The sequence below is a fragment of the Delphinapterus leucas genome, chromosome X (genome assembly GCF_059928025.1).
Source record: "Delphinapterus leucas isolate spDelLeu-1000000601 "Yukka" chromosome X, BTC_Dleu_Yukka2, whole genome shotgun sequence".
Classification (NCBI taxonomy): domain Eukaryota; kingdom Metazoa; phylum Chordata; class Mammalia; order Artiodactyla; family Monodontidae; genus Delphinapterus; species Delphinapterus leucas.
The window spans coordinates 117,308,819-117,431,323 of NC_143150.1; the positions used below are offsets into that span (position 1 = coordinate 117,308,819).

The 122,505-nt window shown below is 39.5% G+C and overlaps 1 protein-coding gene across 2 annotated transcripts; it reads right to left on the reverse strand.

Annotated features, from left to right (window-relative positions):
* Positions 1-23,170: 23,170 nt before the first annotated feature.
* On the reverse strand, positions 23,171-103,536 carry PPEF1 (protein phosphatase with EF-hand domain 1). 2 transcript variants are annotated; one of them, XM_089904739.1, is made up of 14 exons: positions 103,482-103,536; positions 93,452-93,612; positions 84,594-84,708; positions 80,302-80,348; positions 67,566-67,732; positions 64,975-65,011; positions 63,852-64,001; positions 59,337-59,402; positions 51,289-51,474; positions 49,786-49,928; positions 36,874-36,980; positions 29,407-29,570; positions 27,665-27,749; positions 23,171-26,764 (listed from the first exon to the last, which is right to left on the reverse strand). In XM_089904739.1, exons 1-14 carry the CDS (start codon positions 103,519-103,521, stop codon positions 26,556-26,558), a joined length of 1,677 nt encoding a protein of 558 aa, XP_089760865.1. In that variant the 5' UTR covers positions 103,522-103,536; the 3' UTR covers positions 23,171-26,555. The 2 variants fall into 2 exon arrangements, with proteins under 2 accessions (XP_089760865.1, XP_089760866.1); XM_089904740.1 differs by lacking the exon at positions 51,289-51,474 and having other exon boundaries at positions 59,256-59,402.
* Between the last annotated feature and the right edge of the window lie 18,969 nt (positions 103,537-122,505).

Here is a 122,505-nt window from a genome sequence, read left to right on the forward strand (position 1 = left end):
CTTGATGGTCATTGGCCATTCCCAGCCTTTTCAGGGGTGTTTGCCTTTCATAAGTCATGTTTTAGCCTCAGTGAAAGCAATAACTTGTGGAATCTCAGCCTCTGAGCTAGACAGTATGATGGGGAGCTAAAGGGGAAAGGAGATGGGACAGTAAAAGGCCCTCAACCCCCTCCCGTCATGTTTTTTGCTTAAGTATGGGCTGGCACTGCCCGAACCCGTGGCGGAGGGGAGGGTGGGGCGGGGGGGGCACACGTGCTCTGAAGACCTGTCTCTTCCCAGAACTCTAAAAGGCGGGATGATACTAGTGGATAGATTCTTCAGTAATCTCTCAGGATACTTTCAGCTGTACATCATAGGCTACCCAGCTATCAGTGGCTTAAACAATAAAGATAATCATCATCTCATTTAACAAGGAGTCTGGAGCCAGGAGGTTGCAGGGTTGGTTCAGTGGCTCAGTAATGTCATGAATGATCCATGCCCTTCCCATCTTCCTTCTCTATCATCCTTAGAATGTGTTGTTTCCTTCTCTCATGGTTGCAAGACAGCTGCCACAGCACCAAGCATCACACACTTAAAAGAAAACCAGAAAGGGAGGGGCAGGGCTTTCTTCTTGAGTCTCTCTCTCTCCCTCTTTCTCCCTCAATCCATTCCAGGCAGGGAAATCTTCCACAGAAACACTCTAATAGACTTTCCCATAATTCTGATTGGCCAGAACTGAGTCACATGCCTGTTTTAGACTAATCATTGGCAAAGACAATAAGGATTAACAGGAGAGCTTTAGAGCTACCATAGTTTTGAATATACAACTATTTGTGGCCCTGGGGGAAGGAGCCACCCTCTGAGACATCACCTGTCAAATACCTGACACAAAGTTGGGGTCCTATTAAGGAAGGGGAGGGATGGCTGCTGGATGGGCAACCTGGAGCTTATCCTGAACACTTAACCCCCTGGGTCATTGTCTTGGCCTCTTTCATGTTTCTTGAAATTTCCTGTGCCTTGTCCAGGGCCCTTTGCAGCTGTAGGAAAGGTGTTGCTCACTAAATACTTCGGGCGCTTCTACTTGTTGCCATAACTGTAACCACCTCCCCCTGCCTTCCGACCTTCCTACATGGTGGATTAAAGCAGAGAAACATAGACGAGACAAGCCACAATGTAGGTGAAGGTGTTAGAAAAAAGCTACAAGAGAATCATGATTAAATGTTCCAGACTCACCAGTTAAAAGACAAATGTCAGCAAATTAGGTTAATATGGAGAGATATGTACTGTTTATAAGCATACAGACATGAAAGGTTGAAAGGAAAAGGATGAAAGAGGACATGTCAGGCAAATGTTAACCAAAAGAGAGCTGGTATCACTGTGTTCATATCAGGTAAAATAGACTTCAGGACAAAAAGCAGTATTAAGGATGAAAAAGGTGACTATGTGATGATAAAAAAGCAAATTCACCAAGAAGAGATTTCCATTTTAAACATATATGTACCCAACAAAATAACTCCAAAATATATGAAGGAACCATTGATAGAACTACAAGAAGAAACCAATGAATCCATCTTCCTAGTAAGAGATTTCAACATATATCTTGACTACTAACAAGTTAGGCAGAACAAAATATCATCAAGGACATAGAAGACCTGAATGACACAATTAACCTTGATCGAATGGACAGATAGACAAGTCAACGCAACATTTTGAGAATACACTCTGGGTTCTCCATGCACACGTGTAACAGTAAAATTTTGATTATATACTAAGCCATAAAGAAAAAATTTTTTTTAAAAAAGAGCAAAGCTGGAGGAATCACACTCCCTGACTTAAGACTATACTCAAAACTACAGTCATCAAAACAGTATGATACTGTCACAAAAACGGACACATAGGTCAATGGAACAGAATAGAAAGCCCAGAAATAAACCTACACACCTATAGTCAATTAATCTCGGACAAAGGAGGCAAGAATATACAGTGCAGAAAAGACAGTCTCTTCAAAAAGTGGTGTTGGGAAAACTGGACAGCATCACGTAAAAGAATGAAATTAGAACATTTTCTCACACCATGTACAAAAATGCACTCAAAGTGTATTGAAGACCTAAATGTAAGACCAGAAACCATAAAACTCCTAGAAGAAAACAGAGAACACTCTGACATAAATTGTTTCAGTATCTTTTTGGATCTGTCTCCTAAGGCAAAAGAAACAAAAGCAAAAACAAATAAATGGGACCTAATTAAACTTAAAAGCTTTTGCACAGCAAGTGAAACCATCAACAAAATAAGACAACCTACTGAATGAGAGAAAACATTTGCAAATGATATGACCAGTAAGAGGTTAATATCCAAAATATATAAACAGCTCATACAACTGAATATCAGAAAAACAACCCAATCAAAAAATGGGCAGAAGGTCTGAATAGACATTTTTCCAAGGAAGACATACAGATGGCCAAAAGGCACATGAAAAGACGCTCAGCATCACTAATCATCAGAGAAATAGAAATCAAGACCACAATGAGATATCACTTCACACCTGTGAGAATGGCTATCATCAAAAAGACCACAAATACAGGGAACTCTGCTCAATACTCTGTAATAACCTATATGGGAAAAGAATCTGAAAAACAATAGATATATGTATATGTATAACTGAATCACTTTGCCATATACCTGAAACTAACACAACATTGTAAATCAACTATACTCCAATATAAAATTAAAAATTAAAAAAAACCACACAAATAACAAATGTTGGGGAGGATATGGAGAAAAGGGACCCCTGGTACACTGTTGATGGGCAGGTTAAGTTGGTGCAGCCACTGTGGAAAACAGTATGGATGTTCCTCAAAATAACTAAAAATAGAACCACCCTACGATCCTGGTCATGTGGTCCCCACCCCATCCCATGCCCCATCCCACTCCTGGGTATATATCCAAAGAAAATGAAACATTAATTCAAAAAGATACATGTACCCCAATGTTCACAGAAGCATTATTTACAATTGCCAAGATATGGAAGCAACCTAAGTGTCCGTCAACAGATGAATGGATAAGAAGGTGTGGTATATATATACACAATGGAATACTTCTCAGCCATAAAAAGAATGAAATTCTGCCGTTTGCAACAACATGGATGGACATAGAGAGCATTACGCTCAGTGAAATAAGTCAGACAGAGACAAATACTCTGTTATCACTTATATATGGAATCTAAAAAATAAAATGTATATTAAAAAAAAAACCAAACAGACTCACAACTATAGAGAAGAAATTAGTGGTTACTAGTAGGGAGAGGGAAGGGGGAGGGACAGATGGGGTAAGGAATTAAGAGGCACCAACTACTACATATAAAAATAAATAAGCTACAGGGATATATTGTACAGCACAGGAAATATAGCCAATATTTTATAATAACTATAAATGGACTATATTCTATAAAAGTATTGAATCACTATGTTGCACACCTGAAACTAATATAATATTGTAAATCAAGTATACTTCAATAAAGAAAGAAATATGCAGACCACAATCCTTGACCTTTAAAAATGTAAATAACCCCGAGACATTTACAAATGTTTTAAAAATTGCTAAGTAACTCACAGGCTAAAGAGGAATTCACATGAAACTTTTTAAAATCTCCAGAGGTGAATGAAAATGAAACTGGTGCATATCAAATCTTGTGACATACAGAAAAAACAATGCTTTGAGCGAAATTTATAACCTTAAATACTTGTATTAGAAAAGTTGACAACCTCAAGATTGATGAGCTAAGTTTCCACTTTAAGAAATTAGAGAAAGAACAACAAAGATAATAAAATAAGCACAGATCATTGAAATAGAAAACAAAGATACAAAAGAGATCAACAAAGCCTAAGGTGACCTTTTTAGGAAAAGTAACAAAATAGGTAAACCTTCATCAAGTTTGCTGAAGAAAACAGAAGAAACAAAAAGTATTATGAATGAAAAGGGGGACATGACTACAGAAGAACTAGATGTTAATAAAAAGATAATAAAAGAATACTAGCAAATTCAACAATATGGCAGCAGTTTTCAAAGTGAGACAAGAAGTGTCGGTGATGCTTGTGGCACACTATTCACGACAGCAAATGCCTGCAAGGGCTTCACCTGTCTGCGGGCGGGAATATCTTCACCTGGCCAGATTTTCTGAGGGATTCAGAAAGAATGAAGCACTGTGAGATGCAACAACATGGATGAATCTTAGCAATATAGCAGGATGATCAAAAAGATTACAAACAGCACGACACCCTTCTTATAAAATTAAACACACACACACACATTTTAGGAACATACACAGATGCATATGAAACCACAGAAAAGCAAGGGAGAGAAGAACAAGGCACACAGCCTTCTTTAACAAGATTCTGTTGGCTGGTGAGACAGGCATGAGATGGGGTAAGGACCATGTGACCAGGCTGAAGTTAGTGTCAGGGTTCTGACTTTTGTTTGGGGTAGTGGGTTTGCATGTGCTTATTGTTAAAAGTAGCAAGCTAGGGATTTCCCTGGTGGCGCAGTGGTTAAGAATGCGCCTGCCAATGCAGGGGACACAGGTTCGAGCCCTCGTCCGGGAAGATCCCACATGCCGTGGAGCACTAAACCCGTGCGCCAGAACTACTGAGCCTGCGTGCCACAACTACTGAATCCTGCGTGCCTAGAGCCCGTGCTCCACAACAAGAGAAGCCACCACAATGAGAGGCCCGCACACTGCAACGAAGAGTAGCCCCCGCTCGCCGCAACTAGAGAAAGCCTGTGCACAGCAACGAAGACCCAAGGCAGCCAAAAATAAATGAATTTATTTAAAAAATTAAAATAGCGAGCTAAATAACTAAATAAATAGGAGCAGGCCATGCTGGACCAGTGATGCAGAGTAGGTTGAGTGGAGAAGAGAAAGAGGCAGAAAAGCTATTCAGTTGGCAATCATCATCATTATTCTTCCCCACAGTCTAGGGGACAGACAGAGCTAACACAGCTGAGCGGGGGTCTTTGCCTGGGCCACTGCTGTGGGTCTGCTTCTTAGCTTCCCCCAGCTCAGCCCCGGCAGCTGACACCTCTCGTGCCATGTGGAGGAGACAGGGAGACAGGGAAAGTGAGCCGCTGTAGGGTGGAACTTAGAACAGCTGAGGTCAGCTCTTCATTCTGACAGGAACCAGCAACCGTTGAGGGTTATGTCTTGACCCTCCCTAATACAAAACTAACCAAAGAGGAGAGGATTGCTGAGATGGCACGGTTAGCCTGAAGGCAAAAGGACCAGGTGACAGGCCACAGAGAACTTGGAAACGTCATTCAGGTGTCTCTCAAACTCAAGGGCCACTGGCTGCTGCAGGTGCCTGAGGGTGGGGGGTTATGACCTCCTAGAGAGGGTCTCCATCAACCTAGGGCAATTCAGGGGAAAGTAGTGCAGCTGTGAGTACTTAGTGATGGAGAGGGGGCGGGCTGCACCGCTGAGCGGGATGTGGGCGGCCACTGCAGCTTGCCTCTGCCTCGTGTGCCAGGCGCTCGGCTGCATTCTCTTTCACCTGTGCCATCGTGGCCGCACTTACTCTCATTCTGCAGGAGAAACAGAAGCTCCAAATACTCAAGTCATTTTCCCCCCAGCATTTCAGAGCCTCTTCTGCTCCTGGCAGAAGGACAGACGGGCAGAAGTTGTGTGACTTCAAAGGCCAGGTAGGGTTGCTAAAGTCAGCAAATAAAAGCACAGAATGGCCAGTTAAATTTGAACTCCATGTAAACAGAGTCAATTTTTAGTTCATGCATGTCCCGGCTAATATCTGGGACATGCTTATACTAAAAAACTGTTTGTCATCTGGAATTCACATTTAACTGGGTGCCCTGTATTTTGTCTGGCAACCCTGAAGCCCGCAGTATCAGGCCGCCCTCTGCCACCATTGGTGACTCAAGAAACAGAGGCCAGGTGCTGTGAATTACGCAGAATGCCAGGCAGTGGAGGCAAATGCACCATGGGCAGCTGAAATGCACACTAATGCTTTCCCGCTTTGCAGGGGAGGGGAGTTACTGGTTTTGTCTGCGATCAAGGATGTAACTGTGGGCTCATCCCCACATGTGTGAAGCGATCCCCTTCCAACGCAGAAGCTCCGGCACCCGCACGAGCCAGCCGGGAGGCAGCCTCGGTTTCCCTCCACCTCGGCGCGAGGGAGCCCTGACTAAATGCTGTTTCTCCCCCTCCATCCATCACTCCAGACACTCCCGCTCCGATGCTCGTGCATCTCAACTCCAGCCTCTGCACAAAGGGGAAGCCCGAGACGCAGACACCGCACAAAGCTTTGCGGGCTTGGTGGAGGAGGCGCCCTCCTTGCCCACGTCCCCTAGAGAGCCGCCCGCCGCGCCTGATGTAACCAATGGCACCCGCGGCAAACCATTTCCAGTGCCCTCTGCCACTCCCCCCCAGAGGCATTTCAGCTTGTGGAGCACCACGGTAGGGAAGGATGGGGTGTGCTCCGGAGGCTCACCGAGGCAGCCGCGAAGCGAGGCTAAAATTAAATCAGACTGAACATATTGTTCGCGGAAACCTTAGCAGAGCATGAGTCATGGTGGTGAAGTGCATCACACAGCCTCAGAATTCCCATTTATATTAGGTTTATTTGGGGTCTTTATGCTTTGGCTCAGGATCCCTTGCTCCTCTCCCCTCCCCCGCCCCGCACTGATTCTCCCTCTTTGGGGGAAAGCCTCAAGCCTATGGTGGCTAAGGGTCCAGCTGGGCAGCCAGGAAGCAGAGCAGGGTGGGCGCCTGGCGGGTACCAAGGGAATCAGCTCACCAGTGCCAGTGGTGGATGCCCCGGGGCCCCCAGGAAAGAAAAGGTGGGGAAATCTGGCCATTTCGACGAATGCTAGCATCTCAATTTTTTTTTTTTTTTAAGTGAAATTCGGTGAGAGGCAAGAGGTTGAAACTCCAGGTTAAAATGAACTTGCCAGGTTCTTGTGCAGTTTTTGGTTAACTCAGCCTCCAGACAGCGCAGCCCAGTGAGCACACACACGCTCACTGCCTCACAGCCGTCTCCACAGACCACTTACCAGCTGCATGACCCGGGGCAACTGGCTTCATCTCTCTGTGTCCATGAAATAGGAGTGATGATAATAATATTTACCTCTAGGGTGGCTGCGACGATTACTGAGTTAATATGCGTGAAGTACTTAGCACTTGGCTCAGAGGAAATGCTAACGTGTGAGCTTTCATCACCATCACCGCCACCATGCCCCCCAGCAGCGGACCCTTGGTGGCACTGCCGGGCACTGGGGGAGCAGGGCCACACGTGCTTTACAGACAGCCACAGGCCAGAGACCTGGCAGAGGCAGGATTCACAGGCTATGGGAGCCACAGGGCCTTCCCCTGCAACCTGTCCGGTCAAGTTGGTTGCGGGTGGGGAAATGCATGTCACGCACGTTAGCAAGCCAGTGCGGCAGAGCCATCTTCTGACTCCCCATCCAGTGCTCTTCCATGTGTTCCCTGAGGGGCCCTGCTGCACTGACACAACTGGAGAGGGAAGCAGGTTTCGCACCTTGGGAGACTTGCAGTGCAGGCAGGTGAAGAGGGACCACCTGCCACTTTGAGCCACACCAGGCTGTGTAGGCAGAGTCCCCACAACCACGAGGCAACCACCCTCATCACTCAGCACACGTTCAGGCTACAGCAAGTTCCAACACTGTCACCTCATTTGGACCCTCACACCAAACGCAGGGGGCTAGTGGCGGGGGGAGGGGGTGCCCCGCTCTGACTGTGGATTCCCTGGGAGCTTTTGAATGAAGAGCTATTTCATCTACTCAGACCCAACATGTAAGTGGCCTCAGGGATCCCCAACTTTTTCCAATGGGGGTCTTTTTACTATCACCCCATGTTCCCTATGCTTTGAAAGATTTTATCTACCATGCTGCAAGTAATAAGTTAATTTTTTCTTCTGTAATTTATTAATTGGAGACCAACACAATGGCCAAATGAAGTTTCTGTGCAAGGGATAAATGCTGTGCCCAAGATGAGGAGCTGGGATTCCTGCCAAAAGCAAAGAAACGTGACATTTTAATTGGCCCAAGATGACTTATCAGAGCTCCATGAACAGTCTCTGGAAGGCTTTATAAAATGACAACATCTCATGGACTCCTGTTAAGATGACTGCCCTCCCAAGAGGTCCAGAGACCCCAGGAGGAGAGCCATGTGCTCTGATCCCAGCATGGTAGTCTAAGCCCCCCAGGATAATGGCTGGGCAACAACCCAAGGAGGCAGCAGTGTGGAAGAGGAAGGGACCTAATTGCTGATGCTGGGAACAGGGCCTCGAGCCTATGCCCAAGGCAGAGACTACCCACTCTGATAACTTGGGGCCCTCTTCCCTTGGTGACAGCCCCAAAAGCCATAGGGGCCCCCAGAATGGCACCTTTCTAGACCTCTAGACACAGAGCCCAAAGCTCTGCCCCTGTCCTAAGATGCTCAGAGTCTAAGGGAGTGCCTCTCTAGTGGTAAAGACTCATTCTAGAAGGGCAGGAAATCCAGGGCCTTCCTAAGGGTCCTCCTGGAGTACACAGCCAACAGGCCTGCAGTTCTAGCCATACCAAGCCTGTGGAGCCACCCTTCCCACCTGACATGCTCAGTTCTCGCTCATTAGACATGAACATACCTCACAGATGTACCCCAAGAGAGAGGGACAGACCCTGACCCTAAGCTGACTTGAGCATGAGCCATGTTTATTTAGTTACAAATTCTTGGCTTTGTTCTAAATCTCTGGTATTGTGGAAAGACCACTTGGATTAGAGTCAAAGGGACATCATTTTGATTTTCAATTCCATGCATTTATCTCTGCTACTTTGTCACTTCAAACTCTGTGAAAGGCTTAAAAATAAAACAAAACCTATACAACTTTAGGTTCCATTAGAAGTCGATTTACTCATAGTAGGTATCAATAAGAAGGAAAATGTTTGTTTTTGCGGTACGCGGGCCTCTCACTGTTGTGGCCTCTCCCGTTGCGGAGCCTCCGGATGCGCAGGCTCAGCGGCCGTGGCTCAGGGGCCCAGCCGCTCTGTGGCACGTGGGATCTTCCCGGACCGGGGCACGAACCCGTGTCCCCTGCATCGGCAGGCGGACTCTCAACCACTGCGCCACCAGGGAAGCCCAATAAGGGGGAAAATGTAATGAATGGCAACTTAAACTAGAAAAAATGAATAAAACAACAATTTAATAAATAAACACAGAGCAAGATGAGTAAAGTTAAATTGAGTCTATCGGTCAATTCAGCAAAGTTGATTAAACTGAATTCACCCAATAAAATACAAAGACTGTCAAAGTTAAAAATAAAAATCCAGGTGTATGCTGCTCAGAGGAAAAACATAAACTGACAAAGATCGAAAATAAGATGCCAAAAAGATATCAGAAAAAATGCCAACAAGAAGAAAGCAGGCTTTCCACCGTCCTTTTACCTCCCTGCTCGCCAGCCCCATGCACTTAAAAAGAAGGTCATTGGAGCATACAGTGGAAAAGTGCCTATATACAACCCAAGGACCCGAGGCTGCACCGTGCACTTGAGGGATCTCAGTTCCCCAACCAAGGACTCAATCTGGGTCACAGGACTGAAAGCCTGGAATCCTAACCACTAGGCCACCAGGGAACTCCCACTTAATTTCTTGTCTTGAAAGCTCTTAAATTTTAGTAACAATTTCCATGAGTAAGAGAACAATAAATCACGAGATTGGTTCAAGATGGCAGAGTAGACGGACGTGCTCTCACTCCCTCTTGAGAGAACACCAGAATCACAACTAACTGCTGAACAATCATCGACAGGAAGACACTGGAACTCACCAAAAAAGATACCCCACATCCAAAGACAAAGGAGAAGCCACAATGAGACGGTAGGAGGGACAAAATCACAATAAAATCAAATCCCATAACTGCTGGGTGGGTGACTCACAAACTGGAGAACATTTATACCACAGAAGTCCACCCACTGGAGTCAAGGTTCTGAGCCCCACGTCAGACTTCACAATCAGCAGGTCTGGCAACGGGAGGAGGAATTCCTAGAGAATCAGACTTTCAAGCCTAGTGGGAATTTATTGCAGGACTTCGACAGGACTGGGAGAAACAGAGACCCCATTCTTGGAAGGCACACACAAAGTAGTGTGCGCATCGGGACCCAAGGGAAGGAGCAGTGACCCCATAGGAGACTGAACCAGACCTACCTGCTAGTGTTGGAGGGTCTCCTGCAGAGGCGGGGGGTGGCTGTGTCTCACCCTGAGAACAAGGACACTGGCAGCAGGAGTTCTGGGAAGTACTCCTTGGCGTGAGCCCTCCATGAGTCCACCATTAGCCCCACCAAAGAGCCGAGGTAGGCTCCAGTGTTGGGTCACCTCAGGCCAAACAACCAACAGGGAGGGAAACCAGCCCCACCCATCAGCAGACAGGCGGATTAAAGTTTTACTGAGCTCTACCCACCAAAGCAACAGCCAGCTCTACCCACCACCAGTCCCTCCCACCAGGAAACCTGCACAAGCCTCTTAGATAGCCTCACCCACCAGAGGGCAGACAGCAGAAGCAAGGAGAACTACAATTCTGCAGCCTGTGGAACAAAAACCACGTTCACAGAAAGATAGACAAGATGAAAAGGCAGAGGGCTATGTACCAGATGAAGGAACAAGACAAACCCCCAGAAAAACAACTAAATGAAGTGGCGATAGGCAACCTTCCAGAAAAAGAATTCAGAATAATGATAGTGAAGATGATCCAGGACCTCAGAAAAAGAATGGAGGCAAAGAGTGAGAAGATGCAAGAAATGTTTAACAAAGACCTAGAAGTATTACAGAACAAACAAACAGAGATGAACGATACAATAACTGAAATGAAAACTACACTAGAAGGAATCAATAGCAGAATAACTGAGGCAGAAGAACGGATAAGTGACCTGGAAGACAGAATGGTGGAGTTCACTGCTGCAGAACAGACTAAAGAAAAAAGAACGAAAAGAAATGAAGACAGCCTAAGAGACCTCTGGGACAACAGTAAAGGCAACAACATTCGCATTATAGGGGTCTCAGAAGGCGAAGAGAGAGAGAAAGGACCACAGAGAATTGTTGAAGAGATTATAGTCGAAAACTTCCCTAACATGGGAAAGAAAATAGCCACCCAAGTCCAGGAAGCACAGCAAGTCCCATACAGGATAAACTCAAGGAGAAACACACCGAGACACAGAGTAATAAAATTGGCAAAAATTAAAGACAAAGAAAAATGATTGAAAGCAGCAAGGGAAAAACAACAAATAACATACAAGGGAACTCCCATAAGGTTAACAGCTGATTTCTCAGCAGAAACTCTACAAGCCAGAAGGGAGTGGCATGATATACTTAACGTGATGAAAGGGAAGAACCTACAACCAAGATTACTCTACCCAGCAAGGATCTCATTCAGATTTGATGGAGAAATCAGAAGCTTTACAGACAAGCGAAAGCGAAGAGAATTCAGCACCACCAAACCAGCTCTACAACAAATGCTAAAGGAACTTCTCTAAGTGGGAAACACAAGAGAAGAAACGGACCTACAAAAACAAACCTAAAACAATTAAGAAAATCGTCATAGGAACATACATATCCATAATTACCTTAAATGTGAATGGATTAAATGCTCCAACCAAAGCACACAGGCTTGCTGAATGGATACAAAAACAAGACCCATATATATGCTGTCTACAAGAGACCCACTTCAGACCTAGGGACACATTCAGACTGAAAGTGAGGGGATGGAAAAAGATATTCCATGCAAATGGAAATCAAAAGAAAGCTGGAGTAGCAATACTCATATCAGATAAAATAGACTTTAAAATAAAGAATGTTACAAGAGACAAGGAAGGACACTACATCATGATCAAGGGATCAATCCAAGAAGAAGATATAACAATTATAAATATATATGCACCCAACATAGGAGCACCTCAATACATAAGGCAAATGCTAACAGCTGTAAAAGAGGAAATCGACAGTAACACAATAATAGTGGGGGACTTTAACACCTCACTTACACCAATGGACAGATCAACCAAACAGAAAATTAATAAGGAAACACAAGCTCTAAATGACACCGTAGGCCAGATAGATTTAACTGATATTTATTTATAGGACATTCCATCCAAAAACAGCAGATAACACTTTCTTCTCAAGTGCGCATGGAACATTCTCCAGGATAGATCACATCTTGAGTCACAAATCAAGCCTCAATAAATTTAAGAAAACTGACATCATATCAAGCATTTTTTCTGACCACAACGTTATGAGATTAGAAATGAATTACCAGGAAAAAACCGTAAGAAACACAAACACATGGAGGCTAAAAACAATACATTACTAAATAATCAAGAGATCACTGAAGAAATCAAAGAGGAAATCAAAAAATACCTAGAGACAAATGACAATGAAAACACGACAATCCAAAACCTATGGGATGTAGCAAGAGCAGTGCTAAGAGGGAAGTTTATAGCTATACAAGCCTACCTCAAGAAACAAGAAAAATCTCAAATAAACAATCTAACCTTACACCTAAAGGAACTAGAGAAAGAAGAACAAACAAAACACAAACTTAGCAGAAGGAAAGAAATCACAAAGATCAGAGCAGAAATAAATGAAATAGAAACAAAGAAAACAGAAGCAAAGATCAGTAAAACTAAAAGCTGGTTCTTTGAGAAGATAAGCAAAATTGATAAACCATTAGCCAGACTCATCAAGAATAAGAGGGAGAGGACTCAAATCAATAAAATTACAAATGAAAAAGGAGAAGTTACAACAGACACCACAGAAATACAAAGCACCCTAAGAGACTACTACAAGCAACTCTATGCCAATAAAATGGACAACCTGGAAGAAATGGACAAATTCTTAGAAAGGTATAACCTTCCAAGACTGAACCAGGAAGAAATACAAAATATGAACAGACCAATCACAAGTAGTGAAATTGAAACTGTGATTAAAGATCTTCCAAAAAACAAAAGTCCAGGCCCAGAGGGCTTCACATGTGAATCCTATCAAACATTTAGAGAAGAGCTAACACCCATCCTTCTCAAACTCATCCAAAACTGCAGAGGAAGGAACACTCCCCAACTCATTCTATGAGGCCACCATCATCCTGATACCAAAACCAGACAAAGATACTACAAAAAAGGAAAATTACAGACCAATATCACTGATAAATATAGATGCAAAAATCCTCAACAAAATACTAGCAAACAGAATCCAACAACAGATTAAAATGATCAAGTGGGATTTATCCCAGGGATGCAAGGATTCTTCAATATACGCAAATCAATCAAAGTGATATACCATATTAACAAACTGAAGAATAAAAACCATATGATCATCTCCAGAGACGCAGAAAAAGCTTCTGACAAAATTCAACACCCATTTATGATAAAAACTCTCCAGAAAGTGGGCATAGAGGAAACCTGCCTCAACATAATAGAGGCCATATACTACAAACCCACAGCAAACATCATTCTCAATGGTGAAAAACAGAGCATTTCCTCTAAGATCAGGAACAAGACAAGGATGTCCACTCTCACCACTATTATTCAACGTAGTTTGGGAAGTCCTAGCTACGGCAATCAGAGAAGAAAAAGAAATAAAAGGAATACAAATTGGAAAAGAAGAAGTAAAAATGTCACTGTCTGCAGATGACAAGATACTATACATAGAGAATCCTAAAAATGCCACCAGAAAACTACTAGAGCTAACCAATGAATTTGGTAAAGTTGCAGGATACAAAATTAATGCACAGAAATCTCTTACATTCCTATACCCTAATGATGAAAAATCTGAAAGAGAAATTAAGGAAACACTCCCATTTACCATTGCAACAAAAAGAATAAAATACCGAGGAATAAACCTTCCTAGGGAGACAAAAGACCTACATGCAGAAAACTATAAGACACTGATGAAAGAAATTAAAGATGGTACCAACAGATGGAGAGATATACCATGTTCTTATATTGGAAGAATCAATATTGTGAAAATGACTACACTACCCAAAGCAATCTACAGATTGAATGCAATCCCTATCAAATTACCAATGGCATTTTCTCCAGAAGTAGAACAAAAAATCTTAAAATTTGTATGGAGACACAAAAGACCCCGAGTAGCCAAAGCAGTCTTGAGGGAAAAAAAACGGAGCTGGAGGAATCAGACTCCCTGACTTCAGACTATACTACAAAGCTACAGTAATCAAGACAATATGGTACCGGCACAAAATCAGAAATATAGATCACTGGAACAGGATAAAAAGCTCAGAGATACATACATGCCCATACATCTATGGTCAACTAATCTATGACGAAGGAGGCAAGGATATACAATGGAGAAAAGTCTCTTCAATAAGTGGTGCTGGGAAAACTGGACAGTTATATGTAAAAGGATGAAATTAGAACACTCCCTAACACTATACACAAAAATAAACTCAAAATGGATTTGAGACCTAAACGTAAGACCAGACACTATAAAACTCTTAGAGGAAAACAAAGCAAGAACACTCTTTGACATAAATCACAGCAAGATCTTTTTTGATCCACCTCCTAGAGTAATGGAAATAAAAACAAAAATAAACAAATGTGACCTAATGAAACTTAAAAGCTTTTGCAAAGCAAACTAGAAACAAGACGAAAAGACAACCCTCAGAATGGGAGAAAATACTTGCAAACAAATAAATGGACAAAGGATTAATCTCCAAAATATATAAACAGCTCATGCAGCTCAAAATTAAAGCAACAAACAACGCAATCCGAAAATGGGCAGAAGACCTAAACAGACATTTCTCCAAAGAGGATGGCCAAAAAGCACATGAAAAGCTGCTCACCATCACTAGTTATTAGAGAAATGCAAATCAAAACTACAATGAGGTATCACCTCACACCAGTTAGAATGGGCATCATCAGAAAATCTACAAATGCTGGAGAGGGTGAGGAGAAAAGGGAACCCTCTTGCAGTGTTGGTGGGAATGTAAATTGATACAGCCACTATGGAGAACACTATGGTGGTTCCTTAAAAACTAAAAATAGAATTACCATATGATCCAGCAATCTCACTACTGGGCATATACCCAGAGAAAACCGTAATTCAAAAAGACACATGCACCCCAATGTTCATTGTGGCACTATTTACAATAGCCAAGACATGGAAGAAACCTTAATGCCCATTGACAGATGAATGGATAAAGAAGATGTGGTACATATATACAGTGGAATATTACTCAGCCATAAAAAGGAACGAAACTGGGTCATTTGTAGAGGCGTGGGTGAATCCAGAGACTGTCATACAGAGTGAAGTAAGTCAGAAAGAGAAAAACAAATATTGCGTATTAACACATATACGCGGAACCTAGAAAAATGGTACAGATGAACTGGTTTGCAGGGCAGAAATAGAGACAGAGATGTAGAGAACAAACGTGTGGACACCAAGAGGGGAAAGTGGCGGGGTGGTGGTAGTGGTGGGATGAATTGGGAGAATGGGATTGACATGGATACACTGATGTGTATAAAATGGATGACTAATAAGAACCTGCTGTATAAAAAAATAAATAAAATAAAATTCAAGAAAAAAGAAGAAAGGAGGATGAGAATGCCCCCATGCAGCAACGAAGACCCAACACAGCCAAAAAAGAAAAAAAAAAAAAGGAGAAGAAAACAGGAATACCAGAGGTAAGGAGAAAATTAAGGCTCAAACACTAAGCACGATCAAAAAGGAACACTGTGTATGATAAAAATACACAATTAACAACGTATCATCTTTAGGGCTTCCCTGGTCGCACAGTGGTTAAGAATCGACCTGCCAATGCAGGGGACATGGGTGCGAGCCCTGGTCCGGGAAAATCCCACATGCTGCGGAGCAACTAAGCCCATGCACCACACCTACTGAGCCTGTGCTCTACAGCCCGTGAGCCACAACTACTGAGCCTGCGTGCCACTGAAGCCCATGCGCCTAGAGCCAGTGCTCCGCAACAAGAGAAGCCACTGCAACGAGAAGCCCACGCACTGCAACGTAAAGTAGCCCCTGCTCACCACAACTAGAGAAAGCCCACGTGCAGCAACAAACACCCAACGCAGCCAAAAATAAAAAAAATTTTTTAAAAGAACATATCGTCTTTCTAAGCTTATGTGCATTAAATAACATAGATGCTAAAATCACAAGGCAAAGAAATCAAACTACATAAATGCAAATAGAATAAAAATGCAGTGTTAGTGGGATGCTTCAATTCACCTCTCTCAGAACTATATACATCTAATAAGGAAAAAGTTAGTAGAAGCATAGATGAAATGATTGATGCAACTACTAAACTGGGGTAACAAATACATAGAGAGCCTGACATTCTTCAAATGGAAAAATACATTTTGTTTGTATGTACATGAAACATTTACAGAAATAGGTCAGGGACATGGCGATGAAGAAAATCTTACTAAATCTGTAAGAAATAATGAAAGAGTGACATTTAAAACTATGAACTATTTTAAATGTGGAAAGAAACATTCCACTAGAAACCCCTTAAAGAGGAAATTAAAAGGGGAATTACTGCCTAGAAACTAATGAAAAAGGGAACATTTCATACTGAAACTTACAGGACACAGTGAAAGCAGGGCTTAGAGGAAAATTTGCCTTAAATATCTTCATTGTTTTATTTAAAATTATTTATTTATTTATTTTTCGCTGCATTAGCTCTTCCTTGTGGTGTGCGGGCTTCTCACTGCAGTGGCTTCTCTTGTTGTGGAGCACGGGCTCTAGGCACGTGGGCTTCAGTAGCTGCAGCACGCAGGCTCAGTAGTTGTGGCACATGGGCTTAGTTGCTCTGCAGCATGTGGGATCTTCCTGGACCAAGGCTCGAATCCCTGTCCCCTGCATTGGCAGGTGGATTCTTAACCACTGCACTACCAGGGAAGCCCCTTCATTATTTTTTAAAATGTCTAGAAATGAACGACCTATACGAATCTTAAAACATTAGAAAAAGAACAGCAAAATAATGAACAGAAATTAGAAGAGAATATTAGTACAAGTAAAAGCTCTAACAGTGAACAAATACCCCTCCCCCAAAATAGTTCAAAGGAAAAATAAATGCAAAAGCTGGAACTTATAAAAGACAAGCAATAGTGTCTTGCAAGCCCCCTTGCAAGGCAGATCAAGGGAAAAAGAAAGCAGCAGAAGTTTACAAGAGGAGGAATAAGAAAGATAACAAAAACACCCATTTAGTAGAAATTAAAAGAACTATAAGAAACAGCATCTTTCTTTCTATTTTATTAATTTTTAATAAATATTTTTTATTTTAATAACTTTATTTTTTCTTTCTTTCTCCCTTTTATTCTGAGCCGTGTGGATGACAGGCTCTTGGTGCTCCAGCCGGGCGTCAGGCCTGTGCCTCTGAGGTGGTAGAGCTGAGTTCAGGACACCGGTCCACCAGAGACTTCCCAGCTGCACGCAATATCAAACAGCGAAAATCTCCCAGAGGTCTCCATCTCAGTGCCAAGACCCAGCTCCACTAAACGACCAGCAAGCTACAGTGCTGGACACCGTATGCCAAACAACTAGCAAGACGGGAACACAACCCCACCCATTAGCAGAGAGGCTGCCTAAAATCATAAGGTCAGAGACACCCCAAAACACACCACCGGACATGGTCCCGCCCACCAAAAACACAAGATCCAGCCTCACCCCCCAGAACACAGGCACTAGTCCCCTCCACCAGGAAGCCTACACAACCCACTGAACCAACCTTAGCCACTGGGGACAGTCACCAAAGACAACGGGAACTATGAGAGTGGTAGTGTGGACATATGTACACTACCAAATGTAAAGCAGACAGCTAGTGGGAAGCAGCCGCATAGCACAGGGAGATCAGCTCTGTGCTTTTTGACCACCTAGAGGGGTGGGATAAGGAGGGTGGGAGGGAGACGCAAGAGGGAAGAGACATGGAGATACATGTATATGTATAGCTGATTCACTTTGTTATATTTATAAAGCAGAAACTAACAACAACAAAAACAACAACAAAAAGATGGCCAGCCATGGAACACAAGTGTCTAGGGGTCCAGACTTCAGAATATGAAAAACCATGTTATGTCTTGCCCGTAGCATATTATAACAAAATGGGACCTAGTGGTTTTTTAACTTATCAGCTTCTTTATTTATAAGCTGGGGATAATAAAAATGCCCATGTTATGACATTAGAAACCTTACGAGTCATTGACATAAAAAATACAGTAAGTCATAAAAAAAAAAAAACAGCAACAAGTAAATGTGAACAATATACAGGAAATGGATGATTCCTTCGCAAAACTGAAGCCACCAAAATAGACCAACCTATCAAGATCATTTGCCATGGACGAGATTGAAAAGGAGAGTAGCTGTCCACCATGAAAAAGGCACCAAGACCGCCTAAGCGCACAGCTGAATTTTATCTAACCTTTTGTGGACTAATGAGTCTGATGCTCTTTGCACCTGCTTCTCTCAAACTGAATGTGTACACAAGTGATGTGGGGCTCTTGTCAAAATGCCGATTTGGATCCATCAGTTCTGAGATGGGCCCAAGACTCTGCATTTCTAACCAGTTCCCAGGGGAGGCGGATGCTGTTGGTTCATGGACCCCACTTTGAGTAGCAAGGATTTAACTATTTCAGGCAGTAGGAAGAAAGATATAAGGTTCTCCAGTTCCCCACAAGGCCAGCATAACTTATATACCAAAACCAGACAAAGCTAATTTCAACAATAACAAATTCTCAAGCTCAATTTCATTTATAAATATAGATGCAAAGTCTAAAAAAATAGTAGCAAATAGACTCAGATATGAAATTAAAAATTAGAAAGTGCTTCAATATGAAGAAACCTAGCAATATGAGTCTTTTTTTTTAATTAAACTTTTTATTTATTTATTTTTGGCTGCATTGGGTCTTCGTTGCTGCTCGCGGGCTTTCTCTAGTTGCCGCAAGTGGGAGCTACTCTTTGTTGCGGGGCCCAGGCTTCTCTTGTCGCAGAGCACGAGCTTTAGGAGCACGGGCTTCAGTAGTTATGGCTTGCGGGCTCTAGAGTGCAGGCTCAGTAGTTCTGGCGCACGGGCTTAGTTGCTCCGTGGCATGTGGGATCTTCCCGGACCAGGGCTTGAACCCGTGTCCCCTGCATTGGCAGGCAGACTCCTAACCACTGCGCCACCAGGGAAGCCCACAATATGAGTCTTTATATCAAAAAACTAAGAGAAAATATAAGCATATTAATAGATGCTAAAAGCAGCCATTTCTAATTAAAACTTTAAGGAAAATAGGAATAGATGGAAACTAAGGATATTCATCAAAAACCAACAAAAATTATTTTAAATGTCAAAACACTAAAAATATTTAATTAAAATCATGGAGGAGACAGGGATGCACACTAACACCATTATTATTTAACTCTGCTTTAAGGCCGTAGTAGTTCTCAACCCCGGATGCCTATAAGAATCATCTGGAAAGCTTTCCAAAATATATACCAATTCAATCTCTGACCGTAGGGGCCTGGCACTAGAAATTTTTTTAAAAGCTTTCTGGCTGATGTTAATGCAACCTGGGGTAAGAACCACTGCCTTAGAGATGTCATCAAATGCAACATGTAAAGAAAATAAGACAGGTATAATTCTTTGGGAAAGAAGTGTAGGGTTGCCAGACAAAATACAGAACACCCAGTTAAATTTGAATTTCAAATGAACAATGAATACATTTTTAGGATAAGTATGTCCCATGCAATATATATTTCCAGACAGTCTTATTCTAAAAATTTATTGTTTATCTGAAATTCATATCTAACTGGGCATTCTGTATTTTTGTTTCCTATCTCTGGTAGCCTTGAAAGAACATATATAAATTAGATCTGTCTGCTCATACTATAACTGCCTACACTGAAAACCCAAGAAACACTATTAAAAAACTTTTAAAATTAATAACAATATTTGGTAAGAAGGCTGGATATCAGATATATTACAATAGAATTTTTTACTCTAACAATAACTACCTAGAAATGCAAATGGGGATAAGTTTTTCATTTATAATAGTGGCCAAAAATGATAAAATATTTAGGAATAAATTTAATATGAGAAACATAGACCCATAAAAGGAAACTTAAAATTTTCTATTAAAAGACAGAAAACAGGGACTTCCCCAGTGGTCCAGTGGTTAAGACTCTGCCTTCCACTGCAGGGGGCACAGGTTCGATCCCTGGTCAGGGATGCCTCATGGTGTGGCCGGGAAAAAAAAAAAAAATTGTATTAAAAAAAAAAAGCAGGATGGCTGAATAAAGGGCGATCCTTCATAGCACTAAATTATAATAGCCATTAAAAAGAATAAATTAATGGACAAAAACATTCCTGGCAGCACTGTCCATAATAACCCCAAAGCCTATCAGTAGAATGGATAAATTCTGGTATATTCACACAATAGGATATTATACAGTAACCAGAATGAACAAACTATAACTACATACATTACGAATGTCACAAATATATCATTAAAAAGGAGTATGGGGCTTCCCTGGTGGCGCAGCGGTTGAGAGTCTGCCTGCCAATGCAGGGGACACAGGTTCGTGTCCCGGTCCGGGAAGATCCCACGTGCCGCGGAGCGGCTGGGCCCGTGAGCCATGGCCGCTGAGCCTGCGCGTCCGGAGCCTGTGCTCCGCAACGGGAGAGGCCACAACAGTGAGAAGCCCACGTACCGCAAAAAAAAAAAAAAAAAAAAAAAGGAGTAAGTACTGAATGGTTCCATTTGTATAAAGCATAAAACAGGCTTAAAAGAAAATCTATGCTGTTACAAGTCAGGATGATGGTTACCGCCAGGTTGGGGTAGAGGGGGGTATATGGAAGGAGGCATGAGGGGGATGCTGGGACACTGGTAATGTTGTTTCTTGATCTGGGTGCTGGTTACATAGGTGTATTCATTGTGGAAATTCACCAAGCAGTACACTCATGATTTGTACATTAAAAAAAAGAAAAAGAATTACAGTTTACAGGGATCTCAACTAGGTATTGCTGGTTGAGAAAAGCAGAATGCAGAAAATTATGTATACTAAAATACCATTTTTATAGAGCATATAACAATAAACCACCTTGATTATGTAGTACTGTATATGTAAATATATATGAGGACATATTTAGCTCTATATAGGTCTATATGGGACAGATAAACATATGGAAGAGGCCATATAGGAAGTTAACATGACTTCCCTAGGTGAGGGCCATGCTTATGTTGGGGGAGGAAAGGTAGAAGGAAAAAAAAGTGTGCACCTGTCTTTTAAAGATTGTATAATATGATCCCATTTATGTTAAAAAAAAACAGTAAAGAAGAAAATTATTTAGAAATAAGTTCTAACAAAGTTTAAAAATTGAGACCCAGTAAATGACACATGCTGCATAATTAAAGCCCCATGTCATATTATGAACACTGTCCAGGTAAAAATATGAAGTCTCAAGATTATTAACAAATAGCAGTGGATACAAAAAGTCTATTTCTCAGCTTTTAGCAATGTGGTGGACTCAGACAACCTGAACATTCTTTTACTATAATCACCTATAAGTACTGAGTAAAATGTAACATAATTACATGTAAATGTACACCTAAGGTCACGAAAAATAAAAGCAAATCCCCAGGTGCCAAAAACAAAGAGGGAAGTGAAAAAGCACAGGGGTAAGTGCTTGAGCTACTAGCGGGTATTTGTCTCTAGAACCTATAGGGATTTGGTGTTAATTCCCACACAGGGGTAGCAAATGAAGCTTCGGGCTTTGGGAGGTAGGGAATTGGAACTGAGAACTTTATATAAAGCCAAGACCCTCAAAAGACTATTCTGTTTATGAAAGGATTTAAAAACAAGAGAGACCACAGGACACAGGGCTTTGGGTGGGAGAAAAAAAAGAAAAGCTCTCCGAGAATTCAAAACCACAGGACCTCAATTCACATCACTTTTACTCTACCCACATAGTGCAGAAACTGCAGACGAAAAAGTAATGGAAGATTTATTCCTCAAGCAGTGATACTCCTGACACACAAAGCAGAAGCAAACAAAAAACTTCTCTGAAGAGATGCTCCCACAACCCAAATACCACGGGATTTTCACAGAAAAAAATATAAGCCCTGCTAATAATGAGTTCACAATAAAAAAATGTCAAAGCCCCTGAGTGAACAATCCAACCTGTTCAAGTCTGCACATACAAGAAACATCCATTTCTACCCCCAGGAGCTCCAAATACATAGAGAGAAACAGAAAGAGATTATAAAAGAAATACACATAAAATGACTGAAGACTAGAAAGGAAGCAATCAGATCTTTAGAGCTAAACCCCATGAAATTACGAACTTTTAGGGAATATATGGAACTTCTAGAGAGTATAATTGATTCTCATTATTTGCAGTAGTTATGTTCTATATAATCGCTATATAATGAATTAGTGAATACTGAAGCATCGCTCCTTTGCGAAATACAGGGTTTGGTCCTTGCGAGCCTATGGTCACAACATTTCCGTCGGCTGATCAATAACATAACCTTGTTTTATGTGTGCTTCTGTTTAAAGACAACTCATTTAATATATATTGTTGATTCATTAACACTGAACTCACAGCAGCACTGTAACTCAGGCCTGAGTGAACCTTACCTAATACACGTATTTTCTTCTTAAGGCACCTCACAGCCTTCTTGCATTTAGGAACACTAGATAGTACTTCAGCACTACACATGGGGCTATTTTAGACACCGAGATCGCCAACAAAAAAGCATAAAAATGCAAAAAATAAGGCACTAAATACACCTCAAAAAGGTCACTTGTTTACAGTATGAGAGCAGACACAAGAAGGCAGAACGTCGCCTTGTCCCACCACAGCTGGGAATGTGTACAACTCAAAATAAACTCACTCCTTTGCACATGACCACCGTAAATATTCATTTTGGGTTACACATAAATTTTAGAGAGTAGGTGAATTTGCAAATACAAAATCCACAAATAAGGATCCACTGTATCTTTACGGCATTTCCAGAGTTGGAAAGGATATTTTTGTTTTTAGACAAGATACAAAAAGCACAAATTATAAAGGAAAAGACTGATAAATTGAAATAAAATAAATTGAAATTTAAAACTTAGTTGAAAACATATGTCAGAAAGGAAGTGAAAAATCAAGTCACAGACTGGGATAAGATATCTGCTTCCCGGGAGATCAGCTCGGTGCTTTGTGACCGCCTGGAGGGGTGGGATAGGGAGGGTGGGAGGGAGGGAGACGCAAGAGGGAAGAGATATGGGAACATATGTGTATGTATAACTGATTCACTTTGTTATAAAGCAGAAACTAACACACCATTGTAAAGCAATTATACCCCAATAAATATGTTAAAAAAAAAAAAAGATATCTGCTTCCCAAATCAAGAACAGAGAATTCGTACCAAGAAGCGTTTTAAAGTTCCTAGACATCAGTAAGAAAAAGACAAATAGCTATTAGAAAAATGAGCAAAGGATAAGAATAAGCATTTTCTTAGAAAACAGACTGACCAACAAACTAATGAAAAGATGCTCAATCTCATTTGCAATGAAGAAATATAAATTAAAAATATTTCACAACTCTATACATATAAATTTTAAAAATATATACATATACGTATATATACATACTTTGTAAAACTGAAGTGTGGTTAAGCACAACTCATGTCAGGCATAAGTTTACAACATTAAATGATAATCTTTAGTAAAATCAAAGGACGTTTTTAGGTAAAATTTCCAACAAAGGCATATAATTAATTCCAGGGATTAGAAACCCAAGGGAGAAAATGAGAGTTGCAGGAGGAAGCCCGAGAATAAATAACCAAATGACATTCAGGAAGCAACAACAAAAGACTCATCTGGTTCTGCCAGAGATTGGACGTTTCTTAAAACAACTATTCCGGGATGAGCAGTGTATTTTCACGTGAGATAATGCAGCAGCAGCTCTGCACACGTCAGCTTATACACATTCAGAGCACACGTTTTTTTAAGATTCTGTTTTTCCAGAACCACTCTCAGTACCAAATTCTGTATCAATCAGGGTTCAACCAGAGGCCAAGCCAGTAGGAGATATATATACGTGTGCGTGTGTGTGTGTATAAACAGTTGAAGTGGCTTGTGCAAATGTGGGAGCTGGCTAAGCAGGCTCCGTAAGGCTGTTGACACCATACCTGATTCCGGAGCTCGAAGTCCACAGGGCAGGCAGTCAGGGAAGATCCAGAGCAGGCTCAAACCCACAGGCACAAGCTGGCACCCCACAAGAACGGACTAAAGCCTGAGGCCTTGGCGACCTGAAGAAGCCAGGGCCCTTCATCATGGCGGTAAACACGCACACTGGGCCCGAGGAACCTCATCATGGCGCTAAACACACACACCTGGCCCGAGAATCGCATCATGGCGCTAAACACACACACCTGGCCCGAGAATCGCATCATGGCGCTAAACACACACACCTGGCCCGGGCGGCCATCACGGAGCTAAACACACACAGTGGTCCCGGGAATCGGAGCAGCTAACAGGGGAGCCAGGGGACTGTAGAGCAATTGCAGGCCTAGCTGCTGCTTCACACCCACAAGGTGAATCGGCAGCTCAGCAAGAGCGTGTGGGAGCTACACAATGGTTGCCGCTTCTCTTTGCCTTCCAACTCTCTCAGGAATCTCCACTGTGGCCCACCTTAACCAGAAACATACAAGAAGGGGAATTCTGAGAAATGTAGTTCAGCCTAGCCAAACCGACACATTCTTTAATGGTTATGTGTCTCTTTAGCCCCTCCTATTGTTCTTGAGTTAGCATTAGTAAATTATATTTTTCCCCAGGAAAATTATGCACAATGACCAGAAAATGTAGTATCTTTGTTAACTGATTGCTTAGTATTTGAGACATGTTTTGTGGTCTAATACATGATCAGTTTTTATAAATGTTCCATAAGTGCTTGGAAATAATGTGTATTCTCTAAAACTGATTGCAGAGTATACATATACATACATGATCAGGTGGATTAACTGGGTTGTCCAATTTTCTATACACAAGTTTTTTATTTACGTGCTCAATTACTGACAGAGGTATATTAAAAATCTCCCTCTATCAATTTCTCCTATTAGTTATATCAATTTTTGCATTATCAATTTTAAAGCTCTAATTTTTTAGATGCATATCAGTTTATAAAGTATTACATCTTCCTGGTGAATCATTCCTTTTAGCATTCAGTAATGACCTTTTTATACCTAATAATATTATTCTTTGCCTTAAAGTCTATCCTGTCCAAAGTTAATATTGCTATGATTTTAATTATGCTCTCTTTTTTCCTAACCTTGGGGTTTCTTTTTTAATTTTATTTATTTTTGGCTGTGTTGGGTCTTCATTGCTGCAGACAGGCTTTCTCTAGTTGTGGTGAGCAGGGGCTACTCTCTGTTGCAGTGCACGGGCTTCTCATTGTGGTGGCTTCTCTTGTGGAGCATGGGCTGTAGGCGCGCAGGCTTCAGTTGTTGCAGCACACAGGCTTCAGTAGTTGTGGCGCACAGGCTCAGTAGTTGTGGCTAGCGGGCTCTAGAGCACAGGCTCAGTAGTTGTGGCACACGGGCTTATGTGCTCCGTGGCACGTGGGATCTTCTTGGACCAGGGATCGAACCTGTGTCCCCTGCACTGGCAGGTGGATTCTTATCCACTGAGCCACCAGGGAAGTCCCCCCTGCCCCTGGGGTTTCTTTTACTTACTTGCCAGCTCAGCTACGCATTTTTAAAAGATATCTGTTATATGTGATCCATTATGTCTGGTGTGTGTAGCAGGATATCTAACTTGGCATATTCATAGATCTTGAAGTTCTCAAACTTCAAGAGGAAAATGAAACATATACTCACCTTCAAACAGAAATCTCTTATTATGTTTGATAGGCCATCAGAATGGCAGAATAAATTGCACAACGTATGCATCACCAAGGCCCCATCTTACCAGTGAAGGTGTCAAACCATATTAATTATAGGGCTCAGTCTGAATGTACTCACTTTCTATCTCCAACAGACAAGAAAAAAATATGCTTTTTCAAACAATACACTCCCACAGCTTCCCCCGAAGATTCTGATATGGCCCCCATCCCTGAAGGTGGTTCCCTCACAGCTGAAAATCACTGGTTTATGATATCTCCAAAGAAGATTACAGTTTAAAGATGGAAATATTTTTAATAGTTTGGTATTCCTCCTCCCATCCCTCAACCACTCACAGATGTTGTACTTTCCTCTGGTATTCTATGGGTTCTTTTCAATATGTTTACAAACTGCTCAGGTCTCCTGGTTAGGTGGCATCCAAGAGACCAACACTAGGCTCAAATCCAGTTACTACCTGGCAGTGTGTCAGTCCCGCCACTGGAGCCAAATCCTATCAGCTGACATTTAACCTAGTCTTCCCAATAGCAGTTTACTAGGGGCTTCCAATACCCACATTATACATCTGTTCATGGTGTGAATTGGGGTCTACTTTTCTCTACTACTCACTATGAATTTCAAGGGTCGTGGCAAAGATTGTGTCAGTGATTTGGGCCGACTGTTTACAAGGAGAGAAAGCCCTAATTCTTGTTAAGCAACCTTGGTGTCTGATTTACTCAACTTGTCAAATTTATGCACTACATAGAAAGCCTTTAAAAACTCATTAAAATCAATGCTTCCATCTTTGTTTAAGTCCATCCTTTCGGCGAGCTCATCTAACTGGGAATCATCAACACAGACACGGTAGTGACTTTTGAAAAGTTTCCATATGCTACGAAATTCTTCCATGGAGATCAGGCCTAAAAGAATATAGGAGAAGGTCATGAGTGTTCATTTTAAGACCCACCTTAGAGAGGGGTGGGGAAAGCCATACTGACTGAATAGTCCCAATTAGCAGCTCACTAACATGCCTGACCATCGAGACACTGAAGGAAATGGAAAAGTAAGATTGTAAATATAAGAAACAATATGTCACTTTCAACTACCAAGTGATCCTGAGATTATTCTAAAGCTGGAATGAGTGAACAGTGAAGGAATGGGGCGGGGGAGATTGTAGATGTGGTACTATATGTAGCATGGAAATTACAAGATCTAAAACCTAAGGGAGAGGGACATGGAAGGAGGGCAGAGAGGAGAGCTACATCAAAGCAGAGGGAGAATTAACACTGGGACTCAAAAAGAGGATTGCAAACAGTGGCTCTGCCATTTTCTATAGGCAGTAATTTACTTTTGTGTTTTGATTATTGATTTTTTGGTATTCAATGGTCTCTGCAGTTGGGGATTATCTGATGATTTTTTTTTAAGTTTGAAAATAAATAATTGCGCATCAAAGCTAAGCAGAAAATGAGTTCTTAGTCCCCAAAACAGAATCAGAACTCTAGGAATTATTTTTATTGCCAGGAATAAGTACAATTTTTAAATGGACAGTGAATTATCTTTTCATCTGTGCTGGTGATTTACAAAAGGAGCTATTCTTGTCTGAATGGATATATAAGCCTATACTATATGGACTCGAATAGAGAGTCTGTGGCCAAACTAAAAAACACAATAATATTAAACATGAGTTTATCCCTATCCCCCACCCCTGAGTTAAATCAAGTTTGGATGAAGAATGCAATAGATGAAAACAGAATTCTGGTTTAAAAAAACAGACTAGCCTTTGCTTTCTATTGCTACTGAACCAATCAAAGTGAACCTACCTGAGTGATTAGAGTCAATGACATTAAAGATGATTTGCAGGTCAGATCGGTATCTGTACACTGTTTCAATCAGAGTAGACTGAACCTAAAATAAAGACTGTCTAAGTGTTAAGACATATAGAATTTATAACAGGTCAATTTTAGTAAAAGTAACAAACACACGACATGGTCACCAATTCGAAGTATGTGATTTAGATAGAAATTTGAGAAGGCAGGCCTTCCTTGGAGGCCCAACCCTCTTAAATCAGATAAAAGACCATGCTCTTGCGTTCTGTAGCGCCTGCAGTCTCTGTTCCTTAGGGGACGGGCCAAAGCGAATCTGTGTGCCAGGCTCTGCACTGACAGCTTCTATGGATTATTTAATTCAGTCCTCAATGTAGTGGAATAACTGAGGACATGGAAAGGAGACGTGACCCATGAGCCCCCCCCCAGCAAACCGGGGGCATGCGAATAAGCCAGAACTGCAAACAGTCCTGGATGCTTTGAGCCCCCCGCCCCCTGGCAAACCGGGGGCCTGCGAAGAAGCACTGAGTGCTTTGGGCACTGATCCATGAGATGTCCTCAGTATAATCAGAATGGTGGGAACGCAAGGAAATGTCCTTGTGCTACTTCAGTATAATCAGAATGGTGGGAACGCAAGGAAATGTCCTTGTGCTGCTTTTGCGCTCAAGGACGAAGCACGGCATGTCTTCAAGAAAGCCCATTGTTGCTTGTATAATCAATAAAAGCATATGTTTCTGCTTTGGCATTTCTGGAATGTTAAGAAAACAAGTCTTAAAATGAAAACACAGATAATGCTTAAATAAAAGCTACCACAGCAGGACAGACGGCGCTGTATTGCCTGAGCAAGCGGCAGCCCTCTACTGCTGTGCCTCGGCATAATTCATCTCGTGTGATGAGCTTGCTTTCGGCCCTGTCATAAGAAAACTGCAACACCTCAACAATAGCCCCAAGGAACAGAACTATTATTATGCCCATTTTACAGGCTGGAAGACAGAGAGGTAAAGTAAGTTTCCCAAGGTTCACATAGCTGGTAAGTGGGATTTGAATCTTGGCCTGAAGCCAAGGCCTGGGAGCTTAGCCACCATGGTAAAATGTCTCTCAAGTGAAGCCAAAAGCCTCCTTTCTGTGGATATTTTAGTTTCCCACGTGCAGTTTTACTTCCCTTTTCCTGCTCAACTTCTCAACTCTCCTGCAAACAATCACCCCAGTTCTAGTTCCCATCAACTCACTTTCAGCCCAATATTATAACTAATTGCTGATGAGTTGTTAACTAATAAGCACTGGGGGTCTGACAACTCTCCCTGGGGTATTCCCATTTTAATAAGAAATTCTAAATTTTAAAATTCTTTAAGGTATAAGATGTCATATCAGTAAGTCTATACTTACTGACAGTTAATAGGAGTATGTTGAGTATTTTAAAGAGTATTATATGAAAGAATAGATGTCATATATGCCCTTCTGGTGGACAGCACTTAAGAGAAGAATCACATATGTGACACAGATTTGCTTACAGAAGCCTTTTCTTCTTTTTTCTTTTTGCCTATCCTTAGAACACACAAACTTCCTGAACAGATCACAATGTATCTGGAAGATCCCCCTTAGGTCTTTCCTAAGAGTGCCATGCCCACCCATTAGACGATTCCACTCCCAACTTTTCAAAGAACTAAGGAACTCTTAAAAGTCGTCCAAAGGCTGTTTGACGCCAGCCAGGTTTTAGCCGGGGGCTGTGTTTCACTTACCTCTTTCACAGGTTTCTGAATGTGGATATCCTGGAAGCTGGACATGTAGTCAATATTTCCATCTTTGTCTGTGGTTACCAGATGTGAACTCAGGGATCTCCATGGCAAGTTCAGCCCCAAAATGTTCTCCATGGAAAAAGCCCACTGGCCCACAGAAAGTTTTCCTAACGACAACAGCAACAAAGCCCATATAATTGGTTGATAATTTGATAAAAAAATGCAACCTCATCAATGGAGCAAGCAGACAGCCTTGGTTTTGAGGCCTGGGTGCCTCTGCTCCCCTTTATGATCTGTCCTACCAGACCCCCCGACTCTGAGGGAGGAATAACCTTTGGGGTTCTGCAAGTCTTTCCTTTACTGTTATGGGTAAGCAATCAGAATTTGGGTATGCTATATTTTTTCCCTTTTTTTTTTTTTTGTGGTACATGGGCCTCTCACTGTTGTGGCCTCTCCCATTGCGGAGCACAGGCTCCGGACGCGCAGGCTCAGCGGCCACGGCTCATGGGCCCAGCCGCTCCGCGGCATGTGGGATCTTCCCGGACCGGGGCACGAACCCATGTCCCCTGCATCGGCAGGCAGACCCTCAACCACTGCACCACCAGGGAAGCCCCGCTTTTCTTATTAACAAAGTAAGGTATGTTTATAATAGAAGATTTGAAAACACAAAAGGATATAAAGGATAAAAGATTACTTTTATTTTTAACATTTGGGCATATTGTTCATGTCTCATTTTCCCAGGTAATATCCTTTCATCCCCTAAAATTATATGTAGTTTTTTGAAATATAAGTACCTTTATTTTTTCTGATTATTAAAGATATGTTCTTCCATGTATATAAACATGTATATATAAATGTATATATATTTTATCTTTCTTAAAGCCAAATATACGTTATACCATATGTTTTACATACGTGTATTACATATGGCAACACACACACATAACAAACATATATATTCTAGCCTGAATTTTTACTTACAATAAATCATGGACATGCATCTATGTTAATAAACATAGATCTACATCATTCTTTTCACGGCTGTGAAACTATTCCATTATTTTCTTAGGATCATTCCTAGAAGTGGAATTGCTGGATCAAAGGGTATGTACATTTTTAAGCCTTTTGATATATATCGCCAAACTGCTCTCAAGAAAGAGTAGCCAGGGGGCTTCCCTGGTGGGGCAGTGGTTAAGAATCCGCCTGCCGATGCAGGGGACACGGGTTCGAGCCCTGGTCCGGGAAGATCCCACATGCGGTGGAGCAACTAAGCCCGTGCGCCACAACTACTGAGCCTGCACTCGAGTCTGCGTGCCACAACTACTGAGCCCGCGTGCCACTACTGAAGCCCGCACACCTAGACCCCGTGCTCCGCAACAAGAGAAGCCACCGCAATGAGAAGCCCATGCACCACAATGAAGAGTAGCCCCCGCTTGAGGCAACTAAAGAAAGCCCACGTGCAGCAACGAAGACCTAATGCAGCCATAAATAAACAAACAAACAAATAAATAAATTTATTAAAAAGCAAAAAAGAGAAAGAAAGAGTAGCCAGGGACTTCCCTGGTGGCGCAGTGATTAAGAATCCGCCTGCCAATGCAGGGGACATGGGTTCGATCCCTAGTCCAGGAGGATCCCACATACTGCAGAGCAACTAAGCCCATGCGCCACAACTACTGAGCCTGCGCTCCAGAGCCCACGAGCCACAACTACTGAAGCCCGTGTACCTAGTCCGCACGCTCCACAACAAGAGAAGCCACCACAATGGGAAGCCCACGCACTGCAAGGAAGAGTAGTCCCTGCTTGCCACAACTAGAGAAAGTCCGCATGCAGCAACGAAGACCCAACACAGCCAAAAATAAATTAGTTTAAAAAAAAAAGAGTAGCCATTTTACATCCCCACCAAGACGATTCCCCAAACACTTACCTGCTAAGGACATAATTCTTTTTTTTTTTTAATTGAAGTTTAACGCATACAGAAAAGTTCACAAAACAAATACAGAACTCAGTGAATTATCACAAAGGAGTTTCTTATGCAACCACCACCAAGGACAAGAAATACAACATTGCCAATATCCAAAAGCCCCCTCTGTGGACCCTCATAATTACTATCACCTCCCACTTTCCCAAGGAGAGTCACTATATTGATTTCTAACACTATAATTTACTTTTTGCCTTTTTTGATCTATATATAAACAGAATCATAAAGTAAATATTTTGGGAGGAATCTTACTTCCTTTGCTCAACACTAAGTTCATGAGATTCAGCCATGTTGTTTTGTGATATTGGAGCTGAACCCTGCAAATATTTCTCCTTTGACACCTGGCATAATGCTAGGCTTTGTCAGCAGAGGGTGCAGGAAGAATGCTCTAAGACATAGCAGAAGAAACGGCTCTGGTGTACTTTGCTTCTTGCTTCTACAGCATAGCATGGCTGCTAGGTGTGTGGGAAATGCAGTGGCACCCACTCTCTAGTGAATTTCATGGACACCACAGTGGGTGGTTCCCTTGCCAGCAGTGTGTGGGAGACACAGTGGTGCATAGCCCAAAGAGAGTTTTGATGGCACCACAGTGGGTGGCTCCATTCTCTTCCTAGCCCACTAGCTACAGACCAACTCTGACCTGAGACACCTCAGTGAACTTTCACCCCATCCAGCGGGCCAGAGTGACACCCTCTCCAAGGAGGTCTGAATCTTAGCCTTGGTTGGAAGTAGGGGACTCTTCCAAGTTTGTTCCTTCCTTGGATACTCTCTCTCAGCCTTAGAGACAGTAGTTGTTCCCTACACTTTCTGTTCTTGTTTTCTTTAGAGTTCTCTTTTATTCCTACTAGTAATTAATCACCTTTTACTAGTTTATAATTCTTTATATTTTTTCCTTGTTCAAATTACTGATGTGGTTTTCTTTCTCCTGAATAGATTCTGACTGATACACTAGTATATGGAAGTGCAATCAATTTCTGTTTATTGACCTTGAGGTTCTACAACTTGCTAAATTCACTTATTAATTCTAACAGTTTTTCTGTGGATTTATTTGGCATGTTGTCTATGCACAGTGACATTTTATTTCTTCTTTCTAAGCCTTATCATTTTATTTAACTTACCTTATTGTACTGGCTAGCATCCCTAGTACAAAGTTGAACAGAGTCTTGACAGGGGGCCTCTTATTAGTTTCCTATTGCTGCTCTAACAAATTACCATAGAGTTAGTGGCTTAAAATAACACATATTTATTCTCTTACAGTTCTGGAGGTTAGAAGTACAAAATCAGTTTCACTGGGCCAAAGTCAAGTGTCAGCAGGGCTGGTTCCTTCTGGAGGCTCTGAAGGGAGAATCTCTTTCCTTGCCTTTTTCAGCTTCTAATGGCTGCCTATATTCCTTGGCTTGGGGCACCTTCCTCCATTTTCAAAGGGCATTATTTCAATATCTGCTTCCATCATCACATCACATTCTCCTCTGATTCTGACTCTTCCTATGTCCCTCTTATAAAGACCATTGTGATTACGCCAGACCCACCTAGATAATGCAGGATAATCTGCTCAGGTCAAGATCTTTAACTTAATCACATCTGCAAAGTCCCTTTTGCCAAATAAGGTAACAGTCACAGATTCTGGGGATTAGAATGTGGATATATTATGGGAAGGGGCATTATTCAGCCTGCTACAGCATCCTTTCCTCATTCCCAAACTTAGAAGGAAAGGTTTCAACATGTCTCCATTAAGTATGCTATTTTCTATAGGCTTTGGTAGATATCCTTGATGAGATTAAGGAAGTTTACTTCCATTTTTAGTTTTCTAAATGTTTTTTAAACCCATGAAACCAGGGCGAAATACATGAAACAATTTTTTTCTTGAGAGAATTATATTACCTCTTTAAGTTTTGTTAAGTGGTGAATTACACTGATTGATTTTCAAATGCTAAAACAACCTAGAATTCCTAGTGTTCCTAGAATAAACTAAACTCTGTTCTGATACACTAACCTTTTGCTATTATTTCATTATTTCTTCCAGGATTTTTTTCATCTAAATGTATGAGTGATATTAGCTTTTAATTTTCCTTTTCCATAATGTTCTTCTTAGGTTTTGGTATCAAGGTTATGCTGACCTCCTAAAATCATCTTGAAAGTGTTCCCTTGAGAATTCCCTGGTGGTCCAGTGGTCAGGACTCCGTGCTTTCACTGCCAAGGGCACGGGTTTGATCCCTGGTCTGGGAACCCTCAAGCCATGTGGCACAGCCAAAAAAAAAAAAGAAAGTGTTCCCTCTATTTCTATTCTCTGGAAGAGTTTCTGTAACACTGGTTTCATTTCTTTCTTAAAATATTAAATATGCATACTGTAATGGCTAATGAAGCTATATGAACTCAGAGCTTTCTATGTGGAAAGTTTCAAAATTTCAGATCCAATTTCTTTAATAGTTATAGGATTGTTCAGATTTTCTATTTCTTTTTGTGTCAGTTTTTATAAGTGTATGTGTACATATATATTTTAAGAATGTGTCCATTTAATCTAAAGTTTCCATTTATTAGCATAAGAATTTCCATAATATATCTTATGATCCTTTTAATATCTGTAAAGTCTGTAGTAATGTCCCCCCTTTCAATCCTGGCATCAGTTATTTGGTCTCGCTTTCTTTCTCTCCTTATGAGGGTTATATCAACATTTTCTTCAAAGAACCACTTTTTTGTTACTTTGTTAATCACAGTTTCATCTTTTAAAATATATACATTGAAGGATATCAATGCCTCTCTAATTTGCATCCCATAAGTTCTGATATGTTGTATTTTCATTACTCAATTTCAGCATTCTAACTTCCACTGTGATTTCTTCTTTGATCCAAGGGTTATTTAGAAGTGTATTTCTCATTTCCAAGCCCAAGGGGATTTTCTAGCTACCTTATGTAATTGAGTTGTAGCTCAATTCACTATGTCAGAGAATTTATTCTATATGTTTCCAATACAAAATTTGTTGAGATTTACTTTATGTTCCATTTAATGGTCAATTTTTGTAAATGTTCCATTTGTGCTTGACAGCAATGTATATTCTGCAATGTTGGATGCACAGTTCTATATAATAAATATGTCTTTTAGGGAACATTAGCTAATCTTTTTGTCTGTTTATACTTTCGGTTCCTGTGAGAGAGGAGTGTTAAAATCTCCCACTATGATGGTAGGTTTTTCTACTTCTACTTGTTCAGTGCATTTTTGTTTTACATATTTTTGAAGGAGGCTATATTAATAGGTGCATACACATTTAGAATGGATTTAGTTGGAAAACTGAATATTTTATCATAAAGTGTTCCTTTATTTTTCTAGTAATGTATATCTCCTTGAAGTCTACTTTGTCTGATATTAATACAGCTGTTCCTACTTTGTTTTTGTTAGTGTTTTCATGTTGTATCTTTTCGTAAATTTTATTTTCAATGTTTTGTACAGATTTCCCCTGACGTAAAATGCAGTTACATCCCAATAAACCTATCATAAGTTTAAGATATTGTGAGTAAAAAATGCATTTAATATTTACATCTAACCTACTGAACAGCATAGCTTAGCCTAGCCTACCTTAAATGTGCTCAGAACACTTACATTAGCCTATAGTTGGGCAAAATCATCTAACACAAAACGTATTTTATAGTAAAGTGTCGAATATCTCATGTAATTTATTGAATACTGTACTGAAAGTGAAAAACAGAATGGCTGTATGGGTATGGAATGGTTGTAAGTGTATTGGTTGTTTACCCTTGTGATCTGTGGCTGACTGGGAGCTGTGGCTCAATGCTACTTCCCAGCATCATGAGAGAGCATTCTACCGCATATTGCTAGCCTGGGAAAAGATCAAAATTCAAAATTCGAAGTATGGTTTCTACTCAATGCATATGGCTTTCACACCATTTTAAAGTTGAAAAATTGTAAGTTGAACCACCATAAATTGCGGACCACCTGTATATATGACTCTACTGTCTACTGGCTTCTGTTGCAACTGCTGAGAAGTCTGACGTCACTCTAATTGTTGTCTCTGTAGCACCGTGTGTTTCCTCTGCTTGCTTTTAAGATTTTCTCTTCACTGTTGGTGCTCTGCAGTTTCACCACAAGTGTGTGTAGGTGTGAATTTAATTTTATTTACCCTATTTGAGAATCACTGTTCCTCTTTACCTGTGAATTTGAGTCTTTCAACAGTATTGGAAAAGTCTCAGCCATCATCATGTCAAATATATTCTCTCTTACATTCTCTCCTCCTGGGACCCTGATTAGATGTATGTTACACATTTGATTCTTAATCTTTCTAATTCTTTTTTTTTTTTTTTTTTTTGCGGTACGCGGGCCTCTCACTGCTGTGGCCCCTCCCGCTGTGGAGCACAGGCTCCGGACGCGCAGGCCCAGTGGCCATGGCCCACGGGCCCAGCCACTCCGCGGCACGTGGGATCCTCGCGGACCGGGGCACAAACCCGTGTCCCCTGCATTGGCGGGCAGACTCTCAACCACTGTGCCACCAGGGAAGCCCTCTAATTCTTTTTTAAGCAATGTCTAATCTTCTGTTAAACCCACTCACTATGTTTTCTTAATGAGTTTTTATATCTATATAAAATAAAAATGGTTCTTCTTTAAATCATTTTCAAATGCGTATTTGTGATTCCATCTTTCATTTCTTTAAACATTTTCTTTGTCAGTAATTTTTTATTTTGTATTTGATAATTCCAATATATGATGTCCTTGGGAAACTAATCTGTTGCTTATTGTTTCTGCTGACTCTCCCTTGTGGTAGCTTGTCCCCTTGTTTGTTTGGTGATCTTCAGTTGTGACCTCACATTAGTTGATCTTAATCTCTGGATATACTAGCGGCCCAAATTAGGGACACTTCCCATGAAGACGGATTTGCATTTGCTTGCCAGGAGTTGGGGGCACTACAGACGTAGGACTATTTTAGTCACTTTGAGGATCTAGGCTTAATGTTGTCGGTCTCAAATTCAGCTTATCCATCTTTCTACTATCCTATGGTTTAGTCTCAGGATTGACTGCTACACCAATATTAGTATTTGCCCCCAGGACAATCTAGCCTTTTGTGCTTGCTTGCTGCTCCATGTTCCAACATGTGGTTTTAAAAATCCTTTAATGGGGAGAGGAAATGCAGCCTAGAGATTTATCTTAATTACTGTGAGGCTGGTAAATGCATTAAACTAATGTATCCTCTAGAATCTAGCTGTTTCTAAACAGGAGGACCTTCCAGAGTGTCTAGTCAAACATACTACCAGAAGAGGAGTCTAATTCTGGGTTGCTGTTGTTTTTTTAAGTTGAAAGAAGCTTACTGAAAAGGAGGAATATGCTTTTGTCCAAGCATATAATGGATTATATTTCATTTTTATCGCTATCATTCCTTGCTGGTAAAAGTAGAAAACTGAAATCTTAAGGAAACAAAGAAAATGAAAACTAATTTCTATGTAACCTGGTATGTTAAGAAATGGTAAGCATTACATAATTTTTTTTACCTGATTTACTGCTGTCTTGAAGTTGGAAAACACGAATGAGGTCAGTTTTTTGTGAAATCATTCTCTCTTTTAACATCCTGATGGCTCTACTTTCAACAGCATTCATCCTATGTTAAGAAAATAATTATTGGGTGAAAGTTACATAAGTCATCCTGTTCTGTTTCATTTTAATATGATTTGTTGCCACTCACCAGTTTCTACATTAAATGAACTGTCTAACTTAACAAATAGCATATTACTAGGTGGTGAATGTGTTTATATGTATGTGTGTGTGAAATTTTAAAAGGATTATCACCGATATTTTCTTTTTGATTTCAAAGATTCACATGAGGGCTTCCCTGGTGGCGCAGTGGTTGAGAGTCCGCCTGCCGATGCAGGGGACACGGGTTCGTGCCCCGGTCCGGGAAGATCCCACATGCCGCGGAGTGGCTGTGCCCGTGAGCCATGGCCGCTGAGCCTGCGTGTCCGGAGCCTGTGCTCCGCAATGGGAGAGGCCACAACAGTGAGAGGCCCGCGTACCGCAAAAAAAAAACAAAAAACCAAAAATAAAACAAAGATTCACATGAACAATTAGTGTACGAGAATATCCAAGACAAGAAGGAAAACAAAGAGGGACTTGCTATAGCAGATGTTGAAATTTACCTTAAAGTTACTTAAACAAAACAGCAGGTATTGACACAAGAGAAGACAGATACATACATGAATAGAATAGAATTTTCATAAATATAGTGAACTATAATATATATGGGAACAATATATATGACAAAGGAGGTATTAAAATTCAGTAGAAAAGGACGATTTTTAAAAATAGTGCTAGCACAATTAATGCCTGGATGTTAAACTTCTACCTCAGACCATTTACAAAAATAAATTCAAAATAAAGGAGGAACAAAGTAGTCATGAGTCACCCCCAAAAAGCAAAATGGCAGATGTAAATCCAACCATATCAATAATAACATCGTATTTGAATGGATTAAATAAATAAAAAAGCAGAGATTGTGAGACTGAATTAAAAAAATAAGATCCAACTATATGTTGTCTACAGGAGACACACTTTAGTTTCAAAGATACAAAGAGTTTGAAAGGAAAAAGTATACCATGCAAACAGCAATCAGAAGAGAGTTAGAGTGGCCATACTAATAGGAGACAAAATAGACTTTAAGACAAAAGCTATTACTAGAGAAAAAGAGGGATATTTTATAATGATAAAAGAACCAATCAGTCAAGAAGATGAAATAATTATAAAACATATATGAAACTAACAACAGAGCCCAAAGCTACATGAAACAAAAACTGACAGAATTGAGGGGGCAAATAGACAATTCAACAATAACAGTTGGGGACTTCAGTACTCTACTTTCAATAACAGATAGAACAACTGGGCAGAAAATCAAAAAGGATATAAAAGACTTGAACAGCACTATAAACCAATTGGATCTAACAGATTTGTATAAAACATTTCACCCAACATCAGCAGAATATATATTCTTCTAAAGCATATATGGAATATTCTCCACAATAAGACCCCATGTTAGGCCATAACGTAAGTCTCAATAGATTTAAAATGATTAAAACCATACAAAGTATCTTTCCTGACTACAAATAAATAAATAAATTAGAGATTAATAACAAAGAAATTGGGAAGATCACCATGTAAGGAAATTAAGCAATACAATCCTAAATAACCAATGGGTCAAAGAAGAAATCACAAAAGAAATAGAAAACGCTTTAAGATGAATGAAACTGTAAATACAACATGCCAAAACATATGAGATGCAATTAAAGCACTGCTTAGAGGAAAATATATATCCATAAATACCTATATTAAAAAAGAAAGATATCAAATCAATAGCATAATGTCTATCTTCAAAAGCTAGAAAAAAAAAGATTAAACTAAAATCCAAAGCAAATACATGGATGGAAATAATAAAGAACAGATGAGAAATACATGAAATAGAGAAATAAAAAAACAATAGAGAAAATCAACAAAACCAAAAATTGGTTCCTCGAAAAGATCAATAAAATTGACAAACTTTTAGCTAGACTGGCTAAGGAAAAAAAAAAGACCCAAATTTCTAAAATCAAATGATTTTAGAAAGAGGGGTCATCACATCTGATCTTATAGAAATAAAAAGTATAAGGGAATACTATGAACAATTGTACACCAACAAATTAGATAACGGACAAATTCCTATAAAGATACAAATTACCAAAATTGGCTAGGAAGAAATAGAAAACTGAACATACCTGGAACAAGGAACAAGACTGAATAAGTAATCAAACAACTTCTCACAAAAAAAAGCTCAGGGCCAGATGGCTTCACTGGTGAATTCTACCAAACATTTAAAGAAGAATTAATACCAATCATTCACAAACTCTTCCAAAAAATAGAAAAGGTGGGAATACCACCCATCTTATTATATAAAGCCAGTATTACCATGATACCAAAACCAAAGATCACAAGAAAACTACAGACCAATAACTCTTATGAATATAGATGGAAAATCCCCAACAAAATACTAGCAAACTGCATCTAGCAATATATAAAAAGGATCATATACCATTAACAAGTGGGATGTATCCCAAGAATGCAACGTTTGTTTAACATCTCAAATTAATCAATGTAACACATCATATTAATAGAATAAAGAACAAAATCCACATGATCATCTCAATACATTCAGAAAAAGTATTTGACAAAATCCAACACTCTTCATGATAAAAACAGTCAACAAACTAGGCATGGAAGGGAACACCCTCAACCTGATACGGGGTGTCTACAAAAAACACATAGCTAATATACATAATGCTGAAAGAGTGAATATGTCCCTCTTAAGATCAGGAAGAAGACAAGGGTACCTGCTCTCACCACTTCTATTCAATATTGGTTTGGAGGTTCTAGCCAGGCAGTTAAGCAAGAAAAGAAAGTAAAAGGCATCCAGATTGGAAAGGAAGAAGTAAAACTATCCGCATTCACAGATATGATCTTGTATATAGAAAATCCCATAGATTCCACTAAAATCTATTAGAACTTTGTACAGCAACTATACTTCAATAAAAAAGATAAATTTAAAAAACTATTAGAACTAATAAAGAAGTTCATTAAGATTGCACAACATACAAAAATCAACTGTATTTCTATACATTATAAACGAATAATCCAAAAATGTAATTAAGAAAACAATCCCAGCTCTCACTCCCTCTTGAGAGAACACCAGAATCACAACTAACTGCTGAACAATCATCGACAGGAAGACACTGGAACTCACCAAAAAAGATACCCCACATCCAAAGACAAAGGAGAAGCCACAGTGAGACAGTAGGAGGGGTGCTATCACAATAAAATCAAATCCCATAACAGCTGGGTGGGTGATTCACAGACTGGAGAACACTTATACCACAGAAGTCCACCCACTGGAGTGAAGGTTCTGAGACCCACGTCAGGCTTCCCAACCTGAGGGCCAGGCAACGGAAGGAAGAATGCCTAGAGAACCAGACTTTGAGGCTTAGTGGGATGTGACTGCAGGACTTTGACAGGACTGGGGGAAACAGAGACCCCATTCTTGGAGGGCACATACTAAATAGTGTGTGCATCGGGACCCAGGGGAAGGAGCAGTGACCCCAGGGGAGACTGAACCAGACCTACCTGCTAGTGTTGGAGGCTCTCCTGCAAAGGCGGGGGTGTGGCTGTGGCTCACCGTGGGGACAAGGACACTGGCAGCAGAAGTTCTGGGAGGGACTCCTTGGCGTGAGCCCTCCCAGAGTCTGTCATTAGCCCCACCAAACAGCCCAGGTAGGCTCCAGTGTTGGGTCGCCTCAGGCCAAACAACCAACAGGGAGGGAACCCAGCCCCACCCATCAGCAGTCAAGAGGATTAAAGTTTTTCTGAGCTCTGCCCACCAGAGCAACAGTCAGCTCTACCCACCACCAGTCCCTCCCATCAGGAAGCTTGCACAAGCCTCTTAGATAGCCTCATCCACCAGAGGGCAGAGAGCAGAAGCAAGAAGAACTACAGTCCTGCAGCCTGTGAAACAAAAACCACATTCACAGAAAGATAGACAAGATGAAAAGGCAGAGGGCTATGTACCAGATGAAGGAACAAGATAAAACCCCAGAAAAACAACTAAATGAAGTGGAGATAGGCAACCTTCCAGAAAAAGAATTCAGAATAATGATAGGGAAGATGATCCAGGACCTCGGAAAAAGAATGGAGGCAAAGAGTGAGAAGATGCAAGAAATGTTTAACAAAGACCTAGAAGAATTCAAGAACAAAAAAACAGAGATGAACAATACAATAACTGAAATGAAAACTACACTTGAAGGAATCAATAGCAGAATAACTGAGGCAGAAGAACGGATAAGTGACCTGGAAGACAGAATGGTGGAGTTCACTGCTGCAGAACAGACTAAAGAAAAAAGAACGAAAAGAAATGAAGACAGCCTAAGAGACCTCTGGGACAACAGTAAAGGCAACAACATTCGCATTATAGGGGTCTCAGAAGGCGAAGAGAGAGAGAAAGGACCACAGAGAATTGTTGAAGAGATTATAGTCGAAAACTTCCCTAACATGGGAAAGAAAATAGCCACCCAAGTCCAGGAAGCACAGCAAGTACCATACAGGATAAACTCAAGGAGAAACACACTGAGACACAGAGTAATAAAATTGGCAAAAATTAAAGACAAAGAAAAATGATTGAAAGCAGCAAGGGAAAAACAACAAATAACATACAAGGGAACTCCCATAAGGTTAACAGCTGATCTCTCAGCAGAAACTCTACAAGCCAGAAGGGAGTGGCATGATATACTTAACGTGATGAAAGGGAAGAACCTACAACCAAGATTACTCTACCGGGCAAGGATCTCATTCAGATTTGATGGAGAAATCAAAAGCTTTACAGACAAGCGAAAGCGAACAGAATTCAGCACCACCAAACCAGCTCTACAACAAATGCTAAAGGAACTTCTCTAAGTGGGAAACACAAGAGAAGAAAAGGATCTACAAAAACAAACCCATAACAATTAAGAAAATGGTCACAGGAACATACATATCCATAACTACCTTAAACGAGAGTGGATTAAATGCTCCAACCAAAAGACACAGGCTTGCTGAATGGATACAAAAACAAGACCCATATATATGCTGTCTACAAAAGACCCACCTCAGACCTAGGGACACATACAGACTGAAAGTGAGGGGATGGAAAAAGATATTCCATGCAAATGGAAATCAAAAGAAAGCTGGAGTAGCAATACTCATATCAGATAAAATAGACTTTAACATAAAGAATGTTACAAGAGACAAGGAAGGACACTACATCATGATAAAGGGATCAATCCAAGAAGAAGATATAACAATTATAAATATATATGCACCCAACACAGCAGCACCTCAATACATAAGGCAAATGCTAACAGCTGTAAAAGAGGAAATCGACAGTAACACAATAATAGTGGGGGACTTTAACACCTCACTTACACCAATGGACAGATCATCCAAACAGAAAATAAATAAGGAAACACAAGCTCTAAATGACACCGTAGGCCAGATAGATTTAACTGATATTTATTTATAGGACATTCCATCCAAAAACAGCAGATAACACTTTCTTCTCCAGTGCACACGGAACATTCCCCAGGATAGATCACACCTCGGGTCACCAATCAAGCCTCAGTAAACTTAAGAAAATTGAAATCATATCAAGCATCTTTTCTGACCACAATGCTATGAGATTAGAAATCAATTACAGGGAAAAAAAGTAAAAAACACAAACACATGGAGGCTAAAAAATACGTTACTAAATAACCAAGAGATCACTGAAGAAATCAAACAGGAAGTCAAAAAATACCTAGAGACAAATGACAATGAAAACATGACAATGCAAAACCTATGGGATGCAGCAAAAGCAGTGCTAAGAGGGAAGTTTATAGATATACAAGCCTACCTCAGAAACAAGAAAAACCTCAAATAAACAATCTAACCTTACACCTAAAGGAACTAGAGAAAGAAGAACAAACAAAACACAAAGTTAGCAGAAGGAAAGAAATCATAAAGATCAGAGAAGAAATAAACTAAATAGAAACAAAGAAAACAATAGCAAAGATCATTAAAACTAAAAGCTGGTTCTTTGAGAAGATACACAAAATAGATAAACCATTAGCCAGACTCATCAAGAAAAAGAGGGAGAAAACTCAAATCAATAAAATTACAAATGAAAAAGGAGAAGTTACAACAGATACCACAGAAATACAAAGCACCCTAAGAGACTACTACGAGCAACTCTATGCCAATAAAATGGACAACCTGGAAGAAATGGACAAATTCTTAGAAAGGTATAACCTTCCAAGACTGAACCAGGAAGATATACAAAATATGAACAGACCAATCACAAGTAACGAAACTGAAACTGTGATTAAAGATCTTCTAAAAAACAAAAGTCCAGGCCCAGATGGCTGCACAGGTGAATCCTATCAAACATTTAGAGAAGCGCTAACACCCATCCTTCTCAAACTCATCCAAAACTGCAGAGGAAGGAACACTCCCCAACTCATTCTATGAGGCCACCATCACCCTGATACCAAAACCAGATAAAGATACTACAAAAAAAGAAAATTACAGACCAATATCACTGATGAATATAGATGCAAAAATCCTCAACAAAATACTAGCAAACAGAATCCAACAACACATTAAAAGGATCATACACCATGATCAAGTGGGATTTATCCCAGGGATGCAAGGATTCTTCAATATACGCAAATCAATCAAAGTGATATACCATATTAACAAACTGAAAAATAAAAACCATATGATCATCTCATTAGACGCAGAAAAAGCTATTGACAAAATTCAACACCCATTTATGATAAAAACTCTCCAGAAAGTGGGCATAGAGGGAAGCTGCCTCAACATAACAGAGGCCATGTATGACAAACCCACAGCAAACATCATTCTCAATGGTGAAAAACTGAAAGCATTTCCTCTAAGATCAGGAACAAGACAAGGATGTCCACTCTCACCACTATTATTCAACGTCGTTTTGGAAGTCCTAGCTATGGCAATCAGAGAAGAAAAAGAAATAAAAGGAATACAAATTGGAAAAGAAGAAGTAAAACTGTCACTGTCTGCAGATGACATGATACTATACATAGAGAATCCTAAAGATGCCACCAGAAAACTACTAGAGCTAATCAATGCATTTGGTAAAGTTGCAGGATACAAAATTAATGCACAGAAATCTCTGGCATTCCTATACACTAATGATGAAAAATCTGAAAGAGAAATTCAGGAAACACTCTCATTTACCATTGCAACAAAAAGAATAAAATACCGAGGAATAAACCTACCTAGGGAGACAAAGACCTATATGCAGAAAACTATAAGACACTGATGAAAGAAATTAAAGATGGTACCAACAGATGGAGAGATATACCATGTTCTTATATTGGAAGAATCAACATTGTGAAAATGACTATAATACCCAAAGCAATCTACAGATTCAATGCAATCCCTATCAAATTACCAATGGCAGTTTTTACAGAACTAGCACAAAAAATCTTAAAATTTGTACAGAGACACAAAAGACCCCAAAAAGCCAAAGCAGTCTTGAGGGAAAAAAACGGAGCTGGAGGAATCAGACTCCCTGACTTCAGACTATACTACAAAGCTACAGTAATCAAGACAATACTGTACTGGCACAAAAACAGAAACATAAGTTAATGGAGCAAGATAGAAAGCCCGGAGATAAACCCACGCACCTATAGTCAACTAATCTATGACAAAGGAGGCAAGGATATACAATCGAGAAAAGACAGCCTCTTCAATAAGTGGTGCTGGGAAAACTGGACAGCTACATGTAAAAGAATGAAATTAGAACAATGGCTAACACCAAACACAAAAATAAACTCAAAATGAATTCAAGACCTAAATGTAAGACTGGACACTATAAAACTCTTAGAGGAAAACATAGGAAGAACACTCTTTGACATAAATCACAGCAAGATGTTTTTTGATCCACCTCCTAGTGTAATGGAAATAAAAACAAAAATAAACAAATGGGACCTAATGAAACTTAAAAGCTTTTGCACAGCAAAGGAAACCATAAACAAGACGAAAAGACAACCCTCAGGCTGAGAGAAAATATTTGCAAACAAATCAACGGACAAAGGATTAATCTCCAAAATATATAAACAGCTCATGCAGCTCAAAATTAAAGAAACAAACAACCCAATCCAAAAATGGGCAGAAGACCTAAATAGCCATTTCTCCAAAGAAGACATACAGATGGCCAAGAAGCACATGAAAAGCTGCTCAACATCACTAATTATTAGAGAAATGCAAATTGAAACTAAAATGAGGTATCACCTCACACCAGTGAGAATGGGCATCATCAGAAAATCTACAAACAACAAATGCTGGAGAGGGTGTGGAAAAAAGGGAACCCTCTTGCACTGTTCGTGGGAATGTAAACTGATACAGCCACTATGGAGAACAGTATGGAGGTTCTTTAAAAAACTAAAAATAGAATTACCATATGATCCAGCAATCCCACTACTGGGCATATACCCAGAGAAAACCATAATTCAAAAAGAGACATGCGGGCTTCCCTGGTGGCACAGGGGTGGCGCAGGAATCCACCTGCCAATGCAGGGGACATGGGTTCGAGCCCTGGTCCGGGAAGGTCCCACATGCCGCGGAGCAACTAAGCCCGTGCGCCACAACTGCTGAGCCTGTGCTCTAGAGCCTGTGAGCCACAACTACTGAGCCCATGTGCTACAACTACTGAAGCCTGTGTGCCTGGAACCCATGCCCCACAGCAAGAGAAGCCACTGCAGTGAGAAGCCTGCGCAGCACAGTGAAGAGTAGCCCCCGCTCGCCTCAACTAGAGAAAGCCCGCACGCAGCAATGAAGACCCAACACAGCCAAAAAAAAGAATAAATAAAATAAATTAAAAAAATAAAAAAGACACATGCACCCCAATGTCCATTGCAGCACTATTTACAATAGCCAGGTCATGGAAGCAACCTAAATGCCCATCGACAGACAAATGGATAAAGAAGATGTGGTACATATATACAATGGAATATTACTCAGTCATAAAAAGGAATGAAATTGAGTCATTTGTTGAGACATGGATGGATGTAGAGACTGTCATACAGAGTGAAGTAAGTCAGAAAGAGAAAAACAAATATCGTATATTAATGCATGTACGTGGAACCTACAAAAATGGTACAGATGAACTGGTTTGCAGGGCAGAAGTTGAGACACAGATGTAGAGAACAAACGTATGGACACCAAGGGCAGAAAGCCGCTGGCGGGTGGGGATGGTGGTGTGATGAACTGGGCGATTGGGAGTGACATGTATACACTGATGTGTATAAAATTGATGACTAACAAGAACCTGCTGTATAAAAATATAAATTAAATTAAATTTAAAAATTAAAAAAAAAACAATCCCACTTACTACAGCACCAAAAAGAATAAAACACTTAGAAATGAATTTAACAAAGGAAGTCCAAGACTTGCACACTGAAAAGCACAAAATATTTTTCAAGGAAATTAAAGAAGATCAAAATAAATAGAACAATATGGACTGGAATATTTAATATTGTTAAAATGGCAATAGCCCGAAATTGATATTACATATTCAAAATAATCCCTATCAAAATCCCAGTGGGCATTTTTGCATAAGTTGACAAGCTGATTCTAAAATCACATGGAAAACAATCTTAAAAAAGAAGACTCAAATTCAACTCACCTTTCCCAATTTCAAAGTTACCAAAAAGCTACAGTAATCAAGACAGGGTGTTACTCACATTACGATAGTCATATAGGTCAATGGAGTACAACTTAAAGTTCAGAAATAAACCCATACCTTTATGGTCAATTGATTTTTGACAACTGTGCCAAGACAGTCAAATAGAGGAAGGATAGTCTTTCCCACTGATGTTGCTGGGAAAATTGAATATCCACATTTTAAAGAATAAGGTTGGACCCTTACCTCACACTATACACAAAAATTAACTCAAAATGGATCAGATATCCAAATATAAGAACTTAATCTATAAAAATAACCTATAAAATTCTCAGAAGAAAACATAGGAATAAAGCCTCATGACTTTGACTTAGGCACTTGGTTCTTAGATACCTCATCACAAGCAGAAAAGAGAAAACAGATATATTGGATTTCATCAAAATTAAAAACTTTTGTGCTGCAAATAATAACATCAAGAAAGTGAAAAGACATCCCATAGAATGGAAGAGACTATTTGCAAATCATATATCTAATAAGTGACATGAATATAGGATATATGAATAACTCTTACAATGCAATAATAAAAAGAGTAGTAACTCAATTAAAAATGGAAAAAGGATCTGAAAGAGACATTTCACTAAAGAAGATATACAAATGCCCAAAAAGAACATGAAAAGATCCTCAAAGTCATTGGTCATGAGGGAAATGTAAATCAAAACCAAGATTTCTTACCTCACATCCACTAAGATGGCTATAATCAAAAAGACAGATCATAACAAGGGTTGTCAAGGATGTGGAGAAATTGGAATCTTCATACATTGCTGGTGGGAATGTAAAATTGTGCATCCCCTTGGGAAAAAAGCTTGCAAGTTCCTCAAAATGTTAAACATAACCATTACTATATAAGCCAGCAATTCCACTTTCATGTATATACCCAAGAGAAATGAAAACAAATGTATACACAAAACCCTGTCCACCAACGTTCAAAACAACATTATTCATAGTAGCCAAAAAGTGGAAACAACCCACATTTCTATTAGCTGATAAATGGACAAAGAAAATGAGGTCTATTGATACAATGGAATGTTATTCAGCCATTAAAAGGACCGAAGTACCGATACATGTTACAACATGAATGAACCTCAAAAGCACTGTGCTAAGAAAAAGAAGCTAGTCACAAAAGACCACATATTGTGTAATCCTATTTACATGACATTTCCAGAATAGGCAAATCTATAGGGACAGAAAGTAGATTAGTGGTTAACTAGAGTTGTGATGGGGGGGAGGTGGCCAGGGATGAGGAGGCGATAATGAGTGACTACTAATGGATACAAGTTTTCTTTTTAGGATTGAACAAATGTTCAAAAATTAGTTTATGGTGATGTTACACAACTCTGTAAATATACCAAATATCATTGAATTGTATACTTTAATTTGGTAAACTTTCAACAAAGCTGTTAAAATAAATTACAAATATATATGTAATATATATATATGTGTGTGTGTGTGTGTGTGTGTGTGTGTGTGTGTATAAAATTTATGTGGAGACATTTTTCTACTGAAGGGGAAAATCCAAAAGTTATAATGAAATTATAAAATGTGATTTCATAGAATAAAGCAAAATCAAGACACCAACAAAATATATGCAACATGCCCATAAAAATCCTCCATCCCTCCTATGCAAACAATTCCTAAAAATTTATCAGAAAATGACAAACAGCCCAATATAAAATAGGGGAATACTATAAACAGGAAATTCAAAGAAAAGAAAATGCAATGTTCAAAAATATAAGATGGGTAAACTCAGCTGTCTAAAATATGCTAATTAAAACAATGAGATTTATCATTTTTATCCATCAGCTTGGCAAAAATTAAGAAGAGTAATAACTTATGAGACTAATGAGGATGTGGAGAAATTAATATGTTGTTTTCCAGATTGTTAATTGTTACAACTCTTTTGGAGTATCTAGCAAAATTTTAAACATTATAAATCGTATATTTTGAAATCTTATGTAAAAAAAAAAGCACTAAAAACTTATGGATATGTGTATACATATATGTACACACAGACAGACAGACAGACAGACACACACACACACACACACACAGAGAATGTTTGTTATAGTATTGCTTTTAAGTACAAAACCCTAGAACCAATCTGGATGGCCATCAGTTGAATACGATTTAGCTATCCATAATTGTTATGGTATACATATACTACAGAATATTATGCATCTATCAAAAAGAATGAGTTAGGTCTATATGTATGAACTTGGAGTAATGTTCACGATATAATCTTTAGGGAAAGAGTCAGTTGCAGAATAGACCGTGCAGTGTGATTCTTTGTTTAAAAAAAAAAAGTATGTATGTTGTTTACTGCCTTTCTCCTCCCACAGGGATATGCTTTGATGAGGGAAAAGACTTTTGCCTATTTTGTTTATTTCAATATCATCTGTGCCTAGAACAGTGTCTGACACATAGTAGGTGCTCAACATTTTTTTAATTCAATGAATGAGTAATTGCTTGTCTGTTTTTGTAGGAGCAAGAAGAGGGTGGAAGGATCCTCTCTAGGCTATTAATTTCAGTTGCCTCTGGGGAAAAGAATTACTGAGAAGTAGTGGGAGGGAAGATCATTAACATTTTCTTTATATATCTTTGTTTTGTCTCACTTGTTAACAATAAACATATTCATTCTATAATATAAAAAATATTAAAAAGATAATGTCAAAGGGAGGAATGGGAGATAAGCTATGAATGCCATCACACAGAGACACATACTCAACTCAGTCATATACACTTCTGGGTAGAGAAGAGACAAAGAGGCAAGAGCAGACTGGGCTGTCTGGGGGCAGAGAAGGCTGGAGGTTACAGGAGTGGGTGGGTGCAGAGACTTTCTTTTCCTTATGTTCAATTAGGGACTGTTTGTGGATGCTGATGGCTTTATCCATCTAAAGAGATGTATACATTGAAAATTGCTGCTCTTGGTTTCAAATATGAGCGCATTCACCACTCGGCTTCTGGAATTACTTCCATTTTGTTTATACCAATGAGTAATGAGTAAGTCATTTTCTTCACTCCCATGGCTGCTCTTAGTCACTCTGGACTGGTTCTACTTGGTCACTAGTACCAGAGCTCAAAAATCTCCTCAGAGTATACATACCTTTGGTAAAGAGGCCTCAAGCATGTTGCCCTAGTTACTTGGTACTGGAAAAATCGGGGGGGCGAACCAGAACTCACTCTGATGTAAGCTCCTCGATTGCTACCTTCTTCATAATAATTAGATGCAGAAAATACAGTAATAACCTGGTTAAAGAGAGTGTGAGGTTCACATAGAGTTAGTTCTCAAAAGGTCCTTCAATAAAGTCAGAAACAGCTCAATTCTTAAAAAGCAAAAATCAAAGTTCAAAATCCATATAAATCATCCAAGTCTGATGGGATTTCCTGTGATTCCATTGAAGAGAAACAAGGCTTTGAAATCACTGTCTCCAGGAGTACTAACTTCTAGCCACTCATCCCCACAGTGCATGGCCTTGCAATCTTGTGTACAATTTCAGTTCCGTATCTTAAAATCCTCCTTAATGCTCAGTTCTGTAAATTCTAATTTTCCAAGGGGGTAAAGCCTTTATTTTCTTTCCTTGTGCTATTTGAGCATTCAAAATAAAACTTGTCTAGTATCACAGTCCTTTTCTTTTGTCTGTAGCTGACTGATTTAGAGGGTTCAGGGCCCCCCACAAAACCAGTGCTTTAAGGTCAGAGAAATAGTGGCTAGATAAGGGATCATGGCCACTCTGTTGGGAAGGAACCAGCCTTGGGGGCGTGGGGGAGGATGGGGAGCCTTGGGAGGGTAATACTTGTCAGTGACAGGAAAGCTGGTTTAGGCCCAGTCCTGCCCTAATGGGCAGGTCACTTCAGACAAGCCACTGCTACTTTCTCCCCGTTTTCTTATTACAAAGAAACCCTAAATAATACTTGCCTTACCATCTCGCAATGTCAGTATGAGCCTCCAATGAACTAAAAGAGTTTGGAAAAGTAAAAGTGTTGAAATAGAAGGAAAGGCCATGCAATTTGGTATTCCTTTTTAATTATTGCTGTTCACTATGAGAAAAGGGGGCATCCCAGGACAACCTGGGACCAGAAACCAGCTTCTCAGGCCTCGCCTCTCTAGGCTATCAGACACCACTGAAGAAGCACAACGCATTCCATTTTAGTGGCTGCAGCGAAACTGCCCACAGAGAGGGACTTGCTAGAGCTCACCTACTCAGTGAATAGAAGAGAAGTATGTTTTGTGGTTCTGCTCTGCACAGGGAAAGTGCAAAAGGTGAAAGAGAGCAAACTGGATTCACTGCTGCCTTTCTGTGCTCAGTGAGGATAAGTACCTTCTTAACCTCACTACTGGAGATTTGCCTTGCGATTAGCACAGAACAAAGCCTTTCTGTGTGTGTACTTAGTGCCATGTGTCAGAGTTTCTATCTCTGGGATTAGGGAAGATCTGAGAAATAAACCAAATATCTCTTAGGGTGAGGGACAGTGATCTACCAAAGCATGCAGTTCTGCCTAGGGAAGACATTTTCCCATGGGCTTCGAGGTCAGACACATGCTGTGAAGAAAGACTAGGCTTGGGGGAAGGATGTCTGTGATGATGTCACCAACACTGTTAGCTTACCTTCCCATCATGGCAAATTTCATACCCTTCGGGCTTACATTCATGAGACCTAATTAGCATCTTCAACTGGTATTTATTAAGAATCTTGGAGGTAATGTCTGGTCCAAAATAGCAGCCCCCTCCTCGACCTGTATTTGGGTAACAGCCTCTTTTGCCTCGCGGATCACTCCACAGAATGTCGATAACCTTGGAACAACAAATCAGATTAGGCTGCCACTTACAAGTGAGAGTATATCTTTCTAGATTCCAACTTCTTTTCCAGAAATATTATCCCAAGTTATCCCAAAGTCTCACTATTTCTCATTCCTCCTTCAAAACTGTTTCACACTCATCCCCTCCATGAATCTTTTCCAGAATAATGTGAATGCCCATAGCCACCACAATCCCTTTCTACCCATCCCCAATAACCAATGTAGCAATACTTAGTAACCATGAAGGATCAGCCCTTGGGCTTTTTCTTTTTCTTTCTTTTTTTTTTAATTCCATCGCAATTGCTTCACAATTGCTTAACGTACAGGGTCTTTTCTCTTAAAAAGAACTTCACTGCCATGTTCAAAGGAGAAAGTAGCTCCCCACAGTGAACATACAGGCACTTGGTGTTTTTAATATGTTCAAAGAGATAAGGTAAGTCTCCCAGCTATGGTTTTGGCCCTGGTTTTTGTCCTGTTGAGTACATAGCATGATAAAGCCTTTTCCCCATCACAAATATAGGCAACTGTTCATCCAAGAATATCTTGTAAAGCATCTCCTTCACTTTTTGCCCCCCTTGATAAGCACATTCTCAGCTTCAGCAGTACACTTAGCCATTGACTGGTTTTCCACAAGTATGTTATTAGCATAACATTTCCTTGTGGGGATGAAAGAGGCAAGTGCAGGCTGCATGATGCTCACGACTGAAGACCCAAGTTTCTAATAATTTTTTCATAAAAAATTGGGGGCTCCCTGTTTGTAGCTCTGATCCACATATAATGTTTCTTTATTCAAACATCTCCTATGGGAGCTTCAGCAGTAGTGTGGAAAACTAGCTTTGTAGCTAAAGCTATGCAACCTTGAGAAAAGTCTTTGGGTCTTACTTTCTTTAAAATCAGAGGTTTGGGCCAGATGACTTGTGAAGTATCTCAAAGTTCTAACAGACTTTATTTTCTAATTTTTCACAGTCTAATAGACTGTATTTTCCACATGTTTCTTTGAAGGGCATGAAGAAGCATGTATTTTAAGTTGTGCAGTTATTCTAGTGGGTCCAAATCAGATCTTAAAAAGACCAGAAATGGTTGTCCCACTAAACCTGACTGTACACCCATTTATAGGTCTGGTATTGAAGGGGAGCTAGAAATAAGTGAGGGGGAAGACAGTGAGGTGGAGAGAACAGGACTGGTAGGAGAACTTCTCTGGAATGCTAAGCACCTCATCAGAACTGGAGAAACTGTGCACCAGGCACATTCCGGACACTTGCAGATGACTGATTTTCTGATGATTGACTGAAGTGAGAATTAAAACCACCTAAGAAGATGCAGGTCAGGATTCTCCTTTCTCCCCCACTGAATTCCAACACTGGCACAACCCTACCCTACAAATAAATATAATGGAACCCATTTACTTTGCTGGTGGTTATGATGAAAATAACACTTGCATTTGAAAGTGAGCCATATCTGAATCTTACACCATGAATTCATGTCTGGGAGACATGATCTGACCTTTAGTATAATGAAGGAGAAAACATGGAACACAAGGAGGCATGTTTTATAAGGAGGGGATTAACTTTTAAATTCCTACATGAGATGCAAGTCATTTACAGCCAAAATTACCCCAGGAAAACCTTCTAAATTACTCTTAAAGCATAGTATACATGATTTTGTATATAAAACCCTATACAGACATATGGATGTGTGAATATTTTATGTATGTGATATGTAGAACATATGATAAATTATATGAAATTAAAATTTTATACTTTTTTCTCCTTTTTGCCATATGTATATAGTTGAAATTTACATAAGTTAAATGTACATATGATGGGACCCTGTTAAACTAGAATAAGCACTGGCCATGGAGTTAGCTCTTCAAGTGTCACCTATGTCACCATGGAACCTATTGGGGCCTTAGCTGACTCCTCAGTGAAATGAGGAAGATATAGCTAACATTCATTTTTCTTTGGTTCAAGGTCATAAGGGGTCATAAGGGGTATCAATTTTGTAGAAGGGAGCTTCTTCAGAACCATCCATTCAATGAGTTCTGCATTTCTTTTCTCTGTCCAGAATTCATTCATTCATAAACTTTACAGAGACTGTGACGACAATATAGGTTTAATTCTGAGGCTCACAAGCAAAAAATGCTATAAAAGTCACTTTGTTGGTGAAACAAATTCCTCAGCAGAGACAATCTCTTTCCTCTCAACAACATCCTCTCCACTGAAATGCAAGGGCCTTTGGGAGTGCATGAAAGAATAAGTATTTACAACATTCCTTCCTGAAAATTTTCAAACCAAAGATTGGAAAGGTTTTTACTGAATGACAACTTTTGTATGACCTGGTCAACAAAAATCTATTTGTGTCTCAGCCTTTACACCTCCTAAATCCAAAATAAATCCTGCAAGTGTCCCATGCTTGCCTACAGTTTTAAGTAATCCAGTTTTCAAAAGTATGCTTTTGGGGAGAGATAATAGCTCTGAAAGATGTATCTAAACGCTTCTCTTCTAAGACACTAACACTGTAGATTCACTTTTGTATTTTCCCTTAGTTATGTGTCCTCCTTCCAGCTTTTGAATATGTCGTCTTAAAAGCTGTGCTCAGTCCAAACCTTCCAGCCAAGTACCTAGATGGCTTTAGATACCTACTCCTTGCCTACCCATCGCCTCATTGGATGAGGGGAGACTAGAGTAGTTCATTACTTTTTTGAGATCTCCCATCACACTTTTTTTTTTTTTTTTTTTTTTTTTTGCGGTACGCAGGCCTCTCACTGTTGTGGCCTCTCCCGTTGCGGAGCACAGGCTCCGGACGCGCAGGCTCAGTGGCCATGGCTCACAGGCCCAGCCGCTCCACGGCATGTGGGATCTTCCCGGACCGGGGCACGAACCCGTGTGCCCTGCATCGGCAGGTGGACTCTCAACTACTGCGCCAACAGGGAAGCCGTCTCCTATCACTCTTAAATCATCTTTCCCTTCAGAAAAAGAGCATGGGCATTAAAGTCAGACCTGGGATCAAATCCTGCTCTATCATTCAGTGACTAGCCAAGTGACTACAAAAAAGCCATTTCACTCTTGGGAGCCTTCTCAATGAAGCTGACTACCCTATTTAAAATTGCACCTCTGTCCCCTACCTCCAGTTCTCTGTTTCCCCTAACCTTGTTCTAGTTTTAATTTTTTCCATAGAACTTCTCACTTAACATAGTTACTTGGTATTGTTATATAATTATATATGTAATATTATATAAATAACTTCATATATACATATTATTTAGCTCCTCCCCCTAAAACATAAACTCCATGAGGGAATATATCTTAGGTCACTTACTTTCTCAAAAGCTTAGAACAGTGCCTGACACATAGTAGATACTCAATAAATTTTACTTGTTAAGTGGATTAAGAGAAGGGAGTCACTCAGGACATAAATAATTAAAATTATTTTTTAAACCTTTCTGGTCTCTTTGTTGTTTCAAGTCTGTCCTGAAAGAAGAGGTCACGCTTGTCTCTATACGACGACTCAGCTATGAATACATACATCCCCCACATCTCAGGGAAGATAAGATAAAATTTAAATTACAGCACTCTGCCAAGAATCATGCACTTCCATGAGTATGGAACAAATAGCCTACGATCTTTACTGCAACACAGCTCACAGATATTAAGAAATAAAGTAATTGTGAAATCTGTTTTTATCTGGAAATTTCAACTCTAGCTAACTAAAGTGTGCATGTCCATGACATACCAGGAAATGAGGAAAGAAAATTAAAGGTACAACTGAAATTATTAAAATATTGGGAATGAGATTCTGGTCAATTTTACCCTGTGTCAGCTCCAGTCATGTACACTGAGTCTGTAAGATGCCTCATCTACATTGTTAGGGTGAGGGGAGGTTCTATTACAGAATAATGACCACCAGTTTCCTCCCTCCCACTTCTTAAGGCTCCATCTCTCTACAATTCTAATTCATCCAAGCTTCCAGACTCCCTGATTTTCTTCTTGTGCAACTCCAATCTTTTTGGCATCATCCTTTTTATTCACTATAACCTTTGGTCTTTGGAATTTGGATATCAAAATTTAAGGAGGCATCTTTTCCTACTTGCTATAGGATGCCTCTTATACTTCTTTGATTTCTAAATACTTTGAATGCACAAGCCAGTGATGAATTCTATTTCTCTCTTATTACCTCTTCCTCTCTCTCTCTATCCTCCCGCTGCTCTTTCTCCTCATTGATTAGAGATTATTTTATATCAGAAATCACATTTTAGGGACTTCCCTGGCAGTCCAGTGGTTAAGACTCCACGCTCAGGGTGTAGCTCGGGGTGTAGACTTAAGCAAACTAGTCCAGGGAAGCCACTAAACAAATAAATGAGCAAGAAAGCAAATAATAACAAGCCCTAGAGGAGCATGGAAATAATTAGAGTTACTATATTACCTAAAATATCCAGTTTTCAACAAAAAATTATAAGACATGCAAACACACACACACAGGGGAAAATAAGCAGACAATTGAAATTGCCTTTGAGGGGATTAGAAGTTGACTTAGCAGACAAGGATTTCAAACCAATTATTATAAATATTATATTAAAACACAGCTATATATATATAACACTTCACTGAATAAGAACAGAATACATTTTCTTCTCAAGAGCACATGGAGCATTTTCCAAGATAGACCATATGCAAGAGCACTAAAAAAAAAGCCTCAATAAGTTTTAAAAGGATTTAAATCATGCTAAGTATGGTCTCCAACCACAAGTGAATTCAAGCAGAAATAATTAAGAGAAGGAAATATGGGAAATGCACAAATATACAGAAATTAAACAACATATTCCTAAAAAACATATAGGTTAAAGAAGAAATCACCAGAGAAATTAGAAAATACTTTGAGATGATTGAAAACTAAAGCACAATACAGCAAAACTTACAAGATGGAGCTAAAGCAGTACTTAAGGGAAACGTACAGCTTCATTAGCAAAGGAAAAAGAGTTCAAATCAATGACACTACCTCTCACCTTAGGAAACTAGAAAAAGAAGAGCAAAATAAATCTAAATCAGAAGGAAGGAAATAATAAAGATTAGAGCAGAAATAAGTGAAGGAGAGAATAAAAAACAATAGAGAAAAGTCAATAAAACCCAAAGTTGATTCTTTGAAAAGACCAATAAAATTGACAAACCTTAGCGAGACCGACCAAGACAAAAAGAGACTCAAATTACTAAAATCAGAAATGAAAGAGGAGACATCACTACCAACCTTGCAGATATTAAAAAAAAAAATTTTAATATATATATATATTTCACATATATGTATATATTACAAACAACTTTAGGCCAACAAATTAGATAAATTAGATGAAATGGACAAATTTCAAGGAAGATACAAGCTATCAAGGATACCAAGATACAAACTACTCAAGAAGAAGTAGAAAATCTGAATAGAACTATAGCAAGAAAGAAGACTGAATTAGTAATTTTTAAACTGCCTACAAAGAAAAAAGCCTTGAAAAGTATCAAAGTGAAGCCAGCAACATACAAAATGGATTATACACCATGACCAAGTCGGATTTATCCCAGAAATGTAAGGTTGGTTTAACATCTGAAATCAACCAATGTAATACACCACATTAGTAGAATAAAGGACAAACAATACATGATCATCCTAATAGATACCGAAAAGCACTGACAAAGTCCAACACTCTTTCATAGTAAAAACACTCAAGAAAGTAGGCACAGAAGAGAAATTCCTCAATCTGATGAAGGGTAGGTAATATACGGACAAACAGCTAATATACTTAATGGCAAAGACTGAATGCTTCCCTCTAATATTAGGAATTAGACAATGATGTCTACTCTCACCACTTCTACTTTTCAACACTGTACTAGAGGTTCTAGACAGGGCAATGAAGCAAGAAAAAGAAATAAAAGGGGCTTCCTTGGTGGCGCAGTGGTTGAGAGTCCGCCTGCCGATGCAGGGGACATGGGTTTGTGACCCGGTCTGGGAAGATCCCACATGCCGCGGAGCGGCTGGGCCCGTGAGCCATGGCCGCTGAGCCTGTGCGTCCGGAGCCTGTGCTCCACAACGGGAGAGGCCACAACAGTGAGAGGCCCGCGTACAGAAAAAAAAAAAAAGAAGAAATCAAAGGCTGCTTGATTGGAAAGGAAGAAGCAAAACTATCTTTATTCACAGATAACATGCTCTTGTTTATACAAAGTCCCAAGGAATCCACTAAAAACCATTAGAATGAACAAACAAGTTTATCAAGGTTCACAACATGAGATCAGTATACAAAAGTCAATGTATACCAGAAATGAACAATCCAAAATGCAATTAAGAAAACAATTCTATTTACAATAGCATCAAAAATATTTGGGAATAAACTAGGAATAACTTTAACAAGTGCCTCACTGTACGTGATTACAAAACACTGCTGAAATTAAAGATCTAAACAAATGGAAAGACATCCCACCTTCATGAAATTAAAGATATAATATTGTTAAGATTGCAATAGTAACTAAATTGATCCACGGATTCAAGGCAAACCCTACCAAAATCCCAGCTCTTTTTGGGTAGAAATTGGCAAGCTGATTCTAAAGTTCATATGGAAATTCAAGGGACCCAGAATAATCAAAATAATCTTGAAAAAGAAGAATAAAGGTGGAGAACTCACACTTCCCAGTTTCAAAACTTTCTACAAAGTTATAGTAATCAAAACTGTGTAGTAATGATAAAAAGATAGACATATAGATCATGGAATAGAATTAAGAGTCTAGAAATAAACCTTCATATTTACAGTCAATTGATTTTTCGTAAGGGTGTCAAGAAAATTCAAGGAGAGGAAGTCTTTTTAACAAATGGTGCTGCGATAATTGGATATCCACATGCAATAAAATCAATTTGGACACCTACCTCACACCATACACAAAAATTAACTCAAAATGGATTAGACACCTAGACGTAAGAACTAAAACTATAAAACTCTCAGAGGAAAACACAGAAATAAATCTTTATGATTTGGGGTTAGGCGATGGCTTCTTAGATACAACACCAAAAGCACAAAGCAAAAGCACTTCTTTTACTGTGACTGAGTAAAAGGAGCCAGAGACAAAAGATCACATACTGTATGAATCCATTTCTATAATATGTCCAGAATAGAGAAACCTATTAAGACCAAAAGGAGATTAGTGGTGGGACTTCCCTGGTGGCGCAGTGGATAGGACTCCGTGCGCCCAGTGCAGGGGGCCCGGGTTTGGTCCCTGGTCAGGGGACTAGATCCCACATGCATGTTGCAACTAAGAGTCCACATGCCACAACTAAAAAGACTGTCGGCTGCAACTAAGGGGCCCATGTGCCACAACTAAGGAGCCCACCTGACGCAACTAAGACCTGGCACAACCAAATAAATAAATAATTTTTTTTTTTTAAAAAAAGGAGATTAGTGGTGGTCTAAGTGTGCAGGGATGGTGGTCGGGGGTGGGGAGAGAATGGGAAGTGACTGGTAATAGGTATGTCAAGTACCTTTTTCAGGTATGAAAATGTTCTAAAATTAGATTGTGGGGATAGTTGTACAATATCGTGAATATACCAAACCCAATGAATTATATACTTTAAATACCATTTAAATATGGTATTTGAATGATATTTCAATTAAGCTATTAAAAATATAGTAATGAATTTAGAGAGAAGGATATGATCTGCTTAGAAAGGTAAGTCACTTTTTGTATATTATTAGAACAACATCATCTATGCTGCATCTTCACTGCCACTTTAGTGAACAGTTTGATTACTTACCTGTTCCCATTCGTGCTTTGTTAATTGTTCAGAAAGGGATCCATTTGTTCTGATTCCCCGAGCTGTAATGGTTGTACCTACTTTATTTCCCTTCTCAGTAGCATGGTCTCCATCTATTGGAATTGGTGGCATCAGCACAGATTTCAACTACAAAACAAATTTATGCTTTAGCCAAACCCTATGCTCAGGGTGCTGCATGTAGAAGCTTCAGCACTAGTTGCTATTCTGTCTATATTGTTGTGCCTTGACCCAATGGAAAACACATGGTCCCCTTTTCCATCTCACCTACCTCCTTCATCTTATTGATCAACTGATCTCTAAAAGTGGGGCTGTTAAGTTCTGTTTGTACATTTTTCAAAAAGAGATACTGTCCTAAGGGAAAGTTTCCCATTAGAGTTTCTAAAAGACCCCAGAGGCACAGATATCAGTAGAGATATGTTCTGTGGCGTCCTGACAGGAAAAAGAAGATGCTAAGGGAAAACTAGTCTCCCTCTGAGCCTTTATCTATACATGGGGCTAAGAGAGAGAGAGAACTAACAGGCCTAGAGTTCAGAAACACCTCAAGAGGATGGTTGCTTTTCCTTTTGCTGTGTTTTCCAGGAGAAATGAGAGAAAGTACATCTGTGCCTAGGAAAGTGCACAAAGGGGACATAAGTTGAAAACTTCGGAAGCCCTTCAACTTAAATGCACTGGGTTCTCAGTCTGACCTGCAAGCAATTGATTACATTCTCTAATCCTAGTAACAAAGGCAATGTATTTCTTTGGAAATAAAATATCTCTCTGATAGTACATCAATTACTATAATCCCTTCTACATTCCCTTACATAACTTGAGACTGTAATTTTATACTTGTTTCTTTGCAGTACCATACCTTTATACAAAACAATTTGAAATAATACTTCTGTTACATTGGTGACCTAAGTTCAGTGATGGACAATTCTCTGTGGTAGGCACTTAAGCTTCTTCTATAAACTAGGGTGTATATAAAATCTTACCTTTGTTTTTCAAAAATAAAATTGAACCTTATTCTGAGGTCCTGTCTCATTGAGATGGTTGGAGTTCAATTTCAGCTATTATTAGTGAGCTCACAGCCTACCCTCCCTGTCTCCCCACCAGCAGATGTCGCCAGGTCTTAGGCAGAGCAGAATATTCTGGGAGGACACTCTGGACGTGGTGCCACACAACTCACTTCTGATAAGGTCATCAGGCAGGGCAAAACCACATGGTCTCTTAAGTACATGTGGCTCCACCATTTTCAAGGCCACTTGGGATCAGGATACTTTGTCCAGCCCCTGCTAAGGTACCACATCATCATTTTCTCCTGGGGGTCCTACTAGCCATCCCTTCTCACAACCCCTGCCAAGGAGTTTGAAAAATACTAAACCAGAGTCTTAGTGTTATAGAGTCTTCCTTCTCTGTCCCTCTGCATTCACCCTCCTCCCCAACCTGCCTACCTTACAAAATACCTTTAATGAACCTAGAATGGAGGTTGTCATCAGGTTCCCCCAACCCTACCCCTCTCCTATTAACAATTATACCATAACAGCAGGTATCAACCAGGAAGCATGGTCACCCCTACACTTGGAGGGTCCAAACAGATGGGCAAGTGGGGGTTATAAAACTGAACTTGAAAACCTGTTTTTGTATCTCATCTGGTAGAGTTCCAAAGGCTTGAACCTACTACTTTCATTACAGTTCAATTACGTTTCACACAACAAGCACGTGCTACCAGTTCAACTTCACTCTAGGCAGGGTAGACAAAAAATACACAAGTCAAATTTCTACCTTTAAAGGCAGTCTTTTCAGTAGGTGGAACAATGATCCCCAAAGGGGGTGAAATTTGAGGTATCCTGGTAAAATTCCTGGCCCCAAAATTTCTCCCCAGGGTCTGTCTTGGTGACTGAAATTCAAACCTTAGTTTTAAGTATCAGGAAAAGGAGGAGAGAGTTGCAGAAGAGAGTTACGTTCAAAGCTTACTCTATGCCATTTTCTTCATCTAGGTAATTATATTTAATCAACAATTCAATACAGTAGGTATTTTTAGCTTCAATGTATACATGTGGAAACTGAGGCTTAGAAATCGTTGGCAGCTTGCCCAGTCACCCAGCCAGGAAGTGGCAGAAGCAGGATGTAATGGATGTAATGCTAGCTACATCTGTCTGATATCAGAGCTCCATGGTGTTTGCTAGGTTAAGGTGGCTCTCAATTTAGGGTCTCCACAGAGACAGTAATGGGCATTCCAGACACATGCTCTTAATATCTCAAATAGCTCTAGAGAGGCCAGGCTTCTCAGGCTAACCTCAGGAAAGGAAAAGTTTTCAATCTGATCATTTGGTACTGGATGCCATGGCTGATTAGCGCTGTTGTCACAGGGCAAGTGGTGGTGGACTGTTGCATTCCTGCCATGTGCTTGCCAATATTTGACTGAAAGAAACATCATGTTCCCTTGCTCCTGGCTAGAATCATATCCACTCATTATGTTAACAGTGACTACCCCATGTTGATTGAAACGTCTTATTGGCTTGACTGTTTGCTGATATTATAAGAAAGGTGCTTTAAACTAGGTACCTTAAAATTTACTGCAACTGGGATACTTTTGAGAGTAAAGGGATGTGCTATTAATAACTACACCAAGACAACAGGTGTAAACCAGGAAGTATGGTCATCACTGGGTGAGGCTGGGGACTGGGGTATGTAAAATCACCACAGAATCAGGAAAGGGGTTGTAAAAAGATTTTTTTCCAGTTTTATCTTACACTTGCCCTACTTTGGTCTTAAACCTCTTAGGAGATATTCAACAAACATTAATACTTAACTACATCTTGGTGCTGGGGTTGTATCAGTGAACTAGAGAAGCAGGGGAGGATGGTAAACAAACAGTACTACAACTGCTTATTTAATTTTGGTAACTTTTATGAAGGATATGTACAAGGGGCTTGAAAGCACACAGAAGGGGACCTGATCTAGTGTGGAGGTCATGGATGACTTTCCAGAGGAGGGGTGTATATTTAAGCTGAAATTAAAAGGATGAGAAGGAGTTAGCAACAATATTACCATTCATATGTGTATAAAGGCATAAGGGCTCTAAAAACTCAAGGTGGGACTTCCCTGGTGGTCCAGTGGTTAAGAATCTGTTTTGCAATGCAGGCGATGCCAGTTCGATCTCTGGTCGGGGAACTAAGATCTCATGTGCCGCGGGGCAACTAAGCTCACACGCCACAACTACAGAGCCCACATGCCGCAACTACAAAGCCCACGCACTCCGGAGCCCGCGTGCCACAGCTAAGACCCGACGCGGCCAAAAATAAATAAATAAATATTAAAAAAAAAAAACTCAAGGTGAACAGGAATCACATTTCTGTCCATATCAAATTAAATTCTAGCTCTAGACCCCACTTGCTTAGATTGGTTGGAAGTCGATTATCAGTCCTGAGGAGTAAGGGTTTAGGTTTCTCACTAGGACCGTACAAGATCACCTGGCTCCAGAGCTGCCACTGGTCCTCATGCCCACCTGGCACCCCGTCTACCCCCTAGTCTGGGAGTGTTGGCTGGGCTCTGGTACAGGCGGAAGACGATTGCAGTCACTCTGCAAGGCCCAGCCAAAGATGCTGTTCACTACGGCTGGGAGCTTCACAGGCCCCCCACACCCACTACCCTCAGAGTGTCAATACATATTCCTGCTCTGCTTCTGCTGTATTGAATATGATTGCTTAAGTTGAAATATTAAAATATTCCCCCCCAGATTACCCTGAGCCATTTGGAATATATAAGGGAAATCACACCAATTCAGAAATAAATTGCTGTATGATTCCATTTCTATGAGGCACCTAGAGCAGTCAAATTCATAGAGACAGAAGACAGAATGCCAAGGGCTGGGGAAGGTAGAATGGGGAGTCTGTTTAATGGGTAGAGTTTCAGTCTGGGAAGATGAAAAGTTTTAGAAATGGATGGTGGTATCAGTAGTGATGGTTGCAGAACAATGTGAAAGTACTTAATGTCACTGAACTATACACTTAAAAATGGTTAAAGTGGTAAATTTTATGTTTTGTATATTTTACCACAACTTTAATTAATTAAGTAGAAATTTTAACTTTTCAAAAATCAGGATTTTTCACTTTTAGAAACTATACGAAATGCCGATATTTCCTCATTTTTCCACTTTCACCATGAATTTTTTTTCTTTTTTTTTTGCGGTACGCGGGCCTCTCACTGTTGTGGCCTCTCCCATTGCGGAGCACAGGCTCCAGACGCGCAGGCTCAGTGGCCATGGCTCACGGACCCAGCCTCTCCGCGGCATGTGGGATCTTCCTGGACCGGGGCACGAACCGGTGTCCCCTGCATCGGCAGGCGGACTCTCAACCACTGCGCCACCAGGGAAGCCCTCACCAGGAATTTTTAACAATGCATTTTCCATATATAGAAGTTATCCATTTAGTTCCTTATCATGCAATCATAGATTTTCTTAAAATTTGTACTAATCTTTTCAGAGTTACAGCAACCACTAAAACATGAATCAATACAAAATAATAAATGAAGGGAGGTACGTATCCCTTTATAAATCTCTGAGACAACATTCATGCAAACACTGCTTCTTACTTTGTTTCTTTCTATATGGTGAAGTAAATTCAAGTCTGTGGACTCTGATATCCCTCCGTGTATGACCAGGATTTCATTGTCAATGATTGTACCAATTGGGAGCCAGGTATAGATGTCTTCCAAGACTTGTAAGATTTTTTTCCCATGTAGCTGTGAGTAAGAGCTTGAGTAAGTTTGTTTTTCTGATAGTTCAAGTTTATTGAATAGTCCCAACATATGGACAAAACCCCACAGTTTTCATGCCACCCAAAGAAGGTCAGGATGGAATCACTAACCAACAAGCATGCATTAATCATGTCTTTTTAGTCTGTATTTTTGATACTTTGACATTTTGGTGCCTTGCTGACCCTTGAGAAGGGACTGCCCCTCCCAGGGCTAGTTAATTCCTAGAGATAGTAAAGGACTTGCCTTTTGTATGTAAATGAGGCTACCTTTCATATGCAAACCAAACTATCCAGAGCCTATCCTCCCAACTAGTCCTTTATGGAATTCTCACACCCAGGGTCACTCACTATTCTCAGCTCCAGTCACCCCAGGGCCAGATACCAGACAACCTTGGACAAGCCCTAAGCCCCAGAGCCTGCTAAAACTATTCAAACTAGCCAATCCTAAACCTGTTTACAATGCCTCACCCATTTCTTCCCAAGGAAACCACAATAAAGGCTTTTGTCCATGTCAAGGAAACCACAATAAAGGCTCTTGTACATGTTTGCCTGCATTCCCTCCGCCTCTGACTGACCCCCGGAGTGCTTCCCCATGTGGCCGCCGGGTGTGGTGTGCCATGCCTCCAGTTTCTAAGGAACTGTGAGTAAAAACCTTTTCCTTCATGACAGTCATTTCCATGTCTGCATGTTTTACCATACCTGAGTAGAACAAATCCCAGGTACCTTTAAAACAATGGAATATGTTTGTATCTATGCTAGAACTTACACAGAAGTCACAATGAAAAAGCTTGTGTCTAGAAAGAAAAACATGTCTTCACTATGGCCAGGGCTTCCTTTTGTGCTTTTATATTATTGGCATGAATTCTGACTAGTTCTCCCCTCACCCTCTTGAAGCTTTTTTTTTTTTTTAACTTCTATGTATAAACAGCAAAGAAAATGCAAAAAAAAAAGAGCCTTACCTTATATTTATGCAAAACTTCGTTTGTGAAGCCATACCTGAAAAAAAAACAATGGGATTTCAACTCTTTCATTGAATGTTGAGAACTCCTATTTACAATGAGTCAAGTCATGCAAAAAAGGGAGCCCTTGCCATCTCGCTACCACAAGTATCAAGAACTCAAGAAACTAGACTTTATTTGGAACGATTACTTATCCAAGACTTTGCTAGGCACGATGGGAAAGAACAAAAGCAGCAGATGACATTGTCCCTATCCTCAAGAAGCTTAGGGAAAAGAAGATAAATTTTCATGAAACAATTACAGGACAACTTAAGAAATACATGGTATGCACAGGTGTGTAAGTACTGTAAGTATTCAGAGATGTGTGCTGTGGCCACTGGGGGACAGTGTGTGGGAGAATGCTTTTCATTTAGATAGAATTTCTCAGACATCCCATACCTTATAGTAAATGAATGATCAGGGGGCAAAAAGACTGAATAAAGACAAAGAAAAGCCTAGAAGATAACAAGTTGGCTCTTTATACTCTCTGATAAAGTTCATGTAATGGTATTGAGGGTTTTAATAGAAAGTGTCAGGAATTTTAATGCCTGAATAGCAGTCACTAAGGGAGAATTAATGATGAAAAATTTTTTTCAATTACTTTCCTTGCCTTAGGATAATAATATATACCTTTAACACCTTTAACACAGTGAAGTCAGAGCACAGCATACTCACTCCAGGTTTCCATGCAAATCGTATCATGTGAAGCTTCTACAGGGTAACGTTATGTTTTCCAAGATGAACTCAGCCCTGCCTACTCAACAGCACCTCGAATCAGCTTACCCCAAACTGAACTCATCCTTCTCCCTCACCCCAACTTTCTCCACTTATCATGTTCCTAATAAAAGTGATCTTGCAAATTCAAGCTAGGAACCTGGAGGTCATCCCTAATTCTCTCTCCTTTCAAGTCCCCAATATCACGTTACCAAGCCTTAACTCATTGCCTAAACTTCCTCCTGAATGTATCTACTGCTTTGGGTCTCCATCTTTACCACCCAAGTCTAAGTGAGACTCCATCATCTATCTCTTCAACTACTTCCTAATTGGCCTCCCCATATCAATTCTTGTCCCCCTCCAAACTAATCTTCCTGCTACGTTTTAAAACACAAATTGTATAATACTCTTCAATGATTTTCTCTTGTCCTCAGGAGAAAGCCCAAATTTCTTTGCAATCATTTCTTACGTCTCCAGCCCCATCAGGTAGCATCCTGTCCTTCAGTCTTTGTTCCTCCCATCCTGAACTTCTTTCAAGTCTAAAAAGTCCTTTCTCAAGTTCTGCATAAGTTGTCTCCTCACTGTGGAACAGTTTCTCATCCCCCCGGCCACGGTCCTCTCTTGATCGCCTAATTCATCCTCCAGGTCTCAGGCTAATGCCATACTTCTATGGGAGAGCCTTCCAATCACCCCTCAGACAGATTGGATCCCCCACTTTACAAACTCATCACACTTGAAAAACCTGCTCAACTCGTGTCTTCCCTGCTAGATGTAAACTCCAGTAGGGCAGGGGCCATGTCTCTTTCACTAACCATTGTAGGCACTAGATAAATACAACTGACTAGCTAAATAAATGGAAGGATAAATGGCATGCCCAAATAAACAGATTTAGCTATATTATATATAATGGGTCTCTGAAAGTAGCCTTGAGATTTTGGGATTTTTTTTTCTTCATAATCTGATCATTTGCTTCCATACTTGAGGATTAGAATTGAAGCTGTATTCAGGCCAAGCGCCAAAACTGCCCCAAAGACAAAACGAATCAGCTGCTAGCTTTGATCTAGGCACGCAAAAGCCCAGGACCGAAGCATGGAACATGCCATGCCTCCTACTTCCCTAGAGCAAACTGGATTCTGCTTTTCATAAAACAAGAAACAAGAAAAACAAAAGGAGAAGGAGAGGAAGAAAAAGAGGCAGGGAAAGGGGAAGGGGAAGAGGAGGAGGAGGAGGAAAGAAGAGAAAGGAGAACATTTGTCACTTACTGTGCCTTTCAGCAAAAATTGGTAAACCATTTAACCAATCTTTATTCCCCAAAACTCCAGTGAGTCAGATAGTTGAAACGCTATGTTACAGCTGTTCTCAAATATGTTTATGAACAACTACGCCAAAAGCAATCACCGTGTCATAAAAAATATACACATCAGTGAAAAACACAGTACTAGTTTCTGAGACAACATGTGATGCAAGCCAAAAGAGTAGCGAGAGAATGAGTCCATCTAAACCTGCTCATACAACCTACCACACCTCCAAACCTGGCCTAACACGTCTACTCGGCACACAATTTGGCTTGTGAAGGCTGGGCACGGGAAGAAGAAAACATAATAGAAGGGCGAAGGAAGAACGGGAAGAAAAGATAGGAAGGGAACTTTAGAGCAATTTATACTCACTCACACAGCAGAAGACTGGGGGAGGTAAATCGCTGTAAGAATTGAGCTCTTCCTTGAGATTCTCCTCATCCCTACTTCTCTCCACTCACCTCTCACTCTCCGCTAGGAGCTAAACATGGCAGCATTTTCCAGAACAGGAAACAAAAGAGGAAATCCACAGGCCTAGGTTACCTCATATTCATCATAAAATCTTCATGGTTGCCTCTGTTCAGGTGCAGGTCATTGGGGTAGACCAGAAAACTCACAAACAGGATCATTAGGATCTCCATGGAATTTTTTCCTCGATCCACAAAATCACCATTAAAAACATATGGGTTGCTCACTGAGGGGAGACCATTCTGTGGAAGGAAGAAGGAGAAAAACAAGCAGTTAAAAGAATGTGCTTTTAAAAGTAACGCTTTGTACTTAATGTCCATGTGGATATGGAGAAAAGAGGCTGAGTCAGTTCTGGGAAAAATCTGCTCACTCACTCAAGCCAGTTTCACTTTCCAGGGCAGGCATCTCCTGCAAGGGACCTTGGAAGTGAAGGATTAGCTTGGGACAGGAAGACTCCAGGGGGATGTGGATTGCCCATTCTACTCACCACCACCTACTATGAGTTTTCTCTGAAAGAACCTGATATTTGTCCTATTAAAAATGGTTATTCTCGGGCTTCCCTGGTGGTGCAGTGGTTAAGAATCCGCCTGCCAATGCAGGGGACACGGGTTCGATCACTGGTCCGGGAAGATCCCACATGCCGTGGAGCAACTAAGCCCGTGTGCCACAACTACTGAGCCTGCGTTCTACAGCCCGTGAGCCACAACTACTGAGCCTGCGTGCCACAACTACTGAAGCCCACACACCTAGAGCCTGTGCTCTGCAGCAAGAGAAGCCATGGCAATGAGAAGCCTGCGCACCACAACAAAGAGTAGCCCCCACTCACCGCAACTAGAGAAAGCCCGTGTGCAGTGAAAAAAGACCCAACACAGCCAAAAATAAATAAATAAAATTAATTAATTTAAAAAAACAAACAAAAATTAAATAAATAAAATAAAATAAAATAAAAATGGTTACTCTCATCTCTTCCTTAGGTAGAAGAGGGAAACTTCTACCCGAGGAAGAACACTAAACTAAGAGCCAAATGTCGTTCATTCTAAGGGACCCTTATTTAACTTCTCTGGGCTGTGATTCTCTCAATTTGAAAAAAGGGAATGACACTATATTCTCCACACACACCCCCCACCCCAGATCAAATGAGAGAACGGGTATGAAAGCACTCAGGAAAGTGTAAGGTACTGCCCAACTGTGAGCAGGGCTAACACACCATCAGTACACTCTGATACGATCACACCAGGTGTTACAGGCATGTGTTTTGACTTCTCACTGACCAGGGCCATATTTGTTGTTAAATATTTTGATTACCACTCCTGAGTATGAGATAATACTTTAAGATACAGTGTTAGCACAAAAAAGGACTGGGATCAGGACAAAGGTCTGGTCTTTACAGCAGCTATTCGCTCGTTTACTTCTGTACTACTAAACTCTAAGATGAAACACGTCATGCCTGGTAGAGAAATGGTTGAGTGCATTTCTACTGCATAGTAAGATAAATTCAAATGTTTAAAAAATACATTACAAAGAGAAAATTTTAAGTACTCATACATCCTAATATATGTCCTCCTTCAAAAAAGTTACCTTCAAGAAATAATGCACGTATTCTAGTTATATTAATCTTTCTCAAATGATTTTCAAATTCCTTTTTTGTTAGATTTCAAATTACATAAGAAAATCTTATTACTTTATACTCACCACCTAGTACTTATATACATTTAAAAATTTTCATATCAATATGATAGAAATAGTTGAAAAAATATAATACAAGTTGTAGCAAATAACTTAGGGATTCCAGAAATCATTATGCAATGAAACATGTCCTGAAGGCAACTGGAAACAAACAAGCAAGCAGTGGTGTAGTGTTCTGGGCCAGAAGACTTATTCTCTAATTCAGCTCCACTTTTACTCATGTGCCTGTCCTTGGGCAAGTTATTTGATCTTTATGAACTCTACTTTCCTCATCTGTTAAATGAGAACGATAACTTCCATACTTATCACACAGGGCTACTTCGGAACTCAAATGAGACTGTGTGTATAAAATTTCATGAAAACCATAAAGCACCATACAAATTAAAAGATTCGTTTTATTATGGCCTCCAAGTTATTTCTATTTTTAAGATCCCATTATTTTATATTTTCTTATACATTAACTCACATAACCTTATTCACACTGGGCTTAGATAGTGTGAGCCAGTTATAAAAATATAGGCTATTGGTCATCAAAAAGTAAAGAAAAGGGGAATGATTCTGCATCTCTGATACACTTCCTTCCCTCAGCCTTCAGCTGGCTGGGATGAGTAAGCTGGAGAAGTCTGAGAGGTGCTGAAGGCTATAGGTTCTACTGGGATGTCCAAGACTGAAGGGGGCTCAAGGAGCAGCAGCAGAGAGCCATGGAAGAACTAGGTTTGAGAGGACATGTGGACTCCTTGATTAAGAAGAGACCCTGCCTCAGAGCATGTGTGTGGTCTTGCTTGGGAGAGAGGGATCTGGATCTTACCAGAAAAAGTATAGGAGAACTTCTTTTACATCTCTGAAGCTAAAAGAATACTAATACTTGTATTTAGAGACACCTAGGAACATAGAGACTTCCTCTCACACTCTTGATGCAAGAGTAGAAAGTGTTGTGCCTCCAACTATGGAGAGGCTTAACCTAGCTTAAGCAGAAAATTAAAAATGGAAATAACCTAGTACTTAAGGGGATCCAGTAACCAGAGAGAGGCAGACCAATCAGATCTGCCAAAGTGCGATCCCCTAATGAGACAAGACCACTGGAGGAGACAGAGGACACTTTTTTTTTTTAAGAGTACCATGAAATAAAGAACAAAAAGTTAATAATTCTTGGCATGAAAAAATATGCTATTCAAATTTAAAATAGCAATAGATTGGCGCTAACTAAAAGAAGGAATGGTTGAAAAATACATTACTGACCTGAAAGAGCAAGCAGATAAAAAATCTCTCACACAGAGCAAAAGGCAAAATGATGGAAATCATGAGGAATGAGTAAAAGATTAGAGTTCAGAGCCAAGAAAACTAATGTGCCAATAATAAGCATTCCAGAATCAGGAAAAAGGAACAGATGGAGAAGAGGCAATAATTACATAAATAAGAGAGGGAATTTTCTATGGTTAAAAAGAGACTTCAGCCTGAAGTTTGAAAGAGCTCATGATTTCTATGCTCAATGAACATGTATTGATTGCTTGTTATGTACTAGATACAGTTTTAGGGTGTTAGAAACACAGAAGTAAACAATACAAAGTCCCTGCATTCAAGCAGCTTGCATTTAGAGAATCTAACACCCACATGCCCCATAGAGGAAAATACTCAAGACAATATTCTAACCAAATAATAGCAGTAACAATAAAAAGTCCTTAAGCCAGGGAAAGACTAAGAGGAAAGAATACAGATGTGAACAATGAACCTTGCAATATGTAATTAAATATAAATCAATAGCAATAATATGGAAATTGTGTTTAAGTACAAAGCAAGGATTCAAGAAATAGAAGAGACATACTATGAAGGAAATCTAATAATGGTCAAGAACTAAAAATATGGCATGAACAATAGCTAAGGATTTGCAGGAGAGGTGAAGGGAGAAAAGTAAAATTCTCTACAAATCTCATCTGAATGGGAGATGTACATGGAAAACGTGAAAACAAGTACATTTGTCTTACTGGAGGAGAGAGAGGCTAATGGTGGAGGAATAAAGTTATAGCTATTTGAGAAGTATACATACATACATCATTTATTAGAAATGTCTGGAATGGGAAGACAATGACTAATGAATGGAAAAGCACAGTAAAAGTGCCAAAGAAAACAATAATTTAAAAAACTTCACCAAAACAGCAAAAAGAAAGGAAAAAAAGGATGAAACAAAGAGAAATAAATAGTAAACAAAGTAGAATAGAAGGACATTTTTCAAAAATATGTGTTGTTGGGCTTCCCTGGTGGCGCAGTGGTTGAGAGTCCGCCTGCCGATGCAGGGGACACGGGTTCGTGCCCCGGTCTGGGAAGATCCCACATGCCACGGAGCAGCTGGGCCTGTGAGCCATGGCCGCTGAGCCTGCGCGTCCGGAGCCTGTGCTCCGCAACGGGAGAGGCCACAACAGTGAGAGGCCCGTGTACCGCAAAAAAAAAAAAAAAAAAAAATGTGTTGTTATACTAAATGTGAGTGGGTTAAATTCTACCATTAACATACCAAGACTACCAGACTACATTAAAACACAAAACTCAGGTATGTATAGTCTGTGAGAAATACACATGAGAAAAAAAAAGGGAGACTGAAAACAAGGTAAATACAACAAAGAAAAAGCAAAAATGCAAATATTAATATTAGATAGAGTGGAATTTTTAGTATTAAAAGTGCTAAACATGATGATAAAGCAACATTATATCATAATAACAGGCACTTTATAAAGAAGATACAATTCATAAATTTGTATTCAATAAACAAAAGAACAAGTTTTTGCTTTGTATATTTAGCTACTATAAATGCAAGAAGATTTTTAAAAAAATACAAACATAGTAAATCATTCAGATCAAATTATTGGTTTAAAATAATGTCCACAAATTATTTGACACTCCCTTTAAAAGGTGAAGCCTAATTTACCATTCCTTGATGTGGGCTGGACTTAGTGATTTGCTTTTAAGAAAGGAATAAGAAAAAGCAGAAGTGATGGTGTGCAACTTTGGAGACTAAGTCATAAAAGATACTGCAGCCTCCTATCTGATCTCTCTCTTGGATCACTCCCTCTGGGGAAAGCTAGCTGCTATGTCATGAGAACACTCAGGTACCCTGTGGAGAGGCCCATGTGGCTGTTTTGTCAACAGCCAGCAAGGAACTGAAATGCTGTGCCATGTGAGTCAGCAATCTTGGAAATGGGTCTGCCAACCCCAGTCAACCTTACAAATGAGTGCAGCCCTGGCCAATAGGCTTGATTGCTAGCTCATGAGAGACCTTAAGCCAGAACCACCCAGCTAAACTGCACTCAAACTTCTGAACCATAGAAACTGTGACATACTAAATGTTTGCAGTTTTAAGCCACTAAGTACTGGGGTAATTTATTACACAGAAATATACAATATACATATTTAGAAAGATATAGATGGAAAAAACTGAATATACAGTTTACCCTTGAACTACAAGTGTCCACGTATATGCAGATATTTTTCAATAGTAAATACTGCAGTACTTGAGAACCTGCTGTATAGCACAGGGAACGCCACTTTGCTGTACAGTAGAAACTAACACAACACTGTAAAACAACTATACCCCAATAAAAAATAAATAAATAAATTTCATTATATAATAGGTAAAAAAAAAAAAAACACTACAGTACTACATGGTCCATGGTTGGTTGAATCTGTGGACACAGAGGAACTGTGGATGAAGAGGACCGACAATAAGTTATTCGTGGATTAACTCTTGCATTGTTCAAGGGTCAACTGTACAACTAATGAACTTAATAGATATATGAAGAACTTTGCATCCTATGAATAGAGAATACAATTAATTTTTCATTTGTCCACAGAGGCTTCATGAGAATCAATCATATACTTGATTTCAAAGAAATCCTTAACAAATTCAAAATAAGAAACATTTCATAGAATACATTCTCATATCATAATCCAATAAAATATGAAGTAAATAAAAATATGATTCAAAAAATTCCAGCTTCTTGAATTAAGATCCTTGGAAATTAAAAATTGTAGTCTTAATAACCATTGGATCAAAGAGGAAATCAACAGCAATATTATAAGTTCAACAGAAGGCTCAGTTAAAACTAAAATTAGAAAAGATGCATTGCCTTAAATGCCTTTATTATTAAAGAAGATGCACATGAAAGACTGTATTCATCTTAAGACATTAGAAAAATAAAAATAAAACCAATCAAATAAAGATAAAAGCTGAAATTAATGAAATGGAAAACAAAAAAATGAAAGCTATATAATCCAAAGGGTGATTCTTTGAAAGAACAAATTGATAAAATTGATGATAAAACTCATCATGAGCCTGATTGAGGATAAGTGAAAAAAGAGAATAAATGTAAGATTAAAGATTGGAAAAAAGACAAAGATATACAGAAGTAAATTTTAAAACTATATATATATATATATATATATGTATATATATATAGAGAGAGAGAGAGAGAGAGAACATAATATTGGCATCTGTGGCAATGTACTTTGACAATCTAGAGAAATGGAGGATTTTCTTGAAAATTAGAAGCTACCAAAACTGATTCAAAAGAAGTAGAAAACTTCAAAAGTGCATTGGTTGCATGTTGCTTTATAGCAGAGCTCTATCTCAATTTTCAAGAGCAAATAGTTTTAATGTTACTTAAACCAGTGATTCCCATCCTTGGCTGCACATTAGAATCACATGGAGACTCCTAGGTGTCCATCAGAATCTCTGGGAGTGGGACTCAGGTATCAGTAGTTTTTTTTTCCCATTTCCTTGGGTGATTATAATGTATAGCCAAGTTTGAGAACAAGGGATTTAAGTTCCAAACCATAGAAAATGATGTAAATCTCTCCAATTTATTTCATAAGATCAATAAAACCTTAATATCAAAATTTGAGAAAAGCAACAGTCAAAATTTGAGAAAATATGTAAACATATTTTCCACTGGAATGACCAATTTTCTGGTAGTAGAACTCATCCCCAGTTAAACCAAACTTTATAGGTATTTCACCTCTACTATGAGCAATGAATACCGAATTTCTTTAGTCAAACCTAATTTTAAGCCCCTAATAGTAAGGGTCAACTAAGCCATCCACCTTACATGGCATGCTTGACACCCAATAAGTTTTAACCTTTTCAAAAAATCACACGTCTTCAAAAGATTGATTTGTGATAATGAAGCTCGTTCAACAGAAAATGTTACTGTCTGTGAAAGTGATTCTAAAAGGAGTCCTAAATATATACTGAACTTCTGTAAGTGTTGAGCCTCTGAAGGCAAAGGCAAGACATATTTGGATGTATAAGAACTGCATTGTTGAGCCAGGACTAGTTGTATTACTCTATATAGTCTGAGTTCAAATACGTTTTAGTCTTAGAATAATAAGAGAATTGGAAAACAGATAAAAAGAATAGCTAAGTCTCCTGGGACATGGGTCTCTAGGATATTTAGGCTTCTAGCTACGCTACTGAGATTTCTCTGGATTTTCTTCAAAGAAGCAAACACTGCTGCTGAGGGAACCCATCCTTCACTCAGTTCCAGTAAACCAAACTCTCTGGCTTATTCTGCAGCTGATATATAACAAACCATCTATGACATGGTGATCAAGTTGACAAATATAGAAAACCTGGGGTAACTACAACTCTGAACAGCATTAGATGACCTTCAGGGGGAAAAAAATAGCAGATCACAATTAATTAACTTGAGTAGAGATAAGGAGACCTATTTCCCACTGAAGTATTTTACATAAGACATCTAGAAGTTATCACAATTTTGGGGGGGCATTTTCCCGAGGCACATCAAACAATAACCTCTGGACCTCAACTCCACATTATTTTAATTTTTATTTCTTTTGCAAACTCTATTTTAGAGATCTGTTCTGATTATAACACACTGCCTTAATCTCAAAAGGTAAAGAATTGACTACTGTGACAGTGGGAAGCATATCAGCAATAGAGAAAAAAGAAAATATTTAATGACCTTCACAGCCGGAAAATTTGGGGCATAGGGTGTGGGGTGGAGGATGGTGGAGAAGAGAGAAAGAAAAGGAAAACAAGGCTGCGTGGCTTCCATGGACAGCATCAGTATGACACCCACAGGGGTGAGAGGTAATTAGCTTCTCTCTGTGCATGTGCAGCTCTTTTTCAACTGTAGGAGGTTTCCACACACAGCATCAATTTAACAGACTAACTTGCCAATACTTGGTCTAAAATTTCAAGCTTTCTCGTCAATGAGGAAAAGGATCTGAACGAAGTATTCCAAATTGGTCACTCTTAAGCAAGAGTGGCTGATTAAAATTAACCTTTTCAGAAAATAAAGTCTAAAAATATGACCTAACTAATGCCATGTAAATTGCTTCACTTGATGATATCTGAAGCCATATAAAGTTGGGATGCCCTTTTAGGAAAGGTGTGCCATGGTTAACCGTGTGGAACCCAGAGGAAAGAATTCCCTTCAAATCCAGATAGGACTGTGAGCTGAAACTGTCTAGCTTAGTCTTAAGGTGCTACATGATAGAATTTGTAAGGACAACCAAATATTAAAGAAACCAAAAATGTCAAAACAATCAAAAACGATCACTGGTACGGATTCCATCATGTATTGCAGCACACCACAAAAAGGATGTGGGAATAAAATCTTTTCTGATCCTTCAGAACTTTCCTTCATGATTTAGGCACTTACTAAATTACTAAAACTCTTTGAAGGGATTGTCTTAAATGTCACCTCCTCCAGGAAGTCTCCCACGACTTAGACGCCCTTCCAATGTGCTCCCTTGGAAACTCGTTTACCCCAGTTATAACATGTCTCAACCTGAACTGTCTTGTCTTTTCATTAGGTGACCTACCCCACTAAACTGTGATATCTTTGGGGCCAAAAACAGTTCCATACTCTTTCATCGCTGGGCTCTCAATCTCCACTTCCTGAACACCGTCATTGGTTAACACTCAAAATATTTCTTGCTTTCATGTGAATGCTATCATTTCACCTTTAGTCCTTTTTATAGTACTTCTTACCACCCACCTCCTCCTGTTCAATCTTTACATTAGCACTTTCCAGTTTTATATATTCCATTTAGTTTTGCCAATGGAATTAAAGAAACATTCTCTTTTTGCATCTATCTACTCCAGAGTCCTTTCCCTGATCGCACCTTAATATCTTCAACTACCTCTTGAAAAATTTTCTAATTGCCTAGGAAGTCACTTTTCCCATTTAATTTACTCAACTATTTTCCTTTTTTTATATTTTCCAAGACCTCTAGAAAAATAATTACCAGATTTTCTGTTGTGGCTATTCCCCACATACCTCCACCCCCTCCTCCTTCCTCAGATTGTAATTGTCAAAAATAGCAGGACTGTACTTCTGAACATTTATATGGTGCTATGTAGACTTAAACAAATCTCATTCCTCAAACTGCATAAATAAACTCCCTTTTGCCTTCAACTCATTCAGAAAGACTTCCCTCTGGAAATCTGGGCCTCCCTTCGGAATGGTGCTAGACTCCTGACTCCTGCAGCCCTCTGGAAGGAAAGGACCCACTCTTCCACAGGATGGAGACCTCAGGGTCAGGAGTTGGGGTGGGTCCACTTCCTCTTTAGAGCCACCAACAGACTAACACTTTGCCAGCCTCTCCTCCTTCTAGGCCCATGAGCTCTGACTAAACGTCCTTCCTCTGCATCTCATCTCTCAGTCCTAAGGCCAACCCACTTAACACACCTGCTTTCCACTTGCTTGACCTCCTCATCCCTAATATTCTCTTTCACTCATTTCAGCCACCCACATTCTGGATTCCACCTTGGACTCACCCATCCCCTAGGACTACTCCCCTTGCAACTTCCCAGCCATCCTGCTTCCTGTGCCTCCTGCCCTGACCTCAGAGAGCATGGCAATCCTTCATTCCACCCATTTCTCCCAGTTGGCTGCCATCCTGGCCTCTCTTCCTTCCCTGCCCAGACTGGATTCCGTAGCTGATCTCCAGAATTGCCCTATTTACCAGAACCCTCAGTTCCCTGCCGGCAAACCTTTGGCTGGACTTCCCAACACCAGCTCACTACCTGGATGGCCTTCTATTTCTCCTGACCCCACTCTCTGGCTACCAGGCCCTAGACCTTTGCTTAGGCCTCCTGCAGTCTCAACCGAACCTCTTCCTAAGTGCTGGCTCCATTCATCCACTCCTGGTTTGGCTTCCTCCATTCCCTTCCAAGCTCCCATTCTGAATGAATGAAATGAAAACCTTGTATTTCTATTATAATTTAGTACATTAAAAAATGCTTTTGGGGGGCTTCCCTGGTGGCGCAGCGGTTGAGCGTCCGCCTGCCGATGCAGGGGACACGGGTTCGTGCCCCGGTCCGGGAAGATCCCACATGCCGCGGAGCGGCTGGGCCCGTGAGCCATGGCCGCTGAGCCTGCGCGTCCGGAGCCTGTGCTCCGCAATGGGAGAGGCCACAACAGTGAGAGGCCCGCGTACCGCAAAAAAAAAAAAAAAAAAAAAAAAAAATGCTTTTGGATATTTATGTTGTTTTATTCACAAGACAACCTCTTATGGGGTGGAAGCTCAAGAATACTGCAGCCAAAGAAGAACTAAATAGACATTTATCCAAAAGACATACAGATGGCCAACAGGCACAAGAAAAGATACTCAACATGGCTAATTATTAGAGAAGTGCAAGTCAAAACTACAATGAGGTGTCACCTCACACCAGTCAGAATGGCCATCATCAAAAAGCCTACAAATAAATGCTGGAGAGGGTGTGGAGAAAAGGGAACCCTCCTACACTGTTGGTGGGAATGTAAATTAGTGTAAATCAGCCACTATGGAGAACAGTATGGAGGTTCCTTAAAAAGTTAAAAATAGGGACTTCCCAGGTGGCACAGTGGTTAAGAATCCGCCTGCCAATGCAGGGGACATGGGTTTGAGCCCTGCTCTGGGAAGATCCCACATGCCACAGAGCAACGAAGCCCATGCACCACAACTACTGAAGTCCACGTGCCTAGAACCCGTGCTCCGTAACAAGAGAAGCCACCGCAATGAGAAGTCCGCACACTGCAATGAAGAGTAGCCCCCGCTCGCCACAACTAGAGAAAGCCTGCGCGCAGCAACGGAGACCCAACACAGCCAAAAAAAAAAAAAAAGGTTAAAAATATGGTAACCATATGATCCAGCAATCCCACTCCTGGGCATATATCCGAAAAAGACAAAAACTCTAATTTGAAAAGATATGTGCACCCCAATGTTCATAGCATCACTATTCACAATAGCCAAGATATGGAAGTAACCTAAGTGTCCATCGACAGATGAATGGATAAAGAAGATGTGGTGTATATATATATATATATATATATATATATATATATATACACACACACACACACACAATGGAATATTACTCAGCCATAAAAAAATAATGCCATTTGCAGCAATATGGACGGACCTAGAGATTATCATACTAAGTGAAGTAAGTCAGAAAGAGAAAGACAAATACCATATGATATCACTTATATGTGGAATCTAAAAAATAATACAAATGAACTTATTTACAAAACAGAGCCAGGCTCACAGACATAGAAAACAAAATTATGGTTACCAAAGGGGAAAGTGGGGGGAGAGATAAATTAGGAGTATGGGATCAACAGATACACACTACTATATATAAAATAGGTAAATAAAAAGAATTTACTGTATAGCATAGTTTCAGGTGTACAGGAAAGTGATTCAGATATCCAAATCACTTTCCTGTATACCTGAAACTAACACAATATTGTAAATCAACTATATGTCAATACTATTTAAAAAAAAGAAAAAAGAGGGCTTCCCTGGTGGCGCAGTGGTTGGGGGTCCGCCTGCCGATGCAGGGGACACGGGTTCGTGCCCCGGTCCGGGAAGATCCCACATGCCGCGGAGCGGCTGATCCCGTGAGCCATGGCCGCTGAGCCTGCGCGTCTGGAGCCTGTGCTCCGCAACGGGAGAGGCCACAACAGTGAGAGGCCTGCGTACTTCAAAAAAAAAAAAAGAAAAAAGAAAAAAGAAAAAAGAATATTGCAGCCAAAAAAGAAATTAAGGGTCATGGAGGTTATGTGGCTTACTCAAGCTCTCACAGTCCCCAAAGAGTAAAATTGATTTCCCATCATAATAATCAGAATATATTTTCTTTCAGGCCATCTGAGACACCTATGCTATGCCCAATTATTCAACATGCTAGTTGTGGGGATGATGTATTAATCAAAAAGAGAGACAAAGGGGTACAACTGCGAAGGCAGAGGTCACCTCAGTATCAATTTTCTATATGCAATCAACCCAGAAGCAAACATTTAGGTTGCAACTGCTGGCTCAGAGAAAGAAATGAAGCCAGCCAATCGAAGAGATGCAGAGAAACTCCATGCTGGCCAAGCTGCTTTGTGCCCTCTGTGCGGGCTCCCGCAAACAAAACCCAACCAACAGGGCTTCCCTGGTGGCGCAGTGGTTGAGAGTCCGCCTGCCGGTGCAGGGGACACGGGTTCGTGCCCCGGTCCGGGAAGGTCCCACATGCCACGGAGCGGCTGGGTCCGTGAGCCATGGCCGCTGAGCCTGCGCGTCCGGAGCCTGTGCTCCGCAACGGGAGAGGCCACAACAGTGAGAGGCCCGCGTACCGCAAAAAAAAAAAAAAAAACCCAACCAACAAAGAGGAGTCATAGCACTGGAAGAGCAGCTGAGCCTGGCAATGATGAATCAGGGTGGAGAAGAGAAGAGCAGTTTGGAACTTGCTATGGGGGACTCCTTTCATGCATCATTAGTGCACAATGGGGGAAAATACTGCTGTGGCATGCTCACTTCTGAACCAAATAACAATAAAATAAAACAGACTGTTTCCCTCCCCTTCCTCTGCCATCTAGACATTTGCCATGTAATAAAGAACATAAATACAATCAGGTACAAATCCTAATGGATCTACAGATAACAATAATATTAAACAAAGACCCAAATTAAATCTTTAAAAATTTTTTGTGAAATGTGTGAAAAAAACCAAATCTTTCAACTTCTTGGATAAAAACTGTCCTATTATATCTGTATTTGTACCTATCCCTAATAAAACTAATATTATTTGTCCTAGGACTGCCTTCCCACAACAAAAATATAAATATTTAGCAAAATAATCATTTACCTTATAGTAGATCAAAAAAAGATCATCCAGTTTCCCATGCAAATCACCTGGAAATGAAATGAAAAATCGCTATTCAGTAGGAACAAGAATTTAAAAACTGAAAAGACAAAAACTCTAATTTGAAAAGATACGTAACAGAATTTAAAAACTGAAATACTACTGATATACTCCAAGCGTTTTCAGGACATCGGGTTTTTACCCTATGATGATATTAATTCAACAGACAATTTGTTTCCATAGCACTCTATGGAAACTTTGTCCCCTTTCCTATAGGGGACAGCATCCGATGTGGCAATTACCTATTCACTCCTGCCATTTATGGGCCTCCCTTCGGGATGGGCCTCTGTGCCAAGTGCTCTGTGCCACTCTGTGCCAAGTGCTAGACTAAGGGTTTACGTGAACTGTCTTGTTCAATCCTTACAACCACTCTATGAGATGGGTATTGTTTTCATCATACTCATTTTACGAATGAGGCTCGGAGTAGTTAAGTAACTTATGCAAAGTTGCCCAGCTACCAAGTAGCAGAGCTGGAATTCAAACTCAACTTTATCTCTCTTCAAAAGTGAAGCTCTGGGCTTCCCTGGTGGCACAGCGGTTGAGAGTCCGCCTGCCGATGCAGGGGACACGGGTTCGTGCCCCAGTCCGGGAGGATCCCACGTGCCCCAAAGCGGCTGGGCCCGTGAGCCGTGGCCACTGGGCGTGCGCGTCCGGAGCCTGTGCTCCGCAACGGGAGAGGCCACAACAGTGAGAGGCCCGCGCACCGCAAAAAAAAAAAACACACAAAAAAAACTGAAGCTCTTAGTGATTGTTCTATACTACCTACACTGTAATCTCTAGGAGAACAGCAGTATCATCTATATTGGCATTAAACCCCAAATGCCTCCCATAGTACCTGCTGCATAGTAGGCACTCAATAATTAAGTTTAATTTCTAAATGCAAAGGTTTTTAAAGCCACATTTTCAAAAATATGCTCCAGCAGTAGCATCTGAAACTTAAAAATTTTGAGTAGATAGTTGACATTCTCTTGATGAGACTATTAGAGAAAACAAAAATGAAAGCATGGCTTTATAAAACTCAGCCAACTAAGGGAAAACATATAAATAGATGAAGCCATTAATTTAAAAACAAGAGTAAATATGTGAGTATTCAAAAGCCCTATTTGGATAACTATTTCTAGGTAAATATTTGACTTTCATAACCTCTGATCATAAATTTTTATTCCTTGTATCCAACTTAATTACCAAATATAATTTAATTCAGGAATACTTTTCCTCAGTTTGCTTAAAATGCTACAACCAAACTTAACCAAATATATACAAGAGATGACTCCAATTATAATGGGAATAATAAAATTAAAATCCTACATCACCAGCACTTATTTATAAAATGACTACAATATTAAGAGCATATTAATACTACCGTATACTTAAATCTCATTGCTCTCACTCCAAATCTAAGGAAATAAAAATGGAAGGACTTTACTTATCAGTTAAATATATATTTTTAATTATTTTGTTTTCCTAATTTTCTTCAGGATACTCCAATAAAGATGGTTAAAAAAAAAAACCAACAACTTTAGCTAAGAAAATATGAGCTCATTCACTCAGCAGCTACATTATGCTGCTTTAAAGGAGAGGCACCAATGTACACCATTGAGAATAAAGGTGCCTTTCGGGCTGACACAGCAGAGGCATGTATATGTTTGCCAAATCTGTGTGTGGTTAGTGCTTCTGAGGCCACATCAGAAAAATATGAGTTCTGATGGCAGGGAGGAATTTCTGAGAAGGAGACAAGCATAATAATAAAAATGCTGTGAGTCAGGTATTCTGTAGAATTTGTTTAATTGGGAGCTTTAGAATATCTGCAATGCCTTAATGGACAAAGTATTTCACTTCATATCAATAAAACAAGCTACTATTAGCAGCTTTGGTTCCAGTTAAAAAAAAAGCAAAAAACAAAAAACCCCAAAGATTTGGGTAGTCAGAACTGTTGCAGCTGGTATGCTAATAAATGAATTGGTTTCAGCATATTAAGAGTTGAGGCTATACAAATATTTTTATTTTCATTTTTTTCATAAGCTGCCTTATTATTTTTTAATTAATTAATTAATTAGGCTGCTCCAGGTCTTAGCTGCGGCACGTGGGATCTTCGTTGCCGCGTGTAGGATCTTCCTTGCAGCATGCAGGGTCTCTAGTTGCGGCATGCAAACTCTTAGTTGAGGCATGTGGAACCTAGTTCCCTGACCAGGGATCAAACCTGGGCCCCCTGCATTGGGAGCACTTAGCCACTGGACCACCAGGGAACTCCCTAAAAATATTTTTAACTTCTAGTTGGACAGCAAGAGATAAAACTCAATGTATCATGGAAAGGCAGCCACAGAAAGATATTTCCACTGCATACAAAAACCTAAGTGCATAACTGGTTATCATTTATAACATAAACTAAAACACCTACTATATTTCATGCACGTTGAGAAATGTGTAGCATGTTTAGATGTGCATGTAAAAAAATGCATCTGGAAATTAAAATAATGGTAAAGATTCATCATAATTTCTCCCCCTTTCCTAATACTGTCTTAAACAGAGGATGTTTATGAAAATATGGCCCTGATTTTAAATTTTATTTTAAATGATGACCAAATTTTTCTAAGTTCAATGGGGCTATTAAAGACAGAAAATAATAATTCCTAAGCTATGGGAACCTATGGGCCTTGGTTTTTCCTTCTATCAATGGTGCTACATGGAAAAAGTCTGGAAATAAATGCCCTGCCAAGATGTGGGTATCTTTAAAATAATGGAGCTGTCCAATCAATCCATTCCCTAGTCCTTGTCTCATGATGGAAAATGAAACATCAGTCAGGGCAGTGCATGATGGGAGTTGGGATAGCAGATACGGAGTTGGCTCTAACCTGGGATGCAGAAGATCTGATTTTTAATTCTGACTCTGCCACTAACCAGCTGAGTAAGCTGAGGTGGAGAGAGGGCGACAAGTTACTACACAGAAATGCATGGAAGGCAATACACTTTTCTCTCTGGGCCTCAATTTCATCCGTAAGAGCAAGGGATAGACTAGATGGTCTCTGTAAGAACCACTCAGTTCTTACACTGCATGATTCCAGGACTTACATGCCCTCTAATTAATTCATGTCTTCTTCCAGATCCTTTTATGCAAAGCTAAGTCTCCAATGGCAACTGGAGGTATACTGGAAACATATGGGAGCAGATCACACTCCCTGTTTGGCCTATTATATACACTCTGAGAGCAAACCTCGCCTTGGCTCCAGAGGCTTCATGGGTTGGCATCGCTTCCTGAGCCTCATGACCCAAAATTCTTTATCTCCATGAAAAGTAAGTGCTGATGAGGCCTTAAATAAAAGGTCCCCACTGCTGAGATGCATCGTCTGGAAGGCAGAGATGTGGTGGCCTGATTCGGTTGGCATTGAACCATTAAGGACTCTTCAAAAGCCTGAGTCAGGACATGTCAAGGAGCACGTACTGCTACATCAAGTCCCTGTCGCCACTATCAGATGCTCGAATGGAAATAGTTTAATTAGACTGTCAAATCCATTCTACCTGCCAGAGTAAAAGAAACATGGGCAAAAATTGATTTGGAAAATAACAATCACTGTTTTGTAACCTAAAGGCTTAATTAGAAGTTAAGGGAATTGCTGTTCCTTCCACGCACTCCATTCTCAGACAGTTGCAAGCACGCTGAGCACCAACTGTGTTGAATTTCAATGTGTACTGCTTCTTGAAGCAATATCCTGTCAGACTGGCCTATATGATAACAAAATCTCAGCTCTTGTTATTTAGAAGAACAAGGAACAGATTTCTGGGACATTCCCACTCTTCTAAAAGCTGCAGAGACCAGGTGGAAAAATCTAAAACAGCAGCCGAGGGCAGAGAAGAATTTAGTCTCCACCCTGCTTTTTTCTCTTCCCAGCATAAGTGGCATGCAGAGGCCCACCTAGAAAAAGCTACATTGAACAAAGATAATGAGAGCCAGAGGGAGGGCAAAGAACACTTATTCCACCCATGGGTGATTTTCTGTATTAAAATGCTGCCTGCCTTTATAAAAAGCTATGAGTTCTTTAATTTCTCACATAATTAATTCCTGCCAGCTGGTATGCAAAACAAAGACAAGATAGGAAACAGTACTATCATGATAGAAAACTCTATATTAACACTTTTCCCTTAACACAGTCCAATTTACACAGTTTTCAAGTTAGGCCAATGATGTAGAACCAAGAGGCTCCTAAATATTAATTTGGCAACACTGCTCTGAAACTTACCACAGATTGTTATCTCTTTGGAGGGAGAAGTTTTTATGTGAGTGAAATTCGGCATTTGCTGCAGGAGCTTCTTGGTTTCAAATAGCACCTCTAAGACATAATAAGCATGAAGTATCTGTGAGGGCGAAGGAGAGGAAATAGATATAATGAACTAGGAGAAAAGGCATGAGTGTGTAGAAAGCAATATAGGTGGAACATATGAGCACGTTTCAGGTAGCTGTAGTTCACGACAACCTCTAAATTATTTTTAAATAGATTATCCTAGCATAGTATCTGGCACATAATAAGCCCTCACTACAGATATGTAAGTTGAATGAATGAATGGTTCCTAGGACGTCTATATTCTCATGTTCTTAATTGACATCACCCATTCACAGAACATTTCTTATTATTCTTGGTCCTTAGAGCCCAAGAGAGGTGACAAGAAAAAAAGGAGACTTCCTTGCCCTAAGGAAATGTGCAGGCAAAAAAGTAAAGAAAAGAGAAGGAGGGAAAAGAGAGAGAAGTAGAAAGGGAGAAGCAGAGAGATTGTTCAAGAGGAGCTGCTTTGCATTTGCTTGCGACCTCCTGCCCTGGGGCTGGGAATTAGATGGGGGTGCTGGGTTAGGAGGTCTCACAAGGTAGCCAGACAGGCCCCAAGGGACTCCTGAGCCAGGTGTCCTAGGTGTGGCTCAATATTTGGTGCACAGACATGAGTTTACAGGACAGCAAGCACACTTATATACAAGTGTAAGTATAGAACATATTGCCAATTCAAATAAACCATTCAGATTAGCTCCTATTATGACTATTCACCCCTTGATCTCCTCCAGTTACAGTGTTGATGACAGCATTGTTTTGGACAGATTTACTGGGTTTTCTCTTCCAGGCTTTTCTGTTTGTTTGTTTTTAAATAGAGTGTGTTGTTCTCTCTTTTTTTTAATTATGAACTATTCCAAATACATAATTCAAAAAGTGATGTAGCTGATACAAATTTAACAGATGCTAACACCACTTTCTAGTCAGGAGTGTCTGCGCCTGTACTGTCCAATGCAGTAGACACTGGTCACATGGGGCTATTGACCACTTGAAATGGGGTCAGTCAAAATTGAGATGTCATGTAAGCATAAAATACGCATTGGATTTTAAAGACAGTATGAAAAAAAAAAGTAAAACATCTCATTAAAAACTTTTAATATGAATACATATTAAAATGATAATTTTATATGTTGGAGTAAATAAAATACATTATTAAAATTAATTTCACTTGTTTCTTTTTGCCTTTATAATGTTGACTACTAGAAGATTTTAAATTATGTATGTGGATCACATTATATTCCTATTGGACAGCACTGGTTTAGATTATTGGAGGCTGAGAGAGAGGTCATATCTACATATTGTTCAGATAACGCTTTGGGCATGGGATTCAGGACAGACGGAACCCTTTGGAACAATCCTATCTCGTGGTGTCCTGAAATTTCCATTTCCACTTCCTATTAAAATAATGAAATTATTTTCCATTTCTACTTCCTATTAAAATTATTTAATCATGAAATTCTCCAAACTTTTTTTTTTTAAAAAAAACCAGGAAGCAGGATTGGAAGCAATGTGAGAATTAGGAGGAAAGAGAAGGTCCCCTGGATGTTAATTAGTGGGGAGCAACCCACATTTCCTGTCTCTCCAAACCTAATGGATTGCTAAGGATTTTCCCCACAAAAGCATTCTAAATCGGTGAGTCAAATCTTTAGCCAGATTTTAAAGGAACAGGCAAAACACTCTGATAGCATGATTTATTTTAATTTCCATATTTAATTTATTGATTCCCAAAACTGGCTTCTGTGTTACCTTAAGTTGCCACTGTAGACTTTCTGGACCATTTGTAGTGCTAATCAGAGTAATTACTGTCTGAAAAGGCAGTTGTTTTATTAAGTTAAATTAACAAATAATCATTGAGGATATATTGCAACAACAGAAAATCCCTATTATGAAAATGGTTTTTCTGGGTCCTTTTTCAATTGGTTAAAATCACTTTGGTATTATTAGTCCCTACAAAGCCAGTCTACTTCTCTTTAAGTAGCATTATAATCATGTTTATAGCAATATTAAATACTCAAAAGAGTTAACTCAGAAGTTGATTTCTATGTTTACAAATATATTCAGATTAAATGGCAACTTGAATAAAATACTCACATTCTTTTAAAGGCACTGAGGGAGGAAAATATTACTTTGAAAGGATTTTCTTTTTAAAACAGTAACTAGTTTTTAAATGAAAAAAAAAACCCCACATTTCTAAAGTTGAAATAAAAATTTAAACAGCAAAAAGGAGTATAATAATGAAAAGCAATTTTCCTTCTTCCCCAGACTTCAGTCTCCTTTCCCTATTCCCCAAAACAGCCACTGTTAAGAGTATCTTGAGTGTCTTTCCAAAAAATATTCTATGCACTTGCAAGCATATAAAAATCAATATAACCAGGCTTCCCTGGTGGCACAGTGGTTAGGAATCCACCTGCCAATGCAGGGGACACGGGTTCAAGCCCTGGTCCGGGAAGATCCCACATGCCGCGGAGCAACTAAGCCCGTGTGCCACAACTACTGAGTCTGTGCTCTAGAGCCCGCGAGCCACAACTACTGAAGCCTGCACGCCACAACTACTGAAGGCCTCGCGTCCAGAGCCCATGCACCGCAACAAGAGAAGCCACTGCAATGAGAAGCCCGCGCACCGCAACGAAGAGTAACCCCTACTTGCCGCAACTAGAGAAAGCCCGCACGCAGCAATGAAGACCCAACGCAGCCAAAAACAATAAATAAATAAAATAAATTTAAAAAAATCAATATAACCACATATGAATATGCAAACACATGTATAGGTACATAATCCCTTAAATAAAATGTGGTATATTCACACAAAGGAATATTATTCGACCAAAAATAGGAATGAGGTACTGACTGATACATGCTACAACATGAATGAACCTTGAAAACATTATACCAAGCAGAAGCCACCAGACACAAAAGGCACATATTATATGATTCCATTTATATAAAATGCACAGATTAGGCAAATCTGTAGAGACAGAAAGTAAACTAGTGGTTGCCAGGGACTAGGGAGAAGAGGGAATGAGGTACAGGGTTTTGTTTTGAAGATGATAAAAATGTTCTGGAATTAGATAGTGGTGATGGTTGCACCACATTGTGAATATACTAAAAACCAATGAATCATACACTTTATTTAAAATGGTTAAAACAATCAATTTTATGTGATGTGACTTTTATCTCAATTTTTAAAAATCAAAATATATAATGCTTATTAATTTTGTTAACAAATGGGAGCACATTGTACACTATGTTGAACCTTTTATTCTTCCCTTAGCATCATATATTTTTCATTTTTATAAAATCGAAATTGTCTATCTTTTCTATTATAGCTCCTTGAATTTTTGCCATAGCTTTTATGTCCTTGAGCATATTAAGCATATTTATTTTCAACTCTGAGTCTGATAATGCCATTATTGAAAAACTCTATAGGTTTGTTTCCATTGTTTGCTGTTTGCCTCAGTTTTCTTTTGTGAATCTTGCATCCTCCTGTGCCTGGTTAACATTTGTGTTAAGTTCTGGATACTGTATATGAAAACTTGAAGAAATCATTTAAGGCCCTATTTTCTTACAGAGAGGGTTGAAATTTTCTCTTGGCAGGTGGCTAGGAGCACTAGCTGTCTAGGATGATATCAATTCAATTTCAGGAATTAGATGATTCAAAATTTTGCTTCAGTCCCTACAGAGCCAGTACTTCTCATTCACTCTTACTCCTAGGGTACACCCTTAAGGTCCTAACCTGAGAATGAGGGTTCTGGGGTGATGTCAGAAAATAATGAAGTAGGTAGTTCCAAGATCCCATCCCTCTGCAGAAACACTGAAAAATCAAGCCAAAAAACCAGATCAAACAAACAAAAAAACCTGTCAGACCCAACTTTGTCAGAACTCTGGAAGATAGTCAAAGCTCACAGCAACCAATGCTGAATTAAGAAAGAGGCAACTTAAAAATGGCACAGTGCAAGCAGAAAGAAAAGGCTAAGATGGATTTGTGAACAGCCAGACTAAGCAGTAAAGGAGTGTACCAACACAGAGCCAATCTGCAAAGACTAGATTTTCCTTGCTTCCCTTTCCTTCCCTTCTGTTCCCTTCCCTTCTTTCTTTCCCTCTCCCTCTTTCTCCCCCCTCCCTCTTTCTTTCCCTCTTTCCTCCTTTCTTTCCTCCTCCCTCCCTCCTCCTCCCTTCTCTCTCTCTCTCTCTCTCTCTCTCTCTCCCTCTCTCTCTTTCTCTCTCTCTCTCTCTCTCTCTCTCTCTCTCTTTCTTTCTTTCTTTCTTTCTTAATGGCTCTTGGTGTTCAAGGAAATCTCTTTCGAAACACTAGGTGAACACAGCCTAAAAGAAAAGAAACTTTGGAGACCTCACACCCAACTAGACCTAAGAGACATCTATAGACTACTCCACCCAAAACAGCAGACTACACATTTTTTTACAAGTGCACATGGAACATTCTCTAGGATAGACCAGATGTTAGGCTACAAAACAAGCCTCAATACATTCTAAAAGACTGGAATCATACAAAGTATCTTCTCTGACCACAGTGGAATGAAACTAGAAATCAATAACAGAAGGAAAACTGGAAAGTTCACAAATATGTGGAAATTAAACAACATACTCTTGAATATGTTGAAGAAATCACGAGGGAAATTAGAAAATACTTTGAGATGAACAAAAATTAAAACACAACATACCAAAACTTATGGGATACAGTAAAAGCAATGCTCAATGAGCAATGTATGGCTGTAAATGCCTACATTAAGAAAGAAGAAAGATCTCGAATGAAAAGCCTGACTTAATGCTTAACACATTATTGACCAGAGACACATTAATATGTCTTTTGTTATCTGAACATCATTGACCAGAGACATATCAATACGTTTTTAGAGAGTGATACAATTAACATCACCATGCAAAGTTGTTAGAGCTTAAAACTGATCAAGCGTTCATTATATAACTTATGATTGTCATCATCATTCACATTTTGCTCCATTAGGTTTTTGCTCCAACCTTGTGTATATCATAAACGTAAAATTTTCAAAAATGACACATTGTGAAATTTTGAGTGAAGAAGAACTGTTCGGTGAATTTTATGCAGAAACTTTCTCTGACTGTCCAAGCAACATATATACTAGTGTCCAGAAGATGACAGTTCTTCAGAATATAGTTCTGATTCAGACGATGTGAATATAAGACCAACAAAAAGACAAAAAACCTTAGTGATTGATTCTGATACGGAAAGTGAAAATGAAACTCGTGGTGCTGGAGAATGCTCCTTTGCTTCTACAGAAGAGTGGATAGAAGACAACATTTCACAAAAATTAGAAGACTTTACAGGTGTGTCAGATATAACTACTGAATGTAATAACCTGCAAAGTGTTAGTGAAATAACAGAATTGACTTTCTGGCCAGCCAAAATAAAAATCGCCAGCCACAGGCATTAGTTTCTACAAAAATCCCCCCATCAGTAATGAGTTAAGGAGCTAGAAGAAGAAGAGCAAATTAAACGGAAAGCCAGCAGAAGGAAGAAGATAGGGATTAGAGTGCAGATAAATGAAATAGAGAACAGAAAACCAATAGAATCAACAAAACCAAAAGTTGGTTCTTTGAAAAGAGCTACAAAATTGACAAAATTTTACCTAGACTGGCCAAGAAAAGAGAGAAAGTGCAAATAACTATAATCAGAAATGAAAATGGGGACATTACCACTGACCTCAAAGAAATAAAAAGAATTATAAGAGAATATTATGAACAACTGTATACTAACAAATTAGATAACTTAGATGAAATGGACAAATTCCTGGAAACACACACATTATCAAAACACTCAAGAAGAAATAGAAAATCTGAACAGATCTAGAACACACAGAGATTGAATCACTAATCACAAACTTCCTAACAAAGAAAAGTGCAAGACCAGACAGCTTCACTGGTGAACTCTATGAAACGTTTAAAGAAGTAACACCAATCCTTCTCAAACTCTTCTAAAAAATAGAATAGAAGGAAGCAATTCCTAACTCATTTCATGAGGACAGTATTACCTTGATATCAAAGCCAGATAAAGACACCACACAAAAAGAAAATACAGACCAGTATCCCTTACAAATAAAATGCAAAAATCCTTGACAAGATACCAGCAAACCAAATCCAACAGAATTTCTAAAGAATTATATACCATAACCAAGTGGGATTTATTCCAGGAATATAAGAGTGGTTCAACATAAGAAAACTAACCAATGTAATACACAACATTACTATAATGAAGGGAAAAAAACACACAATCATCTCAACTAATGCAGAAAAAGTATTTGACAAATTCCAACACCTTTTCATGATAAAGCCACTCAGAAAACTAGGAATAGATGGACACTTCCTCAACTTGATAAACAGCATTTATTAAAAACAAAACAAAACAAAACCATAACTAACATCAAACTCAATGGTGAAAAGATTAAAAGCTCTCTCCCTAAGATCAGGAACAAGAAAAGCATGTCCACTCTCACCACTGCTATTCAACATTATACTGGAAATCCTAGCCAAAGCAGTTAGGCAAGAAAAAGAAATAAAAGGCATCTAAACCAGAAACGAAGAAGTAAAACTCTATTCACAGATGATGTGATCCTGTATATAGAATATCCAAAATAATACACACACACACACACACACACACACACACCCCTATTAGAGCTAATAAATGAATTCAGCAACGTTGCAGAGTAAAAGATCAACCCACAAAAATCAATTGTGTTTCTATACACCAACAATGAACAGTTCAAAAGGGAATTAAGAAAGCAATTCGTTTTATAATAGCAACCAAAAGAATAAAATACCTAGGAATAAATTTAAGGTAGTGAAAGACTTGTACACTGAAAAGTATAAAATTATAAAGCATAGCTGAAGGAAATTAAAGAAGATCCAAATAAATGGAAAAACATCCCATGTTCATGGATTAGAAGACTTAATATTGTCAAGAAGACAATACTACCCAAAGCAATCTACAGATTCAGTGCAACCCCTACCAAAATCTCAGTGGGCTTTTTTGCATAAATGGAAAAGTCAATCTTCAAATTCACTGCAAGGGACCCTAAATGCCAAAACAATATTGAAAAAGAATAACAAAGTCAAAGGATTGACACTTCCTGATTTCAAAACTTACCACAAAGCTACAGTAATCAAGACAGTGTGGTACTGGCATAAGGACAGACACACACACCAACGGAAAAGAATTGGGAGTCCAGAAATAAATCCAGACAGCTATGGCCTATTAATTTTTTACAAAGGAACCAAAACCATTCAATGGGGAAAGAACAGATTCTTCAACAAAAGGTATAGGGACAACTGCATATCCACATGCAAAGAATGAAGTTGGACCCATACCTCATACCATATAGAGATGTTAACTGAAAATGGCTCATAGAGCTAAATGTCAGAGCTAAAACTATAAAATTCTTAAAAGAAAACATAGGGGTAAACCTTCATGACCTTGGATTTAGCAATGGATTCTTAGATATGATGCCAAAACACAAGCAACGAAAGAAAAAAGGAGATAAGTTGGACATCATCAAAATTAGAAACTTTTGTGCCTCAAAAGACATTATTAAGAAAGTAACAAGACAACCTACAGAATGGGAGAAAATATTTGCAAATTGTATATCTGATAAGGGACTTGTATCCAGAATATATAAAGAACCCTTACAACTCAATAGTAAAAAGACAAATAACCTGATTTTAAAATGGGCAAAGGATCTGAACAGACATTTCTCTAAAGAATGTGTACAAATGGCCAGTAAGCATGAAAAGATGCTCAACATCTTAGCCATTAGGGAAATGCATATGAGAACCACAATTAGATACCACTTTACACACAACTAGGATAGCTATAATAAAATTAAAAATTTTTTAAAAACATAAAATAACAAGTGTTGGCAAAAAATGTGGAGAAACTGGAACCCTCACCTATTACTAGTGGTAATGTAAAATGGTGCAGCCACTGTGGAAAACAATTTAGCAGTTCCTCAAAACGTTAAACATTGAGTCACCATATGACTCAGCAATTCCACTCCTAGATATAGAAACAACAGAATTGAAAACATATGTTCATATAAAAACTTACACATAAATGTTCATGGCAGCATTGCTCATAATAGCCAAAAGGTAGAAAAAATCCAAATGTTCATCCACTGATGAATGGATAAAAATGTGGTATACTCATATAATAGAATATTAGTCAGCCATAAAAATAAAGGAGTGATGAAACATACTATGGCATGAATGAACCTTAAAAACATTATGCTACGGGAAATAAGCCACATACAAAAGGAAACATATTACATGATTCCGTTTGTACAAAATATCCAGAAGAGACAAATCCACAGAGACAGAAAGTAGAACAGTGGTTGCCAGGAGTGGGGGAGGAGGGAATGGTAATGGGTACGGCACTTCTTTTGGGGGTGAAGAAAATGTTCTGGAATTAGATATTAGTGATTGTTACACAATCTTGTGAATGTACTAAAAAGCACTGAATCAATCATACACTTTAAAATGGTGAATTTTATAGTATGTGAATTAAACCTCAGAAAAAGAACAAGGAAATACTGTAAGCCAATAGACAGAGAGGAGGTTTCTGTGCACCTGAGATTTGTATTTAATGGGTTAAGCAAAGCAGAGGGTAGCTCTCACTTAATGTGAAGTTTTTCCCCAAGGGAATGCATTTCTGCTGTAGTATTTTCATCTATTCATTCAACAGATGGCACATGTTACGTACAAGAATCAGGACAGTATCTGCTTCTACTTGCCTGTTGTTGCTTGAAGGCCTCAATAAGTAAATCAATATCAGTAAAAGTGAGAGGAAATTGCAGCCGAGGACCACAGTAGGAGTCTGGGACGTCTATCGACACCCAATAGTCCTGTCTATCCTTGTCCTGGATGTTGCTGTCAAAAAGGTGAGTTACCAATTCTGGAAATGGAAAGACAGAAAAGGGGGGGAAAAATCTACATTCCCATACTTAAAATGCAATAAATAACTTCTTGAATACCTAGCCCATGTAAGGCACTGTGCTAAGTGTTATGAATACCAAGATAACCCACACATAACCATGAGGAACGATTTGTTCTGAGATCAGTAGGTACATTCACATGAAGCATCATTATCCCTTCCCAGGTGGACATTTTACCAAAGCAGTGAGTTCATCAGCGGGGAGGAGAGGGAGGAGCACAGGGAAAACTGGTCAATCAAGGTATTTTGATGCTCTGAAGCTCTAACTCTACATTTTTTTTGCCCACTCTAATATCTCAGATTTTTACTAATAGGGCTAGAAACATAACAATGCATTGTATTTGGTTCAAATATCTGTGGCTATTCAGAATCTACAGAAAATTAAATGGCAACATTTAATTTTTCCCTGTTAAACACTTCAAATTTTACTTACGTAATTGATTTGTTTCTCTCGTCACATAAAAACCAATTTTCTGACATGATTTTCTTTTTCTTCTTGGTAACAAACCATAGGCAGAAATTCCCAAAGGACCTCTCTCTTGAAGAGATATTTCTGTGTAACGGATTACCTGCACTGCCCATTTCAGTAGGTGCTGAGACCCAGGATCTCTTTCTTGCTAGACTGCCTATGAAACAGTCAGCCCAAGAAAAGAAATCCGGCCAATTCAGGTGGAGAAAGATGAAAAGTGATACGGTAGATTGATTGCAAAAGTATCCCCAATTCTCTACTCCAACCTCTAGTCATGCTCTTTTTAATGTGATTTTGCAGCCACCCTCATCAAGAGTGTCCTTCCCCAGACCTTGAAGCTGGGTTGGGTTTGTGACTTGAGTTGGACTTAAGAATATGGTGGAAGTGTTATGTACCAGTTCCAAGCCGGCCTCAGGAGGCCTTGTATGCTTCCATGCTCTCTCTTTTGAAACTGTGCCACTACCACAAATCCCAGGCTAGTCTACTGAAAGCTCCAAGACCATGTGAAGCAGAGCTGAGTCACCCAAGCCACGGCCATCCTAGATCAGCCACCCGCCAGCAGACCTGTAAACACGAGGGAACTCCAACCAAGACCCAAAAAACTGCCAAATCAAGTCTGCCAAGATCAGCAGAAGTGCTCAGCTGATCTGTACACTTGTGAGCAAAACGAAATGTTTATTACATGCTACTGAGCTATTATAGTTGTTTAATACACAGTATTATTGCAGTAACAGATAACTGATAGAGAGGACAATGACATACTCTTCAGCTCATTAATACTGAATTGCTACTAAGCTCATTAATTAGAAGTTCTCTAGGGCTTCCCTGGTGGCGCAGTGGTTGAGAATCCGCCTGCCAATGCAGGGGACACGGGTTGAAGCCCTGCCTGGTCTGGGAAGATCCCACATGCGACGGAGCAACTAAGCCTGTGTGCCACAACTACTGAGCCTGCGTGCCACAACTACTGAAACCCGCACGCCTAGAGCCTGTACTCCGCAACGAGAAGCCGCTGCAATGAGAAGACTGCACACCACAACGAAGAGTAGTCCCCGCTCACCGCAACTAGAGGAAGCCCGCATGCAGCAACAAAAACCCAATGCAGCCAAAAATAAATAAATAAATGAATAAGAAGTTCTCTATAGGTTTGGAAGGTATGATGTTAGCAGATGTAGATAGAATACGTTGTTTTTCATTATTCAGTTATGCAGAGAGATTACAATTAAAAATTAAACTTGAAATTTTTTTCTAAAGTCATAATATTTGGTAATTTTAAAATGTTTTCTAAATTATTGTGTACTTCAATTTTTTTTGTGGTAACTGACGATGTTTTATAAGAAGTTAAATTTAGGAGTAATAATGTCTATCTTCAGTGTGGTCCAGCAGAGGTTATTTTTCTCATTTGGATTTGGTTTGAGATTTGAGAAAACTTAATTATTTCATTTTACGTTTGAAAACTAGAAATGCAGAGCATCTTGGTAAATTTTATCTCAGGTTCATTTTGCAGGCAGAAAAGCCAAAATATTCTACTTGACTATCTTAATGATCATTTCTACTTGGTAGTCTTTCTTAGAATAGCATCTTACTCCAAAAAAACACCTTTCTTCTTCCCAGCTTTACTTACTGAAAAATCAGGCTCCTCTTGGGAAAACAACAACAACAACCAAACAAACAAAACCAAAAACAACCTCAGCAGTTTCACTATATCATCTTTTTTTTTTTTAACATCTTTATTGGAGTATAATTGCTTTACAATGGTGTGTTAGTTTCTGCTTTATAACAAAGTGAACCAGCTATACATATACATATATCCCCACATCCCCTCCCTCTTGCATCTCCCTCCCACCCTCCCTATCCCACCCCTCTAGGTGGTCACAAAGCACTGAGCTGATCTCCCTGTGCTACGCGGCTGCTTCCCACTAGCTATCGGTTTTACATTTGGTAGTGTACATATATCCATGCCACTCTCTCACTTTGTCCCAGCTTACCCTTCCCCCTCCCCGTGTCCTCAAGTCCATTCTCTAGTAGGTCTGCGTCTTTATTCCCGCACTATATCATCTTATAACTACCTTACTGAGAAATCCCAACTGGTGAGGTATAAACAAGAACTGATTTTCTTTTCCCGATCATTGCCTTCACCAATGTTCTGTCAACTTTCCCCTTCTCATCAGCTAACTGACACATCAAGTCAATTCCACCAGTTCTGGTTATTAAAACTCAGTCTTGTTATTTAAGACCATAATAAAAATATTGCTTTTCTTCTTAAAAAAAAAAAAAGTCCAGTCTGGCCCTTCCTTTCATACATTTGATGACCCTCATTTCTTATAAGTTCAGTGATGAATATATGAAAAAGCACCATTTCCCTAAACCAATTTTTTTTTCTTTTCTTTTTTTTTTTTTTTTTGGGCCTTGCTGTGCAGCTTGCAGGATCTTAATTCCCCAACCAGGGTTTGAACCTGGGCCCCCTGCAGTGGAAGCACAGAGTACTAACCACTGGGACACCAGGGAATTCCCTAAACCAATTCTTTTTTTTTTTTTTTAATTTAGTTTTGCCTGCACTGGGTCTTCGTTGCTGTGCACGGGCTTTCTCTAGTTGCAGCAAGCAGGGGCTACTATTTGTTGCGGTGTGCCGGCTTCTCATTGCTGCGGAGCACGGGCTCTAGGCGCCTGGGCTTCAGTAGTTGTGGTTCGTGGGCTCTAGAGCGCAGGCTCAGTCGTTGCGGCGCACAGGCTTAGATGCTCCGCGACATGTGGGATCTTCCCAGACCAGGACTCAAACCTGTGTCCCCTGCATTGACAGGCGGATTCTTAACCACTGCGCCACCAGGGAAGCCCCCTAAACCATTCTTAATCAAAACTACTCAATATGAAATATCAATAAACATCAAATCATAATCCTTCTGCTGGTTTTTATCCACATAAAAAAGAATAACATAGATTTTCTTCCTAACGTGGGTAGCTAACGTGCATCATATGTGAAAACAATCAAAAGCGTTAACATTTCAAATGCAAGTACTGTCCTTGTGGGCTGTAACTATTATAACTAATAATAATAATTTAATGAATGCCAGCTATAAGAATATTTGTGCAACATGTGATTAGAATTAATCCATACCTATTTGGTTTACAATTCTGTCAACGTGAATCTACAGTAATTAAATATAATAAAATCTTGACTTATAACTGAATGATGCCTTAACAAGTTGTTCTAAAGAAAATACCTCAAAAATACCCCCTACACACAATCTTCTTTTGCCCAGTACAGACTCAAAATCTGGACTAGGAAAAATCTAAAGCCCATAATTTAAAAAAAAAAACAACAATTTCTGCCTCTACCACCTGCATATGTCACTTTGAATACAAGCTCCAGACGTTGCTGGAAAAAGAAAAGCACAAACCGAACCATGTTTATAGTTATTTCATTTCTCAATTATGAATCTGGATTAAAATCATGAGTGTTCATACAATAAGTTCAATAGATGCCAAAATGAAATTTTGTAAAATTCAACACCTGTTCTTGATTTTTTTAAAAACTCATAAAGCTAGGAATGGAAGGATACCTCCTTAACGTATTTTTTAAAATTTAAATCAACGGTAATGGTTTTTCCATTAAATCATTAACAAAACGAGGATGCCCACTTTCAATGTTTCATTTTAACACTGTTCTGCTATCTCCAGCAAATATAATAAAACATGAAGCCAAAATAAGAGCAGTGACTCTTGCATAGAAAGATATAAAAATAAAGTTACTTGTGACCAGTGTGATTAAATATCTACACTCAAGGAAATCAACTGAAAAACTCCCGGAATTGATAGGAGAATTAAAATAATACAGCGTTTAATCTCACTGGTTTGAATCACAGCTTCACCACTGATAAGATGAATAACCTTGGGAGGTTACCTAATAAGCCTCAGTATTCTCATCCACAAAAGGGGGATGAGAATACTAATTCCACTGGTTTGTCATGAAAACTAAATGAAATGATATATTTAAAGCACTTAAAAGACATGGCACATGGCATTTAATAAATATGAGTAGTAATAATTATTATTATTATTATTTAATGTTACTGTTCAATAGTATCACAATACAAAATAAACAGACATAAACCAAACGCTTTACTAAATACTACCAATAATCATTAGGGAGATATAGGGGGGGAAATATCTTATTCACCATAGCAACAAAAAATATAAAATACGTGGCTTGATAGGACATTTTGATTGATCTGGGAAGCAGAAAGAAAAGTCAAAACAACACTTCCACTGACTCCATCCCACTCCCCACTTCCACCAGACTCTGTTTAAACCTGTTGCTATGTATATAGCAGCTTTGGCTTTCTACCTGTGGGAGGAGGCTGATGTGAAAAATCAGACTGGGGAATGGATGTGCAGCATCTCCCCATCAAGTCCTATTAATTGGCTTTGAGCAAGCAGTAGGACATGTAGGTCACCTCTCACCTTTGGAACACCCAGAATGTCTCAGCATACTCTGTGCCTCAGAGGTAAAACCATTAAACTGGCCCTGGTATCTGGAAATGTTAAGTGACCTTCCAGTCCCTAAATATACCCTGCTTAGGGGTCATAGCACTTCTGCCAAACAGGCCTAGGTAGAGGTTGTCTGGAACTCTCCCACCAAAAAGGGCCATCAGAAAGCAACCTACAGTAATGTACAGTATGGTGACTCTAGTCAATAATACTCTATTATATATTGAAAGTTGCTAAGAGAGTACATTTTAAAAGCTCTCACCACACACACACAAAATTGTAACTATGTGAATGGATGCATGTGTTAACTAACACCGTGGTAATCATTTTGCAATATATGCATATAAGAAATCATTATACTGTACACCTTAAACTTATATAATGTTATATGTTAACTATATTTTAATAAAGCTGGAAAAAATTTTGAAAGTGAAATCAACATACAGCAATAATCTGTAAATCTCTTTTTCTGATACATATAATAACTAAATCAGTATGATTCTAGGACCCTATAATAGAGAGATGTATAAGATAACAGATAGCCCGGAAATATGCCCTATTACACATTTTTAAATGAATATATTATGAAGGAGGCACTACAAAACATGATGAAAAGATAAATTATGAAATAAATGTCGTGGGGAAAATTTGGTTAACTACTTGGACATTTTCTTCATAGGTGTGTTTTTTAATTATTCTCAACCACTAGGCATCAAATTTTCCTTTTTTAGTTTAATATCAAAAATTCAAAATTTATGAAATGTTAAAACTTTTAGAAGTCAAATCATAAAAAATCTAGAAAAATAGCCATGGTAATCCACATTTTAAATATTTCAGGGCCTTCTAAGTTTAAAAGCCAAGGATTCACAAAGAAAAAGATACTTAGACTTGAAAAGAAAGATAATTTAAATAATTAATGGATGAAAATTTCCTAAACCTGACAAAAATATCAACTTAGATATAACAGAAGCTCAGCAAACCCCACACAGGATAAATAAAAATGAAACCTCATCAAGGCATATTATGGTTGAACGCTATTTTCCAATGCCACTTAGGTTATTTTGTTTCTTCCCCACCTCCTTTGGGTGATGGTTATTCATTTGTAATACAATTAAGTTCATTTGTCACAGTGTGTATTCTACTTGGGAATCACATTCTCTCTCTCTACCTATTTTTAATTAATTATTATTTTTTTTTTTTAGGGATGTGAAACATTATCATGGTTCTAAGAGTCAGAACTACAAAAAGGTATTCTCAGAGATGTGTCACTTTCCCCTCATCTCTCCTACCCAAACCCCATTCTCCCCATTCTTTCTGCCCTGCTCCCACCCATCCCTCCATTTCCTGTAGGTAAATAATGCCATTAGTTTCTGATTTACCCTGTAGGTTTCTCCTGTATTTATTTTTGCACAAATGAGCACACATAGACACACACACATGCGTGCACACTCTTATCAGGCAAGGGTTTCTTAAGCAGGATACAGAAAGCACTAACCATAAAAGAAAAACTTGTACTACATTAAAATCAAGAATGTCTACTCACGGGCTTCCCTGGTGGCGCAGTGGTTGAGAGTCCGCCTGCCGATGCAGGGGACACGGGTTCGTGCCCCAGTCTGGGAAGATCCCACACGCCGCGGAGCAGCTGGGCCTGTGAGCCATGGCCGCTGGGCCTGTGCGTCCGGAGCCTGTGCTCCGCAACTGGAGAGGCCACAACAGTGAGAGGCCCGCGTACCGCAAAAAAAAAAAAAAAAAAAAGAATGTCTCCTCACCAAAAGACATCATTTAAAGATTAAAGACTAGGGGGATAGATAAAAGCCAAAGACTAGGAACAGATATTTGCAATAAATTTATCTAACAAAGATTCACATTCTCATACTTAGAAAACCTACAGAACTCTTAGAAATTGGTAAGAAAAAGGCAGATACCCAATAGAAAAATGGGCAAAAGACCTGAACAGGCACTTTGCCATATGGGATGTCCACGTGACTGCTAAACATTCAAACAGGCGAGCAACTTCTCTGCTCACCAGGGGAATGCAAATTAAAGCAGAAATGTGATACTACTACATACTCACCAGAATGGCTAAAATGAAAAGGACTGATAATTTTGAGTGTTGGCAAAGATACTGAACAATTGGAACTCTCATACACTGTTGGCAGTATAACTTGGTACAACAATTTTGTAAAACTGTTTATCAGTACCTAATAAAGCTAACCATATGCATGCCCTATAACTCCAAACTTCCTTTCCTGGGTTGTGGTACATCTTTATAATAATGGTCCCCAACGAATCATGTCTCCTTGTATTCATATCCCTTTACAAGATAATGCTGCTGCTACTGCTCCCTGCAAGAGATGGATCTTTCCTAACCCCTTTGAATCTGCACCTAGCCTTGTGACTTGCTTTGACCAATAGGATATGGCAGAACTGATTTTGTGTGAGTTCCAGAGCAAAGGCCTAAAGAGGCCTTGTGGCTTCTGCCTTTGCCCTCTTGGGATCTAGCTGCCATGTAAAGAAGTCCAGGATATCCTGTTGGGCAGAGAGGCTGCATGAGGAGAACTGAGGTACCCAAGTTCATAGCCCACACCAAAGTCCCAAACATGTTAAGAAAACCATTTGGACCTCCCTCTCCAGCCCAGCTAAGTTGAGTGAGCCCAACTGACAGCACGTACAACAAAGACAAGCCATCCCCACTGAGCCCTTCAAATACCTGACCCACAGAATCACAAGCAATAAAATGGTTGTTGTTTTAAAGCACTAAATTTTGGGGTGGTTTATTATACAGCAATAGATAACTGAAAATGAGTATATAGCAAAAGAAAAGAATACATATGTTCACTAAAAAGGACAAGTACAAGAATGTGCATAGTAGTACCATTTAAATTACCAAAACTGAAAACAACTCAAATGTCCATAACAATAGAATGGATAAATTTTGGTATATTCATAAAATTAAATATTATTCAGCAATAAGAATGACCAAAGGGATGACTCTCACAAATATAAAGTTGAGTAAAAGAAGCAAAACTGTATGTTTTCATTTATACAGAGAAGTTCAAAAACAAGCAAAACTAATCTAGGAGGTAGAAGTCAGGAAAGTAGTGAGGAGGGTGCAGGGATTGGGTAGTGAGTGGCAGAGAACAGGAGGGGGCTTCTGCGGCTATGATAATGTTTTATTTCTTGTTCTGGGTGCATGTTACAAGGCTGAGTTTACTCTGAGAAAATTTATTAAGTCATATACTTATCATTTGTGTACTTTCCTGTAATTTGTATACTTTTCTTCCAGAAAAGTTTACATAAGAAGTTTAAACCACTGTCCCCTTCTCTGATAAAATTTTAAAAATATTTTTAAATCACTTGTATAATTTTTTAAAGCAGATTTTTAAAAATATAGAGCCTAAGTAAATATCTTTGCGCTGGAACCCAGCCATCTGTGGCTATGAATATCCATAAGTGATTCTGATGCATAGCTCAGATTAAAATATTAGGTCATTAGCAGAAAGAGGGCTGTTTCATTTCATTATTATTATATTTCCTCTCAGAAATATTTTTGCCAAAGAACATGAAGCACAAACAACTGTCTTCAAATTGTAATTAGCTAAAAGAAAAAAAATGGCAAAATACCTACTTCCCACTCACTCCCCACTCCTCAGGTTTGGCTATTCCACCTTTCAGAAACCTTCTACAGATCATTAAATGCTTTAATTAGTTTCACACATATGTACTTAGCTCAGAGCATACCATTAAAACACCCTTCTTTCACCACTTTGAAGGATGCTCACTAGATTAAATGATGCTTTAGATGCCATACACATTTTTAACTAGAGCAAAAATAGTTGGCCCAAATTAAAGAAAAATGAGCTTCTAAGTCAAGTGCCTACCTTGAAGATAACAACAGGCAGATCTTAATTTGCAGAGAAATACATGACATGTGAATAACTATAATTTTTTTTTTTTTGGCTGTGCCGAGTGGCATGTGAGATCTTAGTTCCCTGACCAGGGACTGAAGCCATGCCCCCTGCAGTGGAAGCACTGAGTCCTAACCACTGGACCGCCAGGGAAGTTCCTCAATAACTATCATTTTAAAATCATTTTGAATCACACCTATATTGTCTGTATCTGAAATGATTTATTTAGTCATTTCAGAATGACTAAATAAATGATAGATAAATACACAGCCTGACAGACAGCTAGCTAGCTATGGAGAAAACAGAGACATGATGGTGCCAACTGTGTTTAATCCCCCACCCAGATCTGTTTCATGAAATAGTCAAGATATTTTGATCTCTCAGCACAAAAGTTCTGTAGATTAAAAATAAGATCCTCTTAAAAAAAATAAATAAATAAGATCCTCTTTACTAAGCTACTATTGTACATTAGTAGGTTGTGGTTCAGAGAAGGTATTCAACATACTAATGTAAAATGAAATCTAATTCAGTTTATTTATTTAGTTTTTGCAGTACGCGGGCCTCTCACTGTTGTGGCCTCTCTCGTTGCGGAGCACAGGCTCCGGACACGCAGGCTCAGTGGCCATGGCTCACAGGCCCAGCTGCTCTGCGGCACGTGGGATCCTCCCGGACCGGGGCGCGAACCTGCGTCCCCTGCATCGGCAGGCGGACTCTCAACCACTGCGCCACCACGGAAGCCCTAATTCAGTTTTTTGAAAATGAAAAAATTAAATGGTCAATTAGTTAACAGCAATCAAGGATGGAAAAAGCCAGTTAAACTGTTTTCACCAGTTGCTTGGTGTCACACAGACAAGACAGACGGCCATCTTTTTAATTTCTTAGTGTTCTCCCATCTTCAGTTCACATTCCTTGATGAGACAATTCAATATTTAATGACTGCTTTTCAAAAGACTAAACTTTTTACTTACCTGGATCTTCCTCAAGTACACGTGTATAGTTTTCCAACATGAAGGAGAAGAAGTTCGATAGCTGGACAAAATAAAAATACATTGATCAATTAATGAATCCCAAACAGGTACTGTTGGTATTCCATACAAGTCCCCTTTACTCCTCTGAAGTTCTCATCTGCCAGCTGCCATAGATGGTAATGGGTATCGCTTCTACCTGCCCTCCTCCTCCCCAGGATTGCCCTTGGCAGATGGGCAGCAGCTCCCCCAGAGTCGCTTAGGATATCAGATATCCCTCCCTCCTGGGGGGATGCCCATAGGAAAAGACTAACTGAAGCAAGAGTATCACAGCCCAGACCCCCACCTCTCTTGCCACTGGGTGGGACAAACTGACGCATTTCACACTTCAGAGCTCCCAGTGGGATCAGGCTGAGGTCAGACTTCTCCAGAAAACATATTTTTGCCTAGCTTCTTCCCTGTCCTATCTTGCTTTCCTCACTCCCTTATAGGTTTTTCCTGAGAATACTCTCTCAGGAAGTCACTTGTACCAGAAGCCCCTATCTCAGACTCTGCTTCTAGGAAACCCACTTAAGACAGCTGCTAGATTTTTTTCATTATGATCTCTTCTATTTCTTTCGGTGGTGAGAATAAGGGATATTCTTAAATGCCAAATATATTTGGTAAATGAAGGAAAGAAGGGAGGGAGGAAGTGAAAGATGGAAATCTACCAGCATTCCAACCATCACCTAGATACTGCCTCTATGCCCACCAATTATCTGCAAAGACCTGCATGTATACAGCACAAATAACTTCCAAGCCCTGTCTCCCGTGAAGAGTGAACACTAAGGAACCTTATCAATCTGGGAGTAGATCTGGCAGTTGAGGGAAGGAAGACCTTCCATACAAATATCAAAATCTATGATTTTAACGCTGTTGATGGATTTGTCAACTAAGAGTCAACAGAAATCACAATGAGATGCCACTTCACACACACTAGGATGACTATCATCAAAAAAGACAAATAATAACAAATGTTGGCAAAGATGTAGCAAAATTAAAGCCTTCATACACTGCTGGTGGGAATGCAAAATGGTACAGCTGCTTTGGAAAACAGTTTAGCAATTACTCAAAAAGTTAAACACAGACTTACTCGATGACCCAGCAATTCCACTCCTAGGTATATACCCAAGAGAACTGAACAAATATGTTCACAGAAAAACTTGCACACAATTATTCATAGCAGAATTATTCATAACAGCCAAAAAAGAGGAAGCAACCCAAATGAGTTATCCACTGAGGAAAGGATAAACAAAATGTGCTATATCTATACAATGGAATAATATTCAAAAATAAAGAGGAATGAACTACTGACACATGCTACAACATGGATGAACCTTGAAGACAATATGCTAAATGAAAGAAGCCAGTCACAAAGGATCGCATATTGTGTGATTCCGTTTATTTGAAACGGCCAGAACAGTCAAATCCATAAAGACAAAAGCAGATTAGTAGTTGCCAGGGGCTGGGCAGAGGGCGGGAATGGGGAGTGAGTGCTAATCAGTATAGAGGTGCTTTTTTTTCTTCTTTGGTTGGGGGGTGATGAAAATGTTCTAAAAGATATTGTGGTGATGATTGCACAACTTTGTGAATAAACAAAAGGCCACTGAATTTTCTACTTCATTATTCTTTTTTGAATTTTATTTTATTTTTTATACAGCAGGTTCTTATTAGTCCTCAATTTTATAAACATCAGTGTATACATGTCAATCCCAATCGCCCACTTCATACCACCACCACCACCACCACCCCGAGGCCTTCCCCCCTTGGTGTCCATACGTTTGTTCTCTACATCTGAATCTCAATTTCTGCCCTGCAAAATGGTTCATCTGTACCATTTTTCTAGGTTCCACATATATGCGTTAATATACGATATTTGTTTTTCTCTTTCTGACTTACTTCACTCTGTATGACAGTCACTAGATCCATCCACGTCTCAACAAACGACCCAATTTCGTTCCTTTTTATGGCTGAGTAATATTCCATTGTATATATGTACCACATCTTCTTTATCCATTTGTCTGTTGATGGGCATTTAGGTTGCTTCCGTGACCTTGCTATTGTAAATAGTGCTGCAGTGAACATTGGGGTGCATGTGTCTTTTTGGATTATGGTTTTCTCTGGGTATATGCCCAGTAGTGGGATTGCTGGATCATATGGTAATTCTGTTTTTACTTTTTTAAGGAACTTCCATACTGTTCTCCATAGTGGCTACATAGGTTGACAATGCCACCAACAGCGCAAGACAGTTCCCTTTTCTCCACACCCTCTCCAGCATTTGTTGTTTGTAGATTTTCTGATGATGCCCATTCTCCCTGGTGTGAGGTGATACCTCATTGTAGTTTCAATATGCATTTCTCTAACAATTAGTGATGCTGAGCAGCTCTTCATGTGCTTCCTGGCCATCTGTATGTCTTCTTTGGAGAAATGTCTATTTAGGTCTTCTGCCCATTTTTGGATTGGGTTGTTTGTTTCTTTAATTTTGAGCTGCATGAGCTGTTTATATATTTTGGAGATTAATCCTTTGGCCGTTGATTCGTTTGCAAATATTTTCTCCCATTCTGAGGGTTGTCTTGTTTATGGTTTCCTTTGCTGTGCAAAAGCTTTTAAGTTTCATTAGGTCCCATTTGTTTATTTTTGTTTTTATTTCCATTACTCTAGGAGGTGGATCAAAAAAGATCTTGCTGTGATTTATGTCAAACAGTGTTCTTCCTATGTTTTCCTCTAAGAGTTTTATAGTGTCTGGTCTTACATTTAGGTCTCAAATCCATTTTGAGGTTTTTTTTGTGTGTATAGTTTTAGGGAGTGTTCTAATTTCATTCTTTTACATATAGCTGTCCAGTTTTCCCAGCACCACTTATTGAAGAGACTGTCTTTTCTCCACTGTATATCCTTGCCTCCTTTGTCATAGATTAGTTGACCATAGATGCGTGGGTTTATCTCCGGGCTTTCTATCTTCTTCCATTGATCTATGTTTCTGTTTTTGTGCCAGTACCATATTGTCTTCATAACTGTAGCTTTATAGTATAGTCTGAAGTCAGGAAGTCTGATTCCTCCAGCTCCATTTTTCTCCCTCAAGACTGCTTTGGCTATTTGGGGCCTTTTGTGTCTCCATACAAATTTTAAGATTTTTTGTTCTAGTTCTGTAAAAAATGCCATGGGTAATTTGATAGGGATTGCATTGAATGGGTAGGTAGCTTTGGGTAGTATAGTCATTTTCACAATATTGATTCTTCCAATCCAAGAACATGGTATATCTCTCCATCTGTTGGTATCATTTTTAATTTCTTTTATCAGTGTCTTATAGTTTTCTGCATACAGGTCTTTTGTCTCCCTAGGAAAGTTTATTCCTAGGCATTTTATTCTTTTTGTTGCAATGGTAAATGGGAGTGTTTCCTTAATTTCCCTTTCAGATTTTTCATCATTAGTGTATAGGAATGCAAGAGATTTCTGTGCATTAATTTTGTATCCTGCAACTTTACCAAATGCATTGATTAGCTCTAGTAGTTTTCTGGTGGCATCTTTAGGATTCTCTATGTATAGTATCATGTCATCTGCAGTGACAGTTTTACTTCTTCTTTTTCAATTTGGATTCCTTTTATTTCTTTTTCTTCTCTGATTGCTGTGGCTAGGACTTCCAAAACTATGTTGAATAATAGTGGTGAGAGTGGACATTCCTGTCTTGTTCCTGATCTTAGAGGAAATGCTTTCAGTTTTTCACCATTGAGAATGATGTTTGCTGTGGGTTTGTCATATATGGCCTTTATTATGTTGAGGTAATTTCCCTCTATGCCCACTTTCTGGAGAGTTTTTATCATAAATGGGTGTTGAATTTTGTCAAAAGCTTTTTCTGCATGTATTGAGACGGTCATATGGTTTTTATTCTTCAATTTGTTAATATGGTGTATCACATTGATTGATTTGCGTATATTGAAGAATCCTTGCATCCCTGGGATAAATTCCACTTGATCATGGTATATGATCCTTTTAATGTGTTGTTGGATTCTGTTTGCTAGTATTTTGTTGAGGATTTTTGCATCTATATTCATCAGTGATATTGGTCAGTAATTTTCTTTTGTTGTAGTATCTTTGTCTGGTTTTGGTATCAGGGTGATGGTGGCCTCATAGAATGAGTTTGGGAGTGTTCCTTCCTCTGAAATTTTTTGGAAGAGTTTGAGAAGGATGGTGTTACATCTTCTCTAAATGTTTGATAGAATTCACCTGTGAAGCCATCTGGTCCTGGACTTTTGTTTGTTGGAAGATTTTTTTTTTTTTTTTTTTGGCAGTACGTGGGCCTCTCACTGTTCTGGCCTTTCCCGTTGCGGAGCACAGGCTCCGGACACGCAGGCTCACCGGCCATGGCTCACAGGCCCAGCTGCTCCGTGGCATGTGGGATCCTCCCGGACCGGAGCACAGACCCGTATCCCCTGCATCAGCAGGCAGACTCTCAACCACTGCACCACCAGGGAAGCCTCTGTTGGAAGATTTTTAATCACAGTTTCAATTTCATTACTTGTGATTGGTCTGTTTACGTTTTCTATTTCTTCCTGGTTCAGTCTTGGAAGGTTATACCTTTCTAAGAATTTGTCCATTTCTTCCAGGTTGTCCATTTTTTTGGCATAGAGTTGCTGGTAGTAGTCTCATAGGATGCTTTGTATTTCTGTGGTGTCTGTTGTAACTTCTCCTTTTTCATTCCTAATTTTATTGATTTGAGCCCTCTCCCTCTTTTTCTTGATGAGTCTTGCTAATAGTTTATCAATTTTGCTTATCTTCTCAAAGAACCAGCTTTTAGTTTTATTGATGCTTGCTACTGTTTTCTTTGTTTCTATTTCATTTATTTCTGGTCTGATCTTTATGATTTCTTTCCTTCTGCTAATTTTGATTTTGTTTGTTCTTCTTTCTCTAGTTCCTTTAGGTGTAAGGTTAGATTGTTTATTTGAGATTTTTCTTGTTTCTTGAGGTAGGCTTGTATAGCTATAAACATCCCTCTTAGAACTGCTTTTGCTGCATCCCATAGGCTTTGGATTGTTGTGTTTTCATTGTCATTTGTCTCCAGGTATTTTTTGATTTCCTCTTTGATTTCTTCAGTGATCTCTTGCTTATTTAGTAATGTAGTGTTTAGTCTCCACATGTTTGTGTTTTTTACGTTTTTCCCTTGTAATTCATTTCTAATCTCATAGCGTAGTGGTCAGAAAAGATGCTTGATATGACTTGAATTTTCTTAAATTTACTGAGGCTTGATTTGTGACCCAAGATGTGATCTATCCTGGGGAATGTTCCGTGTGCACTTGAGAAGAACGTGTAATCTCCTGTTTTTAGATGGAATGTCCTATAAATATCAATTAAATCTATCTGGTCTAATGTTTCATTTAAAGCTTCTGTTTTCTTATTTATTTCCATTTTGGATGATCTGTCCATTGGTGTAAGTGAGGTATTAGAAGTCCCCCACTATTATTGTGTTACTGTCCATTTCCTCTTTTATAGCTGTTACCAGTTGCCTTATGTATTGAGGTGCTCCTATGTTGGGCACATATATATTTATAATGGTTATATCTTCTTCTTGGATTGATCCCTTTGATCATTACATAGTGTCCTTCCTTGTCTCTTGCAACATTCTTTATTTTAAAGTCTATTTTATCTGTTATGAGTATTGCTACTCCAGCTTTCTTTTGATTTCCATTTGCATGGAATATCTTTTTCCATCCCCTCACTTTCAGTCTGTATGTGTCCCTAGGTCTGAAGTGGGTCTCTTGTAGACAGCATATATATGGGTCTTGTTTTTGTATCCATTCAGCAAGCCTGTGTCTTTTGGTGGGAGCATTTAATCCATTCACGTTTAAGGTAATTATGGATATGTATGTTCCTATAACCATTTTCTTAATTGTTTTGGGTTTGTTTTTGTAGGTCCTTTTCTTCTCTTGTGTTTCCCACTTAGAGAAGTTCCTTTAGCATTTGTTGTAGAGCTGTTTTGGTGGTGCTGAATTCTCCTCGCTTTTGCTTGTCTGTAAAGCTATTGATTTCTCCATCGAATCTGAATGAGATCCTTGCTGGGTAGAGTAATCTTGGTTGTAGGTTCTTCCCTTTCATCACGTTAAGTATATCATGCCACTCCCTTCTGGCTTGTAGAGTTTCTGCTGAGAGATCAGCTGTTAACCTTATGGGAGTTCCCTTGTATGTTATTTGTCGTTTTTCCCTTGCTGCTTTCAATAATTTTTCTTTGTCTTTAATTTTTGCCTATTTGATTACTATGTGTCTCGGCGTGTTTCTCCTTGGGTTTATCCTGTATGGGACTCTGCACTTCCTGGACTTGGGTGGCTATTTCTTCTCCCATGTTAGGGAAGTTTTCGACTATAATCTCTTCAGATATTTTCTCTGGTCCTTTCTCTCTCTCTTCTCCTTCTGGGACCCCTATAATGTGAATGTTGTTGCCTTTAATGTTGCCCTAGAGGTCTCTTAGGCAGTCTTCATCTCTTTTCATTCTTTTTTCTTTATTCTGTTCTGCAGCAGTGAAATCCACCATTCTGTCTTCCAGGTCACTTATCCGTTCTTCTGCCTCAGTTATTCTGGTATTGATTCCTTCTAGTGTAGTATTCATTTCAGTTATTGTATTGTTCATCTCTGTTTGTTTGTTCTTTAATTCTTCTAGGTCTTGGTTAAACATTTCTTACATGTTCTCAATCTTTGCCTCCATTCTTTTTCCAAGGTCCTGGGTCATCTTCACTATCATTATTCTGAACTCTTTTTCTGGAAGGTTGCCTATCTCCACTTCATTTAGTTGTTTTTCTGGGGTTTTATCTTGTTCCTTCATCTGGCACTTAGCCCTCTATCTTTTCATCTTGTCTTTCTGTGAAAGGAACTGCAGGACTGTAGTTGTTCTTGCTTCTGCTGTCTGCCCTCTGGTGGATGAGGCTATCTAAGAGGCTTGTGCAAGCTTCCTGATGGGAGGGACTGGTGGTGGGTAGAGCTGACTGTTGCTCTGGTGGGCAGAGCTCAGTAAAACTTTAATCCGCTTGACTGCTGATGGGTGGGGCTGAGTTCCCTCCCTGTTGGTTGTTTGGCCTAAGGCAACCCAACACTGGAGCCTACCTGGGCTCTTTGGGGGGGCTAATGGCAGACTCTGGGAGGGCTCATGCCAAGGAGTACTTCCCAGAACTTCTGCTGCCAGTGTCCTTGTCCCCACAGTGAGCCACAGCCACCCCCCGCCTCTGCAGGAGACCCTCCAACACTAGCAGGTATGTCTGGTTCAGGCTCCTATGGGGTCACTGCTCCTTCCCCTGGGTCCCACTGCACACACAACTTTCTGTGTGCCCTCCAAGAGTGGAGTCTCTGTTTCCCCCAGTCCTGTCGAAGTCCTGCAATCAATTCCCACTAGGCTTCAAAGTCTGATTCTCTAGGAAGTCCTCCTCCTGTTGCCGGACCCCCAGGTTGGGAAGCCTGACGTGGGGCTCAGAACCTTCACCCCAGTTGGTGGACTTCTGTGGTATAAGTGTTCTCCAGTCTGTGAGTCACCCACCCAGCTCTCATGGGATTAGATTTCGCTGTGATTGCGCCCCTCCTACCATCTCATTGTGGCTTCTCCTTTGTCTTTGGATGTGGGGTAGCTTTTTCGGTGAGTTCCAGTGTCTTCCTGTCAATGATTGTCCAGCAGCTACTTGTGATTCTGGTGTTCTCACAAGAGGGAGTGAGAGCATGTCCTTCTACTCCACTATCTTGGTTCAGGCTCGAATTTTCTACTTTAAATGGGTGAATTGTATCCCAATAAATTTGTTATTAAAGAAGACTCAATATTTAAAGAATGTACTAATACTGGAATGTCTGAGTACAAAGCATATCAATTTGAGAGCTCACCCTCCCTTTGTCTCCATCACTATATTCTACAGTACTTAAAAGGACAGTCAATGCTGTGAACTGCTAAAGGAATACCTGACTGAATCACACTATATAATTTTTATAGCTACCAAGAATAAATTCAGCAATTTCTTTAATTCTTTTTGAAATTTTAATTATTTTCAATATTTATTATTTTAGTATTTTTATTTTTATTATGTTTATTATGTGCTAAATTTATAAATATATGATTGTTGAAAATTACAAATGATACAGAATGAAAATGCGAAGTCCCCTTCCACCCACTTCCACCCACCAGCCATGCTTCTCCCCAGAAATAACCAGAGTAAATACTTTCTGTATATCTTTTTCCAGACTTTTACAGTATGTTTCATTTTCTTTCGCATATATGGGATAAAACTTCATATTGTTCCACAAGTTGATTTTTTCATTAACAAATATGTTATACTAGATCTTTCCAAGATCTTTTTATTGTTAAAAGTAATTTTTTTCTATTAAAAAGCATTAAAGCTGGATTTACATACCGCTTTTGCAAGCTTGACAAAGTCCTTCCTCACCCATTTATATTTTCTTCTAGAATTTTCATATGTTTGCTCCCTTCCATTTATTTAACTCCTTAAAGTAATTTTTTTACTTCATAAAGTAACAACTTTACTATTAGGGCACATACCAGAAAAACAGAATAAGACCATTTTTTACTAGTTAACTAGACATCTGGCAGCCCTCTTAAAAATATGAACTTCAGAACTGAAAAACACCATCCTCTTCCCAAATCATACTCCCTCCGTAGCTAGTTCCAAAACAATGTCACTATATCTTCTATAAAAGTCTTTCACCAAGGTTCCTCAGCTTAAAATGCAATCAAACTTTCATTCTTTCAATAAAAGGGGTAAAGGGAGCCATTTTACCAAAATAAAGCTTGCAAAACAGACCTCCAATTGGCCTTGTTCATCAGCATATTCGATGGACTGGAAGATGGTGAGGGCATAGCGTTGCCTGGTCTTCAGCTGAGCACTATGACCTCGGTACCAGTTCTGGATGACCAACGCGGCTTTCAGCGCTGCAGACCCACAGGATACGAAAGGGAAAGAAAAACAGTTACTGTGGAGCTATGGGGGGAAGGTAAGTGCTTCAGAAAAAATCAGTCCACCTGGATTCCTAGGTTCTAAGAACATAAAAACTACAGACAACGAGATGTTCCTTTATGTTTTTGTACAATGTCCTCAAGTCTCAAATACTCAGGAATAATGATGACCCAGCGATCAAGAGTAGCATTTTTGGAGCCTGAATTTGAATCCCAACTCTGCTGACTACTGTCTATGTGATTTTGGGAAAGTTATTAGAACTCTCAAAGCTTCAGTTTCCTCGTCTGGCACTATTTGAAGTCTATGTACGCCCTATGAAGTAGCAATTCCATTCTTCATTATATACCCTGAAGCAATTCTCACACAATCCATAAAGGAGACATACAGGGATACAATGCTTCTTTGTTGGCAGCCGTAGGGAGTTTGACACCAATGCAACCTGGCTTTCCACTGCTAGGAAGGAGAAGATGTGACTGTGGTGAGTGTACACCATGGAATATTATGCCACAACTGGAAGCGATATATAGCAACGTGGATGGGTCTTCAAAATATAGTGCTTCAGTTAGAACAGTTATCAAAAAGTTAGAGAGAGAATGGAATATAACATGATACCATTTTATATAAATTTAAAATACACGCACACGAAACCGCAGTATACGTTTCGTAAGAATATACAGAAAGGAAAAGATACTAAAAATAAGAGATTGGTTATTTGTGGGGGGTGGGTGAATGAATGAGCATAGAGTATATGGTTAAAAGGGAATAAACTAATGAACTAACTACCATAAGAAAGGGCCTTGCACAGACCAATGATGACAATGTACAACATACTGAGAAGTATGATTCACTCCACCTTCTCCACCTGCGATTCAACTGATAAAAGACAGATGAATAAATGAACACACCTCCCTCCTTCACAGAGTTACTATGAGGATGAAATGAGATACTACAGGTGAAGAGTTTAGGCCAGTGCCCAGTGTAAAGCATTTACTAAATAAATGGCAACTATAGTGACAAGTATTGTGTTGTTTGTGGATTATTCAGGCACACTGACTCTCTTCTGGGGCTGGGAGCCTTTGAACCATCCTATAGCTTCATAGTTTTGAAGAAAGAAATCAGGTGAGAGAGAATGAGATTTAAAATATAGTCTCTTATGCCTTTCTCAACTTTTAGAGTGACGAGTAATCAACACCAGCTGGCTCCTTTTATTCATGCTGTAATTTTTCCCAGTTAGCACATAAGAATTAAGAGTTAACTCTAACAAGAACAATTTGAGTTCTGAAGCAGCAGTCCAGCCTCTCGGCTTAGTACTGCTGTGGTATAACGAGTATACACTATTCATCTGAGGGTGGGTGTTTATGAGCTTCTCCAAGGCTGTTGGGTTCCAGAGACTCTTGTTTCATTATTCAGCTCTCAGAAAACCCCAGGAAATAGGCGTGAGGTCAAGTACCGTTATCTTTATAGGGAAAAACCACAGGGAGAAGAAATCAGGTGACGTTCAATATCACTAAGTGAATAATTGGTAGTACCATGTCTGAAATCTCAAGTGTTCTCACCATATCATCATGCGGAGCCCAGGTTCACCTGAAAGGTCTGTTCTGTGAGACAGTCACTGTCATGACCAACCAAGCCTAAGCTCAGGGGCTCTGTTCACCAAGCACAACGGAACTGTTCCAGGGCTGAACACTTACTGAGGGCCAGGCAATGGACTCATCTCTGCAGTCAGTCCTCGCCATACTGTGAAGCTGGGAGAGACTAACTTACTTAAGGGCACTTAGCCAGTAAGCTGAAATGGACAGCAAGGAATTGCACCCACCTCTCAACCTCTTAACCTCCATAGAGCTATTGATCTTTTTCTGTGCCTCACTTTCTTCGTCCGCACAATGACGTAGTGGAATAAATGATCACTAAAGTCTCTTCTATTTAGTATTAGCAACACCAAAAAAAAATCAAGCTTAGTGTTATTTCTATAATTAACAGTAGAACAAAGTAGCTACCATACGTTAATGGTCTACTACAAGACATTTAGTCCCCACAAGTATTATCATCTCCATGTTACACATAAGGAAACTTCAGGTTCAGAGAGGCTAGCAACTTCTAGTACCCTCAAAGGCTTCCTAATTATATATAATATTTCATTAAAAAATTCACAAACTAGTGTGAACAAACAGGTTACCACCTCAGAACCCAAGAGCCAGGAGCAGAAGAGCCATGCCAACCAGGACGCACAGGGCTCACTTCCTTAGAGTCCACAGTCTTGGCTCAAACGTTGCCTTCTCCGTGAGGCCTTTCCTGAACACCCCTTGCAAAATGGCACCCATCCCCCATTGCCTATCTCCTTCTTTCCCTCCACAGCACTTGTCACCATCTGATATAGCATATATTTTACTCATTTGTTACTGTCTGTCTCCTTTCACTAGAATGTAATCTCCATAAAGGCTGGGATTTTGGTCCATTGGGTTAGCTGCTGTGTACCCTGAGTCTGGAACAGTCCCTGGAACATAGTAGATGCTTGATAAATATTTGTTGAATGAATGAATGAGTGAAATTACTGTTTAGTTAAAACTTCCTGTCTTGCGTTTCTCTTCATGCTAATTGCTGAATCTTATGTTTGGTTTTGTTTTTTAAATAGGAGTTTATTTGACAGTCCTTTAAATAAGAAGTTTTATATTCAAAACGGTAAGGCATTTAAAGACTCTGGTTTTGAAATTCTGCTATCAGAGGCCTCCTGAGGAGGCAACAGGATGAGTGAATATTTAATGTAACTTTAAGGGGCCTGATATCCAAGCAGGAAGAGCGACACAAGTGTGATAGAACTGATTAAAATGAATTCAAATGAACTGGAAAGAGAATGAACCATCTAGTGGCAAAAGGCTTTAAACAAGGAGGAAAAGCATCTATTACCTCAGCTGTTCAAAGCACGATGAGAATAGGGTATGCCTCAACTCTGGGACCACAGTTTTCACTGTTACTTTTGTTTACAGATATCTGCCATCTGCTAGAGTATGTTTCTGTCCCAGCGAGACTTTCAACTTCACTGGAAAAACAGCTCAAAGCACATGCCCAACAGACATGAGATGGTCACAAAGCCTGCTTCTTGAGCAGCAAGGCAGGGACCCTCTGAGGCTCGCTCCTCCAGAAACTCTGACATCCCTGCAGAGCAAGGGTACAACATAGGATCCTTGTCCCTGGAAAGTATTTTTCTTAAACAAGAGGGAAACGAGAGGAAAGCATGTGGTCCAGCCTCCAAAACAATGACAGATATTTTAAACAAAACTATCACTTTCCCAAATGAAAAGAGATCATAGTTTTATCATTCTTGGAAACATATGGCCTTCCAGTCAGAGAAGGGCAAGAAATAGAGGTCATTACTTTGACTTTTTATTTACCCACATACTCGCCCACCCACCAACCCATCCACATGGGATAATAAAAATAAGTTCTGAATTTGTAATCTGGAGACTTCCGTTTTGGTCCTAACTCAACCAGGTGCCAACTGTGTAACCTCAGGCAAATTGCTTAACCTCTCTGGTCCTCGGTTTCTCATATGAACAATGATAACTTGGGATTATGTGACCTCTAAGATTCTTTCCAATTATAAAATACTCTAATTCATCCCTCTATTTTTTTAATGCCCCAGCTGCAGCCTACCTAGCCTGTAGCAAAGCTGAAAATAACCATTAAAGGACAAAATAGGATGTGTAAATATGAACACTCAAATCAGAAGCTTCTGGATACAAAAGACAAATTCTAAAGGCTGCTCAAAAAAAAAAAAAAGTCTGAATTATCCTTGTAGAAAAAATCCAAGTCAATTCACTAATATCCTTGGCTTTCCCATCAAGGAACCATAGCCAAAGTTTGCTAGCAATTGGTCTAGGAACAAACATTTCACCTATTACTTCTCCTTTAAATGGCCTAAAACATGATTACTGTGTATATTCTGTTAACTGGTACAAGTGATAGCCAATAGAAGATGGGGAGAAACGGATGGGGAAGGAAGTGAAGACAAGAGGGGGTGGGGATACAGAGACACATGGGAAGGGTCTAAAGTCCAGAAGTTTCAATGAAAATTGAGAGATCAGAGAATGGGATAATGATCATAAAGATCGCAGAGGTGGAGCTGATCCAGGAGGCCACAGGGGCCAGGAAATGGGAATGAGCAGCTGAAGTGGAGCAGGTGAACGATTGTTCTAAAACAATCATTATTGTGAAAATACAAATTTTTAAAAATTATTATTGTATAAGAAATTTAGCTATGTAAAAGATTTATTATCATTTTAAATCATTAAAATATTTTCTTGTAGGAAGTATGTTCTATTCAACAATTCAATAACGACCTTTAATCCTCACTCAGAAAGAAAAATTAAACATCTTGACTACAATTCTGTTTTATGTCTCCCTTGTCATTAATTAGTAATCTGAGTTATACTGCCACATTCATTCACCCAAGATCAAATATAATGAGCATTAAATTTTTGTCTTTTGCAGCTGCTAAAAAGATAATGCAGTATAAAGCTATAATCATATAGAAAAGTGTTCTGATTACGGGAAATACAGGCATACCTTGGAGATATTTCAGGTTAGGTTTCAGACCACCACAACAAAATGAATAATGCAATAAAGAGTCACATGAATTTTTTTGTTTCCCAGTGCATATAAAAGCTATGTTTATACTATATTGTAGCCTACTAAGTGTGCAATAGCATTATGTCTAAAAAAATGTACATACCTTAATTAAAAAATACTTCATTGCTAAAAAAATGTCAAAACAATCACAATAGTAACATCAAAGATCGCTGATCACAGATCATCATAACAAATATAATAAAATGAAAAAGTTGAAAATACTGTGAGAATTACCAAAATGTGACACAGAGACACAAAGTGAGCAAATGCTGTTGGAAAAACGGTGCCAACAGGGTTGCCACAAACCTTCAATTTGTAAAAAATACAGTATCTGTGAAGCACAATAAAGCAAAGTGCAATAAAACAAGGCATACCTAAAACTGGCAATTGGGGCTGAGGTACTGCTCTTTCTTACACTGAATCGATGCGTCTGTCTGTAACAGGATTTTCTAATAATTAACAGGATTCAACTATAAGGCTGGCTTCTTTGTGAATTATCTAGTCAAGGCTGGAATCTGGTAAAAAAATAAAGAGGTGAGACTTCATATCCTTTCAGCAGTACTTTCTACCTTCTAAAGGCTCATGATTCTACAGTAGATATCTAAATAGTCCATGTCAGAGTCTCATAATACCTGACATTTCTAAAGCAGAGGTGGATCAATCACAAAGCAAATAGAGAAAAAGATGAAGATGAATTTAATTGGTATAAAGAACAGAAAGGATGCTTGGCTTTTTCTTTGCCTGTTTCATGTAGGCAATAAATGTGTCTGTAGTATCAATCCTATATAAACCTCAGGGCCAACACATTATCATATTAAAAAGTGAGTAATTAACTGAAAATTGTTATTGAGAGGGATCATAATTTCAGATGAAGAAAGCAGTCTCCTTTTACAAAGAAAAGTACTTGTTTAAAATGATTCCCAATTGATGCCAACAAACTAGGGATTATAGTATATGATGTGGGCTGAAAATAAAGATATGGCATACTGATGATAATTAAAGCCATGGGAGTAAAGTCACCCAAGGAGAGCATTAGAGCGACAAAATAAGAGGGCCAAGAGGAACCCCAATATTTTAAAGTTGGGAGAAAATAGAGCCCTCATAAACAGTTAAAACAGAGACATAAAAGGAAACCACGAGAAGATGCTGTCACTGAAGCTAAGGGCCATGAGTATTTTAAGACGGGAGTGTACAGGAGTGCCAGGTGCCGCCAGGAAGTCAAGCAAAAGTTAAGTACTGACAATGCTCCATGGGATTTCAAGGTCATTCAAGAACCTGTCTAAATCATATTCCACAGGATGGGGTAAATGAGAAGGTAGGAGACAGCAGTGTGAACACACCCTTCAGGAGCAAGCTCTCTGAAAGGGAGGAGAAAGAGCAGAGTGACTGGAGGGGACAAGAGGGCTAGGGAAAGCTCTTCTTCCAAAGGGAAGGAAAACACAGTTACAAAGGGCAATTCTGCACAACTGGGAAATTCTGAATATGAACTATATGTTAGAGAATATTACTCTATTCATTTTAATTTTTTCAGTGTAATATAGGATTGTAGTTATGGAAGAGAATATCCCTCTTTTTAGGACATTAATGCTAAAGTATATAGAGGTTAATATATAACGTCTGCAACTTACCAATACTTTCAAATAGAGAGGGAAATGGAGCTGGAGAGAAAGAAGGAAGAGAGAGCGAGAGAAAGAGAGGGAGAGAGAATGGTAAAGTTAACGTGAATCTAGGTAAAATGCATGGGGTATTCATTGTATTATTCTTTCATCTTCTCTGAAGGTTTGCAATTTTTAAAAATAAGATGTTGGGGGAAAAACAAAGCAGAATGGTCAAACCTCCTACTCAAAGAAAAAAAAAAAAAGGAAAAAAGAGGAAAGGCACTAGAACCTGTTAAAATGTTAATGAAGTATCAGCTAAGGGAGTGAGGGGGGAGGCAGAAGGGGAAGAGCAATGCCCCTCACTCCTACACATGCACCTGCAGCTACAGAGTACAGTCATAGTCCTTTGAGTGACAAGAACTTTAAAGAACATCTTATCTGATGTCCCATTTCACTGAAGAGGAAAATGAAGGAGGTCCCAGCTCACAGGGATTTCTGCTAGACTACACAGTGCCAGTAAAGACTGATGGCAATTATAACCAAGAATCCTCCAACACAATAACAAGAAGGATGGCAAGGGCTCCTCTAAATTTTCTTTCAGAAAATTCTTTAGAGAACAACAAAGATAAAGGAAACGGTGGTGTTCATAGTTTTTCCATGAAAGTCCCAAATTTAAATATGCAGCATTGTAAAGGAGTTAACACTAGGAAGGAGGAGGCTGGGGGAACACAGGGCTGGGGGTGAAGGGAGGGGATCCCTCGGGCAGTTATGAATGGTTTGATTATTAGATTTTTTAAACAGCTAGGTTAACTAGATGTTATTCCAAGAATTAAAGAAATATTTTGTTTTGTTAGAAAAGAGACAACAGGCCCATTAATGGAGTCACTTTTGCTAAGCTCCATGTCAGTAAACTGAGATTTAATACATAACCTAATTGTATTTTCCAGCCTCTCCTAGGAATGTAATCTTAACCAGCCTAGAATTTCCTGGCCAGCACTAGTGAGGTAATCAACCTGAAAGACCCTTGTCTTCCCACAAAGGAAGGTGACGTTGCCTGAAATATTCCTTTCTTTCCGTTTATGACTTCCCTATCTTACCCCTTTCTGCCTTTAAAAACCTCTCCTTTCCTGCAGCTTTTTGAAGCTCCTTTCTGTTTTCTGGATGGGATGCTGCCCCATTCATGAATCACTGAATAAAGCCAATTAGATCTTCAAACTTACTCCTGAAGGAGACTTCTGATGTCTTCAGCTAAAATGAGAAACAAAGGTGTGGTACCCGTGAACACTTCTGATTTCTCTTTCTCACCATTTCTGAGGGCTGTGGGTAATTTCCTCTCAATTCTGAGTTCTGCTCTCTTTGCAGGAAGCTCCTGATCTAACTGGCTTTCCAGTACACATTACCCCTTTTGGGAAACCCAGTGCAGTCCACAGTCTTCATTTTGGGTGTCTGCTGGTTCACTCCTTTCCCCAGTTCCAATTTGGGAATTGCTGGTGGTGCACACAGCGCCTTCTCCTAGCCAATCCACAGTAACATCTCTTGGTTACCGCTGGTGTGTTGAAGTACATGTTTGTCTTGTTTTGTGTAGATAAAGGCTACTGGTAATGGGAATCTTAGAAGCCAAAAAAAAGCTGCAAAAATTGATGGACACGAGTCTAGCACTTTGAAAGCTGTTAGAGCGCTTGCCACCTAACTCTAAAAGACTCCTGTGTTAGGATAAGGTGGCCACTGAATGGGTCAGATTGACACTAGGTTGCCGACCAACCTCAAGAAAATTTCTGTGCAACAAGGTACACTGTAAAACACCACACAATCTTCAACCCAGCAGCATATCTGTCTTAGCTATTAGTTTGGCTCTGAGAGACTCAAAGGTTTAGCTAAAAATAAATTAATAATAATAATAATAACTGGGATCCTTAAGTTCTAAGGAGTTAAGTGTGCCACATTCTGACACATATGCTTATTTTATGTCTAAAAACTGTGATCCAGGGCTTCCCTGGTGGCACAGTGGTTAAGAATCCGCCTGCCAATGCAAGGGACACGGGTTCAAGCCCTGGTCCAGGAAGATCCCACATGCCTTGGAGCAACTAAGCCCATGCACCACAGCTACTGAGCCTGCGCTGTAGAGCCCGTGAGCCACAATTACTGAGCCCACGTGCCACAACTGCTGAAGCCCACGCACCTAGAGCCCGTGCTCCGCAACAAGGGAAGCCACCTCAATGAGAAGCCCACACACTGCAACAAAGAGTAGTCCCCACACGCCACAACTAGAGAAATCCCGTGTGCAGCAACGAAGACCCAATGCAGCCAAAAATAAATAAATTAATTAAAAAATTTTTTTAAATTAAGAAAAAGAAACTGTGATCGAGGAAGTTATAAATACCTATAAAAATGACAAAATCTTACTAAAAATAGTCTAGAATTAGACAAGATCATTGCTTTGTATCCTGGGAACTTAGCTTGATAACCATCAGGTTAGGAGCCCCAAAATATGGCCAACAGAAAAGTGGGTTGTACTCCATTTGCACCTAAATATGGCTGGACAGAAATGTGGATTGAAATTCATTTGCTCTAAGGATCTTACCAAACTGCTACTGGCCCTCAGGGAAACTACAACGGCCATTAAGAGGAACATTACAATTAGAAAAGATCATTTAAGAAGTGCAGATGAGAGCTCCACCCACCACCAGTCCCTCCCATCAGACAACTTCTGCAAGCCTCTTAGATAGCCTCATCCACCAGAGGGCAGACAGCAGAAGCAAGAAGAACTACAATCCTGCAGCCTGTGGAACAAAAACCACATTCACAGAAAGACAGACAAGATGACAGCCTGTGAAACAAAAAACACATTCACAGAAAGATAGACAAGATGAAAAGGCTATGTACCAGATGAAGGAACAAGATAAAACCCCAGAAAAACAACTAAATGAAACGGAGATAGGCACCTTCCAGAAAAAGAATTCATAATAATGATAGTGAAGATGATCCAGGACCTAGGGAAAAGAATGGAGGCAAGGATGAAGAAGATGCAAGAAATGTTACCAAACCTCTAGAAGAATTCAAGAACAAACAAACAGAGGTGAACAATACAATAACTGAAATGGAAACTACACTAGAAGGAATCAATAGTAGAATAACTGAGGCGAAGAACAGATAAGTGACCTGGAAGACAGAAAGGTGGAATTCACTGCTGCAGAACAGAATAAAGAAAAAAGAATGAAAAGAAATGAAGACAGCCTAAGAGACCTCTGGGACAACATTAAAGGCAACAACATTCACATTATAGGGGTCCCAGAAGGACAAGAGAGAGAGAAAGGACCAGAGAAAATATCTGAAGAGATTATAGTCAAAAACTTCCCTAACATGGGAAAGGAAATAGCCACCCAAGTCCAGGAAGCTCACAGAGTCCCATACAGGATAAACCCAAGGAGAAACACGCCGAGACACATAGTAATCAAATAGGCAAAAATTAAAGACAAAGAAAAATTATTGAAAGCAGCAAGGGAAAAACGACAAATAACATACAAGGGAACTCCCATAAGGTTAACAGCTGATCTCTCAGCAGAAACTCTACAAGCCAGAAGGGAGTGGCATGATATACTTAACGTGATGAAAGGGAAGAACCTACAACCAAGATTACTCTACCCAGCAAGGATCTCATTCAGATTCGATGGAGAAATCAAAAGCTTTACAGACAAGCAAAAGCTAAGAGAATGCAGCACCACCAAAACAGCTCTACAACACATGCTAAAGGAACTTCTCTAAGTGGGAAACACAAGAGAAGAAAAGGACCTACAAAAACAAACCCAAAACAATTAAGAAAATGGTCATAGG

Coding starts and splice junctions, on each gene's coding strand:
- PPEF1 (XM_089904739.1), bottom strand. CDS start 103,521: ATGTTGGAAAACTATACACGTGTACTTGAGGAAGATCCAG. Junction 80,349..84,593: donor CAAAGAGATAACAATCTGTG/GTAAGTTTCAGA, acceptor TTTCATTTCCAG/GTGATTTGCATGGGAAACTG. Junction 51,475..59,336: donor CTACTGAGAAGGGAAATAAA/GTAGGTACAACC, acceptor TGTTGTTCCAAG/GTTATCGACATTCTGTGGAG.